General features: G+C 35.9%; 1 protein-coding gene across 1 annotated transcript; it reads right to left on the bottom strand.

Moving 5' to 3' along the window:
* Nucleotides 1-30,144: 30,144 nt before the first annotated feature.
* On the bottom strand, nt 30,145-136,299 carry NUDCD3 (NudC domain containing 3). The gene is made up of 6 exons (XM_051976442.1): nt 135,913-136,299; nt 120,964-121,289; nt 81,639-81,771; nt 75,707-75,850; nt 38,103-38,291; nt 30,145-33,607 (listed from the first exon to the last, which is right to left on the bottom strand). Exons 1-6 carry the CDS (start codon nt 136,102-136,104, stop codon nt 33,497-33,499), a joined length of 1,095 nt encoding a protein of 364 aa, XP_051832402.1. The 5' UTR covers nt 136,105-136,299; the 3' UTR covers nt 30,145-33,496.
* Between the last annotated feature and the right edge of the window lie 7,880 nt (nt 136,300-144,179).

Genomic DNA, 144,179 nt, shown 5'->3' with positions numbered 1-144,179 from the left:
GGCTGCACCCTATTCCACTTGGATTTTTGTTTTAACTCTTTGAAAAGAATAGAAGCCAAGGCGGGGAGAGGAAGGGGAAAGGTCAAGAAGAGAGCTTACACTTAGTTCAGGCCTTGCAAGGAGGTGCTGACCCATTCTTTTAGCACTCTGATCGACTCCTAGCAAAAGGAAGCCTTTCTAGGGACCCTCACCAGTACATGGAGCCCTTAGAAAGTTGAGGCCTTCGGTCCTGCACCTAGATGTGATATTCAGAGGTGAGGAGCAGAAGAGTCCTAAAGGAAAGGGGCACCATGATATCTCACCTTCTCAGGAAAGGACCACAGTGGACATACAAGGTAGTACCCCATTAGTCCCTACAGTGCCTGCTTCCTCTCTCCTGTGAGTGGGGGGAAGTGAGTCAAAAGGACAGAAGTAAATTTGGAGACCTTAAAAGCACAGACTTTGCTGCCTGTGTGACCCTGAACAAATAAATCACTTAACTCTCTAGATCTGGGTTGTCTCCTTGTCTGTAAAATGAAAAGATTGGCCTAAATAACCCCTAAAATTTTTTCTAGGTCAAAATCTATGATTCTATGATCCTAGTAAAAAAGGAAGATTAAAAAATAGGAAGAAATGAAGGCAAAGTTAGAAAAAAATGAGAGGAAGAGAGGGAAATGGCTTAATTGGGCTTTACCCTATTTAGGCAAAGGAAGAGTTAGTCTCTAAAACTTACCTTTTTCTACTCCATAAAAAACACCTGGAATCATAAACCCAAAGCTGGAAGGAACTTCAGGAGCCAGTTAAGGGATGCCCTTCTATATGCAGATGAAGAAATTGAGACCTGGAAACATAAAACAACTTGTCCAAGGTCATACAAGTAGAGGAGATGGAATGGGAATCCAAATTCTCTGATCGCAAATCCAGAATTTTAGGATCAGAAGGTCATAGATTTAGGAACCTTAGAAAGCACTGAATTCCTGTAAGAAATGACCAGCAAGATGAATATAGAGAGGACTGGCGAGACTTACATGAACTGATGCTGAATGAAATGAGCAAAACCAGGAGGTCATTATATACCTCAACAATGATACTGAATGAGGATGTATTCTATGGAAGTGGATTTCTTTGACAAAGAGAAGATCTAACTCAGTTTCAATTGATCAAAGATGAACAGAAGCAGCTACTCCCAGAGAAAGAACACTATGAATATGAAATATTCATAGGGAAATGAATATAAACTGCTTGCATTTTTGTTTTTCTTTCCGGGTTATTTCTACCTTCTGAATCCAATTCTCCCTGTGCAACAAGAGAACTGTTCGGTTCTGCACACATATATTGTATCTAGGATATACTGTAACCTATTTAACATGCTTGCCATCTGGGGGAGGGGGTGGAGGGAGGTAGGGGAAAAATCAGAACAAAAGAGAGTTCAAGGGATAATGTTGTAAAAAAAAATTTACCCTGGCATCGGTTCTGTCAATAAAAAGTTATTAAAAAAAAAAAAAAAGGCACTGAATTCAACCCCCTCATTATAAGGTGAGGAAATTGAAACAGAGATAGACTTGCTCAGGATGCTGCTGCTAGTAAGTGAATGAGACAGGTTTGGAATTCAGATCCTCCTGCTTTGAAATCCATTGCACTACGGATTTAACTTAACTGTGTCAGAGGATACAGGAGGGAAGAAGTGAGATGATCCTAATCATTATCTCTCCCCATAAGATCTGAGCTGAAAGCATGAAAAGGCAGAGGTCAGTAAAGTCCAAGACTGAGGTCTTTCTGATAGAAACTAGAAGGCAAAACTCTTAGCAAGACTTGACTGCCTGAGATAAGCAGACTTTTCTGTTACTCCTTATTCATAAAGTCACAAGGTAGAGATTAGATGTCATCACAAATTTAGAGCTAAAAGGAATCTGGAGAGGCCACTTAGTCCAAACTTCTCATTTAACAGATGAGAAAACTGGCAGAGAAGTGGGGAGAATTGCTTTGGGGTCACTTAAGCAGTTAAGTGTCTGAAGCCAGTACCCTTTCCATTCTCTGTATTGATTCTCAGCCCATGATGGCTACCTTGGCCAGTGAGATTGCCTTCTGAGATTGCCTGACTCAGGAAGAACTAGGTAACAGGGCTTAGCAAACTGAATGTAACTAAAATTAACTCCTTAGATTGAAAAAAAGAGACCAAGGAGTGAAATAATAGGAGTTTCAATGTCCTTGAATGCCTAGGGCAGCAGGTGATGAACATGCACTCTTCCAATGTCCTAAAATTTCAGTAGGCACAAAGGAGGCTAAATTGGTACTGAGTCACACACAGCAACTGTGCTAGAAGGAAGGATAGGAGAAAAAAAATGAAAGAGAAGGGAATGAAGAGGGGAGATCAAGAGAGGGAAGAGAAAAAGAAGGAAGAAGGAAAGAGAACAGGAAAAAAGGAAGACGAGAAAAAGGAGCAGGAGAGAGGACAGACCCAGTTATTCATTCTCCTCTCCTGGACTCAGAAAATGATAACTCCTTTGAGTTGATGAAGTTAACCATCATATAGCAGTACCACCCAGTCACCTTTAAACTGATGGTAATATTAGCTTAGTGTATTATAATATCTCAGAGTTGGAAGAAACTTTAGAGGCCTCACTTAATGGAGAATCCCCTTTGCAGGATATCCAATCAGCCTTTGCTTAAAAAGAGAGTGTTTATTAGATTAAATTTAATGAAGTGAGACTTGAGAGGGATAAATATAAAGTTTTACACTTGGATTAAAAAATCAGCTTTGCTGTGGCTAGAGCACCAGACCTAGAGTCAAGACATCTTCCTGACTTTAAATCTGCCTCAGACACTTACGGGCTCTGTGATCCTTTGCAATTTATTTCACCCTGTTTATCTCAGCTTCCTTATCCAAAATGACTGGAGAAGGAAATGGCAGACTACTCCAGTATCTTTGCCAAGAAAAACCCAAATGTGGTCACAAAGAATTGGACACGACTGAAACAACTGAACAACAATAATAAGGCAGAAGGTGAAGCGTACCTTAGAGAGATCCAAGATAAAGATGATAGCCAGGCCTGTTGTGGTCTGCTACTCTAGAGTACTGTGTTGTTCTGGTCTTCACATTTGAAAAAGACTGATAGTGACCAGAGGAGAATGCCCAGGATGGTGAAGGACTTTGAAACTGAGCCAAGTGGGATATACTGATTGGTTGCAAGAACTAGGGATATTCAGTCTCAAAAAGAGAAGACTTGGGAGAAGGAGGTGAGAATTGTCTTCAGATAGTTGAAGGATTGTAATGTGGAAGAATAATTAGAGTTGTTCTGTTGAGTACAAAAGGGCAGGACTAGGAGTGGGTAGAAATTGAAGAGAGGTAGTTTTAGGTTAGATAGATAGATATACAAAAAAAGCATATGTTAAGGCTAGACATCCCGCTAAGCACTGGGAATACAAATACAAGCAAAAAGATCATCGTTGTCCTCAAGGAGTTTACCTTCTAACAGACAATACATTAAAAGGAGCTGAAAATTGGCAGTAGATAGGAGGTTGATCTGGATCCTGCTTAAACCCATATGATTATTAAATTTTCAGTGTGGGCATTTACACCTCAGAAATAATTACAAATTAGGACTTGATTTATTGTTTTGTTGATTGTCAGACTAAAGAAAATGGAGAAAATGTTAATAAGGCATATTAGTGTCATACCAACCAAACTACCAAAAAACTATCTGATAAAGCTAGAAAAAATAACCACAATATTCATCTAGAAGAATAAAAGGTCAAAGATATCAAGGGAATTATTGGAGGGGGGGAAGGGGGAGGAAGGAAGCACAAAGGAAGGTGGCCTAGCAGATTTCAAACCATATTATAAAGCAGTAATCATCAAAACTATCTGGTACTAGCTAAGAAATAGAGTGGTGGATCAATGGAATATGGCTGGACACAGGCACAGTACACAGAAACAGTAGTCAATAACAAAAGTAATCTAGTGTTTGATAAACCCAAAGGCCCCAATTTTGGGGATAAAAATGCATTATTTGACAAAAACTGCTGAGAAATTGAAAACAATAGGAAACAAACTGGATGTAGGCCAATATCTTACACTATAGATCAAGAAAAGTTCAAAATTGGTGCTTGATTTAGACATGAAGGGTGACACCTTAAGCAAATTAGAAGAGCAAGGAATAATCTACCTATTATATCTATGGGAAGGGGAAAAATTCATGACAAATAAGAGAGAATACACAAAATGCAAATATATATATATATATATATATATATTATATTAAATTAAAATGTTTTTGTACCAACAAAATCAATGCAAACAAAATTAAAAGGAAAACAGAAAATTGAGAAACAATCTCCAGAGCAAGTATCTTTGATAAAGACCTAATTTCTCAAATATATAGAGAAATGAATTAAATTTATAAGAATATGTCATTCCCCAATTGATAAATGGTCAAAGGATATAAATAGGCAGTTTTCAGATGAAGAAATCAAAGCTATCTATAAGCACATGAAGAAATGCTCTAAATCACTATCAATTAAGAGAAATGCAAATTAGAGTTCTAATAACTCTAATACTACCTCATACCTATCATTGGCTAACAAGACAGAAAAGGAAAATGATAAATGTTACATGAGACATAGCAAAAATGGCATACTAATGCATTGTTGGTGGAGTTGTAGACTGATCCAACCATTCTGGAGAGTAATTTAGAACTTTGCTGAAAAGACAACCAAACTATATATCCTTTGACCTAGTAATACCACTAAGAGACCTGCATTCCAAAGAGATAATAAAAAAAAGGGAATAGGACCTAAATGTAAAAAAAAAAAAAAAAAATACTCATAGCAGGTCTTTTTATGGTGGCAAAGAATTAAAAATTGAGAGGATGTCCAATTGAGGACAATAACTGAACAAGCTATGATATATGAATATATAAAATACTATTGTACAATAAGAAAAATAAACAGAGAGATTTCAGAAAACCCTGAAAGATTTGTATGAACTGATGCAAAGTGAACCAAGAAAACATTGTATACAGTATCAATAACACAGGGTAATGATCAACTATGACTTGCCAACACAATAATCTAAGTATAAAGGAGTCATGAAGGAAATTGGTATCCATAACTAGATAAACAGTTAATGGACTCAGAATGCAGATCAAAGCATATGTTTTTCACTTATTTTACTTTTTCTCATTTTTTCTCTCCTTTTGATCTATTTCTTCTTTCACATCTGTGACTAATGTGGAAATATGTTTTACATGATAGCACCTGTATAAATTATATCAAACTGCCTACCATCTTCAGAAGAGAGTAGGGGAAGGAGAAAAATTTGGAAGTCAAAATTTTGTAAAAAATGAATGCTAAATAGTATTTTCACTGTGTATGTGTGTGTGTGTGTGTGTGTGTGTGTGTCTGTGTGTGTCTGTGTGTATGTGTTTATTTTTTCCTTCTCATAGTTTTTTCCCTTTTGGTCTGATTTTTTTTGCACAACATGACAAATATGGAAATATGTTTAACAAAATTACACATATTTAATCTGTATAAGATTGCTTTCTATCTCAGGGAAGGGAGAGTTAAAGAAGGGAAAGAGTAAATTTTCTAGGACAAAGTCCTAGAAAAATGAATGTTGAAAACTATCTTTGCATGTATTTGGAAAAATAAAAAATAAAATACTTTTTAAAAATCATTTAGAAAAAAAGAAAAAGGAGGAGGGGAAAAAGGAGGGGAAAAATTAGAATACAGGGATAAATGTCAAAAATAATTCATGTATATATTTTGAAAAGAAAAAGCTATAATTAAAAAGAAAAAAGAAAAAGAACAACTTGAATGCTAAAAAACTTCTTGACATGTAACTGAGAGGGAAATAAAATATATTTTAAAAAATAATGCAAAGTTAAACTTTAGATGTGTCCTCTATTTTCAGAAATCCAGCTGTCAAATATTTATCAGCATACCCTGAGGGAGAAAGGAAGGTATAAAAGTAGCCTGGAGAAGAAGAGACAGAGCCAAACTTGACTGGTATGGTATACTTCCTTAAATGGAGGTTCTAGGGGAAAACTCACTCATCAAAGGAGAAGAAAGCCTTAGAATAGGAAGCTCTACCAGTGTAAGAAGGCTACCTTTGAGAGTCTGAGATTCTATGAGAACCTTCAAATGTCCTCTCTATACCACCTCTCAAAGCAGCCTATTCTGCGTCTGGAGAGATCTAAATATTTTAAGAATTTTTCCTAACCTCAAGTCTCTTTATCTTCCAACTTTTGTCCCTAGTTCAGCCTTCTAGAGTTGGTAACCAAATCTAATCTCTCTTCCACAAGATAGAAAAGTACTTTTCAAGTACTTGAAGACAACTATTGTGTTGCCCAACATCCCAGTTCCTTCTATCAACAAATTTCAGAGTCTGCTGTCATTCCCCTGTATTTAGTGAGAGCCCAAGAAGCTGTTTAGTATTTACAAAGGATTAAGTAAAAAAGAGACCTTTAACTAAACCTAAAAGAAAGGTGGTCTTCAAACATTTTATCAGGGCCTTGGGAGTTTGGAGAAAGAAGTAAGAGGAAAACAAAAGACAGTTAAGTAGACCAGGAACAGTTTCCTCCTACTAGCAGCTGTCCCTTCCCACACAGCCTACTGTGCTTTGTCCCATAGGAATAGGCTTTGAGTTCCATGAGGATCAAGGCTGTCTCTCTTTTTTTTTAAAATCTGTCCACAAAGCCTAATACACTGTTTGGTACACAGTTGTTGTCCTTCATTTTTTTTTTTTTTTTTTTTTGTCCTTTATCTTTAAAGAGGATAAATGATATCATGGGTGAAGTCTTAATTGGCCCATGAATTGCATTTGAGTGAGACTGAGTTGTAGTCTTCAAATGACTCTTCCAAAGTCATTTAAAGCCAGTAATAAAACAAAGGACCAGAATGCAGTGGATGACCTTGGCATCTTGGATATCTGACTAATCTCAGAGCACTTGACAATGTCTGCTTCAGCTGTCTTTATGGCAAGTGGAACAAATTGCTTTCATTCACTCATTCTCTTGGGGAAAGTCACCACATGCTTGAGGTAGATATCCCACCCCAAATTCACTGTGGGGTTGGAGGTCTGTCAATTATACTCAGCCTAGTTTAGCCCATCTGCCCAGACAAGCTCTCTATAAATGCTCATTGAATAGGTGTGGAGAAAATGATTATGGGTATATTTACATACCAGTCATCATACTAATTTCCCTCTTTCAGGAGCTACCTTGATTTAGAAAGAATTTGATTATGGGAAACTTCTATCAAAAGCCAAAGCTCAGCCCCTAAACAGAAATTAGTGATGTGCCCTGGAAAGGGTCTAAAGACAGTGGGTTTGGATTAAGTATAAACCAGACAAAGCATTGCAAAATATGTAGAGAAAAAAAACAAATATATAGGCAGCTAGATGGCACAGTGGATAGAACACCAGCCCTGGAGTCAGGAGGCTCTGAATTCAAATTTGCCTCAGACACTTAATACTTCCTAACTGTGTGACCCTGAGCAAGTCACTTAACTCCAATTGCTTAGTTAAAAAAGCAAAAAACACCACCAACAAAACCCTGGCCTTGGGATCAGGAAGACATATTGATTCGCAGTTGGTTGACTCTAGGTAAGTCACTTAATTTTACTTATCTTGGTAAATAAAGCTTCCTCCCAGAAATCATATGTCAATAAATTCACAGAAGTTTATCTTCAAAAAAAAAAAAAAGGTATAAATCACACAATTCAGGCTTATTTTCTGAGCCCAGTGTCCTCAATCTCTTCCCAAAGAGAACCTCCTTTTTATTTGCCCTTAGACATATGAAGATGAGGCCTGGGGCTGCCATCAGCCCAAGTTACTGATGGAAAAGGCTCAATTCTCTTCCTTGCTGGGAATCCTCTTCATGATCAAATAATCATTGATTTAAACATGAAAGGGATTTTAAAGTTCATAGAATACAGCCCCTTCATATCACACATGAGGAAACTAAGGCCAAAAGAAATCAAATAACTTTTCTCAAGTCACATAGGAAATACATGGCAGAACTGGTATTTGAACCCAAAGATCTGCTTCCAAATCAGCTGCCATTTGGAGATTGTCACACTATTGAATGTAAAGTTAAGAAGGGGCTTTAGAGACCATCTTTACTTTTAGGTCACCTCACCAGCAGCCTTGTTGACTAGACAGAAGCCCATTCTCTGGATGAATTAACACTCTCACACACTCCCACTCCAAATTTCTGCCCTGTGGCTCAATGTCCTGATTAGTAGTTTTTTCAAGTTACCCAGGTTCTAATCCAGCTGTGCCTCATTTCACTCTGTGGTTATCCTCTAACCAGCAGAACCCTTCTCTTAATTCCTTCCCATCTTTACCTCCCAGTTTTTCTTTTCTTTTTTTTAAAATTTTTTATTATAGCTTTTTATTGACAGAATATATGCATGGATAATTTTTCAGCATTGACCCTTGCAAACACTTCTGTTCCAACTTTTCCTCTCCTTCCCCTCACCCCCTCCCCTAGATGGCAGGCAGTCCCATACATGTTAAATATGTTAAAGTATATGTTAAATATAATATATGTATACACATTTATAGTTATCTTACTGCACAGGAAAAATCGGATTTAGAAAGAAGATAAAAATAACCTGAGAAGAAAAACAAAAATGCAAGCAAACAAAACCAGAAAAAGTGCAAATGCTATGTTGTAGTCCACACTCATTTCCCAGTGTTCTTTCACTGGGCGTAGTTGGTTCTGTTTATTACTGATCAATTGGAACTGATTTGGATCCTCTCATTGTTGAGGGCAGAAACTGTCTTTGCTTTTGTGTTTGTATCCTCAGTGTTTATTACAATGTTTGGCACACAGTAAGTGCTTAATAAATTTTTTTCATTCATTCATACACTGATTCGAGTCCAATCTTGGATAAGGCTTCAATATTCATTGGTCAATTATTATCAACATAATGTGATCTTGCAGAAAAAGTACTGGTCTTTGAATTAAAAAGACTTGTGTCCCATCTCTGGACAAGTTACTTGGGCAAGTCACCACACACCTCCAAGCTTCAGTTTCCCCTTTTGTGAAATGGAAATCGTAATCATTCTACACAAAATGGGAGGAATCGTGTGCCATTCAAACCATTCAAATACAATGCCAATATGAGCTATGATTAGCTCTGGATTTCTTTTAATTAAGTCTTATGACAGAATTTTCTTTGATCCCTTCCCTCACTTGAAAGTGGACTTAAAATCACATGTACACACACACACACACACACACACACACACACACACACACACAACTATAAGATCTTATAGGACAGAGACCCAGAGCCCAGCACCATGTTCTAAGTATAGGTATATGTTTATCTCCTGTCAGTTATTTCAATGGCTACTACAGGTTCTCATCCATTTGGGCATTTCCACTGATAAATCAGGTTGTAACCTGCCTTTTGCATCTCTTGACCACATCCTCTTTTAAATCCTTTAGAGGGTCCATCTAAAAGCCATAGTCCTTGCTGGAGCCTTTTTGACATTGCATAGATACCCATAGGCTATTGGTACATTATTGTTGTTCAGTAATTTTAGTTGTTTCCAACTCTTCATAAACCCACTTGGGGTTTTCTTGGCAAAGAGATTGTAGTAGTTTGGCATTTTCTTCTCCAATTCATTTTACATGCTGAGGAAACTGAGGCAAACATGGTTAAGTGACTTACCCAGGGTCACACAAGTGTAGGTATCTGAGGCCAGATTTGAACTCAGGAAGGTGAATCTTTCTGCCAGAACCAGCACTCTATGCCCTGAGCCATTGGCTGCCCTACATTAATTACTCTGAGTCTTTTTTGGTCATATTTTGTATTTACTTATTGGTATATATATTTCCTGCTAATGAAGTATAAGTTCTTTCTAGAATGAGGATTGCTTCCCTTTTATCTTGGTATGCCCACAGTGTAATACTGAGTGGATCTATTCTTAGTAAATGCTTGCTGAATTGAATTTGTTCTCGCACTCTCTCTGTGTGACTGGCCTATATTTTTTCTTGTCTTACATCTATCTGATGACATGCTTTATGCTACTCCTTCTGGGCAATTCTGTTTTGCAGCCAGTTCAGGTCCACCCCTATGTTTGTATCAATTGCACTGCCTTGGGAGGGACCCTCAACTTTAATTTTTCTGGGACTATGGTATTCCAAGACTCCAAGTGTTGCTTCCAAAGACCGGCCTTTGTTACGACTGGAAATTTGGAGTCATTGGAAGTATTTGGCATTTCCAAAGACAATCTTTGGCCATTTCATTGTTGTTCGGTTATTTTTCATTTGTGTTTGTCTGAGTCTTTGTGACCCCCATGTGAGATTTTTTTGGCAAAGTGTTAGAGTAGCTTGCCATTTCCTTCTCCAGTTCATTTTATAGATAAGGAAACTGAGGCAAAGAGAATGAAGTGACATTTCTGGGTTCACATAAGTAAACATCTGAGGCTATATTTGAATCATAAGATGAATCTTCCTGATTCCAGGCTTAGCATTCTATTCACTGAGCCACCTAGCTGCCCTATCTTTGGCTATAGCAGCCTCTGAATCTGTCCCAGCTGAGATTGTGAAAATACTGTCCAGTCTAATCTGGAAAGGGGTGTGTTAATTCTTGAAGAACTGCAGTCTCAAGTATTATTCCCAACTGTTAATTTGTTGCTTGTACTCTGAATCAACCCACACACCTTTCCCATGCCTCAGTTTCCCTGTCTATTCTCTATGTTCACTCTCTAAGGTAGGCTTGAAAAACAATTCTAAGGAATGATGATAAAGCCTACAGGTAAAGTGCTGGTAAAATGAGGGCAGTGACAGCCATTGGAGGCCCACACTAGCCTCCCACTCTTCCCTGCCTCCCCTGGTTATCTGTGGTCTCCTGCAGACAGTGACACTAATGACTCATCCTCCATAGCCCAGATTCCCTCCTGTATCTGGAGTCACCTTCAGAGTTTCTGTACTGCCTGGCAGCAGTAGCAGCAGCTTCCCTGTGGGCGAAATCCCCAAGCTATCTCTCAGGAGACATCATCCAACTTCCTTCAACTCCTGCTGATCTGATCTCTAAATTAGCCAGGCCTTTCCGTTGGGTGGGAGCTTTCCACCTGTTTACCTGGGAATTTAGGGAGTCTGACTTTTCATAGATACCACAAGCAGTCTTAAAGATCACCTAGTCCAAACCGTTCATCTTATAAATGAACAGAAAAATTTATGGGAATGTATGCATATTTTAGCAAATGGGCTAGAAAACACCACAGGGAAGATGCTGCAATCTATATAAAGAGATGGTTTTAAAAAAAAAAAAAAAGGCCTTTTTAGAATATTAAGGATTTTTATGTTATAGACTGGTTGCTAAAAGCTTTTTTTTTTAATTTAAAACATTCTAGATTATATTTTCTTTTTCAAAGTGATGACAAAGTGCTGCTATTTTGACTTTATTTCAATCAACAAACATTAATGAAGAATCTCCTAGACCTTGGGAACCATCCCAGTTAATTCTGGAGAGTACACCACTAAGCTGGCTAATGTAACAACTCAAAAAATTGTCCACTAAGATTCTGAGGGGTCGTGATCAGCCCTCGTGGAGGGAAAAACATACTTGTATTGAAATTGAGTCACCTGTTCAGGACTCACCCTTACGTCACTTTCTGCATTTATTAGATCTCCTAGCCAGCCAGGACTGCTATTCAGCCTCTCTTAAGATTATGTTTATATTTTCCTCTAGATTTTCTTACCTCTTCTGACCCTGCCATTCCATAACCTTAGTTGACCCCCTATAAGACCACCCCTCTCCCCATGCAGCGGTCAGACCAAGCTTAAGCTTAGGTAAGGAGTTTCTCTTACAATTTGATTGGCTGTAGTGGGTCGAACTAGGTTAGTAATATTTGACACTTAGTATGGGATAGAGTGCTGGGTTTGAGCTCAGGAAGGTCTTGCTTCAAATCCTGTTTTTAACCCCAGTTAGCTGTATGATCATATATAAAGTTATTTGACAATGCAAAGCACAGTAAGTCAACAAGCATTTATTAAGTGCTTACTACGTGCCAGACAGTGTGCTATGCACTGGGAATATAAATACAAGCAAAAAGATAGTTTCTGCCCTTAATGAGCTTATGTTCTGATGAGCAAAACATATAAGGAAGCTGAAAACTGGAGGAGAGGAGAAGAGAGTATTTGGGCAAAGTCATGATATAGCTTTGTAGGAAACTAAGAGATGGCGAGCCTGGGCACCTTCCTTAATTAAAGGTTCTAGGATGACCCTTTATCCTTCAATAAGCAGCAGGGTCTTCTGAGGCAGAGGATACTTCCAAAGCATGAGTTCTAGGTCTGAAGTGATTTTCTAGGGTGAAGGGATTCCAAGGTGATGATGAAGAATTCCAGAGCAGCCTGGTGGGACACTTTTGAACTTTAAATAAACGCTTGTTATTGTTAATGCAAGAGCATTCTTAGAGTAACAATCAAGGGGTGCCATGAAGATCACAAGAATAACCTGGATACAATCAAAACCAAAGTGTGAAGAAAAAGCTGCCTGTGGCAGAAAGTATAGCTGTTTTGCAGAAGTGGAAATGATAATTAGGGTATTTGGGAGTCAAGAAGATTCATCTCTCTGAGTTCAAACTGGCCTCAGACACTTCTTACCTGTGTGACCCTGGGCAATTCACTTCACTTTGCCTCAGTTTCCTCATCTATTAAATGAACCAGAGACAGAAATGACAAAGATTCCAATATTTGCCATGAAAACACCAAATGAGGTCATGAAGATTTGGACATGACTGCAAATGACTGAAAACAGCTTAACAGATGTAAGAAAGGCTGATGCATTAGGAATAGGCTAGAAGAGGACTTAGAAAGAAAAGAGAAGGGATCAATCTCACTAGTCATTAGAAAGGCCAGACTAGATTGGGTAGCATTGATCTATAATTTATCCCAAGTTGCTAAAGAGCAGGCTTTGAACCTTTACCAAGTAAAGCTTTCCCCAGTAGAAGGAGTTTGGAAATTCAGCAAAATTGAACTGTTTTCTTTGCCTGCAGGATAAAGGCCTAAGGTGATGTTTTGTACCCTTTCCACCACCACCACTTCCCTTCTTCTACCTGAAGGTTTATGGAAGAAAATCACCATAAATCTATTTATCAGAAATCCATTTGTTATTTTAACTTCAACTGATCCACCCAGGTCTCTGGCAATCCTATTAGTCATCCCACATCAAATACTCTACAGCAGCTGTCCAAACTTTTCCCACACTCCTCAAACGCCCAAAGTTTTCTCTCCTACTCTGTCTCTACATATTACCTCACCTCAACTTGCTGGGAAAGCTCCTAGCTGATACTTGCTGCCTCCATTTCCCTACTATCTAATCACTTTTTAAACCTTGCCATCTAACTCCATCCTCTAAAATTCTTCTCTTCAAGGTTAACAGGGCTTCCTAAATCACCAGATCTATTGATCTTTAACCTATCTTTTACCTCCCTGATTTTATGCAGCCTTTCACAAGATTAAACAACTCTCTCCCTCAAATTTCCCTCCCTTCTTGGCTTGTGATTTTTTTTCTGCCCTGTATTTACTGCTGCCCTTCTTGGCTACGCTTTTTTGTGTGTGTCTGTTTTTCACTAAAATAACTATTTTTCCTCTTGGCCCTAAATATGGTTGTACCTTAGGCTATAACTACCATTGGGAGAATGGACTTTTGGCCCAAAGCACTAAAATAAGAAAGAAGATTGGGGGAGGAAGAATCATCTTCCCCCAAATTATTGCCATCCCCATACCTCACCCCACTGTCCTCTGTTGACATATCTATATCTATATTTAACTCTAATCCATCAATCCCAGGATGGATCCTGTGACTCATTTTCCTACAAATCTCACAAGGCAAAGCACTAAACAGCCCCTTCTTAGGGGGTATAACTCAAACCACAGTCAGATTATCCTCTACTCTATTAGGCTGCTCTATTCATTCATATAGCTACTTTTGCCCTAAGGAAACAAAGTCACAGTTATGATCTTGCATGATAAGACGGATTCCTCAGACTTCTATTCTCCTCTCTCCAAAATTTTTCTTGTAGTTCACATCCACTCTCCTACTATTAATTATTATCTTTGTATATGTAACTTAGGCTGCTCTGGGCATTTTTGGTTTGGTTAAGTATGTTCAGATTGCCTACCATGGAGAGCTCTTCATCCTTTACCACATGGTTAGAGGTAGTCTTCTTTGATCAATTGTCATAAAATAGGCAACACTGAGACAATACAGCCTTCTTTTTTTGTTAATCTGCTCCTTTCTGCTGCTCTTTCTTCTGCTCTTTTTTAGCAATTCTTATTTGCTACATCTACATAGAGTACTACTAACTAATGAGAAAGGAAAATGCTTCCTAATTACTATTCTTGCTATGCCATTTAAGAATAATTGAATCTACTGAATGATTGTTAGTGGGAAGCATATTGGTGAGGATTTGTGAGCTATAGTTTGAGAAAGGTTGTGCTATAGGCTACACTTTTGAACTTGAGGTAGCAATCACTCTGTGGGAGACCCAAATTATGAATGTGAGGACAAATTGATGAAGTAGACCAGAGAGAAAATTGTTACAAAATATATATGTAGAATAAGTACAAGGTACTTTAATGGGAGGGGCCCTAGTAGCTAGAAGAAATTGAAAAGGCTTGATATAGGATATAGAAGGAAACTAAGATTTCTAAGAAGTGGAGATGGAAGAGGGAGTACTTTCTAAGAATGAGGGAGACAGCCATGCAAAATCATAGTTATGAAATGGAGTCTTATATGTATTAAACAGCATGAAGGGGCTAAAACACATCGAATACATTAAAGCAGGTAACATTAAGGCTAAAACATCAGTTGGAGCCAAACTGTGAATAGCCGGAATATTTTCTCTTCTGACATTTGCCTCTTAGAACTCTAATTTCTTTCAAGGCTTCACTAAAGTGGTACTTTCTACAAGAGGCCTTTCCTACTCCCAAAGTTGTTGGCCTCCCTGACAAATGACTTTATTTTTGTCTTCTATTCTATAATCTGTCACTTGTCTGTTCATATGTTGGTTTCCTTCAGTAGAATTTACTTTTGCATCCCTAGTGCCAGTCACAAGACCTGGTACATAGAAGATGTTGGAGAAATAATTATTGAATTGAATGATCTAAATTCTACCTATCTTCTATGTCCAGCTCAAATCACCCCTTCTCAGGAAAATGAACCCTATTACAAGCCATAGTGATCCCTCAACAAACAGGATGGGTAGCTCTCTCTTTTATTCATTTTTTTCATTTTTTAAAAATTTTTATTCACATTTTACATAATGGCTCATCAAATCTCCCTAATTAGCACCTAAATTTACTTTTCATTATCTTTAACCATTTATCTAATGGTTTCTACCAACATTCAAAGACATGAAATCAAAAGGCTAACAATCAGAATTTTGTCTTCTATTGCTCTGCTTTCAAAAATAGTCTATAGGAACACATAATTTTGTAACTCTATAATAGTGATTGTCTGCACCACTCATTTGTATTGAGCAAGGACAGAACATGAGTGACTAGTGATTATTCTTGTTCAATTGTATAGTCTTGTTGGATTCTTTGTGATCTCCTGGAACATAGTGTTCCAGGCCCTTCAGTCCTTCTCTACCTCGCAAAGACTATCTAAGCTCATGGTCATTGCTTCCATGACACTCTCTATTCATCTCATCCTCTGCCATCTTCTTCTCCTTTTGCCTTCAATCTTTCCCAGCACTATTGTCCTTTGTTTTTTGAAGAGCACCATGTCATTAGGGAGGTGATGCCATGATACACAAGTGAGTTGGATTTAAATGAGGATGGGCTGTGCAAAGTCACCAGCTTTACTCTCTCCTCCAGAGCCATTTGGCTCTAGTGGCAAGGTATAGATCAGGACAACTGGAGATGGCCCTGGATACATTGGATTTTTTTTAGCATGGGTCTTTTCCAATGAGTTTTTATTTTTAATTATGTGGTCAATTGTATGTGCCAAAATGTTTGTGGCAGCCCTGTTTGTAGTAGCTAGAAACTGGAAAATGAATGGATGCCCATCAATTGGAGAATGGCTGGGTAAATTGTGGTATATGAATGTTATGGAATATTATTGTTCTGTAAGAAATGACCAGCAGGATGAATATAGAGAGACTGGCAAGACTTACATAAACTAATGCTAAGTGAAATGAGCAGAATTAGGAGATCATTATATACTTCGACAACGATATTGTATGAGGATGTATTCTAATAGAAGTGGATTTCTTTGACAAAGAGAAGAACTAACTCAGTTTCAATTGATCAAGAATGGACAGGAGCAGCTACACCCAAAGAAAGAACTCTGGGAAATGAATATAAACTGCTTGCATTTTTGTCTTTCTTCCCAGATTATTTTTACCTTCTGAATCCAATTCTTCCTGTGCAACAAGAAAACTGTTCGGTTCTGCACACATATATTGTATCTAGGATACACTGCAACATATTTAACTTGTATAGGACTGCTTGCCATCTGGGGGAGGGGGTGAAGGGAGGGAAGGGAAAAGTCGGAACAGAAGTGAATGCAAGGGATAATGTTGTAAAAAAATTACCCAGGTATGGGCTCTGTCAATAAAAAGTTATTTAAAAAAATTATGTGATCAAAGTATTTAAGCTTGAGCTTCAGTATCTGCCTTTCCAATGCATAGTCCAAGTTAATTTTGCAAAGTTTTGATTTGATCTTGTTATCTGAGAGATGCTCAAGTCTTCTGCACTACAATTTGAAAGCATCAGTTCTGCAGCACCCAGTTTTCCTTATTGTCCAGTTCTCACAGCCATACATTACCATAGAAAAAGCATAGTTTTGACTTTATAGACCTTTGTCAGCAAGGTGATGATTCTACTTGTTAGTATCCTGTCAATATTAGCCACAGCTTTCCTTCCAAGGAGCAAACATGTTTTAATTTCATGTCTGTAGTCACCATCTGCCATGATCTTTGAACCCAAGAATATTAAATCTGATATTCCTTCCATTACCTCATCTTCTATTTAGCAGGAAGTAATGGGATAAGATGCCATGATCTTACATGATATATATATATATATATATATGTAACTTCAAGCCAGCTTTTATACTTTCTTCTTTCACCTCATCAAAAGGTTTCTAATTCTTCACTTTTTGCTATCAGAATAGTGTCTTATGCTTATTTGAGATTGTTCTATTTCTCTGGGCAACCTGAATTCTGGCTTTTTATTTGTCCAGCCTAGCATTTAGAATGCTGTGCTCTGCATATTAAGTTAAATAAATAAGTGATTCTTTTCCCCAGATAAGTAGGGAGGAAATAAGAGAGCACCTAACTGTCCTCTGTGAGTTCAAGTTATCAGACCCATGTGAATCACCCTCCAGGACATGGAGAGTATTGATTGTGGGACCAAGGACTGTGAAAGAATTATAAAAGGTAAGATTTGTGCTTCTTGCCCTTTGGTAGAACCAGGAGTAACGATTGGCAGTTGAAATTATGTAAATTTAGGTTTGATATAAGTAAAACATTGTGATGACTCAAACTATCCCAGAGTGCAATGGGCTGCTTCTGAAGTTTCTGGGCTTCCTTTTGCTGGAGGTCTTTAAAGACTATATGACCAATTGTTGGGGTTTCCCCTCAATCAACAGTTATTATGTGTCTACTTTATTCTGGAGACCAGGGGATTTTTCATCAGTATTGGATGTCTGATGAGGAATTTCCTCTGAGTGCAAATTTAACCTCTGTTCAACTTGTGATTTTAGGGAACTCAGTGTCGGGTATACCTAGCCCAGTAGCAAGTCCCAGAGATGGGAAAAAGATGGAACTCTGGGCTTCCAGACTGACTTGAAAACCAATTCTCTTGTCTACTCTTAGGGAAATGAAAACAAATACAAAACAGTCCCTGACTGACTTCAAGAAGTTTATATTTTATTAGGGGAAACAATAGAAATTTAAGTGCAAAAATATGTAAAGATAATTTTCTAAAGGCATTAGAAACTTAGAGGGATGGAAATTATTTCTTGTAGGTAATGTTGTATAGGGAATATCTATCAAATAAGAGTTGGAATAAAATGGCCTACCATCTGTATAAGCCCACAATACCAATTTTTTTTTAATTTAAAAAATTCCTTTAAAAAATTTTTTTAAAAATTAAAAATTAGTTAAGTGGCTAAGTGGCTTAGGAGATAGAGCACTGAGCTTAGAACCAGGAAGACTCGTCAAATCTGGCCTCAAACACTTACTGGGCAAATCATCTAACTTCTGATGCTTCGGTTTTCTCAGCTATAAAATCAGCTAGAGAAAGTAATGGCAAGCCATTCCTGTATCTCTGCCATATTTGCCAAATGGGATCATGAAGAGTCAGGCACCAACAAAATGACAGAACAATAACAAATTGTGAACGCAAACCCCCACAGGAAGAGCATCTTTGTCTTCCCCTAGCATTCTGTCCATTCCCTAGCACCATTTCTGGCACAAAGTTGGTGTTTAATAAATGTTTGTGGAATTGATTGATGATGTCTTTGTCTTCTGTGTCCTTAGAATCACATCTTATGTTTCCTGGTATCTTCCACACCTAGCGCCATGTCATAAGCATAGCGGTCAATTGATACATGCTTCATCAATGTTTGATCAATGAAGATGACAAGCAAGTGAAGGGAGACATGGGTAATCTTCGGGTAGCAGTGGTGCTTTTAACCATAGTCCCTGATTTTAAGAGTGAAAGGTAGAAATGGATGTCTCTTATGGTACATTTGACCTGACTATAAAAAAGGGCTAGAAAAACACTTTCACCAACTAATTTATACATAGTGTCTTCACCTGTTGGGCTAGGAAACTGTCTGGGATTCTGTCAACTTAGCCTTCTAGCAAGTTAGCAGTGAGACCTCTTCAGGATAGACTCTCATGCCGTTTTTTTCTCAACAGTTCCCAAGATGTCCATCTTCTGCAGCATTTGAATTCAATGAGTCTCCTTTTGGAAATCAACTACCATATGAAAGATTAGAAAAATCTGTCTCAATCTAGACAAAGCTTCAGTTTTCAAAAGATTGTACAAACTTTAGTGGAGGTTGTGTTCTTTAATAAAGTAATCAAAGAAGCAGAAAAGCTGAATATGAAACTCCGTGTATTCAATAAAGTTTGGATTTTTTGTTTATTTTGTTGTTGTTGGAGGACAGTGTGATATCCAGAGCTACTCACTGAAGGATTTTGGTACCAGCCTGAATCCTGATCATGGGTACAGAGTGAAGGGGCAGAAGCAGAACTCCTGTGGATTGGGCAAACATGGAGTTCGTTTATTTCGAATTCTCTCAGCCTTAAATATTCTGGTACACTTATATCACTATAGCCCACTGCGTAGGTGCTAACTATACTAGGTGAGCACCAACTATAGGATAGCTCCCATGCAGGGCCACATAAGCAACTTGTTGATGTGTGTAGATGTCTCCTTGCCATGTTAGTAACTCTGCTTCAACCACAAGCCCCCTGACTCCTCAGGAAGGTCAAAACGCCCCCAGCAGGGATGGGGAGCCAAACCAGACATGAAAGCAGGGTTCCACTGGCCTAAAGGGTCCCCACTATCTGTGGCCCTCACAGGATGGAAATGGGAGGAAGGATCTCTTCTCCCTTCCTTTATTATTAACTCCTTACATCAAAGCAGGAACTTTTCACATCTATGCGAGCCTACAGTGAAAACCAATTACTAGGTTTAATAAAACTACATATATAACATATAGTATAATAACATGCATCACATAATTATACATATATAACATTCATGTAATTATATACATTATTATAATATGTAACCATGTTATATAATATTTTATATATATAAAAAAGATAGTGTGTCCCAAAAGTCACCAAGGCTTTGTGACTATAGAGCCTATAGTGTATAGAATTAGACTATAGAATTAGTCTACATACATCTATATATGTAGATATATATATAGAATTATATCTACCTATAGATTACAATAGTTTCTTTTTTTTTTCCTTCAAGTTTCTGCTTTCTCTTTGTAAATCAGCAAAAATCCTGAGCTGCCAGATCCCTTAAAGTCTGGCAAGTTGTACCTATATTTGTAACAAATACTAAAAATATTTTAAAGTGAACCCAGCTAGGAAATATGTAATCATTGTCTGAATAAACTATATTATAAAATTTAATATAGCAAATATAATCATTTTATAAGCAAACTTAGCTATACATAATATATTATAGTGTCTTAAAAATCAACAAAATGACTTTAAATTGGCAAAATGTACTAAAAAGAGTTAACATTTTTGTAAAGAGGAGAATTGCTCTTGTCACTTCAGTTAATGCACTTACAGAAGGCCCAGAATGTAATTATAAGGTTTTAATGAAGTGTTAAAGGAATTTTATTACAACCACAAGATAATGTGAATAAATGTTTAATCAACTTGAGAGGATTACACTAGACCTTTGGATGAAGGAACTGACTCCATGCAAGAAGCATCTTGTAATTGCTTAAGAGAATAAGTCATACCTGTTGGATTTATAAACAACAACAACAAAAAAGCAACCTACTTAGCAGTTTAAAAACCCAGGTTCAGGAACACCTATATCAGAGGGAGGAGAAAAAAGACATCAGACATATCCATGGAGTTACTAGACCAATGTGAGACAATACATTCATCTGGGAGCAGAAATACATCTTCTAGAACAAACAAGATATAAAGGTAGTCACTCAAGGGAAGAAGCAACTTTAAGGAGTATGATTTCTTCCATGGGAAAAGATGTCAGATATAGACTCAAGAAAAAGCAGTCCATGGGAGCCCAGCTGAGTGATGATCCAAGATGTTATATACCTAAAAGGAGCTACATGAGGATTCTAGGAAGAGAAAAGACTTTAAAGACATACAGGGTTATAAAGTGCCCTTTGCCACCTATGTGTCCTACATGTGTTTCACTACCAACTGCTCTTATAATACCATCTTTGTTGTTGTTGAGTCATTTTTCAGTTGTGTCCACTCTTTGTGACCCATTTGGGGACTGACTGTGATTCATTTGAGGTTTTCTTGGCAGAGTTACTGGAGTAGTTTGCCATTTCCTTCTCCAGATCATTTTACAAATGAGGAAACTGAGGCAGACAGGGTAAGTGATTTGCCCAGGGTCACACAGCTGGAAGTATCTGAGGCCTGGTTTGAAGATGAGTTTTCCTGACTCTAGGCCTGGCACTCTATCCACTGCGCCACAATACCATCCTAGCATTTGTTAAAAAGCACATTGTGTCTTTTGCTGATTATTAAAGAGAAGCACAATAATAGGGCTTTAAGGTTGTAGAAATAGCCACCCAGGGAGTAATAACCCCTCAGGACCCAGCCAGAAAATTACAATACAAGCTAACAGAATAGCCCAGAGTATATTATGTTCATATACATTCCAGGGCCTCACTCTCTTCACCACCACTCATTTCCTACTTTTCTTTTCCCTCATATCATAGTTGGTGTTTAATAAATGTTTATTTCATTTTCTCCCTACTCCACATTTTTACCCAATGAAATCAAAAGCTCACGAAGAGTTAAAATGTAATGCATTAAGAGAAAGTTTCCAGGAATTACACAAAGATAGATTCGACCATACTCAGAACATTTCAACTGGAGTAGTGAGTTTGGTTCTGGGCACCACAGTTTAGAAATGACATTGATTAGTGACAGAGGATCGCAAAAGGGGCAATCAGGATGGTGAAGGGCCTCTAGTCCATGTTCTATGAGGATGAGTTAGAGAAAGTAAGTATGGTTAGCCTGGAGAAGAAAATACTTAAGGGCGACATAATAGATGCCTATAAGTATTTGTAAGAAAGTCATGTGAAAGAGGGATTAGATTTGTTCTCTTTGGCCCTGGAGAGCAAAACCTGGCATAATGGGTAGAGTCAGAAAGCTTACGGAGCTTGGAAGCTTGCAAGCATAGGCTGGATTGCCATTTGTCTGTTGTGTTGTGGTAAGAACTCTTTCTTGGGCACAGGTAGCACTAGATCGCTGGTAAAACTCTTGAGTCTGTGAAAAATTCCCAGAAACTTATCTCATGATTTATGTCTGATAAAGTAGAAAGAGCACTGGTTTTGGAGTCACAAGAACTAGTCTTTATTAGTGGGACCTTGGACAAATCATTTAGTCTCTCTGAGCTTCAGTTTCCTTATTGGTTAAGTGAGGGTGTTGGACAAGAAGGCCTCTGAAGTTCCTTCCAGCCCTAGATCTAGGATCCTATGATGCTAGGATTCATGCTTGGTCCCAAATAAGCCAAACACATGAGGTTGTAAATGCACAATTAATACATTCAACTCTAACCTAACTATAAAGTTGGGAGTTTCTATGATATGATTTGACTGAATTTCCATTTGTACCTTTTCCCTGTAGCCATTCTCTAAAATAGCTATCCTCTACAACAGCCATCCTCTACAACATCATTTCATGTGTTTTTATAGAACCAATTAATAACATAGGTAAAGAATACCATTTCTTTTTATCGTTTTCTACCTAAGTCTTTTCTTTTTGGAGGACAGTTCAATGTACATAGCAGATCTAGCAGGGACCACACGTGTGTGACAGCCCAAGATAGGCATCTTAATCAACAAGCATTTATTAAACACTTACTACTAGGCAGCAGGCATTGTAACAGGTGTTGGAGATATAAAGACAAAAATGAAACAGTTCTTGACCTCAAGGAACTTCCATTCAATTGGAGGAGACAATACAGACACATCTCAGAAACCCAAAATAATTACAAAGTAATTTGGGAAGGCACCAGCAATTGTAGGAATCAGGAAAGGCCTCACGAAGCCCTGAGGCACATGAACCACTTGCTCAAGGAAAGGTCTCTGACTTTTGAAAGCTTTTTATTACTGGTCCCTTACTATTTTCCATATATTTTGCAATCTAGTAACTTTGGCTTCCTTGCTGTTCCTCAGATATGATATTGTCTCCTAACTCCATGTTTTTTATTGGCTTTCCTTTATACTTGAAATTCTCTGCCTTCTTATCTCTTCTTCCTCCTGGTTTCCCTGACTTCCTTCAAGCCTTAGCTTGAAGTTCTAACCTAAAGAACTCTTTTTCAATCCTCTTTAATAAGTACTTTTACTCTGGAATTATTTGTGGTGAGGAGTGACAGTTAGACATGTGCTTTATGAAAATCACTTTTGTAGCTATATAGAAGATGGATTAGTGAAAATAAAGACAGGCAAGAAAACCAATACAAAAGTTATGGTTATAATTTAAGCAATGGATTATGAAAGCTTGAACTAGGACAGTGATTTATGAAATGAAGGAGACATGCAGGAGATATGGAAGTAGAATTGATAAGACTTAGCAATTGATTAAATATGGAAGGTAAGGGAGAACAAGCAATAAAGGATGACTGATTTTGCCAACTTGGGTGACTAGAATAGAAATAAGAAAGTTTAGAAAAGAAGCAGATTTGGGAGAAAAGAAACTGTTTTGTTTTGAACATGTTGAGCCACATATATGGAACAGAGAACACATATACTCTGATAGAGTCTGCTTTGAAAATGTCCTTAGAACAGTCTGTCTCTGATTTCAGAGAGGTGGAGCAGAGTGGTAGGATTCTGACAACAGCCATTGGGGTGAGGGACAGTTCATCTCTCCATTAAGGTAATAAGAACAAAGGTTCTACATCAATGATGTCTCACTGTGTGGGATAGCTACAAGACCCCCTTTCCCAAATTAATCAGAGACATCTTCAGGTACAAAGAGAAACCGTTTATTTAATCCCTGCAGGGAGAGGCCCAAACACATGGCTGGGAGGCATCCCAACTCCTGCCACATGCCCCTAGAACCTAGCCAGCTGGAAGTAACAGCTGGTTAAATAGGAAAAGACCCACGCCTTTCCCTGGATAGACTAAAAGGATGTAACCATCCTTGACCAATGGCCACCAATGCCGTCTGCTCTCCACAGATTACATCACTTCCCATACCTCCTGTCACTTCCTGTCTGGCCTTTTAGAGATCACGTGACTTCCTAGGGTTCTTGACCCACAGTCCAAAGCCCAATCTCCCAACTCTGGGAACAGGGATCACGTGACTCAACACTGAGAAATACTTCATCCAATCAGTCCTATCATCGTCCCTGATGATAGCCACTGATTCTCAGTGCCTCTGCCAGCAGTCCTGACCCACCATGTCTTAGAAGGAACATTGGAGCATGTCTAAAGGAATCGGCCATGATGGTGAGGGACCTGGAAACCATGTCATGCCGGGAAGCCGGGCCTCTTGAACCTGAACAATGGAAATCTCTTCAAATACTCACCAATTGTCCTCATATATTTGAAGGGCTGATCTAAGGAAGGGGAATTTGCTACTTGGACTATGACAAGTTGTTTCTCTTTGCTGAGTTTCAGTCTCCCTCTCTGTTCAGGGAAGAGGGTGGAATGACTTTGGTTTAATGATCTGCAGCGAGCTTGGAGGGGAGCTCTCTGCTGCTGCTGCTGTCGGTTTCAAGCTGTGTCATCCTTCCAAGGGCACACTGTGTGCTTAGGGCTCCCCGGGAACGTCCGATGCTAACGGGGTGGCCACGGATGGGACGAGGCGGGAGCTCACGTCTCCAAGATCCCCAGTGACGTGGACTGGGTACGCAGTGTGTAGGAGGAGCAGAGCTGTGGGGGCAGCTCAGTTAATTTCAGCCCTGAGGTGTGAAGTTAATTTCTCTTCTCTGCTGGGGGTGGAGAGGACTATTGGAACGGGTACATGGTCCTGTACTAAGTATGAATCTGCCCCTTAATGGAAGCTAATGCCACAAACAGGGGGCAGCAGGTTTTAGATTTGCTATGAAGTTGAGTAACAGAAGCAAAACTGATAGAAAACACTTAACATATTTAAGTGATTTTTTTTTTAACAAGGACCTCAAAGCACCATATAATATATACTATATGCCTTGTCTGTTAAACACTCCTATGACACCACCAAGTAGTTATTTAAAAAAAAAAAAAAGAGGAGTAAATGCATTGGCTTTAGTTGAACTATCCAAATTCTTTCTCATCTGGAAAAAGAGATTCTAAGGCTGATTTTTCTACCATTCCCCGAAAGCTGAACATCTGCGACTGTCTTAGAAAGGAAATCTCTGACCAATCTAAGACAGTATGCAATTCTTAAGCCTTTACTCCAACCTCCTCCCTACATTTCTGTCAACCTCTACATGGCCCAAATTGAGCCATGACTTCATTGTCTGGTAGCAACATTTGCCCAGTCTCCCATCTTTAAAAACTTGTATCCAGCAAAATGCCCTCTTAAGGGCAGGGGGCCATTTGCTTTTTGCCTTTGAACTTCCCATTCCTACTGCTATTTCCTCCAGGCTAGATGTGCAGCATTCATGGAAGCAATCCTACTGTCAATAGGACCAATTTAGCTCTCTTTTGGTAAGCTGGTTCTCCACCTTGTCCCACCCCTCTTTCATAGGTCACAATATTGTACTAGACTGAATGAAGACACCCAAACAGCTTTAGGCATGGCAAGTCAGAACTCCAAACTAAAGAGATCCACCAGCTTCCATCTGGTCATCTTGTCTGGGGACTGGGATATTCTGACCAACAATGCAAATCAAAACTCATCCATATCTGGCCCATCCTATGTAACTCTTGGCCATGTCCCCCAAATATTCACTACATACATTCTATCCAATATGTTGGGTACCTTGACATTCTATAAGAATACTAATGGAAAACTTGAGCTATTAGTTATTCCTACTTCTCACTGGGTGATTTGTCCATCTTTATACATATTATAGGTCAGAGCTCTCAAGCTGGAAGGGACATAAAAGTCCAAACTATTTTGTAGATGAGGAAACTGTAGCCTAGAGAAAATTTAGGTGATTAGCTTGAGATGGCATTTCTTTGGTGATGTTCTTTATGTTGCTTCTCTTGTCTGGAAATCTGCTCCTACTTATCATGACCTCTTCATTGCACTTGAGCTAGTCCTCAACTTCTTCAGAGACTGTTATTTCAGAACTCATAGCCATACATCCCTATCATTTTAAGAGGGGCTTTTATTTCAAGAAGCAGCTTCCAGTCTTGAACTTTCAATTTCCCAAAGATAACCTAGATTGTTATTTTTCAACTCAATTCTTGCCCTAATTTATTGTCCATTTGCAGAATCAATCCAAGATACACATATACATACACGTATATGCTCACATTCTATTGTAGCAAATGTTTATTATGTACTGGAGTTACTTTGACTTTTTCCTCATATCTGATTACCAAACATTATTCATTCTACCCCCATACTTTATCTTTTACCCATCCCCTCCTATTTCCACTGCTATCACCATCACCACCTTAGTAAATACACTTATCACCATAAAGTGATAAATCTTTATCATCCCATCTTTGTTCTTTTGCCTCTATCCTTCAATTATTACCTTAATCTTACTTAAAAACTGATTTGGTCACTATTCAAAAATATCTGGTGGCCTCTCAAATATTATTAAAGTAGAATAGCAAAGGTGAATCATAAAAAGCCTATTTTTTCTATGCACAAGCTGCTGCATAGAACCATATGACTGAAGGCAATACACAGCATATTGGTTTACAGACTTGTAACTCTGGTCTAATTCCAAGAAGCTTTAAAGAATGTAAGAAAAGGCATAAACAATTTACAAAAACACCGAACTCAATTTGCTCTTCAGACTGAGGAGAGAAGAGAGATCAGAATGAATAAATGAAGTCTTAGCATTTTTTAGAAATTATTTTATTTCTTTCAAATACATAAAGTGGCTTCAGACAGTGCTGTCAGAGGCACAAATGGCCCTATTTTGATGGATAAGAATGATTTATAACTAGTCAATTTCAAAATATGCTTCAAAAATTCTTGGAGGCATTCATTTAATATGTTAAATATAGCTCCTGCAATTTTATTTACAGCATTTGCTTCACAAATTTTCTAATCTTAGAAAGAGAAAAGGTAAACTGTCCAGTCCATTTTTGAATTATCACACTTCCTGAATTACTGGAATCTGATTAATGAAATTCTGTTGGATCAGCATTTTAAGCCAATTCTCCATCTTCAACACAATACAGAAAAGTGATAATAGCTAGTGTATATACAGCACTGCAAGGTTTGCAGAGCACTTCATGCATTAATTTTACTTGCTCTCTACAATCCAAAGAAGCAGGTATCATATATCATCATCCCCATTTTAGAGATAAGGAAACGTCCAAAAAAGCAAAGTGACTTGCCCCAGAGTCACACAACTATTATACTCAGAGGTAGGATTGAAACCCAGATTCCCCTAACTTCAGGTCCAGCATTCTTCCTAATATGGCTCACTGCATTACACACAAGTTTCCTTCCTGTTGGGCCTCAAGTCACTTTTGCATTGTGAAAAATATAAAAGTTACTGAGTTCCATTGAGATTTCCATTTAATTTCTCAGCTTGAACTCCCTTTTCCCCTCCATTTCATATTCTGGAATTAGTCTTGGGGCTCTACTAAATCTTTCGGGCAAAATGGTTGCCTTTGTAATATACCCAAGCAAGATCTAACTTGCTGTTAGAACCTGAGCTTATGGCTGTATTCTCTTCAAACTGAATAAATGTGAACTGCATTTATTATCCAGTGGTTTTGTTAGAGTCAGTTCTTCTCAGCTGGCCAATCAAAAGAATAAATTTGAAGTGGTATGATTGTAGTAGCTTTCTTTCCCAGTGGATGCAAATTCAATTCTTTAAAGATCAACTGGTCCTTCCTGAGATTATTTTTACTTATAATTGTGATTCTTTCATTTTTCTTTATTCATCATTGATTATAAAAAAATGGAATATCCACATCTTTGTTATCTATTCTTTTGGGTTATTTCAATTTCTGCTTTTAAAAAAATCTTATGCCAAGAATCTTTATTTCATCCTTAAGATCACATGAAAAAGGACCAAATCAGGCCTTGTCCTCAATATCATTCACTTCTTCTCCAGCCCACAAATTACTTTTGGTAAGGTACAGTGCAGATATCAGACTCAGAGCCAGAGAAACTGGGTTTGAAACCTTGATCAGAGTATTAATTCAACCACTACTACTTATGAGGCTTTAAGCCTCAGTTCCTCATTTAGAAAATGAAGGGATGGATGATGTCAGAAACCCCCTTCTAGTTCTAAACCTATGATCCTACAATTGAGCTAATCTAACAAGGCTACTGGGTTGTATTAACAGGCCAGAGGTTCATAAATGTACAATTAACTTGGGTGAAAATAGCTTAAAACAGCCCCTTTTCAATTCTATCTTTTTTTTTTTTTTTTTTAGAATGCACAATCTAATACATTTGTATAGATTTTTTTTATCTCTCAAGGCTGCCTTTAATGTTTACCTAATCAATTTTCATTGATTTCACTGATTTTTATCAGTTTGCAGGGTAGGAAAGGGCATATAGGGCTAACAGTATTACTCGCCCTGCTCACATCAGTATGATCCTGCCCATAACCAATGTGATTATCCTTCTAAACACTGTTAACTTTAGGGAGTTGCACAGTACCCTGCAACACAAGCCAATATTTAATTTGAATATCTCCAGACAATTAAAGCTTTCCTCTAGGTATCTGCCTATCTAGAACAGGAAGATCTTTTTTAGGTAATCAGAAAATCCAATCTTGCTTTAATTGTCAGAGCACAATACTGAATACATTTTTTTTGGTAATCCCTCTTCTCGTGCCCATTGGAAGACGTAGTTGTAATGATGGCCTTGGAAGTCTTAGACTGAGGAGCATTTGGGTTTATCCCAGGGTGGATTCAGTGCAGTTCTTAACTGTTAGGCCTGACTTAAAATACAATGCATATTGAGGAAGGAGACTTTGTTTACCGGTTCACCTAATTAGCTAAAGTATTAAACAATTTTAGAGTTGTAAAGGAACTTAAAAGCTTCACCTGGTCTCAACCACTTCATTTTACAAATAAGGAAATTAGGACCAGAGAAATAAATAAATCTAACAGTAGCCTAAATTTACATAATGCTTTGAAGTTTACAAAGTGTTTCACATACATTATTTCATGTTTCTCACAACAACCCTGTGAGGTAGGTGCTATTTTATGACGAAACAAAACTCAAGGAGTTTAAGTGACTTGTTCAGGATGACAAGATTTGAACCTGGGTCTTCTGAACTCCAGTTCCAAGCACTATGCTCTGAGGCCATGCAGTGATTGACCATAAGTTACAAAGCTGTAACAATCAGGATTTATGTATTCGGGTCCCTAGATTTTTTACTACACCATGCTGCCTACTCTCATTATTAAGGTTTAGAGTATACATTAAATGAGTCTGAAAGACTGCATGATACATAATGCTAATTATTTCCATCATCAGAGAACAAGATCACTGGATTAGAAGAAATCTTAAAGGCCATCTTGTCCAACCCTACTTTAGTAAGAATTTCTTCTTTAACATACGTATATCAAGCCTTTGCTCAGAGACTTCCAGTGAGGGGGATATCCACTCTTCTGGAGATAAATCCTATTTTTGAACACACAAATTGTTACAATATTTCCTTGTTTCCTAGAATTCCACTTCCATCTCTTTTTTTTGGAGATGGGCTATGGCATACCAAAGGATGATAGCACCAACTTTCAGCACCTGGGGGGTGGTGGTGGTGGTAGTATTATTTATAAAGTTAATGAAAATATTTTTTTTTCCCTAAGTAATACATGTCAAAATATTAAGTTAGAGGGGCTACAGGATAAATGGGAATGAAAAAGTTTTCTTCCTGGACATTGGTATTTTCAATGGACTCTCAAAAAGATATGCAGAGGTAAGGACATGCTCTTGAGATGAAATCTCACCTGAATTCTTTTTAATTGGGAAGGATCCTTCAATGGAAGAGTTCTAAGAGGATAAGTTATTGCAAGATACTCATCTTAGCCTATGCAGATGCTGAGGTTAATATGTAATTCAGGTATCATCTGCCAAAATGTAGTAATGGTTTATTTGAACTTAGACAAAAGATGAAGGCCTTTATAGTCCTTTTCACTGAGATAGTTCAAAACGCCATAAGACAGCCAAGCAGAATGCAGAGTTTAGCAGTCCAAACAAGTAACATGAGAGTACTGGTGGATGGGAACCACTCAATATTAATTTATCAACAGTGTTTTCATGTGTACCTGGGCCCAGAGATCTTGAAATGTGATGTCACAATTAATCATCAAGCATGATGGAATTTTTTTAGCATCAAATCTCACACACAGACACCAAGCTGCTTAAATACAGATTTATTGCAAACCAACACAGAAATGTGGAGTATGTGAAGGAGAGCGGCCTCAGGATGTAGCACGCCCTACTCTCTTTGGCTCCCATGGAAAAGGGAAGTGAATTGCCCTGCTTTCCTCAGAATCTCTGCTGATGAAACTTAGTGGCCAAGTTGCTGTTGATTTTAAAACAAAGAAAACAGGTAGTATGCACTGACTCCAGAGGGCTGGAATGGCACGTGGATAGATAGAGAAGAGCAGAGGCTTAAGAAGAGAGAAAGCAAATCATTACAGAGGACAGGATGAAAGTTTACAAATTCAGATAGATATGATTAATGTATGTTTTGGAAAGGTGGGTCTAAGTCCAAGTCTTACATGTCTAGTCACTTAACATGCACCAGAGAAGTTTGCTACTAAAAAGAATCTTTCAGTGAGTCCTTCTGTAACGCAGTTAAACACCCCTAAAAGTTCCTATTTTTGTGTAGTGGTTTCATTTCTTTTAATAGGGGTGTACTAGTAGAGCTTCTATTACTTGATACTTCCTAATAGAAGAGAGAAGACCTGAGCCACAGCAGGACACTGCCAAATGATGTCCTGGGTAGAACATTTACAATAGAAGTGAGTAACTTTAAAAAAATCTTCCAGTAGTTTATGGACAGATTATCAGTTGTCCCTGCTTTAGCCAAACCACATATATCCTTCTGCAAAACTCCTTTACTGTGGGTGCTTAAGAAGGTGACATAACTGTGAATTAGAAAAATGCTAAAAACAGCAAGAGAAATAGACAAACAAGGTTCAAGAGGTGCATATAAACATCATTAAAAAAAATTAAAAACAAAGGAGTCTTTTGAACATAGAGCATTCCGTCTGTGAAATGCTGCTCTGGAATGAGGGCATATTAGCCTCACCCTTTTTTCATGTGACCTCAGAGAGAAATAAGCAGAGACCTTTGTTTATTAGCAAGCTTTCAAACACAAGGCCTTCACACCAGGCAGTGGATTTTTGTTATTTTTGCTCTGAGTTACTAAAGAACAATTCATAAAAACCATCGTCTCAGTGACTAACTCCAACAAAAATACAGTGTTTACTGCCATCAATTTCCCAAGAGGAGATATTTCTGAGACTTTTTAAAAGAGTCTTAGCTGTTTGGAATAAGCTGATGCTGCCTCCAATACCACCTAGAAATCTTAACACTTCTGATTCTGAAGAGATCCACCATTTAACTCAGGAAGATGATCTTAGTGCTTTCTGGAGAAAAAGGTGACATATCCTATGGAAAGTTCTCTGGGAATAAGAGTTGAGCAGCTTTCTTACTAGGACTCTCAGGAAATGGTGTGGCTAGAAATAAACTCTTAAGTCAACAAACTGACTCTGAAATGATAGCCTCAGTAAGAGGCTGCTAGACCCACTCACTCCTTATAGAAGTAGGTGAGCATGAGGAACTATCTGTCCCATAAAAATTAGTCTATCATTCTCAGAAAAGGATCACAATTAAGAATACATAGGCATTAATTCTGGGTGAGCATAAATTTGGGTGGGGTTCTAAAGAAACATTTTTTCTAGGAACTCAAAAAAAAATCTAATTTATGTTCCTAGATTATCTGTTAATCATATATGCAATGCTTCACGAACCTGAGGCTTTGCTTTCTGAGTGGTGGTCAAATAGAATTGGCATAAAGATTCAATAAAAAGTGAGCAATCTACATCTTCTGAGCTAATAGTGATGTGCTTCATTTCTAAGGAACACTGAAAAACAAGTGTTCCTAAACAAGCAAAAAACTAAAGAGTATTTGTTCCTAGACTTCAGAAGAAAGTCAGCAGCCTGACTCACTTATAAACAGTTTTTAAACGTGGAGGTTCAATCCTTGTCAATAGTACAGATTAGCAAAATAGTTGTTTTTAAGTGTTAATAAGCTTCTTTCTCCGAAGTAATCAAGCAAGCAGTGACCACTGCTGCACAATAACAGATGACAACAAAGAAGTAGTTGCATCCAGCTCACATAGAGCATGATTTTGAGATTAACAAGTTCCCATCATTTCTGCCTATGTCTGCTCTTCACACAAGAGCCAGCATTCTCATTTCTATCCTTGTTGCAATTATTCTTTAGGGACAGCAATGGTTCCAATGGGGCCCTTGAGGGCATCAATGATATCCTATGCAGGCTAACCATTAATCATCTGAGGATCTCCACTGCTTTGTGCCCTTCAACAGAGGACAAATATATCATTCATTGTACAGTGAAATTTCTCTACTATTCCCAGAAAATGTCCTGCCTCTCACTGAGCTCTACATTAATCCAGGAGATATATGTAAACAAAATCTAAGATGTGGATAATTGGGGCTGAGGAGACTTGAGGATAAACATAGAAGAAAAGTGGCAGCTAGAAGTTCCTTTACTCAAACAAGAGTGGGATGGAGTGCATGGCCAACACTGGGATGAACAGGTGCTAGTCTAACCTTCCCTGGCCTCAAAGAAAGCCATGATTAGAAAGCCCTATCCTTCATTCTTTCCTGAGAAAGCCCTACCTACACCTGATCCTTGCTGGGAGAACATGCACTTTCTTCCAAAATTTGGGCTTGGTTCAATTAGAGAGCAACAAATAAAGATACCAGAATCCCAACTAGGCAGGTTTCTGCAACTGTGGGGGCAGCTTCAACCTCCTACTACTAGTGCCTGGGAGGCACCCAAAGGCAGGAAAAAATAGGACTTGACAAATTGATGAGCAAGACTGAATGTGGAATCTTTAAACAACAGGCCAAACTAAGGGGCTTCCTGAAACAGTACAGCCTGAAGCAGCCATCACAGAACCGCTTCTCATCAGCACACATTAAGTCATACAACTCCAAATCACTTCAACAACTGCAGGGAAAAAACCCAGCAACAGCAATATCCCTCCCCCCAAGCCCTCCCTCCCCATCCCCTAAAGAGAACTGAGCAGAATTGCATCAAAACAACAGCAAGCAGAGAACACAGAAGGAAAGAAAATGTGGCTTGCAGTGGCTGGTTACCGTGGTGATGGGAGTATGTAATCCTGCTTTTGCTAGGACATCTCCCTCATGCATAACAGATACTGTAACTTGGCATTAGCCATAGCAATTGCTATGCATTAACCTTCCCTCTACTTTCCCCCCTTCTTCCCTAAAACAGCCAGGAAGGGTCTGGAAGAGGAGTGAGGCTGGAGTATCCACACATCCCTTGAAAATAAAGATGGATACGGGGTGGACAAGATGAGTCCCAGGCATGCATGGGAGCCAAAGAGGAAAAGCAGGAGGGAAAGAGCCCACACAAAAAGGCCTCTCTCTGCCTTATCCTCTACTTCCAAGTGCTTGACTCGAGTGAGTTTCCTTTCCTTCTTGTCATTAAAACTGCACAGCCCCTGGGGAGATGTTGAACATGGATGGGTCGAATCTCTGGCCTCGGAAGGGGGAGCCTTCAGCATCCCATCCCTTCTTCAGCATCTCATGGACTTTCTACAAATAAAAAATAGAAAAATTAACATCACCATAAGGCACTGCAAAGTTTATTTAGTTTTTTTTTTTTTTTTTTTCCCCAAAGCAGATTTCCAATCAATAGGCATGACTCCCTCTTGCTTCTTTGGTTAATTTTTGTCAATGGCCAAAAAGGAGGGTGCTTGGCTCACATAACTGGCCTGGTAGAAGTGGCTTGTTGTCATTTATATGAGGCTCCTATAAGGAGCAAACAGAGCAGGGCAAGCAGACATGTTTTCAACAGCTGATCCCTTCCATCTTTCTACCACAGAGCAGAACTATTAGATACTCTTTGAAATGCATTTCATTTTTCACTATCATCAGGCACCTCTGTCCAAAATCCAAAAGGAGGTACAAAGCAAAGGTCATTTCAGATCAATGTCTCTGCCTTTCGCCTACACCAATTTATGAACAGCTCTGAGCATGGCAGAGTGGGTTGAGATCTGGCCTCAAAACCAAGAAGGCCTGGGTTCAAGTCCCAACCTGTCAGTTTTCTATACAACTCTCCAACACTACAAGTTGAGAATAAGATGAAGAGAGTTCCTCAGGACAATGAAATCACAGATTTAGTCCCTAATTCCTATCCCCTACATGGGCAAAAGTATGGATCCTACTAATTTGCAAATGGAACAGGATGATTAAACAAACAGCACAGGAGAACTAGCCTTAATAAACCAAACTGCTCTAGTCAAACCAAACACATTATTTCAATATGTTCCACATAGTAATGAATGCCAGAAAGTTCTGTGTTTTAAGAACTCTTAATAGTGGAGATCTGGTTCCTGCTTACTTGCTACTGATCCAGCTAAGTCACCTTACTAAAGTCTCCCCCTCCCTAAAGGCTGTACTTCACAGCAAGCTAACTTCTCCAGTATATGGCCCTTTGGCAACTGTCAGGCATCAGTGGAATCAGTGGCACTCTAACTGAGATGGAGCAAATCTGTAGAGATAAAGCCCTATGACCCTGTGTAGTTCAGCTGCTCCACTCAAGATGAAATCTGCCTCAATTGATCTGATCTGGCTTTTTCTTATTAAAATAATTTCTTCAAAGATCCCTTTGCATGCCCCATGATAATGATTGACTACTTTTTTTTTATCATCAGTTTTTTTTTTTTTTTTTTTTTGGATTGGCTACTTTTTAAGGAGGAACTATGCCAACAGAAGGATATGTGGCCTTTCGTATTAGAGAATAATTTCTCTTATTTCTCAAAATGAACTGAAAAAAGAAATATTTAGGCAAGAGTATCCAGGGACTGGCTAAAGACAATGCAGTTACTCTCCTGTATTAGCCCCTTAGCACTTGCCAGGGAGACTGTAGGTCTTGTTTACAAAAGATTCAAAGATCACTGACTTGATAAACTATTGACCTCTCAACTCACTGACAGTATAGTATAAATGAGTTTCTAAACACTCAGAACTCGAATAACTTTGTAAGATAGTTGATACATTTAACTTTTTACTTGAGTTAGAAACCCTCAAGAGGATTATAACTTTTAAAAAACAAACAAGCAAATTGTGCATATTTAGTTGTGCAGTAATGTCTCCAAGGAATTAAGGACTGTTATTCTCAACTTCTTGTATCTCCCTAACCTATGTGGCTCTCTGTGAATGGGTTAAAAAAAAATTTTTTTTTAAAGTAGCTATAATCTGGTATCATCAGATGACATCAGCACTAATGCTGCAGGATGTCTAGTAAATGAAGTTACCTGGACTGAAATCAAATAGACACCATTAAGAAGAAACACAAATTTGTTTTTTCTTTTATTAAAAATCTTCCCCACCTGTAAGGAAATGATATTGGGATGCCCAACACTGAATTTTTACAAACAAATGGCACTTATAGAGGAAATAAAATTATGAAAAGAGACAAGAAGCAACTCCTTACTATATAATTCTATCTTGGTCCTTACTTGCAATTCCTCCTGTCAAAAAAAAAGTGATTTTTCATGGTAGTCTTTTTTTTTTTTTTTTTAATGGTAGCAAAGGATTACCCATCAGTTGGGAAGTAGCTGAACAAGCTGTAATACATAAATGTAATGGAATATTACTGGGCTATGATGAATTTAGAAAAGTACTGGAAGACTTGTATGAATTGATAGAGAACAAAGAAAGCAAGATCAAGAGCATGGACACATAAAGATATGTAACTGATAACATAAAAAGGCAGAGACTCTCAGCTTAAATGCAGTGACCAATTTTGTCCCAGAGAACAGATGATAAAACATACCTTCTTTTTCTCTGGGAAGGGGGAATCATGGTTTCAGAATTGCATATGCTATAAAGTCAGAAACTATGTTAGCTGGTTTTACTTAATTGTTTTTCTTCATTATAAAGAAGGATTCTAAGAGGGTGGGGAAATACTGTATCTGAAAATAATTGTGATATAAAAAACAAATGGCATCAATAAAACTTGAGGAAAAAACCAAAAAATCAAATGTCAATTACACAGTGACAGTCACTGAAGAGGTTTCCTTAAGTATGGAGAATGATCCTTGCTTGTCTGCTTCTGATCTGCCTCAGGCACCTTCCTACCTTTCTGGCAGAATCACTCTTCCTAATGTAAGAACTGCCTATTGAACTCTAAATCCTACTCATGTATATTCCTCTGGAAACTCATGTATGATTTATCTTTGCCTTTTAAATGCTATGTATACCTATACATTTATTCTAATATTGAGGTGTCTTATATTTGATGATCACTGATTGTTTCTACTCCCACCAAATGTATTTTCTACTTCCTGCGGATTTTGCTGTCTCAACACTGCCCACTCGTTTTAGCCTAGTATTCTTTTCTACTAGTCTCCTATCTTCATCAGATCTTTTTTATTACTACAGATTTTGGTCAAATGACCTGGCTGTCAAGTATTCTTCCCCAGAGCAGCAAAGCTACATTTTGCAGTATAACAAACTCTGGGAACCTATTCCCATGATCATACATTGAATAGCTAGCCATGAACTAGTAGGATGTCCTCAGTTAAAGGTCCCAATGTTAAAAGGCAGAGGTTAACTATAGTGCATACCAACTTACATACTAGGGAATCTCTGGCTTACTTGCAGAATTACAGCAAGATAAGAGACCTGTAACTACACTATAAGAATATGCTCTAGGTCTGGTCCAAAGCCAGAAATTCAAGAAAAGTCAGGCTAACTTTACTTCGCTAGGGGCAAGCCTAGAGAGAATTGAGTGCAGATTAGTCAGCTAATTAATAATGGTACCTACCCAAACTATTCACATGGCATGCTTAATTTACATTTCACTGACACACCAAAGTTAAAATAAATGGTACTAATTGCTTATGTGGAACAATGCCAACTTAAAAATAATTTCTGAGAAAAGCAAGTTTTTCCCCCTGCTTAACTACCCACTCTTAGGATTAAAAAAATAGAAAAAAAAATTTATACATTTTTCCCACTAGTAGTCTGTTTACACTGGACTCTATAATAGGCAGATGTTAACCAGTTTCATGTTTGTTTTTGGCTGGCAAGTTTATGTTACGTTCATTACTGCTCCCCTTTTCCCCAATAAATTCCCAAGTAAAAAGGTGAGTACATTCAGATTTTTTGAGTTTGAAAGAAAACTTGAGAATTCCATAGTCTCTACCCTGAGTTTTTCATTTATAGAACCTGCACCTGAATTACTGATAGCAGAAGGGATCTATAACACCCTGCCTATGCTTAGTGAAGTGAGTCTTAGTTCATGTAGTGACTTCTCTGGCTAGCACTTCATTAAAGCTAATAAACATCTTTGTTACTAAGTTTAAAGTAATTACACCCCCGAGCCTCCTATTCACTAAGCTAACATGTGATATTTCCAAGGTGCTGCTGATCTGCACTAGTGGAGGAAGTTTCACAGATCAAAAAATGAACTGGCCAAAAAAGACTAATGCGAAAGCATTAGCTCTCAATCAGAGCTTGAATTAGCTCATAGTTCTGAAGTTCACCCTGTAATATTTTGTGCCTGTCAAAGTTCAAATTGCCCAGTACAACATAATCTTCTTCATCTACCACAACCAAACACTCCTTGTTTATTTTATCAATGTTTATCTACAATGGTTAGATTTTTTTTTTAGCCCTGATGACTTCAGTATAATTTACATGTAATTTTCTTCTTGACTCAAGGGCACCAGAGAAAATATGAATTGTAACATATCAAAAACAAGGGCATAATATGAGAGTAAAAGAAGGTGTAGGGGTGTGTGTGTGTGTGTGTGTGTGTGTGTGTAGAGTGAAAACAAGAAAGAGAGAACAAAAGTGTAAGTGCACACACTAGCTCAACAGATTCAACAGGTACCACATACCTAAAAGTAGACAACAACATGAGAAATACTTCACTCTTTCTAGCTCTTTTGCTTCACCTAATCATTTACATGAAATAAAACCTACAGCATTTACTGGGAAGGTAAGCTGCTGCTTGGAAAGTGTATTTCTTGTGTTTCTTCAAAGGATACTTTATAGGAAAATCAATCTGAGCTCATACCAGCTCATGGCTCTGGGGTTTGCCCTGCAGTTTTTGGTGGTAGTCAAAGGTCAGTCTATCCAATACGGCATGTTCCTCTTCATCCACTGTGGCCATTGAACGTTCCTTGTTTATTTTATCAATGTCAATTTGCTCCTCTCCTTCCAGGATAGCACTCCACCAGTACTCTCCAACTTTATTCAGATTAATCTAGAGACAGAAAAAAATAGAAATTACTTCAAGTACAAGAAAGTGACATCTGCTAATTAACAGAGCTAGCAACTTAATAAACCAATTCTAGAATTATCAGTCCATTTGTGTAAAGTGGTATACTGAGGCGTATAAGCCCCACAGAAGTAATTACTATTAGTTATTATACACATGTAATGCCAACAGAGGATACAGAGATGTTAGGTGATATTTTGGTAAAATGGAAAGCAAAGTCTATTAAGAGTCTTTCCAAAATGGCAATTAAAAAAAAAAAATCAAATGATTCTACAAAGACATTCATTTGTTTTCTATTTCTACAATGTACCTATGAACTCCAGGTAGACAAATATAGGCCCAATTTCCCAATTCCCAGATATTCAGTACCTACTAAACCATAAGAATGCAAGGGCTTTGCCACAGTGAGAGCTAGAGTAAAGACTTCATCTTAGCATCCTAGAAAACTGCAGAACTAAGTATGTCTAAGTAAAGAGTGTGCTAAGAATAAAAGTATACCAAAGATCAAAGAGGTAGATATAAGATATGTACAGAATAAATGGAAAGAAGTAAGCATTTATTAAGCATTTACTCTGTGCTGAGCATTTTACAAATATTATCTCATTTGATCTTCACCAACAATCTTGGAAGGTGAGTGTTATTATAATCCCATTTTATAGTTGAGGAAACTGAAGCGGATAGAAGGAATAAGTGACCCATCCAATGTCACATAGCTGACAAGTATTGGAGACTGAGATTTTTAATTTGGGTTTTTCTGTCTTCAAATTCAGTATTCTAGTCATTGAACAACCCTACTTCTCAAGCATTTGGGAAGCCTGAAACTGAGATTAAATATGTTACAATTAGTTCTCAGCTATCCATATAGTAGAGCACAGATAAATGAAATTCACCAATAATCCAAATATCTCATTTCATTCAACAACTTCACCCACTTTTGTATTTGTTTTTAAAACCAGAGGTATTATGTAGTTAAAATATTTTGATTTGCTTTTTTACTTTATTTTACTTTTACTGAAGGTTTTAAGAAAGAGTTAAAGTAAAAGAAATCAATAAGGCACACAATGACATCAGAATCTGGGGACAACTAAGGATTCAAAATTTAATAACATTTATTACCTAATTTGGTACTAGGTTTAGTGCTGGGGGGGAAAAGGGGAAGAGGGAAAAGGCATGGCACCTCCTTTCAAAAAGTTTATAGTCTAATAGGTGATTATCTGCTCAGTGAGAAAATCCATGAGGTTTAAAAGTACTGCAAAGGGAGTGTGGTTGCCTGAACTTTAGCTTTAGATTATCACTAACTAGCTGAGCAAATCTGAGTCATTTTTATCTTTGTGAGTTTGAAATTTCTTCATCTATTACACAGAGGGCTTACACTAGGAGATCTGTAAAGGTTTCTCCCAGCTTTAAAATCTATGATTTCCTGAGTAAATTTTGGGTAAAGTCATGCCAGACAGTTTTAACAAATAGACAAAAGCTAAAATTACAACTGGTGCCAATAAGTGTGCCTCAGTTTCTTATTCTGCATAGAAAAGTCTTTCCTATGTGCTCCCTCTTTCCTACAAGTAAACCAAACAGTTTGATCATTAATATATGTGGAATACTTGGCACTCTCATGATGACAGGCGGTAGAGATATATACATCAGTTGTTAGCTCTGGTTGAATTTATCCTGGGTCTTAAATGACTTTAAAATATCACTTATTGGTCTGAGTGGGTCACTTCCCACAATCCTAAAATTTAGCCAAATAAATCACCAGGACAGCTCAAAAAGAACAGATGCTCCAGTCTCCTGTTCTCTCCCATAGTTAGAATCCCTATAGGATTAAAATGTGGGTCAGAACTCAAATAAACTCTGTCTTAAAAGTTTAATACAAACAATTATAATTTCTAATGAACTAAGGAATGGGGGTAATGATAGAAATGGGTCTGTGGGAGATATCTTTCTTTTCCTCCTGACTAGGGTCCAACTATAAATTAAAGAACTGTGATCATAATGACTTCGGCAGCTAAGCAGGCTGAATATCCACTTAAGAAAAATATTCTTTCCCTCTATTAGATTGGGAGAGGAGAAAAAGAGTAGTAAACTCAACATATCTATATATATGCTGTCCATCCTCTCCTAGGAATGTCAGCCCTGTCTTAGACAATTCCCAAGGAGGTTTATACTATTTCCCCCAATTTCCAGATCCTATGGTTGGCTTATTCTTCCCCAATTGAACTCTGTAATTTCTTCATATTTATACAGTAGTCATCAATGATTTCCAAAGTAGAAAATTCTGACCTTTTATTTTCTTAGTTGGATAAAAAGACCTCCAGGCTACTTAAGTGGGAAACATACTTTTGCTTTCCTTATTGTAAGAGTTGTGTGTGTATAAATGTGTAATATAGACCTAAGTACATACGTATATACATTTGTACAAAATGAAGAAAAACATATTTAAACATAAATGTTTACTTTTGTTTATCATTCATTAGATACTACTGTATTTTGCTACTTTGAAATGGATCATTTAAAATCTCAAACTAAAAAATCACTACTGCTTTTACTATTGTTTAAAAAGAGAGAAAAGATCATTTGAGTATGACATTACCATTTTTTTTGCAAAGCAGATACAAGATTTCATTGTGCAATGAAGTAGAACATAAAATAACTAAAATTTTGCTATTCATTAACTGATTATTTTGTTTCATCAGTTGAAACATCCACCCTCATTAGAGTCAGATGTAGTAGTAGTGTTTTCTCAGTAAACCATTTATTTCCCTTTGTTCCTTTCTCTCCTCTCCCAGATTGACAGTGGCATCATTTTCCTGGACATATAATTTTTAACTGAACTGAAGCCTGCCCAAATTCCAATACAAGTGAGGTAAATGCATCCTGCTTTATTGAAATCATCCAATTACATTTTTAACTTCTCATACTCTGTATGTATGTAATATATACTGCAGCAGATGAAGTAACTCTAGAGTTTCATTTGTAAAGAACCCTAGGATCCTTTAGGCTGAAAGTCATGTGATAAAGCAAGCTAATCTTTAAAGTAATAATATTTTTCCTTGATGCCCACAGGATGCATGACATTGTAAGCATCTCTGGAGGTGGTTTTAAGACAAGGTATTTATATTCTAGTACTTATACAGAAAAAGATTTAAACCACAGAAAAATGCATTGTATTCTTAAACAATTGTACATGACAAAGATTTTGATTTTCTTCCCGAGTTATTTTTACCTGCTGAATCCAATTCTCCCTGTGCAACAGGAGAACTGTTCAGTTCTGCAAATATGTATTGTATCTAGGATATACTGCAACATATCTAAAATATATAGGACTGCTTGCCATCTTGGGGAGGGGATGGAGGGAGGGAAGGGAAAAATCGAAACATAAGCGAATGCAAGGGATAATGTTGTAAAAAATTACCCTGGCATGGATTCTGTCAATATAAAGTTATTATTAAATAAAATTAAATTAAAATTTAAAAAAAATTGTACATGGCAGTACTCATATTTTTAATTGGTTGTTTTTGCTTATTACTATAAGATTAGGGTTGAGGGAAGAACAAAGAGAAATGAGTAGGTAGATATGTTATATCAGGTATCACAAAGTCAGTTTTCATCTTGTCAATATCCAACAAGATATTCCAAAGTTGCTTCAATTCCTGATCATTCCATGAGGCTTTGTATGAAACCAAAAGGCTTAGGGTGATCTCATACAAGCTTAAGATACAAGGCTCCTAGCTCTAGTCTAAATATCTGAAGCATTATAGACTGATACCATGGTGTTTAAGTCTATTTTTAAAGGTTTAAAAAACCTTTCACTACAAAGGAATTGATTTTATTCAAGGTATAGTGATGGTGTATCTCTCAAACTATATCTTGCTCAGGCTACAGCAGACAAGAAGTAAAGTTTAACCTTGGTCTGTTATTAAGTAATAGCAAGGAACAAGAACTAGAACTGGTACAAACTAAAACCCTAATTTTATATAGAAAAATTCAGGTCAATCTATAGAGCTGATTTGACAAAGATAAATAGGATACATTTTCCCCCCTGTCCTTTCCAATGCTTTCAGGGATTTAAAGAAGACAAAAGACCTTGAGCTAAGTTGCTCTGCTCTAGAATGTTCAGTCCCAGTTCAATCCAAGACATAACTAGGATGAAAACAAAAAAAATATCAAAATGAATAGAAAGTCTTTTCCCTCTTTCCCTGAATCTAGTTCCCATCAAGCTATTTCTAATAGCAATTTTCTAGATCTGGGAAGAGAGAAAAGGGTATCTGCAGACCATTCAAAAACTACCTCAAGATCCAAATCTCCAAGATGGCACTAAACCAGATCTGATATTGCCAGAATAAGTCTTTTTCTAGCTCAAAAGTCAGATTGCAACTTTTTGATAAGTAGCATAATATTTTACATTTTTAATAAATTTTTTCCGTTGATGTTAGAAAGATTGCTAGGGGTTGCTAATCTGAGATCTATAAACTTTTCCAAAGACAAGATGATTATTTATTTGAAGATTGTCCTTATCATAATATTACATGTGTGATCCTTAGAAACTAATCATTTCTCTTATTAATGATTTAGAGCATATTTTGATAAAATTGTTGATAGAAAAGCCTAATGTTTTATCAGGTACAATAAAGTCATTATTCCAAATGCCCATAGCAACACGTATGTTGAAAACTGTTCATACTCTTTGACTACTTATTTATTGAGGACTAGTTCTTGGTTATCTATATATGAATGTATGCATCAATTCCCTTTATATATTGATTATCAAACTAGACTTCTATTATAGTTATTTGATATAAATATGTCCCCCAAAATTGCTGCTATATTTTAGTGAACAATAATTTTCCATATCACCAGGAATCACTTCCTCCTTTGAACACTGTTCCAGTAGATAAGAGAAAATAATGCACTGAAAGTACACTATTCTGATGCATTATTATTTAACCACTGCTAATGATCTGTACTCCATTGCTCTGCTCAAGATGTTTTCAATGAAACACATAAATCTAATTCTTTTCAACATGTATTTTCTTCTCTTTTCCTTTTTTTAATAGCAATGTGATTCTCTACAACATAATTTCCAAAAATTACTAAACAAAACATCCTTCTCAAAGTTACACTACCTTGAGCTGCTTCATCTATTCAAGCTTTAACTCTATTCCTTTAGGGGGCAAGCCCAAATGGGCAGATGATCCCGGCAAATCCACGTGGAATAGAATCCAGTAGACACAGAATTTAGAGAATGACATTAGATTTCTGACTACCAGTAGAAAAGGTTGATTGATGCTCCTTTCTGTTCTGGCAACAAGTTAAGACTTGGTGCATCCACAATTCTTGTCATATTAATTCTTATGTTCTTAGCACTTACCCTACTTTAAATATCAAATGTCAAAGTCACTTACCTTTTAGCATTTACTTTAAACCTAAAGTGAAGTGATACAATAATGAACAAAGATAACTCTACTAGGCAAGATAAGTTTAAAAACTGTCAGAAAAAAAGCAACTAAATTTTACTTCTTAAAATCAGTCGCATAGAAATGAGGGTTATAGTGCCCTTTTCTGAAGGCTCTTGTAATATGGGGAATGTGCAGGTACCAGCAATCTCATTGGAATGCCTGCCTCCAGCCACCTCCAGTAGTGAGTGGGAGAATCTGTCAATTTCCCCACTTGATTAAGAAATTAACACTATGAGCAAGCTAACTACTTAGTTTATATGACTGAATGAGGCTTCCAGGAAAATGAGAAGCCCTCAGCACTGTTGCCAAACCTAAGACTACATTTCACTAACCAAGAAAGAACTTGCCCGAAATCCAAAGATTCTCATTTAACATTCTGGGTGTAGGAGGAAGGGAGGCAGGAAATGTCATGCAGTTTTAGCTGCCACCCCTGCTTGCTTTGAATGCCTGCTCTAGTGTGTCTACTATAGAATTCATGACATAAGGAAGAAAAGGGATGGGCCTTTTGTTGAAAGAATGTTTGCTAACCTGGCTAGCTTGGGTCAGCCTGCTGGCTGTGAATTAATAGGTCAGAGATACCAGACATGGGCCAACAACCCAAATGTAGCAGTACGGAATAGCTTCTGAGTTGTAGTACTTAAAGGAATAATACTTTATCTAGCATTTAAAGTATAATTCACTTTACACAGTAGATGTATTCATGGAAATCCGAATAGAATTTAAAAATCAAATCCTATTTTCCCAATGACTAAATAATACTATAATTTTGGAAATTTGTTTCCACAGGAGAAAAAGGTTGGCTCTAAGAGATTTAAAAATCACCTTTAAAGAACAAATTTCACTAATCACATTGAAAAAAATGTAACTTCCAATAAAACATTACCAATGACACAATGCATCGAACATTGTCCTGAAGGTAAAGAGAAGGGAATAAGCATTTATATAACATTCACTATGTGCCAGTACTGTGGTAGGCCCTTAACAAATATGACACCATCTGAACCTTATAACAACTCTGCAAGATAAATGTTCTTATTATCCCCATTTGCAAACTAAGGCAAACAGAGATCACATTTGAACTCAGATCTTCAATTCCAGACTCAGCACTTAATGAACTGTACGTCTTTAAAAAACATGATACTTGTATTTTAATGGTCCTTTTCTTTTTTTATGTTATGTCTCCATGTTTTGTTTTGCTTTTTCTGAAAACATAATACTTATTATACCAAAAATCTTGGCAAACAAAAGAAGCATTGGGAAGAAAGTAGTTACATTTTACTTAAAAGAATGCCCAGGATAAACTTTTATGGAGATGTGTATAGTGAGGAGAGGATTCATTCTGTGAATGACTTCCTAGACCTATCTATAACTGGGGAAGCTGTGATAATAGTTTATTTGTAGTTAAGAGGAGGAATGCAATATTGTGCTTGTGTCCTGATAGTAAAATTAACTTTAAAAGGATTTTCATAGCATCCTACTAGCATTCTGGAGATGACTCCAATTTCTCATTTTTTTCCTAAACCTTCTGCAATCTGATTTGCAACCTCATCATCATTCACTGAAACCAGTCTCTCCAAAGTTAGCAATGATATCTTAATTAAAAAATCTAATGGCCTTTTCTCAAATCTCAATCTTATCAATCTCTCTACAGCCACTTGTCTTCTTGGATACTCTTTTCCTCTATATTTTCATGATAGTTTTCTCTCTTGATTCTTCTACTATCTGTCCATTCTTCCCTGTCTCCTTTGCTAGATTGTTGTCTATGCCACACCTTCAAACATTTTTAAAGACAGTCATGTGAAAGAGGGATCAGATTTGTTCTCTTTGGCCCTAGAGGCAAAACAGGGAAGAATGGGTAAAGGCAGAAAGCTTGCAAGCACAGACTGGATTGGCCACTTGTCTGGTGTATGGTAGTGACAACTCTTTCTTGGGCACAGGTTGCACTAGATGGCTGGTAGGGTCCTTTCCACTTTTAAAACTCTCGAGTCTGTGAAAATTTTCCAGAAAAAAAAAAAAATAGAAAAATTCCCAGTAAAAAGAGCATTAGTTTTGCATTCAGAGGAACTAGATTCAAATCTTTACTAGAATCTTGTGTGACCTTGGACAAATCATTAGCCTCTCTGAGCCTCAGTTTCCTCATCTGTTAGATGAGGATAATGGACAAGATGAACTCTGAAGTCCCTTCCAACCCTAGATCTAGGCTACTATCATGCTAAGATTAATGCTTGGTCCCAAATGAGCCAAACATATGAGGTTGTAAATGTACAGTTAATACATTCAACTCAAACCTAACTATAAAGTTGGGAGTTCCTATGATGTTTCTGAATTTCCATTTGTATCTTTTCCCTGTAACCATCCCTTGCAATATCATTTCATGTGTTTTTACAGAATCAATTAATGACATTAGGTAGGGAATACCATTTCTTTCTAATTCTTTCCTATCCATGTCTTTTATTCTAGGAGGCCAGTTCAATGTACATAGCAGATCTAGAGGGATTACACATGTGTGACAGTCCACAGTACATACTTCAATTAATCAACAAACATTTATTAAGCACTTATACTAGGCTTCAGGCATTGTAACAGGTGTTAAAGATATAAAAATAAAAATGAAACAGTTCTTGACTTCAAGAAGTTCCCATTCAATTAGGGAAACAACACAGACATATCTAAGAAATTATAAATAAATGCAAAGTAATTTGGGAAGACATTAGCAACTATAGGAATCAGGAAAGGCCTCATGAGGCCAGAAGCACATTAGCCACTTCTCCAAAAGGAGAAGATGAAAGAGAATACAATCCAGGCCTGGAGAATTACCTATCTAAAGTCAAAGAGATGGGAGATGAGGCTATAAACAACAATGCCTGGATCATAGAGTATATGAAGAATAATAAGGCTTGAAGTCAAATTGTAAAATCTCCCACCTTTCTCTCCATTCACACAATCACTATCCTGCCACAAGGCTTATCAGTCCAGTGATATCTGCTAGCTGCTCTCTCTACCTTATGTATCTATGGAGTTCAGTCCATTTTCCATTTTATTGTCTAAGTGATCTTCCCAAAATACTCTGACCATGCCACAAATCTGCATAATAATAACTAATAAACTACAGTGGCTCCCTATTATCTTCAAGATCAAATACAAAATCTTCTGTTTGACTTTTAAAGCCCTTTTCAACCTTGCCCTTTCCTACTTTCCTTACAAGTTATTTCCTCCATACACTCTAAGAACTAGGACATTTCTGCTGACTTCAAATTTGACCCTTCATCTCACTGCCTATATGCAGTGTAAATGGAAGGTGATCTCAGAGGGAAGGCTTTAAAGAAGACAGGAAAAGATCTTCTGCAGAAGGTAGGATTTGAGCATAATCCTGACTAAACCTAAGAGGAGAGACAAGAAAAAAGACCATTGGAGAATCAAAGAGAAACAATGAAAAGTCTTCTCTCCAAATTTCTCAATTACACTACATAAACCTTGTACATACATATTTGTTTACTTGCTGTCTCCATTAAAATAAGCTCTTTAAAACCAGAAACTGTGGTTTTTGCCTTTCTTCATATACCTCAAACTCAGCACAGTGACTGGCATATTATAGATCTACCTAATAAATGCTTGTTGACTAAGATAGTGATAAATCTTATTCCTTTTTCCCTCCCTTTGGGCACCTGGTCTACCATTTGTCAAAAGGTAGGTAATTACTTAGGACTTGAATTTATTGAAATTCAATAAGGAATATATGAATACAGGTAAATCTAAGCACTCTGGATGAAGTGTTCAACATACTGGTTTTTAATTTCATAAGTAATTTGTTTCTTAATCACTTGATTTGTTGCCATCCTACATACTTAGAATAGGGAAGAGGAACTTTAATAATTTCCACATTCTTAACTTAGTCCTCCTGCTCCAGAGATACTGATGCTTTCTATCAGAAAAAATGCTGTCTATTCCCAGCATGAAGTAAATGGCAGGGAAGTTTAGTTAAGCAGCGGTCAGGAAGCAGAAACTAGAGAGCTGCCCACTATTGCTAAGCTTGGACTTCCTAATATGGCTTCATTATTCTGTTAGAAGTGAATTCACAGAATGATAACCACATATATTCAAATGCAAATACAAAAACACATCAAAGTCTAATAAAGTGACAGAATCATAGGATCTCCAGTGGGTCCGGAGGTCTGTTAGGGGAGCATCTACTATTTCACAAATCTAAAGTTATGTGCCATTAATGTGAAAAATCAAGGGTTGGCTTGTAGTAATAATTGTATTTTATAAAAATAAGGAAAATGAAATAAGTAATGAGTTAACAGACTGATTACAATACTGATAAATTCAGAATAACACAACTGTAAACCTTCAGTATTTCCCATATAACAAAGCCCAGAAGTCACTCACTGAGGCCAGATGTTTTGGTTTGTTTTATTTTAATAATAATTTCAGCAGGGAGAAAGATTTATGGAGCTTATTGCCTTCTCTGTGAAGACATCAATAATGTCAGATAATACAATTTGGAAGGAGCTCACCAGAAGCTACCTACTCCAGAGGGAAATGTATACAGGACCGCATTGCTATTAGTAACAAACTATGACTAGCCTTCATTTGTGATGTGTGGCAAAGAATATATCAACAAATGGTATAAGACTAGAGCAGTATGTCAAAACAAAGAAATCTTTCAAATATTCTTGTCCTCAAAGGCTTCTATCTAGAGCTCATGAACTTATTTTTTCTTTTGGTAAAATGACAATTCTATTTAAATCTGCAAAATATTCTAGTCAAAAATCTGAGTCCTAGTCCTTCCTTAGCCATTATGACTTCATGACCAGGCGGTAAATCACTTAACCTCTCTAGGTCCCATGTTTCTCATCTATAAAATAAGAGGATTATGCAAGGTTACTTCTAGAGCTACTTCCAACTCTAACTTTTTAAGTTCCTAAAGAAAAGGGTGGTTCTTCATTAATTATTCTGTTGTTTGGGCCAGGAACTTAACCTGCTTGTTACTTAGTGATGAGTGCCCAACTAGGAGGGAAAACACAGAATAGACTCGTTAAAAAGGCAGAAACTAGCCCCAATCAGGAAGATTTCAGATGTGTTCAAGTCTCCTGTCTCATTCAAGATTGGCTGTAAGATACCGTGTTTCCCCGATAATAAGACCTATCCCGAAAATAAGCCCTCCCCTTACTGTGTAAGATTCCTCTAAAATAAGCCCTATTGAGATTGCTACTGTAGTGAAGGTGATCCCCTGTGCTACACGCTACATTACGGTGCCCTCTGTATGCACTGTCTCCCCCTCTTCCCTCTCCCCCCCCCCCCCGGGGTGAAATGCACGCCTCACTCCGAGCTGCATCCAATCAAAGCTGCAGCAGTGAGAGCGTCATCCTGTTCTTCCCCAGTGATTTGCTTGCTGGCGCCATTGAGAGCAGTGCTGCGGAGGAGAGCTGAGGCAGGACAACATAAAAACCCGGTATGTAAGCGGGAGTGAGGGGCATGATGGAAGATAAAAGGGGCATGATGGAGGATAAAAGAAGAACTCAGGGGGCATGATGGAGGATAAAAGGGGCATGATGGAGGATAAAAGAAGAACTCAGGGGGCATGATGGAGGATAAAAGGGGCATGATGGAGGATAAAAGAAGAACTCAGGGGGCATGATGGAGGATAAAAGAAGAACTCAGGGGGCATGATGGAAGATAAAAGGGGCATGATGGAGGATAAAAGAAGAACTCAGGGGGCATGATGGAGGATAAAAGGGGCATGATGGAGGATAAAAGAAGAACTCAGGGGGCATGATGGAGGATAAAAGGGGCATGATGGAGGATAAAAGAAGAACTCAGGGGGCATGATGGAGGATAAAAGAAGAACTCAGGGGGCATGATGGAGGATAAAAGAAGAACTCAGCCAGCACTCACCGCGCTAAAGAAATGAAGAACTTCCTTGCAGAGAGAAGAATAGATCAAGTAATGATTCCTGCGGGAATGACTGCCTATCTCCAGACCCTTGATATTGCAATAAACAAGCCATTCAAAGACCATTTGCGCATGGAAGTCAATGACTACACTGAAAATAGAATGGAAAGAAATCAGCGTGGAAACTTTGTGAAGCCCTGTCTGCAAGAAGTCGTGCCTTGGGTGAAGAAGTCATGGGATAAAATTACTGACAACTGTGTCGTCAAGACACTACGAGCAGGTTACCTGGACAAGACATGTTCATTTAAAGAGAGCTATATTGCTGGACGTGACAGATTGGATCCACTTCTTCTGAAGGAAATAGAGGCGCAAGACATCCAGGACGGAATTCAGGGCATGGACACTTATGACGATGTTGTTGAAGATGATGACATGATCATTATTGAATAAAGGTACTTTTTTTTGTTCACATTTACCTGTTTATTAAAATTGTTGTCAATGTTCATTAAAATAAGCCCTCCCCTGAAAATAAGCCCTCTGGTGTTTTTCTGTCCAAAAAAAATTTAGTAAGACAGTGTCTTATTATCAGGGAAACACGGTAACTCTTTAAGATAAATTTCAGAGGATGCTTATTTACATTACAAGTGGGAATTCTGTAAACCATAAAATCACCAGTCCAATAAAAAAAAAAAAAAAACAATAAGATACTCAGCTGTGGAGATATCTAAAATACATATATTAAGCTCAATTTGGTATAAGTTTTCCTTAACTTTTAAAGGTCAATTTACACGTCATAATATTTGGTGTTAACATGACATGATATTTAATTTTTATTTATTAAAGTGGTAGCTGACATTATCCCACATTGGTTCCATTGACTGATGTTATAAGTCAGTTGATTGTTATATTTCTGTATATTTTATATCTTCTGACACGGTTACCTTCCAAGTTCACATCTTCAAAATCTAATATGTTATTATCTAAAATTTGATCAGAATAAGTGAGTAGTCAAAAAAATTTCTTTATTATCCATTAATTCACCAAAAATGGCAGAGAGAACCAAATAATCTCTGAGATTTAAAATTCATTTTGTTTCAACAAAATTCTATTAATTCTACTATAGGAAAGGCACTCTTGCTGAAAGCTAAAATACCTGCTACAATAAGACATGTGTAAGCTCTTTGAACACAGAGTCTAATGGAAAAAGACAAAATAACTATGACATGCTCATGGGGGTTATATTATTATGCTATAAGTAATAAAGCAGAAAATGCAAAGGAAAGATTCAGTTTTTTACTGAATGAATAGCATTATGAGAAATTTCAGGAGAAATATTTAACAGTTGGCGAGTGGGAACAGGGAAGAGTAGAAGAGGGCTCACAAAGAAGAAACACCTGAGTTGAGCCTTGAAAAGGAAAAATATTAAAAAAAAAAAAAAAAAAAAAAAAAGAAATGCTGGCTTAGAGTAAAGTCAGTTCCTAATGCAAAGATAGCATAAATAAAAAGTAGAGACAGATGAAGACAGAATAAGAACAGAAGACAAAGAAGGAAGAATATGTCAAGGGGAGAAGCATGAATTACAGAGATGGAAATGTCAATCTAGTTTAAAGCATACCTGAAAATATACTTTACAACATACATGGCTATTAGTCATTCAACCTTTGCCTGAAGGCCCCCAGAAGAGGAAAATCTACTACCTCTTGAGAGAACCATTTCTGCTTTGAGACAGCTTTTATTGTTACGAAGTTTTTCCTAATATCACATGTAAACTTGCCTCTTACTAACTTATACTCATTACTTTTGTTCCTGCCCACTAAAACCAAATGAAAAATGTCTAATCCTTCTTTCACATGACAGCCTTTTTAAATCATTGAAGATAGCTATCATATACCTGTCATTCCATCAAACAGTTTTCTCCAGGTTAAATATACAATCATGGTTTTTTTCAATTGATCTTTATGGAATTGAAGTCCTTTACCATTCTAGCTGCTTCCTCTTGACTGTCCATAGCTTACTGGTGTCTCTTCCTAAATTATAGTACACAGAATTGAATACAAAACTTCAGATGTGGTCTGATTGAGGCAGAGGACTATCAAATCTCCATTCTTGTAAAACATGCTTCAAGGCAGTTGAAGATTGTTATTAGGTTTTTGGTTTTATGGGGTTTTTTTTTGGCTAACTCAATTGATGGCCTTATCAGCTTCCACAGGGCTCATTATTATCTATATGCAGATAGAGGTATTATCTATCTGTATTTTGCTCCCGGGATGTTCCTGATAACTGTCATTTTGTCCATTGGTTTAAATTGGCTCAAGCATTAAAGAGGAGTATTTGTATGGAAACCTACAGGGCAAGCACTGCTGAGTTATGGGACCCTCCCGACAGGGAGTATACCAAGGTCACCTCAACCTATGGTGCACAATAAGTTTTCTGCCATCTTGCAGAAATGCCCTTGTTGCGCAAGGAGCAATGATTTGTGATCATAATGGGTGTAAGCTAAGGGTCACAGTAAGTGGCTATGTAAGCAGGGATTCCTGAACAGGGCTTCTCATCTGTGAACTAGTTGCTGAATTGCTAAATTGGCTTTCCTTCCATTGGCAGATGCCATACATATGCAAAGACCGCAAGCTGTCTCTCTGAATGGTGACTGGGGATTGTCTACTGTTCATGCACTGATCACACTTGCAAAAATGTATATCAATAAGGCTTGCTGCATAATGAACTGGACCTCTTTTCACAACCTATTAGTCTGCCGTTTCATTCATTTTGCCTCTGAGAACAAAGGGCTCATATGCCAAAAGTTCTTAAAAGATAGACACAACAACTGATGCCCGGGAACAGAGACAGGAACCTAGACTGGTGCCAGAGTGACCACTTTGTGGTCAAGCACTGCTATGTGGTCAAGACAACCTCTATGAGGACTCCAGAAGGAGAGCTCACTGAGCTGTTTCCAGAACAGGCAGAGTATGGCAGATAGTAGTTAAGTAACCTAATGGGGCAGAAAATAGGCACCCTACTTTCTTCAGACAGGGAAGCATATGTCAGAACTATATATAAATGTATAAAAGAGCAGAGGTGCACAGTTCAATTAGGAGACATTAGAAATTCCTGGACATTTCTTACAAAATTTCTCCATGGTTACCTGAGGCCTATTATTACTGTGATAGGTGGATTGTTTTTGGTGAACAACTTACTGCTTATGATAAGCAATGCCCAAGAGAAATACAAAAAAGTCACTTTATTATATATAATCTCATTAAACAAAGTCTGAAATCAGAACCAGAAAAGGAGGTCAGGAAATTTACCGTTGGAGTACAGACAGACCCATATCTTAGCAATAGATGTCCCTCTCCTCAGTCTAAGAGCAAGAGGATAATGAATTGCCTCCCCCCCTTCACCACCTTCGGCCCTGCCTTATTTTTACGTCCATACAGACCTATAGCCTTTCAAAGGCTCTTCTAATGTAAAAAATGAAATAAGAATTAAGGAAAAGCAGGATCAGAAATATAAAACAAAGACTACAACAACACTTAGCAGACAAAAAGCTAAATGTAATCAGTTATATTCTTTATCTTCCCTTCAAAAAGTTTTGCAACAGGCTGGAGATCAAGGAGAAGACACAGGAAGAATTATATCCTGTTATAGAGGAGGATGACCTTTTTAACCCAGGGCAGAGAAGTCACAGACATGAACCACTTCCTTTTAAAGTTCTAACCCAGCTTAAGGACTCAGTTCATAAATATGGGCCCATAGCACCTTTTGTTATATTACAACTTGAAACAATGTCACGGGCAATTTTGTGCCCCAATGATTGTAAAGTACTCGCACAGGCAGTGTTCTGGATTACAGAATTTTTAGAACAGACTCAGTTGACTGCCATTTAGGTTGCTCCAGGAGCAAGCATGAAGTTATACTTTGAACAATTTAGTGACAGTGGAGCTCATGCAGACACTGGAGATCAAATTCATTTTACTGAAGAGACATATCTCTGAATATACCAATGTGCCAGAACAGCATGGAATAGGATTCCCGTAGAAAAGGGTGAAAAGGAAAGTTTTACCCAAATAAGACAAAAACTGGGGAGCCCTTCACTGATTTTGTTGCTCAATTACAAGATGCTGTAACTAAGGCCATGGGAAATATAGAAGGTGTAGACAGGATATTAAAGGCTTTGTTACAGGAGAACTGTAATGCAGACTGTTGCAGAGCAATGATTATTACTGCCTACTCCCTCATGTTGTTTGTGAAGTGCCCATTCAACGGTATCAAAGAGGAAAATAACTAAAAATCCTTGTTATAAATCCTCCACTACCCTGGTATTTGTCAGCCACCCCAGTCATACAAATATATGAGGAAGTACCTGTGTCTATGATTAATACTGACAATATTGAAACACATCTTAACAAGGGACAATGTATACCTCAAGGAATAGTCATTCCATCTGAACTTACAGTTAAAACATAAGATAATAATTGTGAATTAGCCTCACAGATGGATCCAATTTCAGAGGCTATTGTGCAAACACTAGAGCTGACAGGACTGTGGTGGCTGCTTCTCAATGGCCCCCTTAGTGGCCTATGACTTCAGCTAACAATGGAGTGTCAGGAGGAAGAGGCAGTTAGGAAGCTTTGATGTCTGCTGAACCAGTAAATTGGCAAAAAGAGAGCACACCATTTTTCCTTTAATAATAGATGGCTTACATATTAATTTATGGGGTAGGGATATATTATATCAATTAGGGATAAAAATCAGCACAGATTTTTAGGAGGGATTATTGCTGCTGTGGCTTCCACCACTCCAAAAATGACCTGGACTACTGACGCACCAGTATAGGTGGAGCAATGGCCCCTGACCAAAAAACAAAAAAAACAAAAAAAACCCAGCCACTTTAATTAGTACAAGGACAATTAGAATTAGGACATATTGAGGAAACAAATAGCCCATGGAGTGCCCCTGTATTTGTTATAAAGAAAAGACATGGGTCAATAGCTTGTGGCCAAGATGGCGGAGAGGAGGCACACATCTGTGTAAATTCTGCAGTTTCTCTCAGAATTCATTTCATTACAAGTCTCTGAATTAATGCTTAACTGAAAAAAATCCACAAATAATTACCAAGAGAAAAAATCCTTGAAATTCGCCAGGAAAGGTCTGTTTTTACTCGAGGGCGGGGGATTTAGATAGGGCAGACAGCAGCAGTGAGAGCACAGCAGGCAGCTCACACTGAGCAGACCGGAGGGGGATGGGGTGTGAGCTCAGCCTTCTCTGCGGGGAGAGCTTTGCTACAGGATTGGATACTTTGCCCTGGCAGCAAGCCAGCAGACAAGCAGAGAAGCTAAAAAAACAGGGAGGGAAGAATACAACCCCAAACATCTGGGGTCTCTTGGGATCTGGCCACCCCCACACAGTGTCTCAACATGCTCTCAGAGTCTCAGAGTGCAGGCACAGCACAGCCACTGCTGTCCTGATAGTGCCTCACTGCTCCCTCCCCTTCCCCCTCAGTCTGTAGAGGAAGCTGGGTAACACCACCCAGCCCCCCCCAAAAAAAGCAGATTCCATTTGGATTTTTTTTTCTTTGAGTTTGTCTTTGATACTTCTCTGACAAAATGAGCAAAAAATTTAAACGGACCTTAACCATTGATAGGTTTTATATGGATAGAGAGCAGACTCTAAACCCTGAGGAGATTAAAAACAGACTGTCTCCAGATGAATCCACAAAGGACAATATCATCTGATCCTCAATACAGATGAATCTCATAGAAGAAATTAAAAAGGCTCTCACAAGAGAGCTAGAAGAAAAATGGGAAAAGGAGAGGGAGGCTTGGCAAGGGAGTCTGGAGAAGTCATCCCACTCATTTAAAGACAGGGTGGGCAGGATACAAAATAAATCCCCATAAATCCTCAGCATTTTTATACATCACCAACAAAATCCAACAGCAAGAGATACAAAGAGAAATTCCATTCAAAATAACTGTTGACAGCATAAAATATTTGGGAATCTATCTACCAAAGGAAAGTCAGGAATTATATGAGCAAAATTACAAAAAAACTGTCCACACAAATAAAGTCAGATTTAAATAACTGGAAAAATATTAAGTGCTCTTGGATAGGCCGAGCGAATATAATAAAGATGATAATTCCCTAAACTAATCTATTTATTTAGTGCTATACCAATCAGACTCCCAAGAAAATATTTTGATGATCTAGAAAAAATAACAACAATTCATATGGAAGAACAAAAGGTTGAGAATCTCAAGGGAATTAATGAAAAAAAAATTAAATGAAAGTGGCCTAGTTGTATCTGATCTAAAACTATATTATAAAGCAGCAGTCACCAAAACCATTTGGTATTGGCTAAGAAATAGATTAGTTGATCAGTAGAATAGGTTGTTCACAAGACAAAATAGTCAACTATAACAATCTAATGTTTGACAAACCCAAAGATCCTAACTTTTGGGATAAGAATTCATTATTTGACAAAAACTGCTGGGATAACTGGAAATTAGTATGGCAGAAATTAGGCATAGACCCGCATTTAACATCATATACCAAGATAAGATCAAAATGGGTCCATAATTTAGGCATAAAGAACGAGATCATAAATAAATTAGAAGAACATAGGAGAGTTTCTCTCTCAGACTTGTGGAGGAGGAAGAAATTTGTGACCAAAGATGAACTAGAGATCATTATTGATCACAAAACAGAAAATTTTGATTACATCAAATTAAAAAGCCTTTGTACAAACAAAACTAATGCAAACAAGATTAGAAGGGAAGCAACAAACTGGAAAACATTTTCACAGTTAAAGGTTCTGATAAAGGCCTCATTTCCAAAATATATAGAGAACTGACTCTAATTTATAAGAAATCAAGCCATTCTCCAATTGATAAATGGTCAAAAGATATGAACAGACAATTTTCAGATATGAAATTGAAATTATTTCTAGCCATATGAAAAGATGCTCCAAGTCATTATTAATCAGAGAAATGCAAATTAAGACAATTCTGAGATACCACTACACACCTGTCAGATTGGCTAAGATGACAGGAAAAAATAATGACAAATGTTGAAGGGGATGTGGGAAAACTGGGACACTAATACATTGTTGGTGGAGTTGTGAACGATCCAACCAGTCTGGAGAGCAATCTGGAATTAGGCCCCAAAAGTTATCAAACTGTACATACCCTTTTATCCAATAGTACTACTACTGGGCTTATACCCCAAAGAGATACTAAAGAAGGGAAAGGGATCTGTATATGCCAAAATGTTTGTGGCAGCCCTGTTTGTAGTGGATAGAAACTGGAAAATGAATGGATGTCCATCAATTGGAGAATAATTGGGTAAACTGTGGTATATGAATGTTATGGAATATTATTGTTCTGTAAGAAATGACCAGCAGAATGAATAATACAGAGAGGCTTGGAGAGACTTACATGAACTAATGCTAAGTGAAATGAGCAGAACCAGATCATTATATACTTCAACAACGATACTGTATGAGGATGTATTCTGATGAAAGTGGATTTCTTTGACAAAGAGAAGATCTAACTCAGTTTCAATTGAAAAATGATGGACAGAAGCACCAAAGAAAGAACACTGAGAAATGAATGTAAACTGTTTGCATTTTTGTTTTTCTTCCCGGGTTATTTTTACCTTCTGAATCCAATTTTTCTTGTGCAACAAGAGAACTGTTCGGTTCTGCACACATATATTGTATCTAGGATATACTATGGCATGTTTAACTTGTATAGGACTGCTTGCCAGCTGGCGGAGGGCATAGAGGGAGGGAGGGGAAAAGTCGGAACAGAAGTGAGTGCAAGGGACAATGTTGTAAAAAATTACCCAGGCATGGGCTCTATCAATAAAAAATTATAATTATGATAAAAAAAATAATAAATATAAAGAATCTGAAACAAATAAAAAAAAGAAAAGACATAACAACTGAAATAGCAAGGAAAACATTACTCAGAATTATTAATATTAGAAATAGGAATTATACGGATTAACATAGACAAGGATAGGTTAGATTGCTTAATAGTTACTCAGGAAACCTGGACCATTTTGTTAGGGTTAGAAGAATAAGAATAGGAAAAATCCTGACCCAGTTTCCATTCTATGAACAGTGGCAATGGATATTTCCCATAAAAACAAAAATCCATCCACTTAAATATCCCAATAAGTTCACTGATGCCGCCAAGCAAAATAAAGAGTTCATATATTCCCCACAATTGGGCATCTCTAATGTATTTACTACACCTTACACCTCTACACAGCAAAATAAGGTATATATCATTATACAAGCATTGAAAATAGACAAACCCATCAATATAATTTCAGATAGTCACTATGCAGTTGGGGTGATCCAGAGAATAGAGACAACATATATAAAAGCTCAAACAGGATCTATCTTCTCCTGTATTCAGGAGGTACAAGAGGTAATTTTAATGAGCGTCCCATCCTTTTTATATAATGCACATCCCCTTTCATAAGGATAGGCTGGGACCTATATTTGAAGGGAATAAAATAGTGGATGGTCTGCTTATATGATGTTTTCTTCTCTGTCCTCTAGAACAAGCTAATAAAAGCTCATGAACATCTGCATCTACCTGCCAGAACTCTCCAGAGATTGTATGGGGCATCCCGGCAAGAAGCAGTAAGCATAGTAAAAAGATGTGTAGCTTGTGTACCCTATTCTCAAAGATCTGTAGGGCTGGGGACCAACCCCAGAGGTGACAGGCCAAATGATATATGGCAAATAGATGTTACACATAATGGGAAAAACATGTATTCATGTTTCAGTTGACACTTATGCAGGCTTTGTATCTGCATCCTCTCAACAAGGAATAGCTGCTTCACATGTAATAAATCAACTATTTCACTTTTTTGTCTCTATGGGTATCCCATATACCATTAAGCTTGATAATAGACCCTCATATATCTCAAAAATATTAAAACCAGTTTTATAGAAATTCTCCATATATCATATTTTTGGGATTCCTTATAACCCTACAGGACAGGCCACTGTAGAAAGGACTAATCAGACCCTCAAGAGATTTATCAAAAAACAAAAACAGGCAGGTGGAGGTAGGGTCACTCGGAAAGATATAAAGCAGTGTACACAATAAATTACTTAAAATTTGATTCAGATGATTTAAGTCCAACTATGAAATAATCTCTGGTGAACAAAGACAGAAAATCACTCAAAGATAACACCCCATCTTCATTAAGAAGGCCCCCTAAGAATAAGAGCATAGTAATGAAACAGGGTCCTGAAGGATGGGAGGGACTCTATAGGGTTCTAATGTGGGGGCCAGGATATGCTTATATCTCCACAGGAGAAAACCTTCAGCAGTAGATCCCCACCAGACATCTCAAACGTGTCCAGAGAATTGAAAAGGAAAAAAAGGAAGAAGAGACGACCATCCAACAGGAGGAGAAGATGTTCCCCCAAGACACTAGCATGATGCTTTCTATATATATGGGTTTGTGTTATACACAAGCAGGACTGGCAACAGAGGGCAAAAGATAGGCTATGGGCATGCAGGGGATACCTTGTCATAGTGACACCCTCATCCGCGTAGGAAGGTAGGAATAATATTCCATAACATTCATATACCACAGTTTACCCAATTATTCTCCAATTGATGGACATACATTCATTTTCCAGTTTCTATCCACTACAAACAGGGCTGCCACAAACATTTTGGCACATACAGGTCCCTTTCTCTTCTTTAGTATCTCTTTGGGGTATAAGCCCAGTAGTAGCGCTGTTGGATCAAAGGATATGCACAGTTTGATAACTTTTTGGGCCTAATTCCAGATTGCTCTCCAGATTGGTTGGATCATTCACAACTCCACCAACAATGTATTAGTGTCCCAGTTTTCCCACATCCCCTCCAATATTTGTCATTATTGTCCTGTTCTCTACACTGAGTATAAACCAATCATTATATCATTAGGAAAGCATTATTTGTTGTAAGATTAAATCAATCATACTGAACTTAGAGAACTATTAAACATCATGCTAAACTAGATAACGGATAATCTCATCAACTCCACTTAGTTAGTACCTTGTAAGAATCCTTGTTTCAAGTCTACATAATGGATCATCAGGCTGGCCCCTTAAAAGCCTCCATGGGACACACTCTTGTCACTCAAGAATTGGGCCAGCAGTTTGGCCCGTAGAAAAATATGTTGGGCCCTTTTTCTTGGACAAATGGCACGAGAATTTGATACCAGTATGTAATGTTCTTTGGTTTGGTTTTCTTGGGGTCTCTGGAAGCAGCTTTCATTTCAGTTCAGTAATCGCCAGGAGGATAGCAAGGTGTTAAAGTCCAAATCCTTTATTATCTCCTTCCTGGGGTTGGGTAGCTTTCTGGAGAGCCTTTCAGACCGGCCTTGGTCTCAGTGGGGAAGTGTAGGAGGCCAGGCCAGCCACAAGGAGCCTGACTGAAGGTGGAAATCAATCTCTGTCTTCTTGGCTCCAAGAGCTTCTCCTACACTTGTCTTCTCTAGCTCTCTGAACGAACCTGGCTGAGGCTCCCAGCTTATATGCTCTACATTGAGTATAAACCAATCATTATATCACTAGGAAAGCATTATTTGTTGTAAGATTAAATCAATCATACTGAACTTAGAGAACTATTAAACATCATGCTAAACTAGATAACGGATAATCTCATCAACTCCACTTAGTACCTTGTAAGAATCTTTGTTTCAAGTTCAGAGTTCTGGCTCATAACACTGTACTATACTAAAGCCTATATGGGAGGAAAATATGCATTCATATAGGAGACTCTGTAACTGTTAGCAAAGACATGTTAGATTTTTACAATGTTACTTGTTGGAATTATATACTGAAATTGAAAATCAAACTATATTTGTGATTATTAGAGCTCATGTATCAATGTTTCCTGTCAAAAGTGAGAAATGGTATCATACTAAGATTCATCATATGTTCAATACCATAATAGAAATGAAGGAAACAGACCTTAATCCTATTAGAAAAAAGAGATGTATCAGTTGTATCATATTAGGTATCATTATGTTGGTTTCACTTAGGCTTTCTCTTGCAATGTCCATATCAATGTATGGATATGGACATTGTATGAATGTACAAAACAGAATAGTACATGCTAGATATACAGAGAAACTAGCTAGGAATGTCTCCGTGGGTTTTGCCCGACAAGCTAAAATAGATGAACAATTGTATCAGATAATATAAGAGAGGTAGCATTGGAAATAGGAGCAGAAGTGGAATCATTGAAACTCCAGGCTCAATTACAATGTGATTACAGATATACAAAGGTTTGTGTAATTTCTTTTCTGTATGAATCATACAGACAAGATTATGATTGGGACAGTATCAAGAGGCATTTGAATAACCATTATTTACTTCTCAATAACACAATTGAAGGTGACATAGAAAGTTTTTATAAACTAGCATCTGACATAGAGAAAGCTTTTCATGAAGATTTGAATCCAGATAAAACTGCTGAAAAAAATTACACATTGGTTTGATAATACCTCTTCATGGTGGTTAAAATTAGAATCATCAATTGCCCTGTGTGTTATTATGTTTTACTGATTTGTTGTTGTCCTGTAATATTAGGGTGCTTTTATAGATCTTTCTCCACTGTCCTTTCAGAGCTTGCAGCTCAAGAAAGGACTTTTTATCTAAAAGATAATGGGATCCTGCCAAGAGGAAGTACCCAGGCCACCTCGAACTTTGGTGCACAATAAGTTTTCTGCCCCACTGCAGAAACATACTTGTTGGGCAAGGAGCAATGATTTGTGATCATGGGAATGGGTGTAAGCCAAGGGTCACAGCCAATGGCTATGTAAACAGAGATGTCGAAACAGGGCCTGTCACTTGTGAACAAGCTGCTGGATTAGCTCTCCTCTCATTGATAGATACCATGCATACACAAAGCCCACGAGCCTTCGCTGAATAGTGATTGGGGATTGCCTAGTGTTCATGCGTTGATTACGCTTGCAAAAATATTTATCAATAAGGCTGTATGGCATAATAAACTGGAGCTCTTTTCACATTCTATGAACCTCCTGCCTCATTCATCTCCCTTGAGATCAAAGGGTTCATATGCTTTGAGCTCTTAAAAAATGGCCACAACAAAGCACCAAAACAGAAAACTGAGTATTAACTAATCAGCTCTAGAAAATAATAAAGAATGTTTAGCCTCTGACACCCAGAGCTTGAAAGTTGTTTGTGTCTCAGATATTCTAAATCTAGTATCTACTGCACTTTAGAAAAATAAAAACAATGAGAGAGAGTTAGGGACCAAGAAGAGACTGTTGTCTAGAAGAAAAAGAGCCTGATGAAAGAACTGAATGAAGATGAGAAGATTTTCTTGAAGACAGGACATCAGAAGACAATAGGAGTCAAGGATTGCTTACTATCAGATGTTATAACTTTGGTGGAGCACAAAAACACTTTTGAAGGAGTTTATTCCCTATTATAAAAGGGGAAAACTTCCCACAAGTCTTAACTTCCAATAAGGGGGGAAAAAAAGCATATACTTGCTAGTAACACTAATTTCCTTTTTGAAATGGTTTACTTCCTTGATCTAATCACATCTATTAGTTCTTTCTTCTGACTCTGAAGAATTAACAGGCAAACTGACAGTGACCAAGGAATACTTTAATCACTCTGGTTAGGAATAGAGATGACAGGGAGACAGTAAGTTAATGAGCACCATCACAACAGTATACCTCAGGAAGACAAGAGCATGGAGTGGAGGTTCTTAGATTAAGAGGAAATCTGAAATAAATTCAGTGCCGTGAAAAGAAAGGCATTTTTAGCATGTCACTTTAATATATTCAAACCCAGTTAATTACAAGATCAAGAGCTGTTACAGTTACCCACCACAGAAGTGTAGAAAGAATCCACTATAGTTATAGGGTGGGACCAAGAGAAAGTAACCCATAAGGCTGTTTTTAACATGTTGAAGAAATTGCTTTGCCTTATGGGGTTTAACTCCAAACCACCCTACGTCAGGTGGGATATAAAACCTCTAAGCTTGTCAACTTAAATACTTCATTGTAATACTCCACTCCCTATCCCGTTTTAAGTGGCGTCTGCCTCCTTTAGGTAAAATACTCAGTTGCCAGGAGCTTGTCTGTGGAGGGATGGCTATTAGTCTTAATTATCAAATGTTTCTGCTTTAATTCTGCCTTAGATGTTTAATACTGAACAAAAGGATGAGTTTTGCACTGGTCTGTGCTGAATGTACAACAACATATATCAGCTGAGTATTTTCTTTTTTAAAAGCATCATTGAATTACATCTTCTTTATATGCCTGGAAATTCCTTTGATTAAAGTCTTTTTTTTTTTTTTTAAGTATTTTATTTTTCCCAGTTATATGTAAAAACAATATTAAGATCATTTTCTAAAACTTTCAGTTCTTTTCCTCCCTCTTATCTGCATCCCCCTCCTCACAACCTCCTTCTACTTCCCTTTTGAATGCAAGCAATACAATATAAGTTAGAAATGTGTACAGTTAATGAAAACATATTCAAACTAGTCATGCTATGAATGGAAACAAAGACTTCCTGCCCCCCAACCCACTAATGCATAAAGTTTTTTGTGTTTTTTTAAAGGATGCTTCAATCTATAGTCAGACAACGTAAGTTCTAACTTTCTTTCTCTGGGCATGGATAGCATTTTTCATTATAAGTTCTTCCAAGTTGTGTTGAATCACTGTAATTCTGAAAAGTTATATAATTCAGAGCTAATCATCTTACAATATTGCTGTTGTTTTTTACACAGTTCATTTCCTTTGGCATCAGCTCAGGGAAATCTTTCCTGGTTTTTCTTTTTTTCTTTTAGTTTATTTTTAATACAAATTGTTTTATGAATTATATTGGGAGAAAAAAATCTGCATGGAGAGATTAAAAAAAAAAAAGTGAATATAGCATGTATTGATTTACATTCAGTTTCCTTAGTTCTTTTTCTGAATGCAGATGGCCTTTTTTGTCCAAAGTCTATTAGGATTCCTTTGGATCACTGAAGAACCAAGTCTTTCAAAGTTGATCATTGCACATTCTTACTGTTACAATATATTCTCTCGTTGTATAGGTACAAAATATTCCTGGTTCTGCTTGTTTCACTCAGCTTTGACTCACTTAAGACAGCATTTTATTTTTTCCAATTACATGTTAAGATAGTTTTCAACATTTACTTTTTTACAAAATTCATTTTTCCCTATGTCTCCTCTTTCTCCAAGACAAGCAAGCAATCTGATGTCTTACATGTATAATCATATTAAATATAATTCCACATTTTTCTTGGTATGAAAGAAGAAAAGGAAAAGGAAAACACCATGAGAGAGAAAAAACAAAACAAAAGAAAGTGAAAATAGTAGTATGTTGTGATCTGCAATAATGCTCCATGGTTTTTCCTCTGGAAGTAAATAGAAATTTTCATCATGAATTTTTTGGAATTGTCTTTGATCATCATTTTACTGAGAAGTCATTCATACTTGATCATCACACAATGTTGCAATTACTATGTACAATGTTCTCCTGATTCTTCTCATTTCACTCCACTTTGTTTTGTGTTAAGTTTGGGTTTTTCTAAAATTTGCTTGCTTGTCATTTCTTATTGCACAAAAGTATTTGACTACATTCAGATAATAAAACTTGTTCAGCCATTTTCCAACTGATGGGGGCATTCCCTCAATTTATAATTCTTTGCCATCACAAAAAGAACTTTTGTAATCTCTCTGGAATTGAGACTTAGTAGTGGTATTGCTGGGTCAAAGGTCTGTAGTGTTAACAGGCCTATGAGCACAGTTCCAAATCGTTCCACAACTCTACCAACAATGCATTATGTCCTAAATTTTCTTCATCCCTTCCAGCAATTGACATTTTCCTTTTCTATTCTGTTAGCCAGTCTGATTGATGTGAGGTGGTCATCAGAGTTGTCTTAAATTTGCATTTCTCTAATCAATAGTGATTTGGAGCATTTTTTCATATGCTTCATATACAAAGCTTTAATTTCTTCATCTGAAAATTGCCTGTTTATATCCTTTGACCATTTATCAACTGGAAAATGACTTGTATTCTTAAGAATATGATTCAGTTCTTCATATATTTAAGAAATGAGATATTTATGAGAAACAACAGTTGTAAGAATTGTTATTCAGTTTTCTGTTTTAATCTTGGTTGCACTGGCTTTGTTTATGAATAAACTTTTTAATGTAATGTAATTAAAATTACCCATTTTGCATTTTATAGTGTTCTCTATCTCTTGGTTGGTCATAAATTCTTCTTCCATAGAGCTGATAGGTAAATTATTCCTTGCTTTTCTAATTTGCTTATGGTATCATCCTTTCTGCCATACCATTTTCTAGTTTTCCCAGAATTTTTTGTCACATAGTGAATTCTTATCCTAGAGCCTGGAATATTTGGGTTTAACAAAAGTAAATTATTTATGTTTAGAAGACTTGCACATGTTTAACATAATGAATTACTTGCTATCTAGGGGAGGAAATACATGGGGAGATAGGGAGAAAAATCTGGAACACAAGGTTTTGCAAGGCTGAATGTTGAAAATTATCTTTGCATGTATTTATTTATTATTTTAAAAGTATATTATTTCAGCCATTTTCTATTGTGTTTTGTGTACTTAACTTATTCCACTGATCCACCACTCTACTTCTTAGCCAGTCTCAAATAGTTTTGATGATTGCCTCTCTATAACATAGTTTTAGTTCTGGTACAGCTAAGGTCACCTTGCTTTGCTTTTTTTTTTTTCATTAATCCTCTTGACATTCTTGACTCTCTGTTCTTTCAAATGAATTTCATTAATTTTTTCTAGTTATATAAATTAATTTTTTAGTTTGATTGGTATGGCACTGGATAAATTATTTTAGGTATAATTGCTATTCTTATAATGTTAGTTAAGCCTATCCATGAATAAATGTATTTTTCTTATTACTTAAATCTGATTTTGTGTGAAAATTATTTTGTGATTGTGTTCATATAGTTCCTGGGTTAGTCTTGGCAAGTAGGCTGACAAATTATATTGTCTACAATTATCTTTAAATGAACTTTCTCTTTCTATTTCTTGCTCCTAGGCTTTGTTGGTAATATAAAGAAAGGCCAGTGATTTATTTGTATTTATCTTATATCCTGTGACTCACCTAGGGTTGTTAATTATTTCAAATAATTTTTAGTTGATTCTTTAAGTATCCCATCATATCATCTGAAAAGAGTGATATTTGTTTCTTTACTACCTACTCTAATAACTTCTATTTCTTTTTCTTCTTATTATGCTAACATTTCTAAAATGATATTAACAACAGTGGTAAAAAATGGATGTCTTATTTCACCTCTGATCTTACTGGGAAAGCTGCTAGCTTACTCCCATTACATATAATTCTTGCTGGTGGTTTTAGATAGATACTTATTGTATTAAGAAAATTCCCATTTATTCCTATGCTCTCTAGTGTTTTTAATGTATTTTGTCAAAAGCTTTTTCTTCATCGAATAAGATAAACATATGATTTCTATTAGTTTAGTTACTAATTTGGTCAATTATGCTGATAGTTCTCCTAATACTGAACCAGCTCTGTAAGCCTGGTACAAATTCCACCTTGTCATAGTGTATTGTCCTGGTAATAAGTTGCTGTAATTTATTTGATAATATTTTATTTAAAACCTTTGTATAAATATTAAGAAAATTGGTACATAATTTTCTTTCTCTGTTTTGGATCTCCATGGTTAGGTATCAGCACCATATTTATGACATAAAAGGAATTTGTTAGGATTCTTTCTTAACTCATTTTTCCAAATAGTTTATACAGTACAGGAATTACTTGCTCTTTAAACGTTTGGTAGAATTCACTTATAAGCCCATCTGACCCTACAGATTGTTTAGGGAGTTCATCTATGGCTTGTTCAATTTTTTTTCTAACTCTTTTACTAATCTAGACAATTTATATTTTTGTAAATATTCAACCAAATATTCAACTATTTCACTTAAATTGTCACATTTATTAGATATAGTTAAGCAAAATAGCTGCTAATTTAGTTTCTTTTTCATTGGTGATAAATTCACCCTTTTCATTTTTGATACTGGTAATTTGATTTTCTTCCTCCTTTTTTTTTTTTGGTTGAGCCAATTGGGGTTTAAGTGACTTGCTCAGGATCACTGAGGTAGGAAATGTTAAGTGTTTGAGGCTGGATTTGAACTCAGGTCCTCCTGACTTCAGGATGGTGCTCTATCCACTATGTCACCTAGCTGCCCTCTTCTTTTTTTAAAATCAAATTGACCAAAGGCTTATTTATTTTATTGTTTGTTGTTTTTTTAAAAATAAAACCAGCTCTTACTTTTACTTATTATTTCAATAGTTTTCCTATTTTCAATCTTATTATCTTTCTTTTGATTTTCAGCATTTTAAATGTGATATTTAATTGGGAATTTTAATTTGATCTTTTTCTTGCTTTTTTAGTTTCATGTCTAATTCATTGCTCTGTCTGTTCTCTATTTTATTCATGTAAGAATTTAGAGATAAAACATTTCCCTTAAGTACTGCTTTGGGTACTTTTTTGGGATGTTTTATGAATTCTATAAATTTGGTGTGTTCTCATTACTGTCACTTTCTTGGATGAAATTATTGTTTCTATAATTTGCTGTCTGACCCACTCATTCTGTAGGATTAGATTATTCAGTTTCCAATTAAAACTTTTAATCTATATTTCTATAGCTCTTTATGACATATAGTTTTTAACTGCACTATTATTTGAAAAGGATGCTTTTAATATTCCTGCCTTTTTGCATTTGATTATAAACTTTTTTTTTGCTCTCTACATGGTCAATTTGTATGTAGTTACTATGTACCACTGAGAAAAAGGCATATTCCTTTCTATCCTCATTCAATTTCCTAACTTTCCAAAATCTGTTCACCTCCTTAACTTCTTTCTTAATTATTTTGTGGTTGGATTTATCTAGTTCTGAGAAGGGGAGGTAGAGGTTACTCACTAGGATAATTTTGCCATTTATTTCTTCCTGTAACTCATAACTTCTTTAAGAATTTGGATGTTATACCATTTGATGCATATATGCTTAGTCTTAATATTACTGCACTGCCTAGAGTCCCTTTTAACAAGATGTAGTTTCCTTTCTTCTCTCTCTTAATTAGATCTATTTCTGTTTTTGCTTGATCTGAGATCAGGATTGCTACCCCTTTTTAAAAAAAAAAAAAAAAAGCATAATGTATTTTCTCTAGTCTTTTACCTTGATTCTATGAGTATCTTCTCTGCTGCAAATGTGTTTCTTTGTAAACAATATACTGTATAATTCTGGTTTTAAATCCGCTCAATTGTTTTATGGGAGAGTTTATCCCATTAATGCTCATAGTTATAATTGCTGACTTATTTCCCTCTAATCTGTTTTTCCCCATTTATACTTTTTCCTCTCCTTTCACCCTGCTGCTCCTTCTCACCAATGACTCTTTTTTGCTTTTGACCAATGATTCTTTCAATCTGTTCTTCCTTTTCTTTCCCCTTTCCCTTCCTATTTCCCTATAGATTAAGATAGATTTCTATACCCTTATTCCACCTTTGAGCCAACTCTAATGAGAGCAAAGCTCAAATAATGCTCACCTTCCTCCCTTCTTTCCTTTTACTGAAATTTGTCTTTTGAATATTTTCATGGGATGCATATCCTATTCTACCTTCTTCTTTTATCTTCTCCCAAAACAATTTTTTCACCTTTTAATTTTTTTATATCATCATATCAAAATCAGCTTATATCACTCTCTATTTATATATACTCCTTTTAACAGTCCTAAGAGAAATACAGTTCAAGAGCTACAAGTATTATCATCCTGAAGATGTAATCGGCTTAACCTTAAAGATAACATTTTTTTTTCTTTCCTGTTTTAACTTTTTATGCTTTTCTTGAGTCTTGTATCTGAAGATCAAATTTTCTATTCTGCTCTGGTCTTTTTATCAGAAATGATTAACTAAAAGTCCTCTATTTCACTGAATATCCATCTTTTCTCCTCAAAGATTATGCTAAATATTGATGAACAGTTGATTTTTGGTTATAATCTAAGCTCCTTTTCAGAATATCATATTCAAAAGCCCTCTGATTCTTTAATGTAGAAGCTACTAAATCTATATAATCCTGATTCTGGCTCCTTATATTTGAATTCTTTCTTTCTGATTCCAGTATTTTCTCCTTGATCTGAAAATTCTGGAATTTGGCTACAATATTCCTTGAGGTTTTAATTTTGGGGTCTCTTTCAGAAGATAATTGGTGGATTCTTTTAATGATTATCCCCTGGTTCTAGGATATCAGGACACTTTTCCTTGAATATTTCTCAAAAGATGCTGCTAAACTTTTTTGATCATGGCTTTCAGGTAGTCCAATAATTTTTACATTGTGTCTCCTGGAGCTATTTTTCAGATCAGTTGTTTTTCCAGTGAAGCATTTTATATTTTCTTCTATTTTTTCAAAAAATATTTTTTTGACTGATTCTTGCCCAATTCTAATTTTTTAAGAATTATTTTCTTCAGTGAGTTTTTGTACTTCTTTTTCTAGTTGGTTAATTCTACTTTTTAAGGAATTGTTTTCTTTGGTCAATTTTTGTCCTTTCTTTTCCTAATTTTTAACTCTCTTGCATACCTCTCATTTCCTTCCCAATTTTTCTTTTACTTCTCTTAAATGACTTTTAAAATTCTTTTTGAGCTTTTCCAAGAAAGTTTTCTGAGCTTGAGATCAATTTATGTTTTATCCTGGAAGTTTATCATGTAGGCATTTTGACATTGTTGTCCTCTTCTGAGTTTGTTTTGATCTTTCCTGTTGCTATAGAATTCTATAAGACTCTTTTGTGTTTCTTGCTCATTTTTTTTTTGCCCATTATGTGGCTCTTAAAGTTGATATCTGCTCCTGGGGTACAAAAGGGCACTGTCTCAAAGCTTTTTGTGTTAGCAACCAGAGGTCTGATCACTGGCTTTACGCACTGGGGCTTCAGGTGCTGGCAGCTTGCTTGCTTCACTGGAGTGGCCTAGCCTAATCATACCCTGTTGTTGCTTGGGTTCCAGGGCTATTAATTTACTTTTTGTGTTCTGGGGCTGGAAGCCTTGGTTACTGATTTGTGCTATGTGATTTCATGATGATGATCTAAGGGTTCATGTCACAAAATTATTTAATAGTATCTTAAGCAGGAAAATGATTTCCCAATTATTATTTTCCCCCCTATGACAATGTGCATGATTTAAAACATTACAGGTCTGTTTCTGTAGTTATGCTAAACTAACATAATATTGTGTACAATTTTGATTTTGTGTAGTCTCTCTAGTGTCATCAAATTGTTTCCAACCTACTACAAAGGTTCAATCAGCATAAACTGATTCTTAACAAATAATCAAATAAATTCAGATGATTTCATATATAATTCAGATGAATTCACATGTTTTATACATTGCACCAGAGTACCTTTCTCATTCCCCTCTCTTACCCTGTAACTGTAATTCATCAACTGTTTTTTAACCACATGATGTTCTGGGCATTTGTAGTACAAATGCTGTTATTAAAAATCCATGAATAAGGTATACATGCATTATAAACCAACTTGAAGCCACAATCACAACCATCAAAACAAACATTCTGAGAAACAAATCTTATATGGTCTTTCCTTGTAGTATTAGGGTTCTTTTCTTATTTAAATTTATTCTTTGCTTATAGTTATTATTATTCTTTCTTGAAGATTTTCAAATAAACCCATTGACAACACTGGATAAAGACCAACCAAAGTGCAGGCCAGAACAGCAAGGACTACACTTCTTCCATCATTATATTACATTGGAAGCACCCAAAAAATGTGAAACCCCAGAACTATTTCTGAAAATCATAGCACAAAAAAACTTGAAGACTGAAAGTATACACTCAGAAATGAGATGAGAAGAACCTAACTTTAAAGTTCAAAATCAAGAAATCAGCTGGAAAAGGAGTTAATAACCAAAAAATAAGTTGACCATAAAAATATAATACTGGTGACAGAGAAGATCAAGACACAAACTTAGAAGGCAATGAAGTGAAAATTATGCAAGTAACACCTCAAAGAAAAGTACAAGTAGTATACTATTCCAACAAGAATTACTGGAAGAGCTTTTTAAAAAGAGCCAAGCAAAACAAAACAAAAAACCCCAAAAGATCAAAAGTTGGGAAAAGAAATAGAGAAATGCTGGAAATTATGAAAAAGGAAATTAACATCTTGGTAAAAGAAACCAAAAAATACTAAAGAAAATAATGCCTGAAAAATGAGAAGTAGCCAAATGGTAAAAGTACAAAAGCTCACTGAAAAAAAAAGTTCCATAAAAATCAAAATGATATTAAATAAGTAAATCAAACACAAACACAAATTTTAAATGAACAAGTGGATGCTATCATCTCCACAAGACATCAAGAAACAATATAACAAAGTCAAAAGTATGAAAAACAGAAGAAAATGTGAAATAATTCATCAGTGAAACAACTGATCCAGAAGACAAATTGAGGAGAGATCATTTTAAAATTACTGGACTGCCTGAAAGTTTTTTAAATCATGATTAAAAAAAAAAAAAAAAGACTTTAGATAATATTTCAAGAAATTATAAAGAAAAACTACCCCAATATCTATTAGATTGGGTAACATGACAGAAAAGGGAAAAAAATAACAAATGCTAGAGGGGATATGAAAAAATAGGGGAACTGTTGGTGGAGTTGTAAACTGATCCAACCACCATGGTGAACAACTATGCTCAATGGGCTATAAAACTATGTATACCTTTTGACCCTATGTCAATTCCAAAAAGATCACAGAAAAAAACAAATGAAATTTATATGTATAAAAATATTTACAGTGGATCATCTTGTGGTGGCAAAAAATCAGAAATTAAGAGAATATCCATTAACTGATGAATAGCTAAACAAATTGTTGTATATATTGTGATAGAACACTATGGTACTAATAATGAGTAAGGACAGTTTCAAAAAACCTGGAAAGACTTATATGAACTATACATAGTGAAGTGAACAGAAACCAGGAAAAAAGCATTTGGTGTAATGGCAATATTGTAAAAGATGATTCAACTGTGAAAGACCTTAGCTAATCTAATCAATACAATGATTCTGAAAAATTTCAAAGGATCCATAATGAAAAAAGCTATCTGCCTCCAGAGAGAGAACTGATAAGCTCTAAATGCAGAATGAAGCATTCTTTTTTTCCTGTTTTTCTTGCTTCTTCTTCTTCTTTTTTTTTTTTGGCAACATGGTTAATATGGAAATGTACTTTGCATGATTACACATGTCTAATGAGTATAATATTGCTTGCTTTCTCAAAGAATGAGGGAGGGGACTGAGGGTGAGAGAAAATGCAAACATTTTTAAAATGAATGTTAAAAATTAACTTTTAAAGAAAAAAAGAATTACAAAGTGTCCATTTTGGTTTAGTACAATTTTAAGCTACTGAACTCTTCCTGTATCTAAGTCTATGAGCCAATTGACTGGCATTCATCAAAAAGAATTGAAGAGCTTCTATCCCTTTATTTATCCTATGTTATCAATGCCTTGTTATCCATTTTTGTGCTGTAACTTTTAGAGTGAGTCATTCTTCAGCAGAGAAAACAGAATTTTAAAAAATGAGCAACTCTGCCTTTTCTCTATTGTCAGTTATTATGCGAAGCAAAGGTCCTATTCTTATTTTGATTCTTCTATTTCTTCAAATAATTTTTAAAAATTTTGCCTTTAACTTCTCTCACCAATCTCAGCATGTTCTGAATTTTAGAATTTGATATTATTTGTATATAACCATATTACACTTACATACAAATCCCATTTCTCCTCCTGATTCAAACTGTTTTCCTTTCTGCTTCTAAATTTCATTCTTTTTTTTTTTTAATTTTTATTTAATAATTACTTTATATTGACAGAATCCATGCCAGGGTAATTTTTTTTTTTTTTTTTTTTACAACATTATCCTTTGCACTCGTTTCTGTTCCAATTTTTTTCCCCTCCCTCCCTCCACCCCCTCCCCTAGATGGCAAGCAGTCCTTTATATGTTGGATATGTTGCAATATATCCTAGATATATGTTTGCAGAACCGAACAGTTCTCTTGTTGCATAGGGAGAATTGGATTCAGAAGGTACAAATAACCCGGGAAGAAAAACAAAAATGCAGAGAGTTCACATTCGTTTCCCAGTGTTCTTTCTTTGGGTGTAGCTGCTTTTGTCCGTCATTTATCAATTGAAACTCAGTTAGGTCTCTTTGTCAAAGAAATCCACTTCCATCAAAATATGTCCTCATAAAATATCGTTGTCGAAGTGTATAATGATCTCCTGGTTCTGCTCATTTCACTTAGCATCAGTTCATGTAAGTCTCGCCAGTCCTCTCTGTATTCATCCTGCTGGTCATTTCTTACAGAACAATAATATTCCATAACATTCATATACCACAATTTACCCAGCCATTCTCCAATTGATGGGCATCCATTCATTTTCCAGTTTCTAGCCACTACAAATAGGGCTGCTACAAACATTTTGGCACATACAGGTCCCTTTCCCTTCTTTAGTATTTCTTTGGGATATAAGCCCAATAGAAACACTGCTGGATCAAAGGGTATGCACAATTTGATAATTTTTTGGGCATAATTCCAGATTGCTCTCCAGAATGGTTGGATTCGTTCACAACTCCACCAACAATGCATTAGTGTCCCAGTTTTCACGCATCCCCTCCAACATTCATCCTTAATTTTTCCTGTCATCTTAGCCAATCTGACAGGTGTGTAGTGGTATCTCAGAGTTGTCTTAATTTGCATTTCTCTGATCAATAATGATTTGGAACACTCTTTCATGTGAGTGGTAATAGTTTCAATTTCATCCTCTGAAAATTGTCTGTTCATATCCTTTGACCATTTATCAACTGGAGAATGGCTTGATTTCTTATAAATTTGAGTCAGTTCTCTATATATTTTGGAAATGAGGCCTTTATCAGAACCTTTAACTGTGAAGATGTTTTCCCAGTGTTGGAATCCTTACTAACTGCTAACTAATTAGAGTTGATCTAATCTTACAAGAAGATGTTTTGGGCAGAACCTGAAACAAGGTACTAAGTAGAACTAATTAATACAAGGCTTGTGTTCACACCTTTACTCATTGGAGTTCAATGAGTTCACACCTCCCTTGAAGCTCTTTGGGCCAGAGAGCACTATGGGAGAAAACCCACAATCCCTCTCTTGAGCATAAATAGAGCTTCAATGGGCCAGTCGGGAAGTTCTTCAGAGTGAAGAAGCTACAAGTCGAGATTTCTCCGGAATGACATGAAGAGTGGAGCTGAGCTGGCTGGAGGCTGAAGAAAGCAGAGGCAGAGGCTGAAGGACATTCAGAGGGAGCTCTTGGAACCAAGCAGAGAGATAGGCCTCTAAGCTAACCGGGCTATATTGGAGATAATAAAAGATCTGAACTTTTATCACCTGGCTGCGTTTTAAGAAGAAAAAGCTCACCACATCCCAGTTTGTTCTGAATTTCATTCTTGAGCATCTCCTCTCCCTCCTAAAATAATTTATGCTGAAGTATTTTAATCCATAGGATCCTATCTATTCCCTGACCCTCTGATATCTGCTTTTCCAAAATCTAGAATACATTCAGATTATGCCTAAATTTCCTCTTCTTCTCTAAACACAAATTCTTGAGGACTCCTAATATTTCCACACCAACAACCAACTTCTTCTTTATGTTAAGACTCACCCAGAATACAATTTCCTCTTCTTTCTGTATATGACTTCCATAAATATCTAGATAATTAACAATCCTTACCCTCGGCGTCTATGTCATGCTTCTGTGCCAGGTTTGTGATCTACTTCACAGAGGATTTAGAGAATAATATATATTAAAAAAAATTACACAGGACAGGCTGTGGCGTTCTCTTCTTTTGTATAATATAAGATTGGTTCTCTCTGGGAGCAGGTTTCTTGGGAAAATTTTCTGGAGGCAGCCTTAGTTTCAGTTTGGAGTAATAATCACGCCAAAATGCAGCCAGATGTTAAAAGTTCAGATCTTTTATTGCTTCCTCCAAAATAGCCCGGTTAATTTTTTTTAGAGGCCCATCTCTCTGCTTGGTTCCAAGAGCTCTCATTGCTAGTCTTTTGCCTCTAGCTCAATTCTGAATGTCTCCAGCCAGCACCAAGGTGAAAGTTGGAATGAATCTGACTCCACCTCTGAGAGTGGGCTTGTGGGCTTCTTCCCAGAGTGCCTCTTGGCCCTGAGAGCTTCTTGCTTATATGAGCTCTCTAAAGGTGTGAACACAAGCATTGTTTCTATCAGTTCCACTTAGTACCTTGTTTCAAGTTCTAACTATCTAACATCTCCTTGTAAGAGCAGATCAATCATACTAAACCAAGCTAAATTAGATAATTATTGTCTCTATCAATTCTAATGACTTAACAACAGGCTATGACTTACAGTACTGCAAAGCAGTCTGAATGAGATCACAGACCTACAAAGAGAATAAGCACAACACTTGTGGCCATGTACACCCAAACCCACATTCATTTGACAAAAAAAGAAAAAGAAAAGAAGAAAAAAAAAGTGCTTGTGGCTGCTCCAAAGTAACTAAAACTATACAAAGACAGTACTGAGCAATACTAATTCATAGAAAATACCCACATAAGCAATATGGTATTGTGGAAAGAGCATGGGCCTTTTAAAAAATAACAAAGTAGATGAAGATCACCAAAAAGAAAAAAAATTTTTCACAGAAATTTTATGTGAATTCTACGGTTTGTTCCAAATGGGAGTTGTAAATCTCATAATTTAAACAAAGTAAGACTATTTATTTCAAAAGGTAACGAACTGAAATGAAAGTGTTTTTTGCCTATTACCTAGGCCCAGTTCACAGTCCACTTTCAGTATCTACAGAAACCAAAGTCTTCAAAGAAACATTTACTCAAAAAAAAAAAAAAAAAAAAAACCTCGAGGATACCAAAGAAGGAAAATAAACAAACTAACAAAATACCAAAGATTGAATTGATTGAATTACCCTTACCAAGACACATTTCCCTGGCTCAAGGCTCCACAAAGAACTTTCAGTGTTGATTTTATGGGTGAATTTTCCTTCCATTAAAACATGTTCCTCATTCCCTTCTAGTATTGCCACACGGATAGAATTACTGCTGAGATCCACAGACACCTGAAAAAGAAAATAAATGGGAATCATATAATAAAGGAAGAGGAAGAGTGTCTTGTGAGATAAGGACTAAATACATAAAAGGGGAGTGGAACACATTTCAAAAAGGTAAGAGAAGAAAGTATAAATTCAGATATTGCATTGGGGATAACTAGCATAAACTTACCAAGACTACATCCAGTAAAAATGTACATTCAAAGTTATAAATGGCTATTATTTGTTATAAATAAATATATATATCAAACATATAGAATTTGTGAAGTAGGTGCTCCTTCACATTTACAAAACTAAAACTTCAAAATTAAGCTATCTCTAGACATTTACAGACAAAGTATGATACTATAATCCAATGCCATTAAACATAATAGACAGTAAGACAAAAGGAAAAGGAGAGCTAATAAGTCCTGGAAGTAGTTGTATCTAAGCAAATAATTCTCTATGATAAAGAAAAATGGCTATCTTTGGGAAAGTAAGATCTATCAAGTATTCCTACAAAATAAAATGTGAGGCAGAAGCTGAAAAATAGAGCTTTGGCAGATACAGAATGTTGGTGTGCTTCAACACTTAGTATGCCCCTGACCTGGTCACACTTTTAATCCTTTAGTTACTAAATTTTTCTAATCAAAATCGTTGGAGTAAAACTATACACAAGAATACACATATTCAATTTTGTAAGAAATTGAATGGATAAATAAAATTTACTCTAATCTGTTTTATAGCCAATTTTGTTGAAACAGACCTATTTTACAAAGTAATGGAAAAATCAGGCAATTTTCCTAAATGTTTTATTTAAATGAATTAGTGAATTTTGACGCACAAAATCTCTGTAGTTTGGTTCAGAATATAAATATGAAATGAAATCTTTTACTGAAATAGAAAAAAAACAAAACACAGCAGTGGTAACAAATGAACCTTGTTACAAACCTGTTCTAGATTTGTATATACTTCCAGTTAAATCACATTCAGAACACTATTATGTGCCATAATATAAATGAACAAATAGTACAGATTTATTCTATCCCACCTATTAAGTAGCAATTATTTTATCTTATTTTTTTCTTTTTTTAATTTTAATTTTTTTTCAATCTTTGAGTTTTTATTAGGTGTGCTACTGACCCAATCTCTCTCTCTTTTTTAATTAAAGTTTTTTTTATTTTCAAAACATGCATGGATAATTTTTCAACATTGACCCTTGCCAAAATCTTGTGTTCCAAATTTTCTGTCCTTCCCCCTATCTCCTCCCCTAAATGGCAAGTAATCCAATATTTGTTAGACATATTAAAAATATGTTAAATCCAATATATGTATACATATTTATATAATTGTCTTGCTGTACAAGAAAAATCAGATCAAAAAGGAAAAATAAATGAGAAAGAAAACAAAATGCAAACAAACAAGAACAAAAGGAGTGGAAATGTTATTTTGTGATCCACACTCAGTTCCCAGTCTTCTCTCCCTGGGCTCTCTTCATCACAAGATCATTGGAATTGGCTTCGAATTGATCATCATATAACCTTGCTGTTACCATGTACAATGATCTGGTTCTGCTTGCTTCACTTAGAATCAATTCATGTAAGTCTCTCCAGGACTCTCTGAGGTCATTCTGATATGGTACAGCTTCCAGGGAAATATAATTGTGGTTTGGGGATTCCCTGACTTTGGGGAGGGCGGGGGAGGGCGCGGGAGGGCGCGTGCTTCTGTTCTAATAATAAGTCAGTAGTCCTAAATCTTCAAGCTTTGGAATCTGCCTCAGGAAACTCCCAGGCCCAATCTGTCTGATTCTGACCACTCCTTAGTCAGATAATTTCTTACTTCAGGAAACTCCCACAGATCAAACTCCTGAGACAATAAGACCACTCCTCAATTCATTTCAGACTAATAATCTGGTCAGTAATCATCTAGTTAATGAGAACCAAATTCCTTTCTACCTAGTCAGTAATCATCTAGTTAATGAAAACCAAATTCCCTTCTACCTGTGAGCTATAGAATTAGCATATCAATGATTGAAAGCTGGATAAATGCATCTCCTTGCTTCTGTTTCACTGTTGAAATTCCCTTAGAATTCCAGCCCTTTTGTAATAGTGTTAAAATTACTATCTACTTTGCCCCTTGACTAGGAGATGAGTTCAAGTCTGTAAATTCTTTTAAATATCTCTGGTCTGTTTTTTGGGGTCCCCCTTTCCCAACCTCAACAATACTGCTGATCATTTCTTATAGAATAATATTCCATAATATTCATATACCATAACTTATTCAGTCTTTCTCCAACTGATGGGCATGCATTCAGTTTCCAGTTTCTAGCCACTACAAAAAGCTGCCACAACATTTTTGTACATACAGGTCCCTTTCCCTCCTTTAAGATCTCTTTGGGATATAAGCCCAATAGAAACACTGCTGGATCAAAGGGTGTGCACGGTTTGATAGTCCTTTGGGCACAATTCCAAATTGCTCTCCAGAATGGTTGAATCAGTACACAATTCCACCAACAATGCATTCGACCCATTCAATACTAATTTCCAATTTTCCCAGCAGTTTTTGTTAAATAATGAGTTTTTATCCCAAAAGCTGAGATCTTTGGATTTGTCAAATACTAGATTACTACAATTATTGACTATTTTGTCCTGTGAATCTAACTTATTCCAATGATCTATTACTCTTATTTCTTAGCCAGTATCAAATAGTTTTGATGACCTCAGTTTTATAATTAAATCTGACGCAACTAGGCCAACTTCATTTGGTAGCAATTATTTTAACAAAATTATATTGAGCACTGTAACATAAGAATGTAGGATTTATAGATGGAAGGTCCTTAGAAATTATCTAATCCAATGTCCTCAATTTATAAATAAGAAATTAAGATCCAAAGAGAATTAGTGACTCCATTGTCAAGGAAACTATCTTTCCAGTCATTTCAATGTCTGGAATTCTTTGACTGCCCTAACATATCAACATCAGTTGGCAAATCTTATAACAGTCAACAGTCAACAAATATTTATTCAATTCTTGCTTTGTACCAGGTGCAATATTAAGTATTTGCGACATAAAGAAAAACAAAAACAAAAACAGTTCTTGCCCACAAAAAAACTCACATTCTAATCAAGGAAATAATATGCAAATGACTAAGTAAAAACAAGAGTAATCTCAGAAGAAAGGCAATTGATGTGACTGTAGAGACTTATGTGAGAGAGGCCAACAAAGAGGAGAAGGAAAAAGGCTTCTTGTTAAAAGATAAGATTTGAACCAAATCTCAATAGAAGCTAGGAGAGTCAGTTGGAAGAAAGAAGGGAAATATCTGCTTCCAAATAACTAAATTTCCCCAGGGACTAATGGAAAAGATCCTGGTTGGTTATGAGTAGTCTGCAATATAAAGCCAACAAGGAACTCCAAAAGACAGGCATAAACGATATATCATGAACAAACTGTGTCACAGAAAGAGATAGGCTGAGTCATGTAATAAAGGACAGCGGATAACAAATGTATTCCAGCTTGTGATGTTAGGAAAAAGAGAGAAAGGTCTATAGCAGGGGCTCTCAAACTTTTTAAATAGGGGGCCAGTTCACTGTCCCTCAGACTGTTGGAGGGCCGGACTATAGTAAAAACAAAAACTTTTTGTTGTGGGTCTTTAAATAAAGAAACTTCATAGCCCTGGTTGAGGGGGATAAACGTCCTCAGCTGCCACATCTGGCCCGCAGGCCATAGTTTGAGGACCCCTGGACTCTATAGCATAATGGGTAGACTCTATCTGGTGAACTTTTAGCAGAAAGAATTAGAAGTATAGGTTGCAAATTTGCACCATGGGAAAAGAAATCCCAGATTGTACATCCATTTGTACATATTCATGTTACATTCCTCTAAACAGTAAAACTGAAATTTACATACTTTTAAAGATTGCAAAGCACTTTACACACATCATCTTATTTGGTCCTCACAAAAGCACTATTAAAGAAGAAGTGTTATTTCCATTTTATAGATGAGGATAGTGAGGTTCAAAAATGTCAAAATCTTGTCTATCATCATAAAGCTAGAAAGTAAAAAAAGCCAGGCTCTAAACTTGGGTTTACAATCTCCTTGATTGTAAGTCCAAATCCAATAGTATTTCCTACTCTACCCCATTGCATCTAAATTAGGTCATGGTATGAATGAGACAGAGCAGGATGGATAGGGTAATGGGCTATGTTTTTCTACACTTAAAAATACAATAAAGGAAAAGAATGTTGACAGACTTTAGAATTCTAACTATTCCAATAACCAATCATAAGTTCAGAAGACTGGAGATGAAAAATGATCTTCACTCTGGGGCAAAGGATTGTGGACCAGAAGAAGTATAAAATGAGCCATACATTTCCAGGCATGTCCAATATACTGATTTGTTTTGCTTGACAAAAGCAAATTCTAGAACTTTGAAGTTTCTAATGAAGAAGGGAGATAAACAGGGTCATTAAAAAGAAAACAGCACCAATAAAATGTTTTTAGAGAAAAAAAATCTTTGTATTAAAAAAGGTTTCCCCCAAAAAATCTTTGTATTACATTAAAATAAAAATGTCTTCTATACAATTGATTCTGATCTCTTTAATGATAAAAACCAAAGAACAAGAAAATAACAAAGCCTGTTTGAGATCTATGAGAGCAAAGGTAAAGGAATGGGTATAATCAAAGTTCTATATGAAATGCTTCCACTCTAGATAGAATCTGACAGACAGACATCAGGTCAGAATGCTATTACTGGTTCTAATCAAGTTATTTAATGAGTGTGAGTAGTTATTTGAGCAGTAGCCAGAAATAGTAATGATAATTTGTTTAACTGCAAGTTATCTATATTACACAGAATGAGACCTAAGAACAATTGTTTTATTCAGACATTACTAGATTGAACAGGTCCCTGGAAAAATCACTGGCCACTACATTCTGGGGAACAGATTAGATATGTGGATAAAGGAGGAATCAAGATTATTTCAAGATTAAAAGCATGCAAGATTGAAGAAAAGTAATATCACTGGCAAGATAGAGACAAATTAAAACAGGAGCAGGATTGAGGGGGCAGAAAAGAGAATGAGTTCTGCTTTATATAGCTTAAGATGCCAGTGAGATATCCAGGTAATATTATACAGAATGCATGAAACACAATGAGTGAAGCTCAGAAAATATGAGAGGAATAGAGATATATATCTTCAAAGAACAGAGAGAATTAAGTTCTTCTTTGAAGAGATAAAAATGCATGTAAATGCCAAGAATAGTTTACTCACTACATTTATAATATACATGTAGTATGTTGAATACCTGAAAAGAGGGATGTGTTAAGTTAAAATTTGGAGGTCCTTTCTAGAGAAGATAAAAATTATTTCAAGGAAGTATTGATAATCAGCATTTATCCAAATTATTATCCAAAAGCTGTAAAGTATTATAAATAATGCAAAGAAACACAGGGAAAGAGATAAAATATATTCTTGGAGGAGAGGGGGGCGAAAATTAAGTGAAAAAATAAAGTAATGGATCATTAAAATTCCACTTACTTAAACAATCTCATCCCAGGATGTTTGCCAGGAACAGACTCTTTCCTTAGCAAATCACCATTGGATCACAATGTGATATTCAAGTGAATATAAAAGATGCACTCTGTCTCACATCATACTCTGCCAGCCTAACTTGTGCAAAATTTAAAATGCTGCCTTTGATTAAGTAAAAGTTATATAACATCCTTGAAGTAACAAGTTGTCACTGTGCTAGTCATGGGAAATGAGGGATTAGAAAACACAAGATCCAACTGTGACTTAGAAGCTCTGCTGCTCATTACCTGCTTCCCTTTCAGGACATGCTTGGGCACTGGCACCTTAACCTCCAAGTCACTGTAGTCTTGAGACCAGGTGTAGTTCTCACGTACAGCACCATTGTAACTGTCAGGGTTTTTCTGGAACTGCTCCTGTCTCCTGGGAAAGAACAAAAAACTTGAAATTCCAACTTATTCATACAGATAGGATAGAAAAATAAGGATCAAGTTTGACTGTTCACCATTTTTAAAGAGCCAGGAAAAAAAATGATTAAAAAGATGTTTTAAAACTCAGAAGGGAATGATCAAGTTCAAGTTTAACTTATATTTAGAAATTTGCTTTGTGGCCAGTTTTGTTTCTGATCATTCTAATTAGATCACTTGTATCCAAAAACACAAAGAAAAAAGGAAGTGTTTGAGAGAATTAATATGATCATAATAGCCTATTGTTTTACAAAATTAGCAGTAATTATAGTCAAAAATACTATTTAACCTTCTTAAGAATCCATGAAGACTTAAGAATGGAGCCTACTTAAGTAAAATTCTCTAATAAAATGTGTAGTATTTATTTTCTTACAAAATGCTCAGCTCAATAAGAGGAGAAAAGGGCTTGTGTTAGAAAATTTTGTCACTACTGCCAAACTTTAAATCTTTTTTTTTTCTATTTTTTTAAAATAACTTTTTATTGACAGAACCTATGCCAGGGTAATTTTTTACAGCATTATCCCTTGCACTCACTTCTGTTCCGATTTTTCTCCTCCCTCCCTCTACCCCCCCCTCCCCAATATGGCAAGCAGTCCTTTACATGTTAAATAGGTTACAGTATATCATAGATACAATATATGTGTGCAGAACCAAACAGTTTTCTTGCTGCACATGGAGAATTGGATTCAGAAGATATAAATAACCCGGGAAGAAAAACAAAAATGCAAGCAGTTTATATTCATTTCTCAGAGTTCTTTCTTTAAGTGTAGCTGCTTCTGTCTATCCTTGATCAATTGAACCTGAATTAGCTCTCTTTATCGAAGAGATCCACTTCCATCAGAATACATCCTCAAACAGTATCATTGTTGAGGTATATAATAATCGCCTGGTTCTGCTCATTTCACTTAGCATCACAAATTTTAAATCTTTACCAAACCTCTAAGAATCTCTATTTCTTTTTAACAATTATATGAATGACAATCTGATAACAGAGAGTTCATTATGACATGGAAAACATGCTTACAAAGAAAAATTAGAATTAACTCAATTTCAGTTGAGTAGAATAATTCACAAAAGACACTATTTTTAAACAGTATAAAAAATCTGAAAACTAAAATTAAATATCAGCATAAAAGTCCAATAAGGAGCCAAATAGATGATATTTATTTAACTATTGACTGTAAAATTACCTAAAAATTAGTATAATGTTATACTAAATATTAGAAGGAAATAAACACAACTCTAGCATCATAGGATTACAGTCTAAATTAGACACAAAAGCAAAATGATGATGGAGAAGAAAACATTAATGGATACGCAAAATTATAACAAAGATATAGCAAAGATTCAATGGCCCCTTCTTACCTTAGCTTTTTCTCAAAATCTATTTCAAATAGGTGATAAATTTAGTTCTCTTTTGAACATTTATATACTGTATGTGTATGTGTGTGTGACTTTGATCTTCTCACTGCCCCTCTCCACACAACTGAATGAAGGAAAAAATTCCATGTGCATGAAAAAGAACATAGTCCTTACTCTCAAGGAATTTACATTTTAACTGAAGTTCAACTGCAGATCTAATTGAAAGAAACGAAATATCCTAAAGACAGCAAGCTCCAAGAGTCCTTAAGATGCACTGGGATGTTTTTCTCATACTAATACTCTACCAGGATTTGAGCTAAAAGTCAGAGTAGAAAGGGATTCCCCTCATAGGAAAGGTGGGAAAGGGGAAAAAGGATTGATCCTACTTATATAGATAAGTTGGAAGGAAAATTGAGGTTGGATTCTTTTGTTACAAAAGGTCAAGGGCAGTCCCATATTAGCATCAGCCTGCTCAGGCTGGGATCTACTAGGGTACCTTGGATAAAACTATTGGGAAGTGGGTAGGGCAAAATGTTGATTCTCATAACAATACTGTGATGTAGATTAGAGAAAGAATTGTTATTTCACATCAAATGAAAATGTATTTAAAGACACTCTGCAAACCTTAAAGTCCTATACAAATGCCAGTTGGATGAAGTTATGTATAAATAACGAAATCTTTTTTTTTTTTAAACTTAAAAAATCATATTGGATTGCTTGCTGTCTAGGGGAGGAGAGTAGAGAGGAAAACTTGGAACACAGGATTTTGCAAGGGTGAAATGCTGAAAACTATCTTTGAATGTATTTTGAAAATAAAAAGCTATTATTTTAAAAAGAATCAAGTCATAAATTATCTTATTTTTAAAAGTTCAACTACATACATAGTTGTATAACTAGATTATTTTAAAAGTATTGCTCTCTTGGTACAGAAAAAATTTAATATAAAAAAATTAGGTAATGAAAAGAGTAAAACACTCTTAAATTTCAGTGAGGCAACTAAATAGCTGCTATCATCCTTTTCAGGCTCTCTGTAGGAAAATGGAGCATGTGGCTTACCTCTACCAGAACAGGAACAGTATTGATTTAGCTATGTGAATACCTTTCTTTCTACAAGAGGCAGTATAACATAGCTAGCATGCTAGTTTGGAATTAGAAATACCAAAGTTTTAAATTTTTCCTCTGAAAATAGTCATTATTATCATTATTTCTACTTTTCAGATGATAAAACGGACAGAGAGGGAAGGGTCTAGTCCAAGTTAATGAAAGAAGCAGACTCTCTTGCTCTCTCTCTCTCTTCCTCCCTCCCTCTTTTCCTTCCTCCTTTCCTCCCTCCCTCCAGGGAATCAAGATAAAGTAGTTTCATTCAGTTATCTGGGTGGGACTAGTTGAGTCTAGGACAACTCCCACTTAGCCTGAGCTAGAGGTCCAGATTTCTATCCAACTCTATAGAGTTGGAGATTAGTCCAGAGACACTCATTCTTTTTTTTTTTTTTTTTTTTTTTAAATAGCTTTTTATTTACAAGTTATATGCATGGGTAATTTTACAGCATTGACAATTGCCAAACCTTTTGTTCTCATTTTTTCCTTCCTTCCCCCCACCCCCTCCCCTAGATGGCAGGTTGACCAATACAACATGCTAAGTATGTTAAAGTATAAATTAAATATAATATAAGCATACATGTCCTAACAGTTATTTTGCTGTACAAAAAGAATCGGACTTTGAAATAGTGTACTATTAGCCTATGAAGGAAATCAAAAATGCAGGCGGAAAAAATATAGGGATTGGGAATTCTATGTAATGGTTCATAGACATCTCCCATAGTTCTTTCACTGGGTGTAGCTGGTTCAATTCATTACTGCTCTATCGGAACTGATTTGATTCATCTCCTTGCTGGAGATGGCCACATCCATTAGAATTGATCATCATATACTATTGTTGTTGAAGTATATAATGATCTGGTCCTGCTCATTTCATATAGCGTCAGTTCATGTAAGTCTCTCCAGGCCTTTCTGAAATCATACTGGTGGTCATTTCTTACAGAACAATAATATTCCATAATATTCATATACTACAATATATTCAGCCATTCTCCAATTGATGGGCATCCACTCAGTTTCCAGTTTCTGGCCACTACAAAGAGACCTGCCACAAACATTCTTGTACATACAGGTCTCTTTCCCTTTAAGATTTCTTTGGGATATAAGCCCAGTAAAAACACTGCTGGATCAAAGGGTATGCACAATTTGATAACTTTTTGAGCATCGTTCCACACTGCTCTCCAGAATGGCTGGATATGTTCACAATTCCACCAACAATGTATCAGTGTCCCTGTTTTCCCATATCCCCTACAACATTCCGCAATATCTTTCCCTGTCATTTTAGCCAATCTGACAGGTGTATAGTGGTATCTCAGAGTTGTCTTAATTTGCATTTCTCTGATTAATAAGGACTTGGAGCAGCTTTTCATATAGCTAGAAATAGTTTCAATTTCTTCATCTGAGAAGTGTCTGTTCATATCCTTTGACCATTTATCAATTGGAGAATGGTTTGATTTCTTATAAATTAGAGTCAATTCTCTATATATTTTGGAAATGAGGCCTTTATCAGAACCTTTAACTGTGAAAATGTTTTCCCAGTTTATTGCTTCCCTTCTAATCTTGTCTGCATTAGTTTTGTTTGTACAAAAACTTTTCAATTTGATATAATCAAAATTTTCTATTTTGTGATCAATAATGATCTCTAGTTCTTCTTTGGTCATAAATTCCTTCCTCTTCCACAGGTTTGAGAGGTAAATGATCCTATACTCCTCCAATTTATTTATAATCTCATTCTTTATGCCTAAGTCATGAACCCATTTTGACCTTATCTTGGTGTATGGTGTTAAATGTGGGTCAATGCCTAGTTTCTGCCATACTAATTTCTAATTTTCCCAGCAATTTTTGTCAAATAGTGAGTTCTTATCCCAAAAACTGGGATCTTTGGGTTTGTCAAACACTAGATTGCTATAGTTGACTATTTTGTCTTGTGAATCTAACCTATTCCATTGATCAACTAGTCTATTTCTTAGCCAATACCAAATGGTTTTGGTAACCGCTGCCTTATAATATAATTTTAGATCTGTTACAACTAGGCCACCTTCATTTGATTTTTTTTTTTCATTAATTGCCTTGAAATTCTTGACCTTTTGTTTTTCCATATTAACTTTGTTGTTATTTTTCCTAGGTCATTAAAAAAGTTTTTTGGGAGTCTGATTGGTATAGCACTAAATAAATAGATTAGTTTAGGTAGTATTGTCATCTTTATTATATTTGCTTGCCCAATCCAAGAGTATTTAACATTTTTCTAGTTGGCTGGATCAGACTTAATTTGTGTGGAAAGTGTTTTGTAGTTGTGCTCCTAAAGTTTCTGATTTTCCCTTGGCAGATAGATTCCTAAATAGTTTATACTATCAGTAGTTACTTTAAATGGAATTTCTCCTTGTAACTCTAACTGTTGGGTTTTGTTAGTGATATATAAGAATGCTGATGACTTATGTGGGTTTATTTTGTATCCTGCAACTTTGCTAAAGGTGGGGATTATTTCTAATAATTTTTTAGTAGAATCTCTGGGGTTCTTCAAATATACCATCATATCATCAGCAAAGAGTGACAATTTGGTTTCCTCATTGCCTACTCTAATTCCTTTAATCTCTTTCTCAACTCTTATTGCCAAAGCTAGCATTTCTAATACAATATTGAATATGGTGATAGTAGGCAACCTTGTTTCACTCTTGATCTTATTGGGAATGATTGCAGTTTGTCCCCATTACATATGATGCTTACTGATGGTTTTAAATAGATGCTACTGATTATTTTAAGGAAAAGTCCATTTATTCCTATACTCTCAAGCGTTTTTAATAGGAATGAATGTTGGATTTTATCAAATGCATTTTCTGCATTGATTGAGATGATCATATGTTTTTCGTTAATTTGATTATTAATATGGCCAATTATACTGATAATTTTCCTAATATTGAACTATCCCTGCATTCCTGGTATACCCTACTTGATCATGGTGTATTATCCTGGGGATGATTTTCTGTAGTCTTTTTGCTAATATCTTATTTAAGATTTTAGCATCAATATTCATTAGGGAGATTGGTCTATAATTTTCTTCTGTTTTCAATGTACCTGGTATAGGTATCAGTACCATATCTGTGTCATAAAAGGAATTTGATAGGACTCCTTCATTCCCTATTTTTTCAAATAGTTTATACAGCATAATAGCTTGTTCTATTTCTTTTTCTCAAATGGGACTATTTAAGCAATTTACTTCCTCTTCTGTTATTTTTGGAGGTAGTCACCCATTTCACTTAGGTTATCAAATTTATTGGCATAAAATTGGGCAAAGTAACTCCTTATTATTTCTTTAATTTCCTCTTCCTTAGTGGAAAATTCTCCCTTTTCATTTTTAATATCATTTATTTGATTTTCCTCTCTCCTTTTTCTAATCAGATTTACCAAAGGTTTATCAATTTTATTGATTTTTTCATAAAATCAACTCTTAGTTTTATTTATTAGTTCAATAGTTTTTTTTTTTTTAACTTTCAATAGTATTAATTTCTCCTTTTAATTTCAGAATTTCAAGTTTAGTAATTGATTAGGGGTTTTTAATTTGTTCTTTTTCTAGCATTTTAAGTTACAGGCCCAATTCATTGATCTTCTCTTTCTCTATTTTATTCAAGTAAGCCTCTAAGGATATAAAATTTCCCCTATTACTGCTTTGGCTGCATCCCACAAATTTTGGTATGATGTCTCATCGTTGTCATTATCTTGAGTTAAATTATTGTGTCTATAATTTGCTGTTTTACCCAATCATTCTTTAAGATGAGATTATTTAGTTTCCAATTACTTTTTGGTCTATTTACCCCTAACTTTTTGTTGAATATAATTTTTATTGCATTGTGATATGAAAAGAAAGTATTTACTATTTCTGCCTTTCTGCATTTAATTTTGAGGTTTTTATGTCCTAATATATGGTTAATTTTTGTGTAGGTTCCATGAACTGCTGCAAAGTATACTCCTTTCTGACACCATTCAGTTTTCTCCAAAGATCTATCATACCTAATTTTTCTAATATTCTATTTACCTCTTTAATTTCTTTCTTATTTGTTTTGTGGTATGATTTATCTAATTCTGAGAATGCAAAATTGAGATCTCCCACTATTATAGTTTTGCTGTTTATTTCTTCTTGCAACTCTCTTAATTTCTCCTTTAGGAAGTTAGATGCTATACCACGTGGTGCATATGTTTAATATTGACATTACTTCATTGTCTATAGTATCCTTCAGCAAGATATAGTTTCCTTCCTTATCTCTTTTAATTAGATCAATTTTTGCTTTTACTTGATCTGAGATAAGGATGGCTATCCCTGCTTTTTTGACTTCACCTGAAGCATAACAGATTCTGCTCCAGCCTTTTATCTTTACTCTGTATATATCTCCCTGTTTTAAATGTGTTTCCTGTAAACAACATATTGTAGGGTTCTGACTTTTGATCCAGTCTGCTATCCGCCTCCGCTTAATGGGAGAGTTCACCCCATTCACATTTACAGTTAAAAGTATTAATTCTGTATTTCCTGCCATCATAATATCCCCAGATTGTGTTTTTCCTTTTCTTTCCCTCCTTTACCCCCTTCCCTAGTATTAACCTTATGGGCCCCACTTGTGTCACGCAGCTAACCCGCCTTCCTTCCTTTGAATCCCTTCCCCTTTCTTGTACCCTTCCCTTATTATTCTTTTTCCTTTTCCCTTTTCCTCTCCCACTTTTTAGTGAGGTAAGAAAATATTCTCTGTAAAATAAATGTCAATTATTTTCTCATTGAGCCAACTCTGATGAGAGTAAGATTCACACAATGTTTCTCCCCCTCTCTAAGTTCCCTCAGATATGATAGGTTTCTTTTGCCTCATCGTGGGATTTAGTTTCCCTTTTTTTAATCTCCCCTTTTCCCTTTTTCTGACACTATCCCCTTTCCATTTCTACTTCCCCTTTTTTATGATATATTAGTAAAATCAAATTATACATGTGGTTTTTTGGTATATCCACAACAGAAATACAGTTCTCAAGAGTTCCTTTTACCTTTTTCTGCTTCTCTTGAGTCCTATGGTTGGAGATCAAATTTTTTGTTTAACTCTGGCTTTTTCCTTAGAAACAAATGGAATTCCTCTGTTTCATTACATGTCCATCTGCTTCCATGGAAAAAAATGCTCAGCTTAGCTGGGTAGTTTATTCTTGGCTGTATTCCAAGTTCTTTTGCCTTTTAGAATATCAGATTCCAGGCCCTTCAATCTTTTAATGTTAAGGCAGCTAGATCTTGAGTGACCCTTATTGTGGCACCTCGGTATTTGAATTGTTTTTTCTTGGCTGTTTGTAATATTTTTTCTTTAGTCTGATAGTTCTGAAATTTGGCCACAGTATTCCTTGGAATTTTTATTTTAGGGTCTTTTTCAGAAGGTGTTCGATGAATTCTTTCAACGCCTATTTTACCTTCTGGTTTTATTACTTCTAGGCAATTCTCTTTGATGATTTCCTGTAAAACAGTATCTAGGCTCTTTTTTTCATCATAATTTTCGGGTAGTCCAATGATCCTCAGGTTCTCTCTCCTAGATCTATTTTCCAGGTCTGCTGTTTTTCCAAGTAAATATTTGACATTTTTTCCTAATCTCTCATTTTTTTAGTTTTACTTGACTGATTCTTGATGTCTCAATGAATCAGTCATTTCTATTTGTTTAGTTCTGATTTTTAGTGAGTTATTTTCTTCATTAGCTTTTTTTACTTCTTTTTCTATATGTCCAATTGAGTTTTTAAATGAGTTGTTTTGCTCTATGGAATTTTTTTCCATTTCATTATTATTTTTTTTTTTTTTAGTGAGTTATTTTCTTTTTCCAATTCATAAATCCTACTTTCTTGGGAATTTTTAACCTTTTCCAATTCATAAATTCTGTTTCCCTATACTTCTTGGGAGTTTTTTACCTTTTCCAATTCACACTGCAAGAAGTTGTTGCTCTCTTGCTTTTCTTTCTCTTTCCTTTCCCCATTTTTCTTCTAGTTCTCTTTTAAGGTTTTTAATAGTCTCTTCTAGGAAAGGCTTTTGTGCTGGGGACCAACAATTGTCTGGAGACTGTCTGCTATTAGTCTCCTAGGGGTTGAAAAGCTGTTCTCTTTCTGTATAGAAGCTATCAATTGTCCTTTTTATTTTTTACCTTCTTTTTTTTTCTTTTAAGCCTGTAAGGTCTGTCTTCAGGGCCAGAAGGTTACCAGCTGCCTCAGCAGAGCAGTGATAGGTGTATGGACAGGTAGGTGTCCTGCCAACTGGCTACAAAGAGCAGCGAGGTACGGGAGTGCTCTGGGTTCCCCCCAAGTAACTCAGGCCTACATTGTGGAGTTGTAGAAGTGCCCTGTAAAGAACCCTGCAGTGCGGGTTAACGACTGCCCTGGGGCTAGACACTCAGCAGTGAAAGTAGCCCTGCAGAGACCAGAAGTATCTCTGCCCCAGGAAGCACAATCGGCTGCCAAAGTTCTATTGCCCCATGCTGAGCCCCCCACTGAGTGGATTAGAGGTTGCCCCAGGCTGTGCCCCCCTGCCATGCAGATTTGTAACTACCCCAGCAAAAGCCCAGAATTGTAGAATGTGGCTGCAGGGCTGTGTTAGGGTCTGCACTGAATCACTTCTGGTTTTGGGTGGTTATAGCCAGATCTTGTTAGATTCTGGCATTTTTTAGAGAGTACCCTCTGTCTTTGGCTTTAATTTCTCTGCCGGCTTACTGCTTTATAATTAAGGCAGAGCAGTTAGCATATGGGAGAGTTGTCTCTAGCCGCAGAGGTCACTCCTGCCCTTGTTTTGCTCCCTGACACTAGTCTCTCCCTACCTGTGCTGGTTTGTTCCTGGCCCCTCAGGACAAACCTTTCCTGGCAATCTTCCAGATTATCTACGGCTGGTGAGTTGTTGTGCTTCTGATCTTCATGGGTTTTACCAGTCAAGCCCTATTTTTGAGGCTGAATTTAATGTTGGTCGTGAGGGCATGAGAGGAACTTAGAAAGTCTCGTGTGCCTTCTCCGCCACCTTGGCTCCGCCCCCTGTGGACTATTTCTAATAGTTTTTTAGTTGATTCTCTAGGGTTCTCTAAGAACTGTGAACTTATTCAGCCATCATGGAAAGCAATATAGAACTAAACTCCCAAAACTATCACACTAGACAAATCCTACAACCCAGCAATACTGCTACTAGGTCTATACTCCAAAGACAGCAAAGAAAAACAAAAACAACCCATATATAACAAAATATTTGTAACAACTCTTTATGTAGTGACAAAGAATTGTAACCTGAAAGGATATCCATCAACTGGAAAAATAGTTGAACAAATTATGATATATGAATGTGATAAAATGATATTGTACTTAAAAAAATATGAAAAGAACAATTTCAGAAAAAATTGGGGTTGTATGAGGTAGTGCAAAGTGAAGAGAAGAAAAGCAAGAGAATAATGTGCATAATGAAAATTTTTTAATGATAATGAATGCTTTAAGATTTAACGAATTATCAACACAATGACCAACCACATTTCCAAAGAACTTAGAATGAAGCATAACATACTTCCAAATAGAAAGAAGATGGACTCAGACTATAAAATGAGTATATTTCCTTTTCTTTTTCTTTATTTCTTGGATAAGATAAATGCATGAATTTGTCTAACATGACTCATACATATTTGTAAATGAGTTCTGTTTTCTTGTCTTTTTAATTAGTTGGTGAGAGGGGACTGAAAGTCAAATTAAATTTAAAAAAAAGAAAGATCCACCAAATCACTAATTATTAGAAAAATAAAAACTAAAACAGCTATGAATTTCCATTTCATACCTATCCTTTTGGCAAAAATATAAAGGAAATAAGTAACTGTTGAAAAGTCTGCATGAAGACAGGAATACTACCGTTTGTAGAGTAGTAAATTTGGACATTTTAAAAAGCAGTCTATAACAATACCCCAAAAATCACAAAACCTTTTTGACCAAATAGTATTACTATTAGGCCTATGCATACAAAAATGGTTCCAGCAGCTCTTATTGTTATAGTAGAAAATTGGAAATTAAGGAAGTGCCCATCAACTGAGGATTAGTTGAACAAATTACTATGTTAATGTAATATATTATTATATTGGAAGAAATAAAGGGACTGTTTAGAAACAAATTCTACAGTAATTATAATTTACACAATTTATACCATTGTAAAGAAAAACAATTTTAAAAGACTTTATAACTATGGTCAATTTAATAACCAAGCATAATTCTGGCTAGACAATGAAACATAATACCCACTTTTTGAGAGGGAATGAGAGTTTCAAAGTATCAAATGAGACATAAATTTCTAGACTTGGCAAAGATTTGAATTTGTTTTGCTAAACTATACAAATTTATTAAAAAGACTGTAGTTTTTCTGAATGTTTTTCTTTGGGTATTAAATCCAAACTAGCTCCCTGGAGGTCTCAGGATCAGCCAGTGTCAGGATAAGTAAAAATCCTTGGTCTTTAGGGGGAGAAGTGAAAGAAGCAGGCAAACTGTCAGGTGTTTTGCCAAAAGTCTTGTCTCGATTCAGGAGTCCAGAATCTCCACCTTTCTCCTCCTCATCCTGCTGCCAAGTGAGTCTCTGGCTTCTGTCTCCCCACCCTCTAATCTTTGCCTACAATTATCTTAACCCCAAGCATTAAGCCAGCACCAATGGTGAGAAGGGCCATTTTTCCAAACATATGCTAACAGAGTTACTGTCAAATAGGTAATTAGCCTTAAGTGCTCGGTTGTCTGATTCAAGCACACCTTTTTGAAGTTTCAGCCCTTTACATTTGGGGGTATTTTTTGGGGGGGAAGGGCAAAAGGATTGTCCAGCAAAGTAGAACAGTTTTGAAAGTCACATGTTTTACATTTTTATAGTCAAAGGATCTGAGATAAATGCCTCATTTCCAAAATATATAGAGAATTGACTAATTTATAAGAAATCAAGCCATTCTCCAATTGATAAATGGTTAAAGGATATGAACAGACAATTTTCAGATGAAGAAATTGAAACTTTCTAGCCAAATGAAAAGATGCTCCAAGTCATTATTAATCAGAGAAATGCAAATTGAGACAGCTCTGAGATACCACTACACACCTGTCAGATTGGCTAAGATGACAAGAAACGATAATGACCAATGTTGGAGATATATGGGAAAACTGGGACACTGATACATTGTTGATGGAATAGTGAATACACCCAGCCATTTTGGAGAGTGATTTGGAACTATGCTCAAAAAGTCAAACTGTGCATACCCTTTGATCCAGCAGTGTTACTACTGGGCTTATATCCCAAAGAGATACTAAAGAAGGGAAAAGGACCCACATTTGCAAAAATGTTTGTGGCAGCCCTCTTTGTATTGGCTAAAAACTGGAAACTGAATGGATGCCCATCAATTGGAGAATGGCTGAACAAACTGTGGCATATGAATGTAATGGAATATTATTGTTCTGTAAAAAACGACCAGCAGAATGATTTCAGGGAATCCTGGAGAGACTTACATTAACTGATGATGAGTGAAATGAATAAGGAGATCATTATATACTTCAACAACAATCCTATATGATGATCAATTCTGATGGACGTGGCTCTCTTTAACAATGAGATGAACCAAACCAGTTCCATTTGTTCAATAATGAATAGAACCAGCTATATCCAGTGAAAGAACTCTGGGAAATGAGTGTGAACCACTACATAGCATTTCCAATCCCTCTATTTTTGTCCACCTGCATTTTTGATTTCCTTCACAGGTTAAATGTACCTTGTTTTCAAAGTCCAATTCTTCTTGTGCAGCAAAATAACTGTATGGATATGTATACATATATTGTATTTAACTTATACTTTAACATATTTAACATGTATTGGTCTACTTGCCATCTGGGGGAGAAGGTAGAGGGAAGGAGGGGAAAAATTGGAATTAAAGGTTTAGCAATTGTCAATGCTGAAAAATTACCCATGCGTATATCTTGTAAATAAAAAGCTATAATAAAAAAAAAAAAGAAAGTCACATGTTTTATATCTTATATGCTTCTAAAAAAAAAAAAAGCCAGTTGTACATATATAATCATGGTTTAACATATAATTCTCTTTTTTTGTTCTACTTTGGATACTGGAATGCTTTTTGGTGTTCACTTAGTTGAGAATTTTAAAAATTCAAAGTAAAAAGCTCTATATGAGCATATTGTATAAATAATATATACTACAAAAAACAATGTTCTATTTCCATCACTAAAGAAGCATTCTTCCTTAACTTTTGGTTCCTAGGTCCTAGATCTTTATATAATACATTTGATAAATAAGGTCCTTGTTACCCTATCTTTCAAATATCTAAAAACATGTCACTTCTATAAACATGATTAAATTTCTGAGGCTACTCACAGGTATTCAATATTAATTTCTCAATTCAATATTACATCATTATTCTCCTTATCTTGTGCAGATTCCCTCTCATTTCTTACGTTTTCTTATTAGTCTGCCCTAATTTAAATAGTTTAGTGAGCAGAAATTGGTTCTAAATATCTGGTCCATACAAGCACATAGAATATTGTTAGTGCTCTGTAAATATTAACATAAAAGATAATGTTTCTAAGAGTTATCAGAAGCCTTTGCTTCTGTCAATTGGGATTTTATTAGATTGTTTACATCCATGGGGATGAATGGAGTTTCCTTATGGGAGCTCTGTTTAAAACTTTCAGGGAAGAACTGGAAAATGACTGTGTACCCATTGAAAGGAATCTCTCCCCTACTGAGTCCCTAAGGATTGTGTTTGCTCACTGAACCTATCTCATGTATTCTATTTACTAGGCTTCTTGGAAATAACACTAGCACTATAATAAATGGCACCAGTAAAATTTATTCTTTCATTTTCAAATCTCAAGAACCTTGAAACTCTAGAGCTTATTATTCCTCATTTTCCTCAACTTTTAAAAATTCCATTTCTTTTTTTTAATTCAATAGTATTTTATTTTTACAATTGCATGTAAAGATAATTTAACATTCGTTTTTTGTAAGATTGAGTTCTGTACTTTTTCTCTCTCCCTTAGTTCCCACCCTCCACAAGACAGCAAACAATGTGATATAGCTTATACATGCACAATCATTTTAAACATATTTCCATTTTAGTCATTTTGTGAAAGAAAAATCAGAACAAAAGAGGAAGACCATACTAAAGAAAAAGAAAATAAAAAAGGAAAAAGGTGAAAATGATATGCTTTGATCCACATTCACTGTCCACAGTTCTCTCTCTAGATTCAGGTGAACTATCCCACATATATTGGAATTATCTTGGATCAAAATGCTGCTGAGAAGAATTAAGACTGATCATCACAAAATCTTGCTGTTTTTGTATACAATGTTTCTCTGATTCTGCTCACTTTACTAAACATCATTTCCTGTAAGTCTTTCCAGACTTTTCTGAAATCAGCCTGCTCATCATTTCTTGTACAACAATGTAATATTCCACTAAATTCATATACTATAATTTATTCAGCATTCTCCAACTGATGGGCATCCACACAATTACAAACATTTTTGCATGTGTGGGTCCTTTTCTCTCTTTTATGACCTCTTTGGGGTAGAGATATTGCTGAATCAAATGCTATACACAGTTGCCTTTTGGGCATAGTTCCAAATTACTCTGCACAATGGCTGAATCAGTTCACAACTCCATCAACAATGCATTAGTGACCCATTTTCCCCAAATTTCCTCCAACATTCATCATTAACTTTTCTAATCCATATTAAATACATCCCTTGTCAACGACAATAAGAGACTAGATCTTACTATAATGAAACATTTCCATCTCAGAAGTCTTTAATTTAATATTTCCCTTTATATACTCTTAAATTGCCAATTCTCTCACTCACTACTATAAAAATCCAAAAATAAGAAAAAATTGGGAAAGATCAAAGAAAAGGCCTTTTCTTGATAACTGGCTTGTCAAAAAAAAAAAAAAATTCCCCAGGAAGAAAAGGATGAATTCATGAAATCAAAGGAATATATTCAATGAGAATTAGTAATCTGAATTGATATGTTGGTTGGAGTACAAATGTGATGAAGAATTCAACTATCTCTATATGATTCTGCACCTGGGTTACTAGTGACACTTCTAAAAGAGACCAGAAAGTCAAGAGCAAAAGCTAATTGTGAGGTAGGGGAAGAAAGAGATAGATAATGATAAATAAGTTCAGTTTTAGGAATGCCAAGTCTAAGATGCTGGCTTCTACCTAAATACTTAGATCTAAACAATAGGATATAGAAGAAATCAGAAGAGGAATGTTTCATGAAAAACTCAGCAATCAGCAATATCTAAGGTTGCTAAGTACAGAAGGAAAATAAGAACTAAGAAAAGGCCATCATCATATCTGCAAATTAGAGTATCACTTGTAACTTTCCAGAGAGTCCAAATCAGCAGAATTGTAGAATCAGGCGTCAAATTGCAAGAATTAAGGAATAAGTGAAAGCAAAAAGCATAAATTTCAAGAAATTAAGTAGAGAACAGAAAGCAATGGAAGAATATGAATATGTTTAAAGATAGAAAAATAGAGAGGAAGACAAGGAAGAAAAGGTCCTAAAAGAAGTAAGACGTTAGATAGAAGAGTTAATCTTGGATAAGAGGAGGGATATATCAATCTAAATCTCTGAGACTGACAGGAATAGAAAGAGACATTTATAGATACAGAAAATTTCTAAGGAAAAAAGGAATATAACAAAAGAGGTTATGGGAATTAAAAAAGAAAGAAGCCAAGGGAACTCATGCTACATTGCTTGCATTTTTTCAGTCAAGTAGAAAGTGCATTCATTTACTAAAAATGATAAAGGCATGAAAGATGTAAAATCATTTTTCAATGTCACACCAGAATCAAGAACATTAGTAAATAGCAGAGAGAACAAGAAGTCAGCATTAGGAGATCCAAAGCCAAACAAACAAACAAACAAACAAAACATGCAATTCAGGAAGCATCTGAAAATAAAAATTGAAAATAAAAACTGAAAATAAAAGTTGAACCAGAAGTAGGAGTCAGAAACTAAACAAGCAATAAACAATTAAAATCCACACAGGGGTCAAAATGGAATGGAAATCAAATCAGGGCAGAAAATAAAAAAGAGATCTTGAAACTCAATCAATCCCACTTCATATATAAGCCTTTTATATGTTTTTCATTGAGACAGAAAGCAGTCTTAGAGTATCAGCAGATAAGGTCTATAGGTGAAACTAAACAAGCAACAAATATGCTAGAAATTGTTTGATTTAATTAAAAGGTCAAATTTTCTTTTAAGGTAGTAATGGCCCTCTGGTAGGCTAAGAGCTAGTTAATCAATGAAACTAATAGTGAACTGATTAGCTTACTGCAGCAAACTAGCTGGTTAACTGCCACTGGCTAATCTACTCTAAGATTCGGGTACAGCACAGTCATAAAAATGGGTAATATTTACTAGGGCTCTAAATAATTATTCACTCAATTTTAAATACTTAAAACTACACTCAAGAAATTCTTCAGGCAATTACTTTTTCCTACCTATTCTTCATAGCTACACAGAGCAACAAAGTCAACTATTAGCTTTCAGAGACATTCTGTTCTCTGCCCAAGAACCTGATTACTGTTCTGGAAGCACAGCATGATTCTACATAATAGCTGAGACACACTGGGAAGAAATAACTTTAAAAATAAACGAGGTCTATAGAATGCCATGGTAGTTCCTTTGAAAGACAGAGCCACTACTGCAGGAAATAGCAATTCATGTCACAGAACACAATAGTGGCTAAATTCATTAAAAATAATAGGCAATTTCTTTCTGATAGTTATCTTACTGTACTGTTATTAACTTTCTTTATACATGACTTAAGATGTTTAGGTGATTGTGGTATCAAAATTGTCCTGGCCTTTCATATTATTTCCATTACAACCTTCCCATTCAACAATTAAAGTCTTATCATTTTATCCAGATGATGCCCTCAGTTTCCATATAAAAAACACCCCAAAATTTGATCTATGTATCATTGACAAACATGGACATTAAACCTGAGACTAGAGAACAGGCATTTGGCAACTGATTTTGGTCCCTGTGCCAGTACAAGGGAAACACCTGCCTGTACCCTGGCAATGACTGTAGCCACAGCTTGATACAAAAGTCCCTCCAATTGTGCCCCTGCAGCAAGAATGAAAAAGGAAGAATTTATTTTATTATTCATGTTTCTAAATTTCTTCATGTTTGTTCAACAAACTAAGAATTCTCAAAGTATAAAGTGTCAGGAGAGAAAGAAAAGCTTAAAAGGAGTGATTGCAATGATATGCAGATAGGTGACGTGTCCAGAGAGTGATGTGTCATGCACTGACAAGTATGTAAGTAGCAGAAGCCGCTGGTTCCTTCTGTAGAGTAAAAAATTAAGCTTGCTGACATGATGGCATAGATAACACAGGAATATGTAACTATTAATTCCCTTGGCCTAAGAAATTTGTGATTAATTTCGCTGAGAAATAAAGAACTAACTGTTTTGGTCAATTTTGGGTATATGTGTGATAGCCTAATAATCTAGCACTAGGCAACTGCTTGTTGGCCCATCTCAGAGATTCACAAGGCACCACATTATATAAAGTACCACAAAAGGTTCAGTATATATGCTATATGTCATAAACAACTCATAAACAAATGGACCTATAAGTTGTAGGCATGGATTTTCTCCTTTTCCCTTCCCTCAGATTAAATCATCACCTAATTACCCATCTAAAGAGACCTTTGCCACCAAATACAAAGACTGAAAAATGTATTAGAAGACAGGCCTCTACATTTTTCACTCACAGAGCTCAAACAAATAGTCTTTCAAGCACCGTGATGCTCATTTAATATGCTACAATACATAAAAGATCGGATTTAACTGTTGCAAGTATTCTCTCTAAAGACAGAGATCACAACCAACCCATGCATGTTCATACTATATAATTTTTATCCCTGTCCTTCCATAAACTCTACTGGCTTCCTTCTTCTGTCTGTTTTGCAACTGTATAAATATCAATGGAATACATGGGCTGTCCACTAATTATTTTTCTATCTCATTTCATAAATATCCCACCTTTCTTCCCACTCCTACATCTATTTCTCTGATTACGTTCTTTACACCAATTCTTCAAAATTCCACATTGATAACACGCTGCCGTCTGCTTAAATGCATTTTCTTCCTTTCCATTTTCTTTTTGATGATCAACTTTAAATTTTTAAGGACTGTAAATTTGCCAAGATTAAAAAGCTAAACAATAATACTGGAAAAGATGGACCTCTGTTTCAAAAAAAATCTTGGGGTTCATCAAAAGGGAAAAAAAACAACCCATATTTTTCCCAAACTGCCACATGGGAAGTAATGCAGTCCAACCCATTCTAGGCTCAGTAAACTGATCCATGTGTGTGAAGTCTGATAAAACTTTATACAGTGATGGACAAATTTATCAAATAAACCTTTCTAAACTGTTAAAGAAATGATTAGAATTTTGAAGTGTCAAGATAATTTACCCTGGAATTTACTGTCCAAATGAACAACATGATTAATAAACTTAGTTCATTTTCTACCATCATATTCCCTTTAATACCTAGTGAAAGTCCCTCCTGGTGTTTCCAATGTCAACTTCTTCTGTCTCTTCTACCCACTTCCCTTTCCTTTTTTCTCTCTCTCTTAAGTGCCATAACATGGAACTGAAGTCTATATTAAATGGTATGTGCTGTTTTTTATGAGTATAGCATTTTTATTAAAAACAAACAAAACCAGAGGTAATCTAGTATAATGAAAGGAAGACTGGCCTAAAAGTCACTTTTGGAGCTAGAAGTTTTCTAAGTCAAGTTCAATATGAAAATGATCAAATTTTTTTCAGTATGAGAACTTTCTTCACCAATAAATACTACAACTCATCTATAAATTAATAGTAGTCACATTTTAAAGATTGGAAATTGGAAAAAAGGAAATTGAGATCCAGGAAGTAAAATGATTTGTCTAATGTCACGAAAGAAGTAAATGGAAAAGTAAAGAATGAAACCCAGACTCTCTGCCTCCAAGTCCAGCACTCTCTCCATTATGCCATGCTGCCTCCAAGATTACTTTAGGCAATCCAGTTCATCTCTCTAGCTCTCCACTCCTTTGTGTACAATATAACAGGGTTTGTCAAAATCAATTTTATTTAAAGTCTGTTCCAGCTCTTTAAAAATCTATATGAGCAACTATAATGGACTTAGCTCTTCTCAGCAATGTGATGATCTAAGACAATTCCAAAAGACTTGGGAAGGAAAGTGCCATTTGCATCCAGAGAGAGAAATGGAGACTGAATGTAGATGGAATCATAGTATTTTCACCTTTTTTTTTGGTTTGCTTACTTTTTCTTTTTCGTGGTTTTTTTCCCCTTTTGGTGTGATTTTTCTTGCACAGAATGACAAATATAGAAATATGTTTGAAAGGACTGTACATGTTTAACCTATATCAGATTGCTTAGTGTCTTGGAAGGGAGAGAGAGGTAAAGCAGGGAGGGAGAAAAAATTTGGAATACAAAATCTTACAAAAATGAAGGTTGAAATCTTCACATGTATTTGGAAAAATAAAATATTGAGAAAAAATCTAAAAATTTGTGAAAATTAAAGATGTGGTTTTTTTCTTTTGTTTGTGTGTGGCCTTGATTTTTTTTCCCCTATGAGCAAAAGTCCCATTAATAAAAAGCAGTCCCCAATTCTTGCTTTAGATCATAATTTTTTGTAGTCAGGAACCATGAAAGTCTCCACAGCAATTATTTTGTTTTACACACACAAAAGGTATTCAGCAAATACTGGCAATTGACTTCCATTCTTAATACCTAATTTTTACAAGATGACAAACAATAATCTAGTTTTGTTTGAAGGGTGGAGGGCTAGAGGAAAAAAAGACTTTTTTTTTAAATACATAACACAATCATGTGCAGCATCAGGGATTTTTACCTCAAATCATTTATTTTGGAAATTAAACTTCAACTGAGAGGATTTACAGAACAGCAATAAAAACCCACAGGTGAAAATCACTAAAAAGAAACCTTCTCAAGTGGCTTTGAATAGAGGAAGTAAGCACTCAGAAATGTAAGTCTAAGTGACAGAATAGACAGATATCTCTGATCTACTTTCATCATAGTAATGCTACTAGATCACATCAATATACCCTAATCTTCACTGTATTAAGAAACAATCCCTAAAACAGAAGTCATATAAACAGAAGGAACATTTACTATAAAAGTTTCTATGTAGAAATGCTATGTAAAATTTCACTCATTCCTTAAATACTAAACCACCTGTTCCATTTACCCAAAATAATGCTTAACCAGAAAATTAAAGTTGAGATTTATTAGGAATGGAGAAGTGTTAAAAGGAGCCAAAAAGAAAGAATGGCCAACAGCACAATTAAAGGCATATAGCCATAGCAAAAATCAGGACATTTTATATTTTTCCCAAAAACAACAAATTTCAATAATATAGCAATAGAAATCAGAACAGACTCTGAATTTCATCTCCTGGTTCTTCCTTTGGACCAACAGACAAGTAACAAATAAGCAGAAATAGTAGTAGAATTAAACTAAGAATCCCTATCCAGGCTGTGTCACCACCACCACCACCACCTGTCAAGGAGGGGAAAAAAGGAAGGAAGAAAAGGGAGGGAGGGAAGAAGGGAGGAAGAAAGGAAGGAAGGGAGGGAAGAAAGGGAAGGAAGGAAAGGGAAAGAAGGAAGGAGGGAAGGAATGGGAGAGAAAGCCTTCTTCTGAGATTATGAGCTCCTACGTCCTTCCCTATCATTCCTTCTAGCATTACTTTTATCAAACACTCTGCTGTGTGTATAACCCAAGCAATATGGTTCTTAAATCTCTATTCTGTGGCTGTCAAGAGAACACACATATTCAAAGGAGTTCTAACAATGTGTAATATAAAAAGGATATCAAATGTATACAAATCATATCTGTAGTTTTACATTATTCAGGATATAAATGGTTTGGTTTTGTTTCCTGATAGGGTGGACTGATTTTTTCCCCCTAGATTTATTTTGTAGAAAAAGTGGTTATCAGAAAAAAAAAATTACAGGAACCAAGAAACCACTCAAATCACTTAATTGAGGGATTCAAATTGAGGAAGACATAAGCACAAATCATTCTATTTTATTCACCTAACACATATCCTGTAGATGCTATTATTACTATCACAGTAGCAAAAGACAAAGGATCTTGGAATTTTTTTCTCCTGAGATAACTTGAGCCTCAAGATGGCAGTAAATTCTCCTATTTTAATCAGATTTTCATTAAGGACACCCAGAAAATGCATAAATGTTTTTTAGGTCACAGCTAGTCCTACCTACCCACTTACTGTGAAGTTCTGGCATTGCACAAAGCAAAAAGCTCTCAGTGAGTCAGCTTGCCAAAACATGATGTAAATTCATGGGAGAAAGTGGGGGTGGGAGGGGCAGTACTGGGCAAAGGGAGGGGGAAACATCACTTTCCACCATAAATTTAGAGAGGTCAAAAGTTTCAAGTAGTATAAATAATGTCAGCCTAAACTTTATTTCTTAATTTCTTCCCAGCAGATAAATAAAAAGCATGGACTTACTTCCATAGAATAGAATTCTGGCCCCAATCCAAATGAATGGATGGCTTGGTGCCACCAAAGGCTCAAGTCTGTTAGTATCCTTTCTACATTCTTACCCTCAATATCTCTAACTGTGATAGAAGTTTGCATTCCTCCTCTATCAGCCAGAAAATATTTACCCTCGACAGAGGAAGAAAACAAGGTCAATTTTAATAAGTTCTTTTCATTTTTATGTCAGTTTTTTTCTGCTACTGAGGTCTTGCTGAGCTAGCACCCTAGCAAAACTGAGTAGTTAATAAAAAGGGGGGGAAAAAAAAGGCAAACCAGGGACAATTAAAAAACTACATCATTTTCCAATGATAATAATTCCAACTTGTCCACAAACAAATAACATTCTTAAAATTACTCTCTATGTTTATGGGGGCATGGAAGGATAAAGAAAGGAAAAAGGAAGTAGAAATGGAAAGAGAAAATAGGGTCCTAAAGTCTAGTGAAGAGAGAACTTTTTTTAAAAGCACAATCTTTGTTCAAGGAATAAAAACTTTTAAGACTTACAGGGTCAATTAACCTGCCAACATTGACAGAAGCTTATCATGTAGAATGCAAGGAAGATAAAGAAATATGACATGATTCTTGCTTTCAAGAAGCTTAATAATCTAGCTAGATTTCATTAAAAGAACCTATTTGTACAAAAAAAAAATTTCAGAGGCCTTATTTGTAACTAAAAACAACCAAAAAATACCTGAAACAACCTATTTTAAAAACAAAATAAAACAAAAACAAAAAACTTATTCAGTGGCCTCTAAACATCAGTATCTGAGGCCAACTGTCTTAATTCCAAGAGGCACACACACCATATATCTTACTCCCCCAACTCTTTTCTGGAAATTTTCACAGCCCTTACTTGTGAATGGAACATATTAACAAAAGAATTTTTATTATTATATGGTAATCAGTTTGGTTTTACTATGTTATATACTAGGGATTTATGTAAGAGTATTCTCAATTCTTGTCTTTCTTGATAGCTATTTTGTTTACAATTTTAAAAAATTCTTGAGACGAGATTAAATAATACCTGGCCATTGAGGTCCTAGGTAGCTAGATGGGATAGCAAAGAAAGCCTGGAGATAAGTAATATTCCCTGGGGCAAGCAGGCAAGGGTACTGACAAGAGTAGCTCTGCCTTACAATTCTACTCCTTGTGGAGATTTTTGGAAACCCCACATTACATATTCAGAGAGCCAAGCTGTGATGTCCCCTATAAATCTTTGCTGAATCCCTTTTAGGCATTAACCTGCCATGATCTTCTGCCCTACGGTGTCTATCTTCTCACTTTCCTTCCCCATCCCTCTCTTTGCAGAGGTTCAAAACATGCCAACCTGGCATGCCAGGGATCTCTGTCAGCTGGAATCCTGTTTCTGGTGTCCTCTTATCTCTCTACCTTCACCTATTTCCTTAACTATACTTTAACCTTACTTCCAAACCCCACAATAAACCTCTTTTATCAATCTAGATTTTCGGGCCAGTAAATTCCTTTACTGGAGACTCACACGGCCACTAGACCTCATTTAACTCCATATCCTTGCGCAGAATCCAATGGGGTTGCAGGGGAGCTCTAGCTGACTCCCTCTACCCTGAACCTGCCACTAGATTATACCCTAATTTCATTTAGGTACCCCATATCTAGACCTCATCAAAAACATCCCCCAAATATCCATGTCAAGCATAGAGATGTTTCACTTTCCTATATGCTTTTTCAAGTAATGATTCCAATTAGCTTTGGTTAGTAAAATAACCATATAATCATTCAGTTTTCTGGAGAAACTTCAAAAATAATCTGGAAAAAAAGCAACACAAATCGTTACTTTAAAATGTAACATAAATGTAACCCTTCTAAAAATGAACCCTACAGCTATCTCTGAATTGTGAAGACTGAAAATAAGAATGTACTCTTTGTAGGACAAAACAGATTAAATTGAGTTTTCCTAACTAGCAATTTAAATTAAATGTTTCTGGTTAATTCTATTATACAAATGTGACCATGAATTTCTTTAGAAAGAAAAGTTCCAAATTCGATAAAGAAGATGAAATTTTGGCTGAAGTATGAGAAGAGAAGTAGGGAAAGACAAACAAACAAACAAACAAAAAAAATCTTTCTTAGGAAGATTTCTCAAAATGGATTAAGAACCTGTTTTTAACCCAGCAGACAGGAAGATGAGACAGTTATGAATAATACTTCAATATACCATGATACCTGATACTCTGATACAATTTGCTAAGATAATTAATAGACTAAAGCTTTTTTATATAAATCCTGGTGGTCCCTGAGATTCACAGCACTATAAAATATTATAGTTAAACAATGAATACCAGACACCTGAGAAATAAGTCTCAGCTTATAACCCTAAGAAAATGCCAAAGCAATACTTAGAACATTTATATCTCTAAACATTTTCATCAGCCAAAAAAAAAAATCAATAAATTGAGCATTCACATTTAGTGAAAAAAATGTTAATTTTTAAAAATTAACGAACAAAGCTGATAACAAAGTTGTTTAAGAAGCAGCTAGGTGGTGCAGTGGATAGAGCACCAGCCTTGGAGTCAGTAGGACCTGAGTTCAAATTTGACCTCAGACACTTAACACTTCCTGGTTGTGTGACCCTGGGCAAGCCACTTAACCCCAATTGCCTCAGCAAACAAAAAAAAAAAAAAAAAAAAAGAAGAAAAAAAGTTTTAAAAAGTAACTAAAATTATTACAAAATAAGCCCAACACAAATCATCAGCCTTTCTAGATCCTCCCATAATAGTCAGCAAGAATAGTCTGAAGGAGAAATTCCACTCTATATTCAATCAATCAATCAACAAATATTTAGTATGCCCCTACTAAATGCCACATACTGTATATACTAAGAACTGATGATAGAAAGGACAAAAACAATCATTGTTCTTAAGAAGCTCAAAGTCTAATGAGACACAAAATCTATAGAGGATGAGGAAAAAGCTTTCCATGAAAGGGGGAGATTTTAGCAAGGCCTTTGAAGGAAACCAAAGAAAGTAGAAGGTAGAGATAAAAAGGGGGAAAAGTCCAGGCATGATGAAAGGCCGAAGAAAACACTCAGCATAAGGACTCAACATTTATACAACTAAATTTGAAGTGGAATTAGTCAGCAGTTTCATGATTTTTCTCCATCTTTACTCAGTAGCACATGAGTAGGAGTGAAGACAATGAACGATAAGAATAACAAGTCAGAGGCTTTCAAAATATCCAATGGTATAAGAAGGCAAAGGAATTAACAGGATTGTATAGAGCTGAACTAATTCAACAAAGGGTCAAGATGGACAAGGAAGTATATAGTATCTAATTAACGTCCTAAGAAAAAAAGAGATGTAGAGGGATTAGAGGTCATGGTGAAAAAGGACAAGCAAGATTAGGAGGATAGAGACAAAGAGAGAAATTACATGACAACACATTTTACAATAAATTACAGTAAGATAAAAGAATTTCAGAATTCACAAAAATGAAAGTATTGCATTGGTGGGTAATGACAAAAATCAAGGTTATGACCTTGCACACTGTTGAAGTGAAGTGGAAAAGTAGGTTATGTGAAGTCAATAAGTAGAGAAACTCTGAGGTTATGATGGTATAGAAGAAAGTATCAACAACCACAGGAAAAAAAAATTGCCCCAAATCACTATTAATGAAAAATACAAATAAAATGACTCTGATATTCTAATATATGTCCATCAGAGTTAGCAAAGATAATCTTAAAAAAAAAAGAAAAAGGAAAACAGCAATTGTTGGAGATAAAATCATAGGACTCTACTATGAATTGGTCCATCTCTTCAGGAAACTACATTTGTAGCTTTACTCAAAAAAAAATCACTCAAATGTTCACATCTTTTGACTCAGTGAAGTGATACCACTAGTAGGCTTATATCCTAAAGAAATTTAAGAAAAAGAGATGATCACATATATACAAAAATATTTATAGTGCCACTTCTTTGGTAGCAAAGAAATGGAAATTTAAAAACAATAAACTGTCCATAAATTGATAAACCATGGAGTAAATTATGACATATAAAGTAATAATATTATTGCCCCTTAAGTATAGAGATTCAAGCAAGACTTGTATTAACTGTGCCAAAGTGAGGTAGGCAGAACCAAGAAAATAATTTATACAAGAACCATAACATTGTAAAAGAAAAGGAAAACAGCTTTTTTTTTTTTTGCTGAGACAATTGGGGTTAAGTGTCTGAGACCACATTTGAACTCAGGTCCTCCTGATTTCACTTCGGCTGATGCTATCTCTATTGTGCCATCTAGCTGCCCTGGAAAACAACTTTCAAAGGCTTCAAAACTGACCAATACAAAGAATAATGACCAACTCCAAAAGGCTGATGATTATACTTCCCACCTCTTTGACAAGAAGGGAACAGAGGTATGGAATATGTTTTGAGACACAGCAAATGTGTATGTGGTTCTGTTTTGTATAAGTATACATATTGTTGGAATACAAAAAGTAGTAAAAGTGATAGGAGGAAAAAGAAAGTTACAATAAAATATACAGAAACCATCAGAAGAAAATTCACTAAGAGCAAACAAGAAAAAATTGTAATTCTTATGTTAAACTTATTATGTACTCTTTAAAAAACACTACATAACAGATTCAGTTTCATATACAATTCTTTTTGTTTGTGAAAAGAATTGTACTTGTTGATATGTCACTTTTTTTTTTTTTAAAGAAGAAAGAATTTTGCTAGTTTTCTCCCAAAGAGCAATACAAATATCACAGAGGGCATAGCCATGTAGAACAAGGTTCCTGTTCCAATTCCTTCCAATTCTGTAATACAATAAGAGCCTTCTAGAACAATGGCTTCAGGAAAAAGAAATAACATCTGAAAATGGTCAAATTGGTTTGAGTGACTTCCATAACTCTCCTTACATCTTCAGTCACAATCATCTGACACAGAGCATACGTAAATTTGTTATTAACAGTTAATAATCCAGTTTTCTACTATCTTATCTGAACATTTATATAACTCACAGCACTATCTATAATAGACACATCACTATAAGAGGAGGGGGAAATGATTTTCATACATAATGCATTTTTGTTACACTATTTTTTAAGAACTTGTGTTATTTTGTAAAAGAAAAAATAGAATCTGCCCTTTTACAATTTTGTACTATTCATCATCAACTTCTCACATAAGCATGCAATAGTTTTTTTCATTAACCACAGTGACATCTAGAGGTAAAATTTCTTCAAAGATTTACACAAGGTGCACACTAATTTCACAAATAATATCATAGTATTTAGAGGTGGAAGGAACCTAAAAGATTATTCTAGTTAAAACCAAGTTAAACCCATTATTTCCCCTGAAAAAAAAGAAATACTAGAATCACACTGAAACAATAAAAAAAGACTGACTAAACCAGGATGATTTTTGGGAAAATTATTTGGTAACCATACATAATTTGATAACAGGCAAATGGGCAAAAGAGAGTTTGAACTCAATCAGAATGAGCTGAGATCAAGTTCTATTTTTGACACATGCTATCTGTATGACCTTGAGTAAATCACATAACCTTCAGGCAATTCTCTAACATTGTAAATTTCCAGTTACTGATGCTCTTTAGGAGAAACAATCTTATCTTACGCTAACAAAATCACAAATATGGTAATTAAATAAAAGAATATATAATTTGAAATAAATTATTAAACTTTGTAGATTTGGCTTTTCTTTCTTTCTTTTCTTTTCTTTTCTTTTCTTTTTTTTTTTTTTTTTTTTTTGGGTGAGACAGTTGGGGTTAAGTGATTGTCCAGGGTTTTACCCACTAGATAAAAAGTCAAAGAAAGCTGGAGAATATGTACATACCACCAATATAAATATAAACAGCTCAAAGGCCACTAGAAAACTTCCTAGTCCACAAGATTGATGGCTTTTTAAAGTAAATGAAGAAAACAATAGGAAGGGAAAGGGGAACGGGAAGGAGAAGGGGAAGAGAAGGGGAAGAGAAACAGGAAGAGGAAGAGGAAGGGGAAGGAGAAGAGGAAGGGGAAGGGGAAAAAAAGGGGAAGGGGAGGGAAAGAAGAAGGGGAAAAGAGTAGGGGAAAAGAGAAGGGGAAGGATTAGGGTTACTTTGTTCAAACAAGAATATCAACTGGTTCAATATCAGGAAAACTATTACTATATTCGACCATATCAATATTACAAAATCAATAAAAATAATATGATAATTAATCTCAATAGATGCAGAAAAAGATTCTGACAAAATTCAGGGCCCATTCCTATTAAAAACACCCGAGAGCAAAGGATAAAGGGAGCTTTTCTTAAAGTAATAAGCAGTATCTAAAACGCAAGCATTATTTGTAATGGAGAAAAACTAGACACATTCCCAATAAGATTAGGGGTGAAACAAGGATGCCCATTATCACCATTATTATTCAACATTGTAAATAGAAATGCTGGCTCTAGCAAAAAGAAAAATAAAGAAATTTAAAAGAATTAGAATAGGCAATGAGGAAATAAATACTTAGAAAATCTTAGAACATCATCCAAAAACCTACTGGAAACAATTTACAGCTTTAGCAAAGTTGCAGTATATAAAATAAACCCACACACATCATCAGCATTTCTATATGTCACTGACACAGCCGGTCAGCAAGAAACAGAAAGAGAAATTCCTTTTAAAATAACCGCAGACAAAATAAAATTCTTGAGAATCTACCTGCCAAGACAAACCCAAGAATTATATGAACATAATTATAAAACACTTCTCATACAAATAAAGTCAGATCTAAACAACTGGAAAAATACCAATTGCTCATGGGTAGGTCAAACCAATATAATAAAAATGAAAATCATGCCTAAATTGATCTACTTTTTCAGTGCCATACCAAACTACCAAAAAATTACTTTATATAACTAGAAAAAATAATAAAATTTATCTGGAAGAACAAAAGGTCAAGAATATCAAGGGAATTAATGAAAAAAAAATACAAAGAATGGTGGCTTAACAGTACCAAAACTAAAACTATATTATAAAGCAGCAGTCATCAAAATCATTTGGCACTGGCTAAGAAATAGTGGCAGATCAGTGAAAAAGATTAGATACGTATGGCACAATAATAAAGATCTATAGAAATCTAGTATATGATAAACCCCCAAACTTCATCTTCTAGAATAAGAATTTACTATTTCACAAAAATTGCTGGAAAAACTGAAAAATAATGATGAGGTTTGGCACAGAGCCCCCTCAATTCTACTAGGATTTGGTGTAGGGCAGGGACTTGTGGGAGCCCCCTTCTGGTGGCGCAGAGATCCTTTGTAAAGGAATTTACAAATCCAAAAAGCTAGACTAGCAAAAAGAAGTTTATTATTAGCATTGGGAAATCAGCCTTTGCTATGCATGAATACAAAGACTTGAATTCCTTACTGGCAAGGTCCAACAGAGAAATATAAAGTTTCTAGTGGAGGAGTCCTGGCAGTGTTTCTAACAGAGAAATCCCAATAGAAAGTGAATAAGGTCTTGTTAGGGAAATAGGTGAGAAAGAAATAAAGGGGGGAATGGGGGGGGGGAATAATGCTGAAAGAAAATATCATTTCAGTGGGCAGAGGATTACTGCTATGCCAAGGGGAGAGAGAGATTCCTTGGCATAGCATGGCATGGCATGTTAGGTCCTCTGAAGGACCGAGCCCCAAGTTGGAAGCCTAGGCTAGAAGCTGGGAGCAGCTCTTGATGGGGGTTGGGTGCAGTTTGAGCTGGAATCAGAATAGAAAATCTTGGAATTGAATGAGTATTTCTGGGCTAATCTCCAATTCAATGGGATTGAAATCTCCAGCTGCTGCTAAATAGGAGTGGTACTCATCTGGTCTCACCTAGATAACGAAATGAAACCACTTTACTTGATTCCCTAGAACAGGTCTCACCTAAGCAGGGTTCAAGGAGAATGTCTCCTTCAAAGAGCTTCTCAAGTGCTTTCTTTACCCATGGCTTATTCCCAAAGTCAGAGAGAGAAAGAGAAAGAGAAAGAGGTTCGGGGCTCCCCTCGTCAATAATATGTCAGAAACTTGGCATACTGGGCAATACTGGGTCTGTATCCCAAAGAAATCTTAAAGAAGGGGAAAGGACCCACATGTGCAAAAATGTTTTTATAACAGCTCTTTTTGTGATAGCAAAGAATTGGAAAATGAGAAGATGCCCATCAATTGGGGAATGACTGGTGGTATATGAAGGTAATGGAATGTTATTGTTCTATAAAAAAAGACAAGCTGATTTTAGAAAGACCTGGAAAGATTTACATGAATTGATGCTGAGTGAAACAAGCAGAACCAGGAATATATCATACACAATAATAGCAAGAATGCGCTATGATCAACTATGAAAGACTCTCTCAGTAGTTCAGTGATTTAAGGCACTCTCAATAGACTTTGGACAGAAAATGCCAGCTGCATCCAGAAAAAGAACTAAAAAGATTGAATGTAAATCATGCTATGTTAACTTTTTTTTCAGAGGCCAACTTTTCCACTTAAGCTACTAATAAATGTCTACTGGGAGCCAATATTATGTTAGGAATAAATGAAGCCCTAAACATCACATTATAGCAAAGCTTCTTAAACTGTAGGTCTCATCTAGGGCCACAAAAAATTTGGCAACACTAGAAGGTATCAAATATTCCACCAATATTTAATTCTTTATGTAAAAATAAACAAGCACATCGCATAAGTATGCAAGTTTGCTTCTATTTTTAATAAATGATAAAATTATATGTATAATCAAAGGAATGTTTTAAAATACATTTAAGATGTATTATTAGTAAATGTTTCATTTGTATAACTATTTTATATACCTATATACCCAGGACCACATAAACATTTCGTGGGTGAAAAGGGATTACCAGTAGAAAAAGTTTAAGAAGCCCAATATTATAGAAAAAGAGAAACAGCAAGTTATTAATACAACCAACCTTATGCACAATTTTAAAAGTTATTAAATGATAAGCTCTTTGAGGACAGGAACCATGTAGTATTAACTGTAAATCTTCAGCACCTAACACTGCTTTGTACCTCATATTCACTTAAAAATATTTGTTAATTAAATTAATCTGATAATTTTTGAGTACTCTGAAGTACAACCATTCCTTCTGCTTCAGGGCAGGATAAAACTTTACAAGGAGAGATTTGCTGAATTACAGAGCAGGAAGAAATCCTGTGCAGAATCCAAAATAAAAAAGAATCTCTACTGAAGATGTTCTCCAAAATGTTCCTGTTGATGGGCCTAACGATTTACATACTGGAAAAACAATATGGATTAAAAATGTCTATTACTTAGGCTATGACTTCGTGGCCAATTGTGCAATTTTTATATATCTTAGGGACAGGAAAATGGAAAATGAGTTGGACCCAAAATAGAATGGATATGGGAAACAATTTCTCAGTTATCTCAAAATGTTCATTACTACAAAGGTCTTCTCTTTCAACATCAATATTCTCCAGTGAGGTTAAATAGCTATAAATTAATATTACTTTTTTTAAAATTTTATGTGCCAAAGAGCAACTGAAAGACACACAGCAGGCATAAATAAGCTGCATCATATTACCAACAATGACAACACTAGAGAAGCAACAACAACAAAACACCAACAAGTATATCTGAGATGAGAAAAGGAGAAAAGTTGTTTTGCAAGATTTAATGAAAATACACAGAAACTCCAAAGATTATTTTGAGATATTAAAAGAACCACAGGAAGGCCCTCAGAAAGATCTGGATAAAAAACACAAAGGATGAGAGGCATAAAAGGATTGTAATCAGCACTGATTGAGTGAACAGTCATGAAAATCATGGATTTATGAAAGCATTACAATACTGTTCCATTTTTTAAAAAATCATCTAATTAAAATGAGAACCATTTAGACGTTTGCTTTAAGATCCATCTACAAAAAGGAATAGTTGATTTGTCAAAAATGTTTTAGCCACTCTAGTTTAACAGATGTAGAGGTACTTTGCTATAACAATTTTTATTATAGCACTAAAGAGTAGAATTTCATAGCATCAAATCAATCAAAAGGCAGGTCATTCTGCTGTTTCCTTCCAGGGCATAGTGGTGACAGAGGTGACAAACAAGAGAGTCATATTATCAAAATAGTCTCTTAAGAGCTGAATAATATAGAACTCTAGCTATATTAGCTGAACATAAATATAATCAATAATCTTTTAAATATTTTCTATTCCCATTTGTGCATCTCCTGCTTTCCAAAATACCTAATCTGGGCCGTGAAAAAAGAGAAGTAAAATTTTCTTTTGCAAAAAAAAAATTTTTTAAAGCAAGGACAAAGAAAGAAACATCAGTTTTAATAAGTCAAGATACTATTCTACCTCAGAAAATAATGGTGCAAAATAGCAATATCCTTTTATACTACAGTAGGAGAAAAAACTTTTATTTAAATTTGAAATGTAAGTTTACTGATACAGATAGATGTATAAGTCACCTCTATTGTTCAAATCCCAGTTTATTTATTCTGTAACTCTGAATCATTTAGCAATTTCACCATTGCTAGATGAGTAACTTCATCCTGAATTATCTAATTCATATCTGGAGTACTTATCTCACTTTTGTTGTGAAAATCTAATGAGAGAACTTATATAAAGCCTTTTGAAACTTTAAAAGGCTAGATAAATATTAGTATTCAAAGCTTATATATAGGTGATATAATACAGAGAGATGATGAAACTCAAGCTATTAGTATTAAAACATCTGCAGGTAACAATGATTGAAATAATGACTACAGAAAAGTAAAAGAATTCATATATTTATTTCATTTAACTATGCTACATATTTCCCTTTTACAACAGATACTCAAATTCTAGCTATAATTACAAGAATCACAGCAGCCAATAAACTTAAATGGGCAGTAACTGTGATCTTCTCAAGATTTCTCTCACACTTTACAAAGGAAAGTTCAGTCATTCATTTTTATTGGCATCTTCTTAAACTACCAACAAAGATTTGGTTAACTGTAGGCATACTGGTACAGACTGAGATAGGGGACAGACACATGCTCAGCCACACAGCAATTACGCCTGGGCACTGCCAACCAGAGGCAACAATGAAACCTTCACACTAGTCCCTATTTCTTCTTTGCTATAAAACATGCTCTACTTATCTTTTAGAACAACTCCTCATTCTACTCAAGTACCCTTTCTGGAGAGCTCAAGAAAGACTTGATCATTAAAATTATTAACCTTAAATTTTCCAAAATGCCCTCAGCAATATCAGACAATGAAGCCAAAGATAAAATGGGGTGAGAGTATATAAACAAATCTTAAATTACTAACTTGTTAGACCAGAAAACTGGTTTGTGAATATTAGTACCATTCACTTGCCTTGCTTCACTGCCTGAAAGAATGAAAGTAGGACACCTTAGGCAACCAGGGAATAATTCTAATTTTCACTTATCCTAGTAAACTGATACCAATGCCAAGCCAAGTAGCAAGTGGGGAAAAAAATGAGAAAGAAGTTTCTTCCACTAGTACCCTACAATGGATAAAATTAATCATATCAATCAAATAAGAATTTATTAAATGTCTTATTAAAGAAAAAAGGAAAAGTGGTCATTGAAAAATAATTTTAAATTCATCCAAGAGAAAGAAACAGACAAGTTGGACACCTTTAAAGTTGCATATTGAATTTTTATTATAATTAAAAGGAAAAGACATATGGTTTCATGAATAATCTTCTTTCTGTTTTAACTGTTATAAGTAAATACTTATTTTATTTGGTATATAAGTTCATAATTAAATAATATTTTTTAAAAGAATAAGCAGAACCAGATGAAATTGTTAAATGCCTGATTACTGCATTAAAAGTGTTGTGCTGATGTATTCTGATGGAAATGGATCTCTTCGATAAACAGAGCTAATTTAGTCTCAATTGATCAAGGATGGACAGAAGCAGCTACACCCAAAGAAAGAATACTGGGAAATGAATATAAAAATGAATGTGTTTGCATTTTTGTTTTTCTTCCCGGGTTATTTATACCTTCTGAATCTAATTCTCCCTGTGCAACAAGAGAACTGTTCGGTTCTGCACACATATATTGTATCTAGGATATACTGTAACCTATTTAACATGTAAAGGACTGCTTGCCATCTGGGGGAGGGGATGGAGGGAGGGAGGGGAAAAATCAGAACAGAATTGAGTGCAAGGGATAATGCTGTAAAAAATTACCCTGGCTTGGGGTTCTGTCATTAAAAAGTTATTTTTTTAAAAAAAAGTGTTATGCTGCAGGAAAGGGACCTGTATGTGCAAAAATGTTTGTGGCAGCCCTCTTTATAGTGGCCAGAAACTGGAAAATGAGTGGATGCCCCTCAATTAGAGAATGGCTGAATAAATTGTGGTATATGAATTCCATAATATTATTGTTCTGTAAGAAATGACCAGCAGGAGGCTTTCAGAAAGGCCTGGAGAGACTTACATGAACTGATGTTGAGTGAATTGAGCAGGACCAGGAGATTATCATATACTTCAACAACAATATTATATGATGATCAATTCTGATGGACGTGGCCCTCTTCAACAATGAGATGAAACAAATCAGCTCTAATAGAACAATAATGAAGTGAACCAGCTATACCTAGCGAAAGAACTCAGGGAAATGAGTATGAACCACTACATAGAATTCCCAATCCCTCTATTTTTGTCGTCCTGCATTTTTTTATTTCCTTCACAGGTTAATGGTACATTATTTCAAGTCCGATTCTTCTTATGCAGCAAAACAGCTGTATTTAACATATACTTTAACATATTTAACATGTATTGGTCTACCTGCCATCTGGGGGAGAGGGAGGAAGGAGGGAAAAAATTGGAACAAAAGATTTTGCATTTGTCAATGCTGAAAATTACCCATGCATATATCTTGTAAATAAAAAGCTATAATTAAAAAAAAAAGTGTTATGCTGCAATGAATAATAACAAGACAGTATGTGTGAATCTACCTGAAACTAGTAAAATAAAGCGAAAGGAACTGGAGAACAGAAAATTGATTAAGCCCCTATAGTATGCCAAGCATTACTAATCTAGGCACTGGGAACACAAAGATTAAAGTGAAACAGTCTCTGCCATCAGGATAGTTAACAATTTAGTAAGAGAAGGATGACATAAACATATACATTATAGGTACAGCCAAAGTAAATACAGGGTGACTTGGCAAGAAGGCGTTAACAGTTGGGGGGAGGAAGGGGAAAATCAAAAAGTTTTCATATGGGAGGTAGTGCTTATGTGAAAACCTGAAGAAACCTAAGAATTCTGAGGTGGAGGTAAGGAGAAGGCAAATTACAGGCAGGGAGAATAGCCAGTGCAAAAGCATGAAAGCAAGAGATAGGAATACCATACATGAGAACAAGAAAAAGACCAGTCTGGCTGACCTAAAGGTACCTTAGATGGGAGTAATGTCTAACAAGAAAAAAAAAGGTGGGATCTGGCGGAATAGCTTATATATGATCGTAAAGATCATGGAGATTTTGTCGAGTACAAAAGCGACATAGCCATACTTATACTTCAGGAAAAAAACCATTTTCACCACTATGTCAAAAATGGATTAGAAAAAGCAAATACCTGGAGAAGTGAAACCAAAGGATGTATGAATAGAGGACAGAGGCAAGAGATTTTATGGAGGCTGAATTAACAAAACTTGACAAATAATTTAGAAGAGAATGATATTAAGATAGTGAACTTGGGTAACTGGAAAAAAAATGGATGAATGGATAAACATATTAAGTACAAACATGGAAACCCAGAGAAACTCAAAGAAATAAGTTGATATTAAAAACAATTCTGTTTTTGACATGTTAAATTTCAAATGTCTCTATAATATCCAGCTAAAAATCACCAGTAGGTGATATAATTAAAAATAATTAAACCATAAAGAGAATTTATCCAAGAGAGATATCAGAGAAGAGGACCAAGGACACAGCTTTGTCTACAGTTACCAGCTGGAGATGAAGCAGCAAAAGAAACTAAGGATTAGTCAAGCAGAAGAACCAAAAGTCTTAAAAACCCAGAGAAAAAAAGAATATTCAGAAGAAAAGCTGTATCAACGGTGTCAACTGTCACAGAGACCAAGGAAGACAAAAACTGAGAAAAGGCTATCAGGAGTTTTGGCAATTGAAAGACTGCTGGTCACTTTTGGAAAGAGCAGATTCAGTTAATGAAGTTGGAATCCAAATTGTATAGGATTAATTAGTATATAAAAGGAGAGGAAAAGGAGATAATGAAGGTAGACGGTTTTTCTAATAGTCTAGCTAAGAAAAATAAGACTAGAAACAAGACCTTTGACTTCACTAGCATAGAGTATATGTTAAGAAAGAGAGGATTGAAATCCAGGTTTGCCTGACTTCCATACCAGGTCTCTATCCCCTGCACCACAATGCCTTTTATAGTAGGATCTAATGAAGTCTTTTTTTTTTTGAAGGATCAGAGATTCTTTAAGTAGCACTTAGCAAAACCAATGGATCTAAATAATCCTATTCTGAAAGAAAAGAGCCCACTATGCAAATTGTGATACAGAGAAGGATCCTGAGTGAAAAAAATTTCATGCCTAGACACCATATACAAGATGATACAGTCTTGGGGGAGAAAAGCAGTGCAATGTACTGAGTTTCAATTTTGTCTCTCATTTATCTGCAATATGCTCATGGACAAATTACCATCTTACTCTATTGATTTCTTTAAAAATATAAAATGGAAGAAATACCTCATAAACCTGAGTTTTTATTCAACTATCAAAATTCTAACTCTATAAATTACAATATAAATATTCAACTGGAAAGACCTAGAACATGACAAAAATAAGACCAAAATACCTTAAGATATTCTTTCCCAATCATTTTTTAAAAGCTGCAAGCTGTAGCACTAAATCTCACTTAGAACTAATGAGATACTTTGTCACTTCTCTGGCTACTCTACTCACATGGAACCAAAAAGAAGCCAAAAACTGAAAATGCTTTCTGGTGTGCTGCAGGACAATTCTTGGCAGTGGGTAAAACAACTAAATCATAGAAAGTGTTGATGAACAGAGACACATGGTGTCCTTAAGATATTTAAGTATTTCTAACATATTTATAACTCAATTTAAACTTACAAACCACCAAAGCAAATCTGAACTGTTAACAAACCTGCAAAAATTAAGGCAAAAAAAAACAAAGCCAAGAGGACCTCTAAAAGATTTTTGAAGAACTATTTTTAGCCATACTTGTAATAGTAATAAATATGTATTAAGTCTTAAGTTCCATCAGGCTATGGTCCCTTAGTACCTAAATTGTACTATATAAAAACCAATTGACTATCTCTGTCACCAGCCTTTTTCATTCCAGTTTAATCGGTACACAAATTGCCAAAATCTCAAAAGGCTTTTAAAAAATCATGTCACTATTCTAATCCACAACCTATGGTTATATTAAATCAACTATTAAAATTAAAACTTAAATCTCAGGCCACCTCACACACACAAAAGGGTCAGTTCTTGGTGGACACACACTTGTAACATCTGCACCTGCACAGTTCTACTGAAGGGGTAGTTCCTACCTCAGGCTCAAGAGGTCTGAGCAGCAAAAAGGCTAAGTGTCTACACAAAGTCTGACATCAATATGATAAGCCTCTAATGAGGAAAATGGAGTGTGGGTCAGGATGCCCAAGATAGGGTGAACCAGCCTAGGTCAAAAACAGAAAGCAAAGCTTTCCCAAAGTAATCAACAATAGGGTTGGGATCCTGAGTGGCCATTGTACTTCCAGACTGGTTGAGATAGGAAAAACTTGTGTCAAAAATAAAACAAAATTAGGACCTGAATCCATGTTTCACAAACTATGTATATACTAAGTCTTGAGTCAAGAACCATATCTTCCAGTAAGTCTTTCCTGCATACTACACATGACCCTGATCAAATCACTTTATTTCTCTAAGCTGTTTCTTCATCTTTAAATGAAAGCATTAAATCAGATCTCTAATATCTTTTCCAACAACTATACTCCATGATTCCAGTACTTTTAGCATTAAATTTAATTTCCTTTGATTTAAATTCCGTAGTACTTATAAAGTAGTTATATAGTCTTTTAACTGAAATTTATACTTAAGGGATGAAAGTTCTATCTGTTGCTCCATTTTTCAAACAATTATGTGTTTCTATATAGAAAATATGTAGTTTGAAAAGAGTTTTGAAGTTGGCATTCTGATTTATTGAAATACATGAGTTTTTAGTTTTTTTAAACAGTAAGCATAATGAGATTTTGTATTTTCTGCATCTGTTTAATTGTAAAGATGTAATACACTATAAACTATCAGCTGCAAAAACATACATAAAAAGCTGGACTACCAATTCACACCACACCCACCCCTTATGAACATACACAATGTTGTGTATGTATTGTGTACATGTGCACTGGCATACATGTGTAAAACAGGGACAGAGGCTCAGTGAAAAATAAAGTGGCCTAGACTGCATTTGTGAAATTGTGCAGTTTTTAATGACTTTAAACTTCTTCCTAAAACAAAGCCTCATCTTTTTAATATCAATATTCTTCCAGAGATACTATGCAGCTAAATAATATTTAAGAGCATATTCTCTGAAGAATTAAAGTTGCAAATTGCCCAAAAGGTGACAGAAAGATTCACAGTGGGTGTGAATACCCTATAATATATTATTAACAAAGAACTGCATGGAAGAAGCAACACAAAAGATATGCTCGGAGGAACATATAGCTAGAAAGAGATGTGCTGATCAGCAGGCACTGTTTACTCTGTTAGTACCCACACAATGTAAAAAAAATTTAAAGGAATGATCCCAACATACTGGCCATAGTCCTTATGGAGGACCTATCATCAGGGAATGAGTTGCACAAGATGGGTTCTAATTTACACCACTGGAGGGAGCACTTGGAACAAGATCAGAGAACCACTGAGGAAGTAGCCATCAAAAGGGCATCTAAATGGTACAATGGATAGAGTATCCACCCTGAAGTCAGGAGGACCTGAGTTCAAATATGACCCCACATACTTAACATTTGCTTGTTGTGTGACTCTAGGCAAATCACTTAACTCCAATTGCCTTGCCTAAAAAACTAATAGAATTATAACAAGATCACTATGTGTTTGCAAGGAGCTCTGAAAGGAAACCCGACAGATCATTCATAGTAATAAGAAATCTTAAAACTAAACAGTAAGTGATGAGATGAGACAATTCCTTAAAGAGTGATAAATATTAGTCCCTGACAATTAATCACCTTCAAGTCAAGAACTATTTCTACTATTTCAATAAAATGCCAAGTCTAGTCCTGGCTTATAGGCGGGAGAAGAGGGGACTTCAGAAAAAAAGGACTAAGAACTCAAGTACACTCTAAGATAAATAATAAAGAATGTGAATCTGAATAATAAGAACCAAATAGACTTATAAAAAGGTAAAAAGATCTTTTATCTTTTAAATCAAAAGAGATTCACCCAAAAAAGAAAGCATATCAGGATACACCACTTCTTCCTTTCCTATAATGCCACACTTCAGATAAAATTATCAAGCTTTCTACAAAGTGGTTTCAGCTTCATTCACTTAAGGAGAAAACCAAATTGCCTGCAGATTCCAAAAAGAGAAAACTTTTGTTAACTTCTTTGGATCACCTAGAAAAATATGAGCATTTTTTAAATGTTACATAATAATCACTAAGTGTAATATATGCTTGAATTACAGAGGTTGCATTATACTATACATTACAAGAAAATGTAAAAACTTAAACAAGAAAAGCTCCTAATCATGCTCAGAGAGCTTATAGAGGATAATGTTGGCTTCAGAAAAACAGGTGAGTTGGAGGCTCTGATTCTGGCTTCAATTAATTTAGCATATATTCATGGAAAATTAAATTCCTATGCTACTCTACTAATTTCCATAGGCAAAACAGGGAGGAAAAAATTCCCTATCTTTTGAACAACCCATTGTGGAGCATCTGAAGCACCATAATACATTATGAAAATGTGTTTTATGCTTAAGAAACAAAAGGACAAAAAAGCATGATATGAAACCCCATTTAAACCAAACACAATTGCCATAATGCAATGGAAATGAAGTTGTCAAACTGAAATTCTTACTTGGGAAGGGCTGGTGGTTCAACCGGAACATCAACAACAGCCATTGCTGGAGATTCTGCCTCCACAGAGCTGTGACCTGCCTCCTGCTCAGCCCCTGAAGGTGCAAGGGGCTTCCCTCTCTTTGTTTCCTCATGCCCATCAGCCCCTGCAGTAGGGCCACACTCAGTGGCAGAGTCTATCTCTACCTCCTGGGCTGGGGCTGGCACTTTTTCAACAGTTGCTGCAGCCGCGGCTTCCTCTTCTTCCTTTCTTCTCATTTTTTCTTCAAGTTCCTTTCTTCTCCTTTCATCATCTTGACGAGCCATGTACTCAAAGTTTTTGAACACCTAAAGCCAAAAAAATAATAAAATCAATCCAACTATCCAATATAATACCAAATATTTTCTGCCATAAGTCAGAAACTATTACGTTCAATATCAAGATCACAAGTAACACCGTGTAATTTATTCTATTTAATTATTACATTATTTATATTATATATACTCCCCATCCCTGTCATTGAGAAGGCACATATGAAAGTATGCTAAACATTTCCATCAAAGTCATGTTGAGAAAGAAAACATAGACTCCATTCTCTTCCAACCCCCCCAAAAAAAAAAAATTAAGAAAAAGTTGTTGTTGTTTTTTAAGTATACTTCAAACTGCATTCGGACACAACCAGTTCTTTCTCTGGGTATGGATAGCATCCTCCATCATAAGTCATTCAGAGAAGTCCTGGATCATTGCATTGCTGAAAACAGCAAAATCATTCATAGTTGATCGATCACTCCTACAATCTTGCTATTACTTTGTACCGTAGTACAGTTCACTTTGCACAAGCTCATGGAGGACTTTCCAGGTTTTTCTGAGAGTATCCTGTTCATCATTTCTTGTAGAACTATATAGTATTGTTATAATCACATACCACAGTTTATTCAACCATTCCCCAACTGACAGGCATCCCTTCAATTTCCAATTCTTTGAAAGACTTTCTTTTCTGCTAAATGGGAAATGTACTTCAACTTTACCAAGCTACTATACAAATCAACACAAACAACATCAGCACTAGGTTTTAAATTTGCCAAAAATGCCTCTAATTTCTTCTTCATCAAGAGATGAAAAAGGACACATGGGTACTGCCCTCAGATGACTTACCATCTTACTGGGCTGTAAGGTGATATAACCTGCCTGTACAAGTAACCACAATACCAGGTAGCATATGATAAAGTAAAAGGAGATACTCAAAGTGCTCTAAGAATTTAAGGACAAAGAGATCACTTTCATTTGAGGTAGGGATCAAGGAAAGCTATATGGTTAAAGTGACACTTGAGCTAGGCCTTGTAAATAAGATTTCAACAGTTAATACAAAAAGAAAATATTTCTATTCCCTCATCAAAAGCCATCCAAAGCTCAGTGTGTCATCATCCTTTTAACTAACATTTGTCAATAGATCTTTCTTTTTCTTGAATTCTAATTTAAATAACCGAGAGAAAAAAAAACCATGTTATCATCTCTTACTAAAAAAATATATAAAATATAAAAAATTTAAAGCAACAATCATTGTTCTACATTTTAGAGATACTTATTTAGTCAGATTAAGTGTTTACAAGGGATACTATTTAGTTTACTATGCAGCTGCTCACAAATAAAAGTGTGTATTATTGCTTTCTTTGACATATGGGATGGTACGGGACAAAACTAATTTCAGATGAGCTATATAAATAAGAGCACAAGAGAGAAAGAGAAGTTATCTAACCCACACACAAAAAAAATTTATGAAGAAGAAAGGAATAACAGTAGCAACAGGACATATTAGAAATATGAGTTTAAAAAGTTATGGGCAGAAAAACAAATCCTTTCATTTCAAAATTAGAATCCTTAAATAGCCTCATTTCTACATTTCTAGAAAACTTGAACACCTTATTGGCTCTCACCTACATCTCTACTACACAACAGAAGACAAAAGCATGACACCCTGGACAGAATACTTTTCACCTTTTCTCCTATCTGTCATCATTCATAAATCTTACTACATGTGGGACACCTCCACTATTTCAGCACTCATTCTAGCCTCAATAATGTCTTACACCTGTTTAGCATTTTATAGTATACCTAGCATTTTCACACATTATTTTATTTAATGTTAAGTGTCTATAGTTGGTTTCCCACCCTCCAATTCTTGTAAAACACTCTCTATGAGGTACTAATGACTTAGGTTGAATTGGTTACTTGTTTTTATATCAGTCATTTTCAGACATAGCTTTTCTCTTCACCCTTCTCACATCAAGATCTTTCCTTAGTAATAAAGGCAAAAAGACAGCAAAGCAAAATGTCAATCTTACAGCATCTGCCTCATTTTTCCAAACAAAGCTAGGAGGTACATGCCCTCATCCTTGATCTTTATTCTTTGCAGAGGTGAAGGGCAATACGAAGTGAGAGCAATCACTAAATGAACCTGGCCAGCAGTGCCCCTGCCTCTCTCGCTCCACTCACAAATCGTCTCCAACACATCAAAACTTGCAGAGTGGGGGGGACCATTCTTTCTCCAAGCATATATTAATAGAGTATTGTCCAATTGCTACTTAGCCTCGTGGGCTTGGGACCTCAGTGCAACGACTCAAGAGCTTCAGCCCATTACAGGAGCATATCAACATATACTGAATTGAAATTACAAAGACTCACATCTGTAGAAAACTTTAAACTCCACCTCTTAAGCTCTACTTTACCATTTCCAAATGCCCAGGCTGTTGTGCATCCAGGCATCAATGCTTCAAATTAATCATATTTCCTCAACCCAGATCACCCTTTTTGTTAATCCTATCCACGTTCTTCTATTCAATCTGGTTTAAAATACTGGGTTTCAAGTTTGACCCAGTAGGCTGCTAGGTAGGCACAGTGAATACAATAGTTGAGCCTGGAGTAAGGACACACCTGAAAACAAATGTGGCTTCAGACACTTCCTACATGTGTGAACCTCTCTCAGGCTCAGTTTCTTCAATTGCAATCTGGGGATAATAATTGTAAAATAAGGATAATAACAATCCCATGGTTATTGTATCAATTGAGATATTTATAAATACTTAACACATTTATAAAATACTTAGTACAGTGCCTAGTCTATAATGTACACGTTCTTCGTAACTACTTTTTTCTTACTTTTATTCCTTACTAACTACTTCTCATCAAATCAGACACCAAGTCACAATTTTCATCGAATTTAGCTAGTCATACAATCATAGATTTAGAGCTGGAAGGGATTATAGAGATCACTGAGTCCAATGATTACCTCTCATTCAAGAGGAAATCAATGTCCAGAGATATTTGATTAGTACTACTCATCCAAGTAATAAGCAACAATGATGGAATTCAAATCCCCAATCTCACAGAATGTACTCCCATACTTAAAAAAACTAATATACTACCTAGTATGATAAGAAAAACATCAGTCTTGGAGTCAGAAAGCTTTGCTTAAGTCTTTACTCTCTATGGTTTTGATATGTCATTTCATTTCAGTTTCTTCACCTGTAAACTGTGGGGCTAAATTAGAAGAATTTCTTCTAGCATTAATGCTAGGTTTCTAATATTATTATTAGTATAACAACAATTACCACAAATTCAGCATCTTACAACTAAGCCTACTAGAAAAGAGCCCAGCCCTTCTTCCTGACATGTTCTCTACTCTTTCCAAATCATCCTGCACACCAAATTATTCTTCCAAAAACAATATGCTAATCATTAGATAACTTCCCCAATCAAATTCTCTATCAAATAATATTCAAACTCTTTATGTAGAACTGGAGGCATTCTGACTTGGTTTCAACCCACCCTGCTTTCTAGCTTTATCTTTCTTTTTTTTTCCCTCCAAAAGTTTTTATTTTAAAAATATTATGGAAAGGTAAAAGGTTGTTTATGCCTTTTCTAGATTAAATTCTGAGATATACTGAGATAGGACAGGGCCTCCAGTAGCGCTTGATGCAAGAGAGTTTTCCCCTTGCCTCATCATTTCTCATTGGCTCCCATAGGTTGTTTATGGTACCTTAGTTGACATTAGCTGTGAGATGGTCAATTAAATGCAGCTTGTTTACTTCCTGAGGGTCAGGCCAATCATAATCTTTTTTTTTTCTTTTTTTTCTTTTTTCTTTTTTTTTTTTTTGTGAGTGGGTTGGGGAGGAGACATTTATTTGGTCACTCCGAATACAGGATTTGGAGGTACAGGAGTCAAGGGCATGTTACAGTGTGCCTGACCATGGGAAGCACAATGGCAAGTGAAAAGAACATCGACTCTGAAGATAGAGGACTTGAATGAAACACTTGAGTCTTGCAGTGTATCCTTCAATTTCTCATCTTTGTTGAAGTAGTTGTAGGAGGAGTTGTGTTGAACTGTATCCTCTTACTTTACTATGTTGTCTAGTTTCTCCTTTTTCTACTTCTCTTGATTCCTGTTGTTGGAGATCAAATTTTTTGTTTAAGTCTGGTTTTTTCCTTAGAAACAGATGGAATTCCTCTATTTCACTAAATGTCCATCTTCTTCCGTAGAAAAAAATACTCAGCTTAGCTGGGTAGTTTATTCTTTCCAAGTTCTTTTGCCTTTCAGAATATCTGATTCCAGGCCCTTCATTTCTTTAATGTTGAGGCAGCCAGATCTTGCGTGACCCTTATTGTGGCATCTCGGTATTTGAACTGTTTTTTCCTGGCTGCTTGTTAGCTTTACCTTTCAACTTATTCAATAAACATTTATTAAGTGCCTATTGCATGCAGAGTATTTTGCTAGGTACTGGCGGATAAAAAGGTTTAAATCAATGTCTCTGCCTTTGATGGAGAGCACCAAGTCCTCAATTTAGCAAGCACTAAGTGCCTTTAAGTGTTCATGTATTAGTTCCTCCAGGAAGGCTTTTTTAATTCTCTCTCACCTTGCCCTCACCTCCCTCCCTATTACAGCATATAATGACCTTTTCCTGTTGTATCTCACACAGTACTTTGCATTTATAATATAAACATGACACAAAAAACTATAATATAGACTACATTATAAATTAGGTAGCTTAAAAGAACAGTAAAAGCTCAAGAGAAAAGTAGAAGAAAGCATCTAGTCAGCCACAAAGAACTCACTGAGAGGAAAGGAATAAAAGCTGTTAAAGAACAAAGCAAAAAAAAAAAAAAAGTGTTAAGAATTATAAACAGATTATAATCTAGTAAAAGAGCATATTGCAAACAACTATAATGCAAACTACATAATAAATGTAAAGAGCTATGTGAAACCCAAGGGGACAAAGATGAGGAAAAAGGACTATTGGAGAGATAAGCAGGAATCCAACAAGTGAAATGAACATTACAAGCATATGGAACAGCAAGAGTTAAGACACATAGAAGGCAGTAGTGTAAAGGATATCTATAGATGGTGGTATGTAGCTTCCATTGGCAGAAGTATAAAAAAACATGAAAAGAAGACAAGCTGGTAAGAGAGAAGGACATCTCTAAGGATCTTAATGCCAAGCTAAGTAGTATAAACTTTACTTGGGAGGCAAAAAGGAGACAATGCAGAGTCTGAAAGAGAAGGATTACATAGCTCCTATTAGTGATATGAAGAACTGATTGAAAGGAAGACTAAAGTAGAAGCAATTAAGTCCTATTTGGAAGTTATTACAATAATACATGCAGGTGGTAAGAAGGATCAGGTATTAAAACAGTGATAGTAAGAAGAAAAAAATCAAAGATTGCAATTTAGGTAACTGGGAATCTGGATATGAAAGGGGAAAAAAGGAAGAGTTTAAATATAATGCTAAAATTTTAACAATGGGATAATAAGCCTTTTTAAATTCTCTCTCTCTCCCTCCACACTATAAACTGGTCTACTTACCACATCCCAAACTTTTGCCATTCTAGCTCTACATCTTTTGGGGTTTTCCCCCAAGTATTCTTCATACTACTCTCCTCTTCCACTGAGCAAATTTTAAAAATACAACCCCCCCCAATAAATCCCACAATACATATCTACATAGCCTTGAAAAAAAAATATTCCTACATTAGCCATGTCCAATAATTTCTGTCTCATTCTAAATTCTAAATTCAACATCTCTCTGTGTGGATTCACAATTTATTATTTACCAAAGTTGTTTTTTTCTACATTGTTATTATATAAATTGTTTTCCTACTTCTGTTTACTTTGTGCTATAAAGTATTTTAAACTTTAAAAGAATATATATAACATAAAACATATATATAATATAAATTATTATATGTAATAATCATATATAATTATATGTAATATATATAATATAAAACTTTAAAGAACTGTGTGTTCATAAAGGTCCTTCAGAGGTTTTTTTTGAAGCTGTTCATTTAATCATTTCTTATGGAACAATAATATTCCACTATACTCTTATAACACCATTTATTTAGTCATTTTCCAATAAGAAAACAAGCCTTAATTTCTAAAGTTTGGCTCCCAAGAATAAAATTGCTACAACTATTTTTGTATAGAGATCCTTGACCCTTTCTTTAATTTCTTAGATTTACACGTAGGAAGAAGGCTACAAGCCATATTTACAGTTTTGCTAACTTGCTGCATATATTACCAAATTATTTTCCATAATAGATCAGTTTATAGCCTTACCAAGTCATTTTCCTCTTTTGTCATCTTTACTAGTCTGATAAGTGAAACTTGTCTTTGAGTAGTGAAAAGTCTTTGAGACTTACAGTTGCTTTAAAATTATTGGTGATTTAGAGCATTTTTCATTTGATTTTTGATAGCTTGATTTCTTTCTTTGAAAACTGCCTGCCAATTCATGTTCTTTGAGGTATTGGGGAATGGCCCTTAGTCCTATAATTCTGAATGAGTTCTTTATATATCTTGAATATAAGACTTTTATAAGAGAAAATTTTTCATAAAGATTTTTTTCCAGTTACCTGCCTCCTTTTGAATTTTTGTTACATTAGAATTGTTTTGCAAAAACTTTTTAATTTTGTGTAAAATTATCCATTTCACCACGCATTGTCATCTTATAAAAGATAGAACTAACAATAAATCCAAAAGGGTAATTTCTTACTTGTACCTCCATTTTGTTTATGATGTAACCTTTTACATCTTGGTCATATACCCATCTGGAGTTTATCTTGGGGTATGATATAAGATATTTTTCTAAAACTAATTTCTGCCATACCGTTGCCAAGTTTTCCCATCAAATTTTGCCAAATAATAAGTCCTTCCCCAGTAAGTGGGGACTTCAGGTTTATCAAATACTATGCTACTGTATTTTCTGGCTTCTATATATTGTGCATCTGCTCCATTGATTGAATTTTCTCTTCTAAAACCAGTTCCAAATTATCTTAAGGGTCACTGTTTTGAGTATAATTTAAGATCTAGTATTGATAGAGTCCTTTCTTTCCATCTTTTTCATTATTACCCTTAAAATTCTTAACCATTTATCTGAATTTCATTACTATTTTTTCTAGCTCCATAAAATATTCCTTTGGAAGTCTGATATAGCACTAAAGTAAATTAATTTAGACAGTATGGTTATTTTCATTATATTTGCTCAATCTACACCAAGAATAATTAATTTTAGTATAATTACTTAGCTGTCTATTTTTGCAACAAAGAATGTTTTATAATCAGATTCACAGAGTCCCTAGGTGAATTTTAAAAGATTCACTTCTAAGTATTATGTAGTTTCTATAGTTATTTTGAATAGAACTCTCCATCCAGCTCTTCTTACTGGGTTTTGTTGAATATAGTACATAAGAATGTTGATGATATATGTAGATTTGTCTGATATCCTACAACTTTGCTAAAGTTATTTCTTTTTTTCTGGATGCAAATGGAGTTTTCTCATCAAAAATTTATTGAGACAACCTTGGATCACTGAATTGCTGAAAAGAAACAAGTCTATCATAGTTTATCATCATATAATCTTATTGTTGCTGTGTACAATGTTTTCCTGGTTTTTCTTGTAAAGTTATTATTTCAATTAAACTTTAGTTGGCTCTCTAGGGTTGATGATGCTATCATCATCTGTAAAAAACAGTAATCTTATTACCTCTTAGTTTATGCTTACCCACAAGCCTTTGTCTATGCTGTTCCTTTATCCTACTGTATTTTTACCACCTCCACCAACTAAAATTTTAGCCAATCTTAAAGGAATAACTGAAATGTCAGTTCCTCTATATATAGTCTTCCCAAATCTTCCTGGTCAGGAATGACCTTTCCTTCCTCTCTATGGTACTTTCTTTATATTATACATGTGACACTTACTTTATATAGCCTTGCATTATACCCATTTTTGTTTTATCTTCCTTGTTAGATCATAAACTCCTTAAAGGCAGATTCTAGGTAGTATGAATCTTTGATTCTCCACAGTCCCTCTGACTTTTGTGGCTTACCACATAGTGGGTATTAAACGAATATGATAAATAAGTGACCCACCAAATCCATGTTACATTTCTTTCAATTCATCAGAATGTTCTTGCTACAGCAAACTCTTCTTATCCCAGATTCTAGTCAATTAATTCAGCACTCTGCAGTACCTTATTTTTTAATTAGTCTTACTGTGCCTACTCTTAAACCTAGATCACTCACATTATTTATTTGCTTCTTTTTTTCCTCTTTTTAAGCTACAGGATAAAAAAACACTGCATAGTACTGACTTAAGCAACTACGGATTCATATTGCATATCTTTAACTTCCATACTCATTACTCTTCAATTTCTTTATTAATCTCATTTTTATCTAGCATATTCCCCACAGCAATTCTTTCAGTTACTCTTTCCTAATAGCCTTAATTCTTGTTCTCTCAAAACAGTCTATTAATAGTCACTTTCTATTTTACTGAGAAGAATAAAAATATCAAGGAATTAATTCCTATCCTAATATTCATAACCTCTAAGCTAAGAAAACTTTTCTCTGTACTCATAAACCCCATTCTTTCCTATTTCTTTAGAAAATTATTCTTATAAATTGGGTTACAGATTGGAGATAGAAGGAATCTTATTTTATCAACTTCTTAACTTTACAGATGAGAAAAACTTACCTAAAAAAAGGTTAAGTGACAGCTGGAATCACATTTATGTTGATTATTTATAGTGACAGGGATGGTCCCTACTTTTTTAGTGCCCTCTTTTTTAATTATCTTCCCCCACAAGCTCCTTCAATTGTCTTCAAGAATGTTCACATCTCCTCTATCTTAAGAAGACATTTAAGCAAGAATTTGCAGTTCACTCCTGCTAAACGAGCAATTTCTTTCCAACTTCTCAATTTCATGAACTTGAGCTCTACATCCAAAACCTCTATGTCCTAGCTATCTATTACATATATCTTCTTAATGCCTGCTACCTTCCTTATCAGCACAGTTCCACTGATTTAATGTTCTACAAAGCAGGGGTTCTTAACATTCCTCTGAAACTGTCTATATTTTCCTGTTTTTTTATTGACAATCTTTCCACCTCTCACTTCTGGATATTCACCTCAAAGCCTGACCTCGATTCACCATTCTCCTTATATACTCAGTTGAAAACTTCATCCACCCTTCAGCTATGTTTCTAAAACATTTTTCTGTGCTCAAAATTCTCTATTACATACCCCTGTCTGATCATAAGCTTTCTCAGGACATGGCAGGTAGTTCAATTTATACTTCTGCATCTTTCTTCTAAAGAAAAGATAATAAGCTCCAAGGTAACTAATTCTGAATATAGAATCTATGATTTTGTTATTTGGGGAATTCCCCCAACTCAAAGAGCTATTCATTTAGAGTGACTTAACAGAGTTGCCTGAAGCATATATAGTGGCTGAGGAACTTGCCCTGAATGATATGGCTAATGTCCAAACTAGATCTTCTGTCTCCAAGCCTCACACTATCTCCTATATTAACCTTTCCTCTGTATACCACACATTCTATTAGCTATTTACATATTTGCTTTATCCCCCTAGAATACAGGCAATTTTATATATTCCACACACTCAACTTAACCCCTACAGTCTAGCACAATGTCCACATAATAAGATATATATGTGAGCTCAAGTAGATTTGGCAAGAAAAAAGTCATCTATCATTGCAAATAAAGTAATTTTGGTAGAACTGTGTGGGTAGATGCTATTTTGCAGAAATTAAGAAAAGAATAGGTAGACAGGAAGTAAATATTTTCCATATACAGAGCCAATTAATGAAATCTGTGAAAAGCTGGTGAAAAGCTGGCATGTGATTAGTAAAGCTAAAAGAGATAACAGAGAAATTACAATTCTACTACTGTTATCTCCTTTTTATGAATGAAAAACCTGTGGCTCAGAGGCTAAGTAGCTTATCCATGGTCATTAAGTACCTGAGATTCTAACCTAAGATCGCCAGAATACCATGTATAGTACAGAACTGCATTTATTAGGCCAAAATGACTCTCAATAATTGAGTAAAATAAACAATAAAATATTATTTGACTAATTCAAGCAGAGTACTATAAAACAACAACCATTTAGCATTTGATGACAGATGGAATACTAGTCTTGGAGTCAGGAAGACGGTTCAAATTCATCATCAACATCATCAGAGACAGAGCCAAGATGGTGGAATGAAATGAAATACTGCAGCAAGATCTACTCCAAAAAGTTCTTTCAAACAGATCTAGAAAATGCACCAGACTAAATGCACCAAATCCTGTTGAGGAAATTCAGAAGACATCACAGTGAGTCATTTGTCCAGCCCATTTCAGCTCAGGGAGACAAACAAGGTTTGTGGACAGTGGGGAGGAGTCTGACCTGAATCACAAAGTGCATAAAGCACTGCAATGCTCAAGGAGGGGCTGTGTACTAGGGCAGGAGATCTCAAACTCTCACAGGGCACTCCCAGACTCACACCAGGGCATCACAACAGGGATTGGTACCAAATGATAAGTTGTTACTCCTATCCAGTTTCAGGTCACAGATACCAAGAGTTGCAAAGAGGACTTTCAGGAGAGGTATACACCCACATAGAGAGGCCTTAGGCTGTGTACAAAGAAAGGAGGAAGTTCAGAAGCAATCAGCAATGGTATAGCTCAGAACCCAATTTCAAACTAGAGTCTCACTCTAGTATCTAGCCTACAAAAGAATAACCAAAGCAGGAACCTTAGAATAGCGGGGAGCCTTTAGTCCTGTCACTATGAACCATGAGTCCAGCAGCAGTTTACTCTTTTTTTATTATTACAGCTTTTTATTTACAATAGCAGTTTACTCTTGCTCAAGACACAAACTTAGATGAGAAGCTTGTGGAGTTTAGACCAGGGGGACAACTTCCAGGCCTTGCCCTGAATCAAACTACCCTATGCATGGATAATTTTTCAACACTGACCCTTGGAAATACCTTGTGTTCCAATTTTCCCTTCCCTTCCTCCACCTCCCCCCCAGATAGCGAGTAATCCAATATATGTTAAACATGGTAGAACTATGTTAAATCCAACATATGCATACAAATTTATACAATTATCTTGTTGTACAAGAAAAATCAAATCGAACGGAAAAAAATCAGTAAGAAAATAAAATGCAAGCAAATAACAACAAAAAGAATGAAAATGCTGTGTTGTTGTCCACACTCAGTTCCTACAGTCCTCTCTAGGTGTAGATGGCTCTCTTCATCACAAGATCATTGGAACTCGTCTAAATCATCTCATTAATGAAGAGACCCACCAGACCACGCTAGAAGCACTGAAAGCCCCTGCAGTCCTCCACATATGACTGAAATCCTAGGAGAACACAAACTCAAAACCCCCAAGAAAGCAGCAACAGGAACAAACCAGAACTTCTCTCTAGAAATGTGGCAGAGCCCAGCTTGGATGTCAAACCCAAAGTTATTAAGTATTTGAAAGAATGGGTAAACTAAAAAAGAACCCCACCACAACGGGTTATTATTGTGGCAGAGAAGCTCAAGACACAGGCCTGACAGACAAAGAGAATGACTCCATAACATCTATAAACAATGCTTTGGAGAAAAACAGTTTGGGCTCAAACTAAAGTAGAATTCTTAGAAGAGATGAAGCAAAAAAAATTTTTAAAGTTAAAAGTAATTTTTTTTAATAATGAAAGTGCATAAGAAAAAATTGGAAAAGAAATGAAAGTTATAAAGAATTGTAAAGGAAATTAACATCTTGGCAGTGTAAGCACAAAACTATGTCCAACCAAGGTTTCAATGGACCAATGACTTCAGGAGGCAACAAGAAATATTAAGAGAGTCTTAATAAGACTTAAAAGGAGTGGAAAAAATATTAGAAAATATAAGTTATCATAAAGCAAAAATAAATGACCTGGAAAAATAATGAGAAAAAAATTTAAATCATTGGTCTATTTGTTGGGGAAAGACTGAGTAAGTTATGGTAATATGAACGTTGTGGAATCTTGTTGTTCTATAAGAAATGATGAGAAGGCTAACAGAATCAAGAGAATATTGTACATAATAACAATAAGATTATATGATGATCAATTGTGATGTACTTGGCTATTCTCAACAACACAGTGATTTAAGGCAATTCCAATAGACTTGATACAAAAATTGCCATCCGCATCCAGAAAGATAACTATGGAGACTGAATATGGATCAAAGCATAGTATTTTTTTATCTTTTTTTAAAATTTTTTTTCTTTCTTGGGGTTTTTTCTCTTTTGATCTTATTTTCTTGTACAATATGACAAATATGGAAATATGTTGAAAAGAACTGGACTTATTTAACCTATATCAGATTGTTTGCTGTCTTGGGGCAGAAAAGGGAGAGGAAGAAAAATTTGGAACATAAATGAATGTTGAAAAGCATCTTTTATATATATGTAAAAATAACATACTATTAAAAATAAAAAAACAGTAAAAATAGTACTAATAATAATGATTCACTTTTAAAAAAAGAATTGTTCTCTATGATCAAAAATAAAAAAGATAAATATAAAATTTCAACCAAGTTTAAAGAAAATTGCCCAGATTTCTTAAAACCAGAAAGCAAAGTAGAAATAGAAACAGAAAGAATTCACTGGTTATTTCCTGAAAGAAATCCCAAACTGAAAACTCTGAAAATGAATCTTTAAAGAAATAGAGAACTTTCAAGATTTCTAACTCAAAAGGGAAAGAAAGGTTAAAGAAAATAATCTTAATCAGATGAATGCATGGACCTCTCATAAACAAAGGGTTCATGGGAGGACAGAAGGAGAGCACAGAAAGACATTTGAACCTCCTCAACTAAAATAGTCAAAAGAAAAGAGAATACACATATACATATGAATACAGAAATACATTTCATTCAATAGAAAAATAGGAAGGAAAGAATAAAAGAAAGGGAATTTGAGAGAAAGGTTAAGTCAGAGGGATTAGTTCTAAGCAAAACAAATTCTAATGATGTACAAAAATATTAAAAGTTTTACTGAAGTGGCAAAAAAAGGGGACTTGAAGAGGTGTCCATAAACTGAATAACAGATAAACAAAATATAGCATATAAATGGAACAGAATGCTATTGTGCTGAACTCTTATCAATATGACTAACCAGGATTCCAGAAAACTAAAAATGAACTAAAAACTACCTACCCTCCTGATTAGAGAGGTAAAGTGCTCAAAATGCTCTCATCTGTAAAATGGGGTTAATAACAGGACTCTCAAAAGGATAAAATTAATAATACATAAAGCACTATATAAATATGATCATCTCATCATCATCAACCAGAATAGATTTCTGATCATAGAAAACGTTAGAAGAGAGACAATATTGACCCTAAAGTAATTCACACTTCCTGGTACAATGGAAAAAGCACTTGATTTCAATTTAATGGATCTAAATTCAAATCTCAACTCATACTATCTGAGTCCCCTTGGATAAATCCCTTAACCTCTCTGGATCTCAATTTTCTCATCTATAAATGAGCGGGCTGGACTGGATGTCCTCTAAGGTCCCTTCTGGCTTTAAATTTTTAATCCTAGTAGAAGCATAAGACACCAACTCACTAATATGACAAATAAAGGAAATTTCTTTCCACTTCAGATATAGATTAATATTTTTACTTCTGGATTTAATACTTTAAAATTCATCAATCTTTGAACAAAAAAACTTGCACCCATTCCACAAGTTGACAATATCATCCTAGTTCCCTAGAACCTCTTTATCAAGTCTATTTTAACATAGTTCTAGTTCTGTTGAAGTTATTTATGTTTTCTGCTCAGGAGGTGGAGTTAGTTTCCTTAAGCAGTGTTCCTAAGCCTCCAGTGGTGTCTAGGCCACATTATAACAATATTCCTTTTTCAAGAATTGCAAAATCTTTTTACATATCTCATTTGAGCCTCAAAATATCTATGAGATAGATGCTACTTTTATTTCCCATTTTACGGATTAAGAAATTAAAATCCAGAGAGAGAAACTATCTTTCCAAGGTAACAGTAAAGATAACACTGTGGTACTATGAAAATAGCAGGATTTGAACTAAGATAACCTGGGTTCAAATGGGAGTTCTTCACTACCATTGCTTAATGGTGAATAAATCAGATAAGTTCTTTTACCTAGTTTTCCCAACTGTAAACGAGGAGGTTGGCACTAAGATAACCTCTAGAGTGGTTTCCGACTGAAAACCTATGATCCAAAGAGCTTAAGGCAAGACTGAAAACGCCAAGTTTTTTAACATAGATTCTAGGGCCACACGACCCCTCAGACAGAGCCCTGTCACGCCCTTTCAGAGGACAGTGCACTGAGGGCCTCGGATGGAGAGGGAGAGACCAAGTGGACATAAAAATCCCAGACTCCTTGAATGTCTGAACTGGAAAAGATCTTAGAGGTCATCCAGTCTAACCCAGTCACTTTAGAGAAAAGCAAGCAGCGAACAGCCCCAACTACCCCGAGAGTGACCCTTCGGCTCCACTCCGGCACCAGGACAGAGGGAACAGCGAAGGGTCAATTCCCGGACCTCGGCGACAAAGGGACGCAGTCCTCGGGTAGGGTCACGCCGAGCCTCCCCGCCTTGGCAGCCCACCCCACCCCGCGGGTTACCTGCAGCACCATGGCCTGGGCCGCCCCTGGGGGGAAGCCCATGCGATCAGCCGAGTGGCGCAGCAAACGGTAGAAGTCAGTCTTGCGGTAAAGGAAGCCGAACAACACCCGCAGAAAGTCCTGGACGTTGCCCACGTGCTGCAGGATGCCCAGCAGCGCCTGGTCATACAGCTCCGCCGCCCCGGGCTCCATGGCGACCGGCCCGGTCGGCTCAGCGGAGGGAGGAACACTGACACTCCGGGACAGGGGGAACCGCGGCCTGCCTCGGCCTCGATCTCAGTCTCAGCCGCCGTCTCCGCCTCAGAGCAGCGGCTTCCGGTGTGTGTTTGTGTGAGAGTGTGTGAATGGGTGAGTGTGTGTGTGCGTGCGTGTGTGTATGTGTGTGTGTGTGTGTGTGTGTGTGTGTGTGTACGCGGACCCAGTCAACGACTCCGCCACACAGACGGCGAGACGGAGGCACTTCCGGCCTGCCCCGCTTGCCTCCGGAGACTACGTCTCCAGTTCACCGCTGAGGCCCGGCCGCCGTCGGGATTTCCGGCGTGGGTGCCCTTGCTAAAAAGGCTCGATGCAAGGTGGGAGGGGAACCAAAAGAGAGCCCAGACTAGAAAGTCGGGGGATGGCGAGCACGTGACACCCTACGACCCTGTAGGAAGAGGGCAGAGGAAGTTTTCTCAGTCTCCCAACTCTCACGTGACGCACGACCGTCACATACACAAAACACTGCCAGGTACCACTGCGCGCGCGCTTGCGGTCCGACTATCACGTGACTCCAAGTTTAGGCCAGTTTTTTTCTGAGAAGTTTCTTTCCTTAACTAAATACTGAGAGGACTCAAGATTTCTCGTCGGGTGACATCTCCAGTCGTCTTGGCCTATATCTGGCCTCTGGACTCAGATGGGTCTGGAGGAGAAAGTGAGGCAGGTGAACTTGCACATCCTTAATTTAACTCCAATTCACTTGCCTGTCGTAGTATCCCTTCCCTGATATTTTGGTCCTCTTCCAGAACAAAGGACAAGTAACTGCCCCTGGGGTAGACCCAGATCTAAGATCATTCGCCCCGAGGGCTTTAGCTCCTGTGGAAGTTAAGCTTATTAGGTTTCAGTAGTCTTGTTTTCTCCCTGGGAGGGGAGACTCAAAGAGATCAGAAGTTGCTCTGACCGAATGGATCCTGAACCCAGATTTTTCGACTCCCAAGTTCTGTGCTGGCCCCCCGGTCCCCAGCATGCTGTTCCCTGAGAAGGGGATGAAGCTCACCCGGTCTTTCCGACTGAATTCATGGGCTTATCTAATTTTGCTAAACCGTTGTTTCTGTTTTTTTTTTTTTTTTTCCTTTCAAGTGAGATAACTCATAAACGCTCCGGGAGCCCTGCAAACCTTTAAACTCTATTCATATGATAGCTTCTGTGTTTTTCTCTGTTAGGGAGAATGTAAGATTATGAAAGTGATGTTACACTGTCAACCCAAGTCTGGAATGATAAATTCAGTCTGGAGCATATTTTGGTGAAGTTGATAGACTAGATAGATAGGATCTGGGCCTGGAGTCAGGAAAACCTGAGTTCAAATCCAGCCTTAGACACGTTTTAGCTGTATTACCCTGGACAAGTCACTTAATCTGTTTGCTTCAATTTCCTCACTTGTAAATTGAGCAGGAAAAGGAAATGGCAAATTACTTTACTATATTTGTCAAGAAAATACCAAATGAGGTCATGAAGCGTCAGAAACGCGCTGAAGGATGATCAGAAAGGTGAAGGTATCTTAAAATAAGATTTAAATCTGAAAGGGACCTTGAAAGAATACTGCCCCTCATTTTACATGTATTAAAAACTAGATTCCAGAGAGTTTAAGTGGGAGACCCAAGATTATTAACAAATGACAAGATGCAAATCCAGGTCTTCTAATTTTAAATCCAGGACTATTGGTGCCAGTAGATTGTGAAATAGGAAGATCAGTTGATGAAATTGGAGCAATGGTGTTAAACTCAAATGGAAACTGGGACCAATATTGACTTACTGAAAAGCACATATTAGCCAGCAACAGTTGGGGAATTGGTGGGGGAAAGGTAGGGTTATAAAATGGCACCAAGATGTTGGGGGGGGGAACCTTAAGTAAATTCTATCCACCACATTTTAATTCATCAAAAATTCTTAAACTCAGGTTGCTCATAGATTAACAATATGTGGTGAGACTGATGGCCCCATTCAATATGAGATATAAGTCATATAGTGAGTATATTTATGAAGACAACAAATTTAATTCCTGAAAAGACACGAGTACGGAATGAGCACTGTCTGGGATTTTTCGTTTCTGTAGCAAATTGTCTAGTTGAAACCATCTTCAAAACACACCCAGATAATACAGATCATTTCCTGGAGTCACTTGAAATTGCCAAGCTGAGAGATGATTTCAGGCCACTTCCAATGATAAGAAGCCAATGATGATTGTTATGATGGAGAGAGCCACCTGCACCCAGAGGGAGGACTGTAGGGACTGAGTGCAGATCACAACATAATATTTTCACTTTTTTGTTGTTGTTTGCTTACATTTTGTTTCATTTCTTATTTGTTCCTCATTTAATCCAATTTTTCTTGTGCAGCATGATAATTATGGAAATATGTATAGAAGAATTGCACATGTTTAACATATATTGGATGACTTGCTATCTAGGGGAGAAGGGAGGGAAAAAGGAGGGAGAAAAAAAATCTGGAACATAAGGTTTTGCAAGGGTGAATATTAAAAGCTATATGCATGTGTTTTGAAAATAAAAAGCTTTACTTATTTAAAAAAAAAAAAAGTAGAATTTGCCAAATGGAAAAAAAAGAAGAAATTTCCAGGCTGAGAAATTCCTGGAAGAAGAAGAGAAAAGAGTACAGAAGAAAAGAGAAGATGAAGAATTAAATAATGCCGTGAAGGTGCTAGAAAATTGATCAAGGTCTCAGCTGGAAATGGATATACTAGAAGTACTACACTAGCATGGACTTGGAAGTGATGTTACAGCAAAGACTCTGACTCTGGTGAAGAGCCCATCCTTGTTCCTGCCCAGCTGCCTAAATGGGCCAACTCCACAGCCATCTTGGAAGAGGTTTCACAGCTAAAAAAGCAGAAGCTGAAGAGCTGGAAACAGGATGAGTACAGTCAGTAGCAAGTCAAAGCTGGAAGGTCTGGGTGTAGCAAGGATGCCAGCTGCCTCAGGATCCAGCAGCAGCAGCAGTGGGCATGTGGTCTCTCCCTAGCACAGGTAGATAGTCTGTAAGAGATCAGCCAGGACACCATGTCTCATCCTGGAGTCACATGGGGGCATAGTCAGTCAGGAAGGAGCAGCAGCCAAAGCAAGAGAAGCCTTAGGCCGTCAGGCCCCCTCCTCAGTGGAGTCAGGCTGGATGGGTTGAGGTTATTTGTTTCCTGAGCAGAGTAATGAGAAAAGGAGGATTAGGGTGGAAGCTTTGCTCCCTGAGGTTCTGTCTGGTATATTCAGTGTGCTTTCTCCACTCTTAGCTTTCCAAGAATTGACTGTTGCTCTCCAGGAAGATTCAGTGTTGTGGATGCTTCCTCTAATCTTTCCAGTTTAGAAAGTGGCATTTGAAGATCTGACACCCATTCCTAGCCTAGTGACTCCCATAACAATGGATGGACCTACAGAAGATATTGGGCCTCGACTCTGTTTCTTTTGGACCCCTGTGTGTGGTCTATGCGATACATTTGCCTTCCCTTATCCCCATAGCAAGTAACTAGGTATGATAATAGATAAAATATTGGATGTAGAGTCAAGAGGGTCTGAATTCAAATCCAGCCTCAGACACTCACTAGTTGTGTGCCCCTGGGCAAGTCCCTTAACCCATTTCCCTATCTCTAAAATGAGCTGGAGAAGAAAAATGACAATCGCTCCAGTATCTTTGCCAAGAAAACCCTAAACTGGGGACAAGAATCAGACATGACTGAAAATGACTGAACAACAACATGAGTCAGGCACCATACTAAGTGCTAAAGATACAAATATGAAAAAATAAAAGCCATCCCTGCCCTCAAAAGGAGCTTGCAAACTACTAAGGGAACACAAGACTCAAAGGAAAGAGAAGAGGGGAGAAGATGAGAAGAGCTAAGTAATGTAGTTGGTGGAAAAGTCTGTCACATAAGTCCCAGGTTAGAGTAGCCAGGTAGAAGTGAGTTTTCTAAATTAAAGTTGTTTTAAATGCAGATTGGGATTTCATGACCCCATACTCTAGTCAAAAAGTCATTTGGAAGAAGGTTTGGATTTGAAGTAACCTGCAATCTATGAAGTTGTTTTTCATGTTTGCTATGTTCTAATAAAATTGATTTCCTTTGTAATTAATTTTATTTTATGCATTTAAAAACATTATTCCAAGAAGAGTTTCTGAGAATAGGTTTTAACAGAGTACCAGTGAGGTCAATGACATAAACATAGCTCAAGAACTAGAAATAAAGGGTAGAAGTTGCCCCCCCCCCCCAAAAAAAAAAAAAAAACTTGCATATTTCTCCTCAGTGTAAATACTCAATATAAAGAAAAACTTCCCAATATGTCCCACTATCACTGAGGAGGATTTCACGGAAGAGCAAGGTGCCAACTTGGTAGGAATCAGATTTACTATTTTAGGAGGGGCTCAGCTCAGAACATCTTTTTTTTACCTGGCTGCACCATTCTGGAACATATCTGACTTTCCCACCAAGTCCCTGAGTATCTTCTCTCTTACCATCCTCTAGCTAGATTTTTCAGCTCTTTATTGTGTTGTCTCCCCCATTAGACTGTAAGCTTCTTTAAAGCAGAGATTGCTTTTTCTTTTCTTTTCTTTTTTTTGTATTGGAATATGGTATTGGACTTAGCACAATGTCTAGTGCATAATAGTGCTCAATAAATGTCTATCGACTACATCTAGAACTAGAAGAGATCTCTGAGATCTTCTACTCCAACCTTCTCATATTATAGATGATGAAACTGAGACCAGAAATTAAATGATTTGCCCATCATCATACAAGTAGTTAAGTGGGAGAACTAGAATTCAGATTTAGATCTTTTGGTTCCAATTGCCTTTCCCCACTATTTTAGAGAAGATTCTTGTTCAGTGTGGATCACATTATTTTCATCTTTATTTTTTGTTTGTTTGTTTTTCCTTCCCGTGATTTTTTCCCTTTAGATCTGATTTTTCTTGTATAACATGACAAATACGAAATATGCTTTAAAGGATTGCACATATTTCACCTATATCAGATTGCTTGATGTCTTGGGGAGGGGGGAAATAAGGGAAGAAGGGAGAAAAATTTGGAACACAAGAGTCTTACAAAAATGAATGTTAAAAACTATTTTTATATGTATTAGAGAAAAATAAAATACTGTTGAGGAAAAAAAGATTCTTGCTCAGTTCTTGTTATACTAGTTGACCTCAAAGGTCCTTTCCAACTCTGAAATACTGTCCATCAGGTCTGGTGAGTTAGGGGAATGTCCATCCCAAGCATATGAAAACTTTCCCTAGTGGGATGGATAGCTGAGAATAGTTTGTTTCAAAAGCAAAGGTGACTGAAGCAGGCACTGTGATGCTCTTAAAACTTGGTCAGAATCAAAGAAGTCTAGATCATGCATTGCCTCTCCATTTATAGCCAGCCATCTTGATTTTTGTCTTGTCACTGGACTTAAATGATTCAAGAAGAGAGAACAAGGCTACTAATGACTGTGTTCAATTCTACCTCACCTAAATCCAATTCAGACACAAATCAAAATATCATTAGTGGTGTCATTCGTCCTTTTATCATCACCTAGGACCTATTTAATTCATCTTTTTAATTCTCACATTAACGCAGAGCCTTGCAGGTTACAGATACTCAATAAATGTATGTTGAATTCTTTGTTATTTTTATTGAAATATAGTTATAATTTTATAATGTTTATAAAATACTCCATTCAGGGATCACTTTGAGTTCTCCCTTTAGTTTCAGAATCAAGAAATTTTGTCCAATGATTTAATCACCAAATCACAATTAAATTGTAAGTTATGTTTAATTGTATCAGTGACAAATTGTAAAGTTATAATTGTTACATTTGGTTTCTGTTCATTAATTAAACAGATTCTCGATTGATCTTTGGAAGAGAGAAGAATTAGAAAGGAGTTAGGCAAATGATTTGCACCATGTATTCTATATTTTTAAAAATACCAGTTGAATGTCAGATTTTTTCAAGCTTATCTTAAAACATATATACAATGACTTCCATTAGGAAACACCTTGGAAAATAAAAGTATGATAGTAAATTACCTCTTCTATACAAGGTCATATTTGTCACTTTTCAAGGAGGCTCCCCAGAGAGCTTGAATTGTCTAATTAACATATACCTTAATTTTCTAAAGAAATTCTTTAGACCTTTAGACAATTGAAGGTCTAAATAATTTCTTTTGAAAATTAAGGTATAAATAGGAACAGGTTGATAAAATTTAAAAACAAAAACAAAAAACCCTCTGGACTTGGAATCCATAGAGACCTGTATTTGAATCTTGCTTTTAATACTTCACAATTATGAACAAGTAATGCCTCTCCCTGAGCTTTAGTTTCCTTATCTCCTAAATGTTAGGTGTGGGTGAGAAATAATAACCTATAGAAAGAGAGGCAGCCTGGCATACTGCATAGAGACTTAACTTCATTGTCAGGAAGACCTAGAATTAAGTTCTACTTATTTTTTTATTATAGCTTTTTATTTACAAGATATATGCATGGATAATTTTTTAACCTTGACAATTATAAAACCTTTTGTTCCAATTTTTCCCCTCCTTCCCCTCACCTCCTCCCCCAGATGACGGGTTGATCAATACACGTTATGTTAAGTATGTTAAAGTATATGTTAAATACAATATATGTAAACACATCCATACAGTTATTTTGCTGTACAAAAAGAATCGGACTTTGAAATATGCCATCATGAAAATGTCAGACTATACTGATGGATTTCTCTGGGCAACCAAATTTTGACAAAATTTTCCATAAACCCTCATGACTAAGTATCAAAGGCCTTGGTCAGATGTATAAATGTTATATACAGACCTCTGTTCTGCTCCTGGCATTTCTCCTGGAGTTGTTGAGCAGCAAACACCATATCAACATTTCCTCAGCCCCTCCTGAAACCCTCTGGCTCTCAGGTGGATGATCTTCCAGGTGTAGGATCAGTCTATTAAAGAGAACTCTGGTAATGGCCTTGCCAGCAACAACTAAGAGAGAGACCTCCTCCCCCCCTTTTGGTTTTCACAGGACAATCTCTTCCTTTTATCTTTAGAGAGATGGACAATGGAAACATCCTTGAACTTCTGGGGCACATTCCTCTTGCCATATGCATAGTGATAGCCATACAATTCAGCTTGTGAGCTACCTTTCCAAAGCCTACAAAGATCTCACAATTAGAGTTAATTATCTATCATGGGAATGTAATACTTAAATTGTCCATCAGGGACCACTCTTCTAGAGCCATCATACCAGTTCTGCTATAGAAGCAGTTGGTTGCATAGTAGATGGAACACTGAGTCTGGAATCAGGAAGATCTGAGTTCAAATCCAGCCTCACATATTAGCTATATGACCCTGGGCACTTCACTTAACCCTTTTTCCTCAAATACAAAATTAGGATCATAATAGAAGCCTCTTAGGATTGTTGTGACAATTAAAATGATATATTTATAAAAGCACTTAGCACAATGCCTGGCACATAGTAGGTGCTATATAGGTCCCCATTCCTTCTTTCTCTCTAATGTAATCACTGTTAATTTGGCATAATGAAAATAACAGGAAAAAAGATGAAAATCTACATGGGACATAAAGTCAAGCTGTTTTCATTATAATCCCAAGAGGTATTAATATGCTAAAAACTGAAAGTTGCCAAGAATCACATAGCTAGTGAAATTTTTATCACATTAATACTTCTCAGGATTATACCGAGGAAAACACTTTATAAACATTTAAGTCAATGATGGAAGTGTGGTTATACCTATTTTCCAGATAAGAAAACAGACTAAAGAAGTTGTATTTACACAATTATATCTAAATTCAAAATTATTTTTATCTCTGCTAGTCACTGAATCATTAATTTGTTATTTTTATAAATGACATTGCTGGAATTTGGAACTATGCTCAAAAAGTTATCAAACTGTGCATACCCTTTGATCCAGCAGTGTTTCTACTGGGCTTATACCCCAAAGAGATACTAAAGAAGGGAAAGGGACCTGTATGTGCCAAAATGTTTGTGGCAGCCCTGTTTGTAGTGGCTAGAAGCTGGAAAATGAAAG

Source organism: Antechinus flavipes, chromosome 2 (genome assembly GCF_016432865.1).
Source record: "Antechinus flavipes isolate AdamAnt ecotype Samford, QLD, Australia chromosome 2, AdamAnt_v2, whole genome shotgun sequence".
Classification (NCBI taxonomy): Eukaryota; Metazoa; Chordata; class Mammalia; order Dasyuromorphia; family Dasyuridae; genus Antechinus; species Antechinus flavipes.
This window is presented reverse-complemented; position numbering and strand designations above follow the sequence as displayed.

Excerpts from the sequence above, each read along its gene's own strand:
- NUDCD3 (XM_051976442.1), bottom strand. The coding sequence starts at position 136,104 with ATGGAGCCCGGGGCGGCGGAGCTGTATGACCAGGCGCTGCTGGGCATC. Across the intron at positions 75,851-81,638 it reads ATGTCCTGAAAGGGAAGCAG|GTGTCTGTGGATCTCAGCAG; the intron begins GTAATGAGCAGC and ends TTTCTTTTTCAG. Across the intron at positions 38,292-75,706 it reads AGCCAGGGAAATGTGTCTTG|ATTAATCTGAATAAAGTTGG; the intron begins GTAAGGGTAATT and ends TTCTGTCTCTAG.